The 144179-nt window shown below is 43.2% G+C and overlaps 1 pseudogene; it reads left to right on the plus strand.

The window, feature by feature from the left end:
- The first annotated feature begins 50839 nt into the window (after positions 1 to 50839).
- LOC147732946 (small nuclear ribonucleoprotein F pseudogene) lies at positions 50840 to 105520 on the plus strand (annotated as a pseudogene).
- The last annotated feature ends 38659 nt before the right edge of the window (positions 105521 to 144179 follow it).

Here is a 144179-nt window from a genome sequence, read left to right on the forward strand (position 1 = left end):
GCCCCCCTGGGTAGAGGGGGAGTGCAGCCGAGCAGTTTGCAAGGGCCGGTTTCGGCCGATTTTGTTACAGGGGGCAGATTTTGCCGACCCCAGATAACAAAAAAACAGCCCCCAGGGGCCCAAGGGCAGCCCCTACCCTAGCGGCCTACCTGAGAAACGCCCGGTGCCCGCTATGGCAGGGGCGGCTCTAGGATCATGGTGGCCCTGGGCAGGGAGCGTAGGTAGGAGGCCCCGGAAGAGGGGGTCCGGGCGGGGCGGAGCAAAACATACGTGATGCAATGAGCTTTAAAAGAATCTCCCACCTAGATAAAGTCAGAAAACCGTGTGAAAACGCACACAGTAAGTGAAAATCAGATAGACCATGATTGATGTTACTTGGCTTTAAAAGAAAGTTAGAGGACGACAGTGTACAGTAGACTCCAGGGTTCAGTAAGGTTGAAGTTTTTAAAATTGTGAATTTTTACCAATTTGGAACAATTGCGTTTGGGCACAATTAAAACATCAGTCCACTCAAGCAATTCTATCAAGCAAATTGAACCCGTACTTTACAGAATTTCAAGGCCAATGCAGATTTAAAAAAATATGTAAAGCAATCTCACACAGTAAGCAAGGGCATACTGAATGAATCAAATATTTCAGTGAGTTCATTTTTTTCGCTCTTCTGTCGGTTACTGTAACCCTTTGCATGTCAGTCCGTTTTTAGCCCATGATTAATAAATTAACGCAATGGTTGTCCATTGCACCAACCCTGAATTTCTTCCTAAGGTGGTCTCTCCATATCGTGTGCCAGAACCGGCTGTCCTGGACCTCTAAGCAGCACTTCGGACCCGCCAACATCCACCACGTGCTTTTGTAGTGGCCCCTATAACTTGACTTTCACAAACAGAGCGCTTTAGGCAGAACACTGACGCCTCGTGTACACAACTCATCACTAAAGCCACGTAGTTGACACTGAACAGCACTCACCCTCCCCCCACCACAGCAACAGCCCCACAATTATAGTGTTTTTGTATTAGCAGACCAGGGGATGGGGGGCATATTGCTTTGCTTGCATCACGGCCAGTGACGGCCTGGCTGAGTCTCTTGACTGCACAACCGACACGTAACGGAAGCATGTTCGCCCAGAGGCACAAATACTCAAAGTGTGCTTGTGCACATGGCATAGCGAGGAGCACAAAATGCAAGGTGAAACACGAAGTGATGACAGGAGGATGCTTGCTTTGGCAGTTGTGTTTGCAATGTACTTTTGACCACCAGATTTGTCAGGCCCTGACAGTACAACTCGTTTCATGTTTTTGTAGAATGAAAAGCTTTTCTCGAACGTCACTGAGGCACAGGGAATGGGTACCTTCTGGGCACCAGCAGTGCAAGCTTCCACTGCACACGCGTGCCCCAAACAGGTGTCACACGGGCATTAGAAGAGACATCAGGCAACCTATCATGCGCGTGGCTTGCATCGGGTTGGCACGCGTGCATGGTGGGTGACATGGGAAGGAGGATGTTGAGGGGGAGAGGATCTGGCATAACGACCAGAGTTGCCGACTTTGAAACTGGGGAACCAGGTTCGAGTCTGGGTTTAACATCCTGTAATTCTCGGCAAATCACTGCATCTCCCCGTGCCCATAAAACTGCAAAAAAGAAATGTGAATTTGGCAGATCCTGTTCAAACCTTGTACTCCGATTTTGTAAAGCAATAGTGTGCAGCAATTTCACCATGGGGGCCGCCAACAAATTCCCTTGTTCAGGTAACACATTTGCATAATAACTCACTTATCCTTACCTGGGCTGCCCGGTGAACTGCAGTGCAGACTCGACCCCTGACTAGCTGTCACGGGTCGGGACTCGAGTGAGAGTAGACTCGTCTCTGCAGTCTGTCCGTGTCCGTCTAGCTCCAGGCGCTGGGAGTTGATGGCACAGTGATGGCAGCCAGGCTTCCTTCTTCGAGTACGTTCCGAGGACCACAGAATGCAGGCACACGCCGACGGGGGAAGCAGTATGAGGTTGAGTCTGCGCAGACTCGAATCCTCGGCTTCCGGCGTCTGCCAGACCCCACACCGTTGGTGATTAACACCGCCACTGCCAATCAGGGACGAGAGCCGGAGGCCGCCAAATCCCTGCCAGGGGCCGCCACGCAAATATTGTATTCATCCTCGTGGCGGCCCCTGGGGTTTGGCGGCCCTGTGCAGGTGCACAGCTTGCACATGCCTAAAGCCGGCCCTCGCTATGGCCAGTCCAGCCCTGGTACCGGCATTTTTTTATTTTGCGAGGGAGAGTACCTACACTTCTCAAGAAAAACGAAATACTTTTAATTGGAGAGTACCGGCACTTCTCAGAAACAAGCAGGTGCTCTGATACAGAGTACATGCACTTTTATTTTTCCATTTCAAGCACTGGTGAAATCCTTACTGAACATGGAGCAGCTCTAACGGCAGTCTGTAGCGCAGGAATACACCTGCCTCACAGTAGTAGCAAGCATACCCGGGGCCCTGACGCAAGCAAGGAAATTACCACTTTGACTTCGTTTGGGGTAGCAAAATTCTGCAATTATCCGGGGGTTAATCTGCGCCTCAGGGCTCTGAGCTGCGGTGTCACAGCACCTGCTGCACCAATGACACCTCCGCTGCTGCTTCCTCATTCCACGCTGGTTTGTCCCTGGTAGAACCCCTCCTCAGTCATGCAGGGGCTTCTGCAGCTCATTAGCAGAGCCTAATGTGCTTAATGAGCCATGTTATTTCTTTAATGTCAGGATTATCCGACCCGCATTCTCTGGGCTAAAGTGCAGTTTGGAAGGGTCTTTAAGGCTTGTCAGCAAATGAGAAATATGCAGGGCCGCTCTCTGACCCCAGGTCAGAGCTGCAGCAGTTGATGCCAACACAAACATGGCGAAGGCTGGGAAAGCTCTGAATGTTTTCATCTCTCCGAGTGGCACTGCCGGATGGATAACGTCAAATGCTATCGCATTCAGGGATGAATTAGGCATCCACGTACTGGGGCAATCACAGTGTGTGGGGGTAGAAAAAGGTTCACATGAGAGCGAAGAGTGATTTCCAAATGATGCCCTTGTACCAAAACCCTAATAACCCACAAGTGCCATGCCTGCAAAAATAGATCTGACCCTAGAACTAAATACGGTAATTAGAAAATTACAATTACAATTTCCAATTGCTGTGGAGAGTTAAAGGATGTTGTGAAATGAGACAGAGAAGGTCATTAGAGGGTGCACTAAATTGACAAAGGATAAAACATACATTTGTAAAACCGGGGAACGGGTCAAAGAATAGAAATGATAGCGTAGGCCCTAAAACATTTGTCCTAAACTCTGGTATTGATATTATTTTTAAAGCTCAACGAATGTCCAAGGGCGTCTTGGCGCTGGCATATGAAAGATAAGAGAGAAACGAAGAATATAAAGACTTGCATTTAAGTAAAGGCTAGACTTCTACTTCAATACTCAAGTTACAACCCCCGAGGCCAACGTGATGGACTCCCATATGGACAGCTTCTTATCCAGAGAAACTGCAAATGGAAACATGCATTTGCAATGCAATAGGTTTCGCGTTTGTTAAAGTAAAATGTATTGGCGTTATAAATTATAATGTATTCTTATTCATATTTTTTGGTTTGCAGTGGAGTGCTTCTTTAATGAAAAAGTGCATGCAATAATTTATTATAAGCTTTTATAAGATCTGTACACTAAAGCTTTGGCTATATTAGCGTAAAATGTGAGCCACGGTCAAAAAATTTACTTAGAACACCCTCTACAAAAGCAAAGCCTTTTGCATTAATGAATCATATATTCATATATACAAGTTCAACTTATCTATAGGGCCCCAAATTTTGCTTTAGTGGGAAACAATCCTCTTTCACAGATCCATACTGTGGTACTGTTAACTAGCAGCCAAAGGGTTTGGGCTGCAGGTGGGGTTGGCCAGTGGTGAAAATAAACATGTTGTGTTTTCCTGGGTGTTAGGCGATACAAATTCCACACCCCTGTACTGATATTCATCAGCTATGGTTATTATCACGAACTACCCTTATGGTTGTTACCACCGAAGTAGGCCTTGAAGTAAATCTTTGTCCACTGATGCTGGCCATCGTAATTGAGCAATGTCAGTGCTTATTGGCATTCACTCTATGGGCCTGATTATGATGTCAGGAGGACTTCACTCATCCTGACACTGTCTTGGTCCTGGGACCGACCAACCTCTAGTTGATGGTGCCGACCGGCTCATTACAAGGCGACCGAACACTGTTCGGTTGCATGCTCCCTTTTCTCAATGGGAGCTTGTGGTAAGGCTGTAAACAGGCCGTAACACTAGCTCCCATAGAGAAGGCAGGTGCAGTTCATCCCTGCACTCCGTGGCAGGCACCACAAGGTGCCTACCACAGTGTGCAGGGCTCAACCGGGGGGCTTCATAGATGTCCCCTTGGCCCCCAACCAAAGGCCGCAAGCACAAGGGGGCCCTGCTGGGATATCCCAAACATGCTTTCCGACATGGTTTCATTTTGTAGGTATCAAGGACCCCCTGATATGGATAGGACTCCTGGGTCAGGGACAACAATTTTTATGTGAAGGCAATTACCCAGGCAGACTCTAAATACAAAAGCTGGCTATCTAAGAAAACGTATTTATATACACAAAAAGGATAAAATAATTAATGCAATGGACTGGAATGATATCAAAAGAGATAATTTTTAATATAAATATAAAAGATGACTAGATACATATAATTGACAAATTACACAATAAAAAGATTTTTCTTAGGACTTGTGGCTTTTCTTCAAAATATATAAAGAAGTATCACGATGTATATAAAAAAAGACTTTTTCTTTCAATTATATTCTCTGGTTATGGAGAATAGGGCTGTGTGACATGGTTTCCACATCGGACAGGCCGGCATAGAAACCATGCCAGAAACCATGCACCATAATATCAAGGGCAGCAAGGCCTGTCCTTGAGATTACTGGCCGGCTTCCGACTGACCGACAGATTCCTAGAGCCTGTCAGAAGCCAGCCGGACGGACCAGTCAGTTTACTTTCTGACTGCCTAGATCATAATTAGGAGGTCAGAGAGTAAACCGTGGGGAAGTATTTGATGCTGCCCTGAAGGCTCCGACCGTTGGTCTGAGCCGTAACAGGCTGCATTGTAATCGGCCCCTATATGTATTTCAACTGTAGGTAGAATATTAAACATTTTATGACAGGCAAGGGCAGACAAGCATGCACAATGATCCATTGGACAGAGGAGGACAAACATAAAAGTGGAGGGATCCCACAAAGACTGGAGGACACATTTACATGTGCTTCAATGCTGCTGATCGTGGAGGGCAGATACATGACTGCAGAGATCCCATGAGCAGCATCAAACAAATATAACAGCGCAGTGATCATTTTGACACAGGAAGGCAGATATACAAGGGAAGGTGTCATATGGGTAGAGAAGGATAGAAACAAGAGCAGGCATCTCATTGGCAAGTGCATTGAAACCCATGAACTAAGGGAAACAGATACACAAAAGGAGGGATACTATTGGCTAAGGTGGACAGATATATGATAGCAAAGGATCGATGGGCAGGGGACAACTTATATACATGGTAGTGCTATAGTTTAAAGAGAATAGAGATTTGGTTGGCTTAAGGTGGAGAAACATAAATTAACTGTAAAGCAATAAGCTAAGGAGTGATATTAAAAAGAAAACAAGGATAAATACACATGCACTCACACGATCCCAGGATTGGAAGAGGATTAGCTGCCATGGCTGATAATTGTAGACAGTGACCTCCTCCCCCTCTCCATGGCATCAGGCCGAGAGACCGCGGAGGAGAGAAGCACTAAGCCTCACATTGTGCCTCCATGAACCGGTAGGGGGCATGCCTGACAGTGTAAAGGGAGTGAGGGGGGGAGGGGTGGTACCGTGCCCTGCTAAGGATTTAGGCCGTAGTGTGAGCCTTATGAATTAGCTGATGCCTGCACCCTTTCTGCAGTGCTTCTGCTCCTTTTACCATGCTGCCCCCATGCCCAGAGCTGCACTCTTACCTCTGCCGATGTTCCTGGGCTGTGGTGATCTGGGTGGCACTGCCAGGTGAGCCTTCTGCTTTTGCCCTACTCTCCGGGCAGCTGACTGCGGCTCCCAAGATGGGCTGCGTGCTACTGGCTTCAGGCTGCACTAGCCTGTGAGAAGGAACAGTATGGACAGTGGGCCTGCCTTCAGATGGGGCCCTTGGAGACCTGGGTTTCATTTCATCAAACAAAATAATTATGAAAGCGGGCACGTGCTACAACATGAGGCGCGGCGCACATGCAAAATACATTTATGCACATGGAGACGCAAATAAAACCATGAAAGCAGACGCCATTCTACATGGAGGGCGGCGCCTGTGCATTTAAAATTTATGCGCATGGCGGCCCGAGAAGCGGGCACCATGATGACAATTAAAAACATGAAAGCAAGTGCCGTGTTAGGTGCTGTGGTGATACAATATCACACAGCACCAGATAAAAGAAGTAGTCCCTTAGTAGAACCCCTAAACACCTAGTATGGTAAATAACCTGTAGTTGGCTGATGCTCCTTGCCATAAAATAGAAGTGATGTTTCGGGAGCGCCAACCAATAGGGAGCCAGGAAGTAAGAGCAACATAGAAGTGAACCAATGGCAAGCAGCAGGCAGAATTACACACAGAACATGGATTACAGCAGGTCTTGCAGACAGCTCATGCACGCTACCTAGGCTTGACTTAAAAAAGGATTACCTTCCGAGAAGCAACAGTCCCAGCAGATCAACTCACCCATAGGGGCAATTCACAATGATTAGTCTCCAGGGCATTAAAACAGCAATGTATTGTCCCAGAGACATTCTCCTTACCCCCAAAGCCCAACTGTGAGAACACACACATACCATGTGTATCTACATTTACGGGCATATTAGAGAATCACAAAATGCAATGTATGTAGGATTCGCGAAATATTTTGCAAATCCTACATATTCCTTATTTGTGAATTGCAAATTGAGTTTCGCAAATAAGGAACACCTTCCCATTCATTCCTATGGGCTAGGAGGGCCAAAGGAATGAATGGGAAGACATTCATAATTTGCGAATTACCAATTAGAGAATCACAAATTGAGAATGCAATTTCAAGGTTGCAAGGGTGCGCAAAGGACACCCTGTTGCACCCCTGAAATATGTATATGTGCACATGTGGCGCACATACATGCCCTAAAGGCATGTATGTGCACCACATGGCACTTTGAAAAATGCACAAAAGTGCATTTTTCAAAGAAATCGCACATTACCACCAACTTGAAGTTGGTGGTAATTTGCGATTCCTTAAGGCCAAATCGCAATTTTTCTGTGCTTCCTACATTGCATTTAAGGAATCGCAATTTGCAACTCCTTAAATGCAATCACAAAATAGAGAATCACAAATTTTGCAATTCTCTAATTTGCCATGCCCTTTTGGGATGATACGTCCCAAAAGGCCTTTTCCCATTTGCAAATGGGAAAAGGGCTTGATACATATGCCCCTTAGTTCTTCAAGTAAAAAAAGTTCACAAATTAATCAGAAAAAAATTGAATATACTGTGAAAACAGACACTGTTCTGGGAACTTCCCCTAATCTCCTGTAGGAGAGGGAATAATCTAGTGGACCAACTGGTACACGCAGTGCAGTGACATGGGAAAATAGGACTAGCATTGCATAATCAATCACTACAGCCTGGGGTCTCCCCTCGGAAGTAGGACTCTACAAATGTCAAAATATTGTAGTTTGTCCACTAACATTTAAAACAGAGGATTTCAAAGTAAGAAACCATATTTACCCATTGAAACAATTCAGTAATTGTCACAAGGCAAGTGTAATCTATGCCATACATTGTCCATGTGACCACTCTTTATAGGTCAGACTACCCAGATGATGAAACAGCGCATCATACAACAAAAAAAACACCTTAGATATAGAGTGGAAAATGCTCCATTTCTATCCCACTACATTGCCATGAATCACTCAGAGACAGATATGGTGTAGCCAGTGATAGATCAACCGACCACAGATACAAACGTTGCTGGATCACATGTTGTAATTCTGTAAATCAGATTCTCCACACCTACAATGAATGGAATAAGGGAGACGCTTTGAACCGGCGTTTGGTGCGTGGAGAACAGCGGGGGCAGGCGCACTAAGGACTGCACGCCCCAGGATCCAGTGGGGCGACCGGCGGACTTGCAGCCCCTCCCCCTTGACACCGGGGGCTTTAACAACTTCTCGCGCCTCCCGCTTCGCGGGAGACGCTTCGAACTGGTGTTTGGTGCGTGGAGAACAGAGGTGGGAGGGGCACTAAGGACTGCACACCCCAGGATCCAGTGGGGTTACCGGCGGACTTGCAGCCCCTCCCCCTTGATACCAGGGGCTTTAACAACGTCTCGCGCCTCCAGCTCCGCGGGAGACGCTTCGAACCGGCGTTTGGTGCATGGAGAACAGCGGGGGCAGGCGCACTAAGGACTGCATGCCCCAGGATCCAGTGGGGCGACCGGCGGATTTGCAGCCCCTCCTCCTTGACACCGGGGGCTTTTATCAACTTCTCGAGCCTCCCGCTCCGCAGGAGACGCTTCGAACTGGCGTTTGGTGCGGCAGGCGCACTAAGGACTGCACGCCCCAGGATCCAGTGGGGCGACCGGCGGATTTGCAGCCCCTCTGTGGCATCTTGAGCATCTTGGTTATGCAGCCTGTTGCCAGGTTGCCACATGCATTAGAATGCTCTGTACAGATTCTGTGGTTGTGATGTTTAGAGTATCTAGGCAGTTGAGCTTGGACCTTGCTACTGGTGACTCTTTATCCTGTGGATGGGATCCTATTCTACAGTAAATACTTATTTCACCTTTAATCCACGTTTGAACTTCTTTACATTGGCGACGGAACAGGATTTGTGAAGAAAAGAAGAATGGATCTCAACAAGGATACAAAGATATCTTCTTTTACCTCATTTTGAAGTTTATCAAAGGTACTGTTAATTTTAATTTTTAACTTTCTATTGAAACTTTCAACTTTTCATGGATTGAGGAACTTTTATTTCCTTTAAACCAACTTCCTGGAGAGACCTTTTTATGGAAAGCACTTTTGTGCTGATTGTCTGTTTTGTGAAAAGCGCTTCTTATGACAATCTTTAACAAGACTATATTGTCATTTTGCATTGTGCACAGCGCTATTTATTGATTTTTACCTAGAGACTGCTTCCTTACTCGCACTCTCCATTGTGCACAGCGCTGTTTGATTTTTTTTTTTTCTAGCACACGCAGCGCTCATTTGTTTTATTTTTAGCCTTTCTGGTGCTTTCAATCTGCCGATTGCCGGCACAGCGCTTGTTTGCTTTGTGCCCTTTCTAATGTTCCTGATCTGCTTTCAATCTGCCAATTGCCGGCACAGCCCTCGTTTGCTTTCTAGCGCTCCTGATCTGCCTGTGCGCTTTATTTCGGGCAGTTTCAAGCCACATCGCATCGCTGTGGCAGCCCGTGTGTATATACATCGCATCACTGTGGCAGCCCATGTGTTTATACATCGCATCGCATCGGCAGCCTGTGTATTTACTTTTGAACAGCTTCAGGCCACATCGCATTGCATCGGCAGCATCTTTCAAAGGCTTACCGTGCTTGCTGCTCGAGCACAACGCTCGTTCTCTCGTGCTGCAGCGCAGCTCTACTAACGTCGGACATTTCAGCTGTTGCCATCACGAAGGAGCGTCATGACGCGTTTACCATGACGCGGCAGCCATTTTCTTATTGAAAACTACCGATTCATCACAAGTAACATGGATTTAATTTGTAGAGCAGCAGATTCACCACCATTTTAATATTTTCATTTTGAAACGTTTCAAGTGGTTTTCTTCACAGAAAAATCGCGCAGCAACAGGTATTAAACTGGATGATTCATTTTTTTTTTTTTTAAAAGAAAGGAAATGAGACACTGAGGCTGTGTTTATTTTTTTTAAAAAAGGGGAAGAGAGACACTCAGATTGCTTTTCAATTTTCTAACTGTATTCATAACCGAGATTTTATTTCCAGGTTTTAAAAGTGCTGTAGCAATTTATTGTTATTAGTCCTGAAAAACCTTTCACTTTCTTTTATTTGGTGTGGCATTGGTCAAGTACACATAATGCAGAACGTCACTGCTCCTCCATTTTTCTTACAAACTCCTGGGGAGCCTCCCATTAAATGGAAAAAGTGGTGTAAAGTATTTGAAAGATATGCAAAAGTTTGTGGGGCCAACTTAAGTGCGGAAAGGAAAACAGCTCTGTTATTACACTGTTTAGGGACAGAGGGACAGGAGGTATTTGATCATCTACCAGAAATGCAAGATAGGAATCTTAATGAATATGAAATTTGTATTGCTATGTTAGATAAACATTACCTTCCGAAAGTTTCTACTATCTTAGAAAGGTATCATTTTGGCCGCAGATTACAACATGAAGAAGAAAGCATAGAGAATTATATAACTGCGCTAAGAAAATTGGCATCATCTTGTAAGTTTGCTGCCTCTTCTGATGAAAGAATAAGGGATCAGTTCATGCTAGGTTGTAGCATAGAGTGTGTTAGAGAGGAATTATGGCAAAAAGATGAACCTGATTTAGATGATGTGATTACCATAGCCAAAAGGATTGAACATTCTATTAAGTGTGTAGATGTCATAAAAAAGAATGGCGAAAGTAAAACCAATAGTACTGTTAATCTTGTAAAGACCCCAAATGCTACTAAAGAAAATGCTAACCAGAGAGGTAGTATGAGAGATGTAACTAATAACAAACCTCTCAATGCTAAATCAGATAAGAAATTTGATTTTACACAAGTGAAATGTTTTAGATGTGGCAAAATGGGACATTTTGCAAATGATAGACAATGCCCGGGATGGAAAGCTACCTGTGGCAAATGCAAAAGAAAGGGACATTTTACTAGTGTTTGCAAGGGAAAGGAATACAAAGGCAAGGTTAATGAGATTTATTATGATTTTGATGACACAAGTGATTATGATGAGAATGTTGAGTGTGGTCAAGTTTTGGTTCAAGTAGATTTTTGGTCCTCAGCCAAAGAATTGTCCTATTGATGAAATTTTAGTCAATGGTCATCCTGTTAAAGTATTGTTCGATTCAGGTGCGAAATTCACCATTGTGGCAAAGGAATTTTATCTCAAATATTTACAAGGTAAAATTAAGATGTTTCGTCCGGATATAAAACCACTTGCATATGGTAGGAAACCCATAGAAAATTTAGGATACTTCCGAGGAAACATTAATTACAAAGAGAGGCTCACTGACTCAGAAATCTATATCTCACAAAAAGGGGACAATATTTTGAGTTGGTTTGTTCAAAAAGATTTGGGTGTGATGTTAGATCCAAATTCCTCTCCCCCCCATCATCTTAAAGGATTTACCCTTTGTTAACACTAATTCTGTCAATACAAACCAGGATTGTGATGAGCCCTTCTCAGATAACTTAAAAAAGAGTTTCCCTACTGTCTTTACTGAAAAAATTGGGTTGTTTGAGGAACTATGATCATCACATTAAGTTAAAGAAAGATGCTGTACCGGTTTGTTGTAAAGTACGTAGTGTCCCCATTACTGTTAGAGATCAAGTTAAAGCGGAATTGGAGAAATTGGTCAAGGAGGGTATCATAGAAGAAGTTGAAGCAACCCAATGGGTCGCTCCGATTGTAGCCGCCAAGAAATCGGATGGCTCTCTTCGTCTATGCATAGACCTTAGAGAATTGAATAAGAGCGTGGTGGTAGATCACTACCCTTTACATAAAATTACAGACATGTTAATGTTGTTAAAAGGGGCAAAGGTTTTTAGCACGGTGGATTTAAGATCCGCTTATCATCAAATAAGACTTGATGAGGACTCAAAAGATCTGATCGCTTTTGTAACACCATTTGGCACTTTTCGCTTTGTGAGGCTTCCATTTGGGCTGGTGTCAGCTGCCTCAGTTTTTCAAAGAGCTTTGAAAGGTGTCTTAAAAGGTTTGGAAGGTGTGAGAGTGTACCAAGATGATAATCTGATTTTTGGGAGCTGTGATGAGGAGCATGATCTAAGATTGGTTGGTGTGTTGCAACATTTGTGTGAATCTGGTCTAACAGTAAAATTGGAAAAATGTAAATTTAGGAAAAATGCCATAGATTATCTTGGGCACACAATCTCGGGAGATGGTATTTCACCGAAAGCTGGTCTGATTAACACCATGATGAAGATGTCCTCTCCTAAGAACAAAGAGGAATTGATTAGCTTTCTAGGTATGGCGGAGTACTATAACAAGTTTATTTGTGGTTTTGCTTCTTTGTGTGTTTGCATGAGATCGTTGTTAAAAAAAGGAACTGAGTTTGTATGGGGTGATGAATGTGAAAAAGAATTCATTGTCCTGAAGGGAAAATTGAACAATGCCCCCAAATTGAATAGTTTTGACCCAGAGAAGAAATCTATTCTAATAACAGATGCAAGTTTAAAAGGATTAGGGGCAGTTTTAACACAGAAGAGTGAAGGGAGCGAGGTAGTCATTTTGTTTTTGTCAAGAAGTTTGAGGGGTCCAGAGCTAAGATATTCTGTGGTAGAACGTGAAGCGTTAGCAGTATATTGGGCCGTAAAGAAATTGAAAAACTTCTTGTGGGGAAGTACTTTTGAAGTGAGAACTGATCACAAACCGTTATGTGAAATCTTAAAAACCAAAGGGATTGATGCTGTTTCCAGTAGGATTACAAGATGGGTTGTAGGATTACAAGATTATAATTTTGAGGTTAAGTATCTACCAGGTGTTGAAAATAAGGTAGCTGATGCCTTATCTCGTCTTGTCTCTCAGGAAGATTTAGATCTGGAGGGGGATTTGGAAGGTGAGGATGAAATGGTTTGTTCAGTTGGTGAGGGTGGCATTGATAAGTGTAAATGGTTGGAGGCCTCACAGGAAGATTTGGCTCTAATGGAGATTTTGAAATTGATCAAGGTTGGATGGAAGGTCAAGCCAAAAGATGGAGACATATTGGAGAAATATTGGCATGTTAAAGACCAGTTATCTGAACATGACGGTTTACTTGTCAGAGGTACTAGGTTGGTTCCTACGATATCTATTAGGAGTGAGCTCATTTCACTAGCCCATAGTGGGCATATGGGCATTTCAAAGACAAAGGAGAATTTGAGGATGTCGTACTGGTGGCCCAACATGGATTTGGAAATTGAGAGGAAAGTTAATGACTGCATGGAGTGTGCTTTGAGCGAGAAGGTGGCGAAAACCAAAATTCAGCCCATGATTATCAGAACACTTCCAAATAGCCCTTGGGAAGAAGTTGGCCTGGATATCCTTGGGCCTATATACTCAGCGGGGTCTGAATTGTATGTCGTAGTTTTAATAGACTTCTTTTCAAGATGGCCAGAGATTGCTATCACTCGTGGTATAGAGTCCAAGCATGTAATACTCTTTTTGGAAAAACTTTTTTTGCTAGGGAGGGCATTCCCAGCATCATTTTGACGGACAATGGAAGTCAACTTGTCTGTAGGGAGATGGAATTATTCTTGTCTAAACATGGTGTTAAACATAAAAAATCTTCTCTGTATCACCCAGAGACGAATGGCACCGTGGAGAGATTTAACCGTGTGCTCAAGGAGACAATTAGAATGTCTAAATCTGCAGGTTCAGATTGGAGATCAGATGTTTTTGAAAAGGTTAAACTTTACAGGTTATCACCACATGCCACTACGGGCAAAACACCCTTTGAGCTCTTCAGAGGTAGGTGTCCCAATACTTTGGTTTCCCCGCCTTGGGTAAATGATTTGCATCTGAAGGTTTCTAATGGAAGTGAGGAATGGAAGGTAGGTCAGGAGAAAAAGTTACAAGCTAGAAAAAGGATTCATGATTTGAAACATTCTGTAAAACACACGGTGGTGCATGTGGGTGATTGGGTTCTCATAAGAAATCCATGTAAGAAGAACAAGATGTTATCTGCTTCATTTTTGAAGCCCATTCAGGTCATCAAGGTTTTAGGCAATGCTATCAAAACAACTGATCATCGCATTTGGAACTTGAACAGGGTTGTGGTGATCAAGAAAGACTTTGTTGACAATTCCAAATCTCCTGTGTCAAGTTCTTCACCTACAGGTATCTCATCTCATCACCCTGTGATTGGTTCTTCAACAACTACCTCATCTCATCGGGCTGTGGTTGGTCCTGTCATCGCAAGGAAATCTTCAAGGATTACACGTATACCTACTCGTTTTAATGACTTTGTAAGATAATGTTTTCTGTTTATTGTTATTTGTTATAAGGAGGGAGATGTGTGGCATCTTGAGCATCTTGGTTATGCAGCCTGTTGCCAGGTTGCCACATGCATTAGAATGTTCTGTACAGAATCTGTGGTTGTGATGTTTAGAGTATCTAGGCAGTTGAGCTTGGACATTGCTACTGGTGACTCTTTATCCTGTGGATGAGATCCTATTCTACAATAAATACTTATTTCACCTTTAATCCACGTTTGAACTTCTTTACACCCTCCCCCTTAATACCGGGGGCTTTAACAACTTCTCGCACCTCTCGCTCCGTGGGAGACGCATCGAACTGGCGTTTGGTGCGTGGAGAACAGCGGGGGCAGGCGCACTAAGGACTGCACGTGCGAGGATCCAGTGGGGCGACCTGCGGACTTGCAGCCCCTCCCCCTTGACACAGGGGGCTTTAACAACATTTCGTGCCTCCCGCTCCGCGGGAGACGCTTCGAACCGGCGTTTGGTGCGTGGAGAACAGCGGGAGCAGGCGCACTAAGGACTGCATGCCCCAGGATCCAATGGGGCGACCGGCGGACTTGCAGCCTCTCCCCCTTGACACCTGTGGAGATTTAACCAACAAGCCGATCCCGCCTCGCGGGACGCGTGCGGGCGGACGCCGGGCTAAGCCCGGGCAAAGGGCGGGCCGTCTGTGGCCGTCAGAGGCCAAAGAATGCCAGGCTGGGCCATCCCTCTAAGCACCTCATTAAGGTGAGTGACATTAAGCACTATGGGGAAACGTAGTTACATCAGGTCCAAAAACCTCCACTGCCACTACCATCGAAAGCATGCTCAAAAAAGTTGTTAGCATGGTCTCATCGGAGATCGAACAAACTGAGCGGAGAATTTCCATGTGCCAATCGGCACCTCAATTGCATTTGTCTGGAGATGCAGAGCGGGGTAATTCAATAGACCCTCTCCCATTATCACCCAACGTATTAATTACCATCTCCAGTCATCGAGAAATGTTGCCTGTGGGCTTTGAGATTCATGAGGATGATGTGGAAATTTCTTGACTGTCAACTACGGCCTCAAGTCAATGCTAGTATTGGGAATTTGGACCCCGTCACTAAAGCAGTGGGGGAAAAAAGGAAGAGAGGCACGTCAAAACCCACTAGCAGTAAGAGGAAACAGTCACCCCGCCTAAAAACCCAACCGACACCCTTGAGCTTGTGGAGACGAGGAACTACTGCCGTGAGTGCGAGCCCTATTGAGCAAACAAATGACAATACCGTAGACTTGACCACATCAGAAGCTGCAGTTAACTCCATCCACACTCAAGCTGAGCACACAATTGCCCATGGTACTCGTGACAGGTCGGGCGATACCCTAATTGACATTATAGTGGACTCTGTATATGATCGTTTAATAAATTTGGTAGATAAACAATTTGATGCTCTTTTTAAACGCCTGGACAGACTGGAAAACCTGGTTAAGAAGCCGGATATTCATAAAAAAGCTGTTACTCTTGTTGATAAAATTAGGGGCCGAACAGCATCCAAAATCAATGGAGACAATTGATCAGGGCATATCAAAAGAGAGTGGTGATTGTACGCTTACTACTGTAAATACTGCATGTGATAAGTGTGGCAACACTAAGAGCAGTTTTTTCCCCAAACCTATTCCCAGTTTGATGCCTTTGTCAAATGCAGCATTTGGCAATAGAATCATTAGTAATAGTCTGTCCCGAAATTTAGTATCAGCCACTGCTGCGCCGCATGCCCCTGTTCTTACAAGTATAGCAACTGCCCCGAACGATACTCCTATTTGTTAAAATCAGTTTAAGAGTCCATCTGAAGATGTTCTTCACCTACTACCCGAAGCTTGCCCCTAAGTTTTAATTTTAGCAGGCGTTCCTCCCTTGAAGAAAGACCAATCAGAGTCCTGGGAACAACTCAAGAATAAGAGTACTGACTGGTTATCGAAGCCTAAGGGCCTAGGGATGGTGAACGCCAATGAAATTTTAATGGTGCGACGTGTAGGATGGGTGGGACCCTCAGATAGGAACATTACAGGTGACTGTATAGTTGTGAATTTTAGACGCTCCCCCCTGGTGAAATGGCTATTGCGAGCACAAATGCATCACAATATTGCCCCAACCCTCATACACTCACTACCTCTGTTTTTTTTCTACAAACCTCCTCTGGGATCACGTAATCTTACTATCCCGACGCACACTACACAGAATCGGTTTACCGTTCTGTTCAGTCTGGAGAGCCAGGACTGACTATCAAGTCAATCGATTATTGCACCAGAGTTAGTGGAACCCTTAATAGTCTGTCCGGTTGTTACTGAAACCAAATCCCTAGATCCTAACTTAAATGTGCTAAGTTGGAACATCGCAGGATTAAGATCCAAACTGAATTCTACGGAGTGGGTCGATCTGGTTAGTAATTATGACATTCTGATGTTCCAGGAGACAGACTTGGTGCACAAATGAATTGTTTCTTGAAGGATATATGTGCTATAATAGTATTGTACCCAGCCCCAAAATAGGTCGTCCATGTGAGGGGTTATCAACAAGGATAAAGATCTCAGCTGGGGATAGTATGAAACCCCTGGTGACAAACAATGAGAATTTCCAAGCTACGATTTACTCACAGGGGGCTTCGATATGTTTTATTAACTTTTATAATAATGGTTTTACATCACTACCAAATAGGAATTTTATTAATTTGTTTGAATTTATTGATAAATTTGAAGATGAGCAGAGGTATGGCAAATTGGACGGAATCTGCCTAGGCGGGGATTTCAACGTACGATTGCATAGTGGTACTGACAATACTATAATTGCCCCGGTTAGGGCCAACCCATGTAAAAGAGGGGAGGAACTTCTCAATCATTTATCCTCCCATAATTTAATTAATGTAATGGAAAAAGCTGGCGTTGATTCAAATAAGGGTTCATTGCCTACCTACAGAGGACGTGGCTGTTCATCTACTATAGATTATGTTTTTGTATCATCTTCATTGGTAAACTTTTTAGCAAAGGCCGAGGTTTTATGTACTAGTCAAGGTGATCATAACCCAATTTTAACAACTATTAGACTTTTTTCAAAATGTATCACCCAAAGGGAAATAGGGGCTAAACACTTGGTGGCATCCACTGACAAACTTAGAGTGATTTGGAAGGGCATAGATAAGAAAGCCCTATTTGCATGCATGATAAAATTGTATCCCCTATTGGTAGAGACGTGTTTATCAAGCAGCACCTTGGGTGCAGAGATTATTGAGGTCTTTAGTGGTTTATGTGTTGGTATCAAACATATAATCTCAAGACCTGTTACCAACTCAAGCAAGAATCCCAGATGGTTCAATGGCACATGATCGCAGGCTAACAGAGAACTGTGTGAAGCATTAGCGGCTTCACCCAGGGATATAACTCTAGTTAGATCATTAAGAGCTTGCTATAAGAAAGCAACTAAACTACGCTCAGACGACATACTTAAAGAACGCTGGGATAACCTTGTTAGGGCTGCCTCACTTAAGGATGTAACCGGATTCTGGAAAGAAGTTAAAGCTATGAGGTCTATGGGCTCGAATATTACTCCAATAAGTTGTAATATAACTAGCGAATTATGGGAGGAGCATTTTGCTAGAATCTATACAGCTCCCACAAAGACCTCTAACAGTCACACCTGCCCCCCAGTTTTAAAGGTTGCCATAACTGTAATTGAAGTTGAGGATGCCATATACCAAAGTATGGGGAATAAAGCCCCATGCTCGGATGGGCTACCAATCGACCTCATAAAACATGAACCAGATTTTTGGGCTCCCTTTTTATGTAATGTTTTTAATAACTTGACTAATACAGCTATTCCGAGCACTTGGTCGACTAGTATCATTGTGCCATTTTTAAAAAAGGTGACAGATCCAACCCCAGCTGTTACCGCCCAATTTCCTTGATAGACAATACTTTGAAGATCTTGAGCAGGGTTGTCTTTAATAAGATTAGGAATTGGGCTGAAGACAACCAAATTTTAAATTGCTGTCAGCTGGGCTTTAGAAGTAATGTCAGAACCGTCGAACAGTGTTTGAATTAAAATCTTATTCTGGGCAAATACACAATTGCTCAAAAGGTCCCTCTTTATTTAGGTTTTATGGACTTAACCTCAGCCTTTGATTTTGTTAATAGATCACGGATATGGGAGATTCTTTTAAATTACGGGTTGGACAAGGCTTTGGTTTATTTTTTGGCGTATTTGCACAGGGATCTAAAGGCACGGGTGAGGATAAGTAATGATGGGGAGGTTTCTGGGGACATTGTTATTGATAGAGGGGTTAGACAAGGTTGTGTTCTAGCCCCTCTACTTTTTATCCTTTGTATAAATGAATTACATAACTCCCTGTCTAAATTGACCAGTGATGTACCCAAAATGAATGGTAAATTACTCCCCACGCTTTTATACGCAGACGATGCGGTCCTTATGGGCCGCACCCCCAACGCACTTTAGTTACCGTGTTTGTGTCTTTTATGGCTGACCTGGACCTCTGCACTAATTAAAAAAAATCTTATATAATGACGTGTGGGCTGAAAAAACACTGCATTAATTCCATAACATCGGGCAGTGAATCCCTTACATGCACAAGCACTTTTCCTTATTTGGGCCTAGTTTTTTTCAGAATCAGGCTCTTGGCAAGCATACGTGGCCCACAGCAGAAGCAAACTCTCCAACGCGGTTAATTCTATTATTAGCCTTCGGCAGCCAAAACAAGCAGAGGTGGTGTTACCTTTAATCCAGATATATAAATCGCAATGTGTATCAACATCCACTTACCGTGCTGAAGTCTGGGGGGCAAATTATAGTGGGATCCAAATTTAAGAAAATAGATTTTGCAGAAAAATTCTGGGGGCTCAAATTTCATCTCCAACTTATATATGCCACAAGGAATTGAACCTACATTATGTGGAGGACTTTATCAGGTCTCGTCCAGCTATATTCTGGCAAAAAATACGCCAGAATCCTGCTGCGATTTTAACAATAGAGATAATTATAGATTGCCTAAAGTGCGATAAGGGTGGTAGTATACCCTGGCTTGCCGCAGTTAAAAATAGTCTAGCCAGTTTGAAGTTGGAGCACATTTTTTTATGTCCACTAGCATTGGAAGGCATAAGCACAAAATCACTGAGGGGAGCGCTGTATGACCTATATCATAAAGAAAGACAGAACATCGAGTACCATAAATCATCGATCGTTAGGTATATGCCCTTTCTGGAGGTATCGAGCATTCAACATCATATGCCACAGAAATATCTCAGGAAAAGTATAAGGAGATGGAAAAGGAGATTACTTTTCCACTTTAGGGATGGCAGCATAAAATATTCACTCTGCTTCCCGATAGGATTTAACAGCAACATTGAGAAGTTGTGCTGCCCATGCGGTATTGGTAGCAAACAAACATTTTTTACTCTTTTGTAAATTCTATGCTAGATACACAAAATAGTATTTAACTCCCTATTTCAAGGCATGGGCTATTTAGGATTTTAAATTAGCATATCTTGGAATTTTACAGCTAGGAAGTGATGACTTGATTTTCCGCGTAAGCACGTTTTTACAAGCTGCGGTACTTTCACGCACTTCCATGAATACATTTTAATGTGCCATAAACTCTGTAACACTCCCTAGTGAAACACACTTTTTAGGTCGAAGGCCTAAAAGGCTGCGCTTGCGCAGTCTTAGGCCGGAGATTTAATGAGTCTGAGTAGCGCCGAAGGTCCCGCCTCCGTGCCCCATCTCTCCTTCATTGGCTGGCTTCCTAAACGGAGGCCAGCCATTGGAGGAGAGATGCGTCACTCCAAACAAGCTCCGTCCTTTTCGGATTTGGGGGCATAATTTTTGATGTTCTTTAGACAGTGACGTTGTCCGTCACTCAGAACATCAAAACCACGCCCCCAATTCCGAAAAATTTCAGGAGCGCCGGGCGCCATTAAGCTGTTTGTTGTACATGAGGTAGGTCGCATGCTCCCGCTGTCCTCGTTCCCCGTTGTGGCCGCCGTTTTGTTTTTGCCGTTTTATTTTTCTTTCCATGTTTTGTTTTTGCCGTTTATTTTTCCCGTCCCCCGAGGCTCTCCCGTCCCCTGAGGCTCTCCCGTCCCCCGAGGCTCTCCCGTCGAGGCTCTCCCGTCCCCCGAGGCTCTCCCGTCCCCCGCGCCTCGTCCCCCGAGGCTCTCCCGTCCCCCGAGGCTCTCCCGTCCCCCGAGGCTCTCCCGTCGAGGCTCTCCCGTCCCCCGAGGCTCTCCCGTCCCCCGCGCCTCGTCCCCCGAGGCTCTCCCGTCCCCCGAGGCTCTCCCGTCCCCCAACGCGCGAGTCTCTCCCGTTCCCCCCCCCGCGAGTCTCTCCCGTCCCGCTGTCCCCCCTCCCGCCCCTCCCTGTTGTGGCTCCCGCTGTCCCCCCTCTCGCTGTTCTGGCGATACGAAACCGCTCCCGCTGTCCCCCCTCCCGCCCCCTCCCGCTGTTCGTGGCTCCCTGTCGGCCGTGCTCCAGCCCTAGGAGTCACACTCCATCCCCAGGCTCGCCTGTGTGCTCCAGCCCTAGGAGTCACGCTTCACCCCCGGATCCGATGTGCGCCACCATGATGCCCTCTAACAGACGCAGTCCAGCTCCATGCCCGACTGCCTGCACCAACATGTCACCTATGCATTTTACAAGCCCTTGGTGGAAAGCAGTTATTTGGGGGACTGCCCTACACGAGCGACGGCCTGAAATCAGTGACCCATATCCTCATTAAGTAAGCTTCAAGTCGAATTACTTACAGTGCCAAAATATAGCCCTTGTTACTTTTTAAATAATGTACATTTTAAGGTCATATTTTTACCCTCAGAAATATATTTTGAACTTAGGTATCTGATCAGGACAGAGTGGAGATCGGGGAGCTGGAAGCATTTTAATTACAGTGTAGACGCTGAAATCATGGTTTCGGACGGTGGTAAACCTAGCTGATCAGTTCCGTGCCGTTGTAGAGGGTGTTCCAGCACCCCAGCTGCGAGGGATGAAGCAAAACTTCATCCAGAGTAGAGCTGGTCTGTGTTCCCTGGAGAGCACACGGTGAGCTGCATTCAGACTTGCGTGGAAAGGAACCCCCACGTGAAACCCTAGGGTTCCTTTCCGACAGTAGATGCGGGTCTGTGTGTTCATAGAACCCCCCCCCCCCCTCTTGCTGTGTGTGCCTGGAAGATGCTGGCAGGAGGGGGCGTCATCCAGCCCTCCCGCTGGCAGGATGCACACTAGGGCTCTGACTCGGGTGCTTCACTCTGATTGTTGGGGGGGCTGCTGTGGACGGCGCGGCATGCCCGGACCCTTTAGCACAGTCGCATGAACTGCCACCACGCTGGCAGTTGTAATGATCGGCATTCGTTGCCATCAGCGCCTTGTGCAGGGGCCGTTTTGGGCGAAACGCATCGGTGGGCACACATCTCCTTAGCGCGTCCAGCTGTGGCCTCTGCACTTGTGAAAACAGAAAACGCTTGCACCCGGCATCGGTTGGCCCATATGTTGACAATCATGTGGCACGAAGTCTGCCCCTCCCCCTCCAGCTCACTGTAGTGAGTAAGGGAGCGGGGCGCTTTTAATGGCTGGTGTTCAGTGTCCCACTCTTCAGCCAGAAACTTTCATCAGGGATATTAGGTGAAGATACCAGAGATGCGGCTTTCGAGGGGTTCAGACCGATTGGACGAGTATTCAGTGACTCACCATTTACTCACGCAATTTTCACAAATGTGTACGTGCGGCTTCTGGGCACTACTTGTAATGCGGGGAGCATGAACACACAAACAAGGTTGCCTTATAATCACGCCGTGAACATTTGTTTTTTTCTATTTCACCGGGAAGAGTCGGTACTCAGGCCCCTCCTCCCCGCGCAGTTAGGTTTTGTACTTTTCTCCCGGTGCAGAGTTTGAACTTTGTCATCGGTTTCACAGAAAGCCTGCACATGTCCAATCATGAATTACCTTGGTGAACTTGTGAAATCCGACCCGCCTCTCTTCCCGAGGGAGCAGGCTAACTTTTGCGAAAATTACTGGAAACATTAACTCCTATAGCCTAATTTAAAATGTAGCTGCAGTGGTGAATTTACCAGTTAATCTCATGACAACAAGCTAGGGACATCTGGCTGTTGTGCAGGGTGTCTGCTGTCAGGGTGTCACAAACAGGGATGGGTGGCAGATTACATAGCTGCGGTGTGTGCATTAGGTTACACCGCGTGGGGGTGGGGGTATCACTTTAGCGTCTCTTTCAGATGCATGGGGAAGGGAGATGGATGCTAGTGTGAAACCTGCAATGCTTACCAAAGTCGATGGAGTCAGCACTAGGGAGGCACTCGCCGCGGTGATGGCTGTGGGGTACTGGTTGCACTGAATGGGAGTCGGGAGAGCGTTAGCACGGTGTGCCTGTGATGAGTTACGGTGATGAGTGAGTTTTCTGCAACTGTGGTCGAGGGAAAGGGGAGTTTGCCACAGGCAGAGAGGAGAGAGTTAAACTGCTGCAGGTCGTGCATTGTAAGGATTGGATTGTTATGCCACAGCTGTGAATGCACCGTAGTGCTATAGGATGCATAGGAGGGACATATGCTTGATGCAGCTAGCTGTCCTAGATGTGGCTAATGGCAAGCACAGCGTTATTCCACTGTGTCCTGTTTATTTATAGAGTTTTGTTTCACGTGGCCATGGCATACACAGTGGTCACTGTTTTCTGTGGAGCACACAGACGTTAAAGTTGTAGGGGGGCCCTTAGGGTATGCGGGTATGTTTACCTGTATTCATCTTAACTATAAATATGACACCGCATAGGAATGTTTGAGTGGCACATTAGGGCGAAGATCCAAGATGGATGACTGCTGCAGGTGTTTACCTCTGACAGGGTGTCTTACTGCTGGGAACCAAGCGTTTCAGGGACTCACCTACCCTGAACCCAAGAAGCAGGCAGGGAGCGAGGCTGTGGACAGCAACAGGGTCGGGTTCTGCTCACGACAGAGAAGGCGACCAGGTGCTGTGTTTTCGCATCGCCAGCCTAAGCCCTGTTCGTGTTGGAACGTAGTTCTTTCAACCGGTAGCATTGGGCTTTATATGTTGCCAACATTCTTGTTATCACCTGATTGGTCGGTGTTATTTCACAAGCATCAGTGGGTTGGCAACCTGCAATTTACACCCATGACGTCATATCGGCGTATTATGGATGTGAGTCACAAACATGACATCATTTTTATCAGCTGCAGATTTCCAGCCAAGTAGAATCTTAAACATGTTCTCGTCAGTCGTCAAACGTGATGATTTCTCATTGCCCTTTGATGCTTAGTTGCTCCGTGGTCCTTCACAACACGTTCGGGCACGGATTTCTCATCTATTGTGGATGTATGCCACTGGAGCCCTCGAGACACTGCAAGGCCGTTTACAGTGGTAAAGTGTCGGACTTGCTTTGTGCACAGAGCGGGCACACACCAAATATCTGTATTGCGCATTCGTACCATGTATTGCCCCAGAGGCACGCCTGGAACACTGCCAAATTTTATTAAATGCAGCTCTAAATTAACGGGACCCTGATGCCTTCACGTGTATCTGCTTTATAAATATAAGTAGTAAGCAGCCCATTTAAAGCAAAATATGGAGTAGCAGAGATGACAATTTTTGTATTGGAATGGCATATGGAATATTCTTCGAATTACAGTTAACCGACCCACCTGTCCTTGGTTTGCCTTTACTGCACGAGATCTACGTAAAAACAATACCAGCATATGTGAGCAACAATGCCATTAATTTAACGATTAAGCTATTGGCAATGTAAATGACAATGCCATTTATTTATGATTTAAAAAAAAAAAAAGAAATGTCATGAGCAATGCCAAAAGCTCTACCTTTAATGATGCCGAGACCATTGCATTGTAAATGCTCGTTACCTTTGCTCTTAGTATGGTCATTAAGATTGCCCATAACCAAATGATGATGTTGCTAGTACTGGTAGAATTGGAAATGGGGTTGTAGTTTAATTATACTCGTTCCTTAATGCCTATCACTGTTCGATTTATTGCAGGCTATCGTACTTCTTTATTCATAATATACTGCCGATTTTGCACATTGATCTAAACCTCTTACTTTGCACTATGCTAATAATGCTGCTAGATTTTGCAGGTCCATCCAACCCTTTTATTGTGATTTTATTACTGTAACCATGCATTTTTATTGGATGATATTGTATATTTATATATTTTAAAACGTGTACTGTATTTTCCATTGGTGGTGATGAATTGTGCTTTTATGGATATTTTTATCCGAATAAAGACTATTTGACTTGACTTGACTTGACTTGACTTGTATAGAATAATACTGTCTATGCTTAGGGCGTTAACTCGCCTACATGATCCCCACAACAAGTACCGGCTGGTACTTTTTCTCTTCTCCCTATTGACCCATCCATGATCCCGGGCCCCTTGGCCTAGCAGGACCCTTGTCCCGAAACCCTTGAATTCTTTCCTGTATTTACATATTGACATTTTAACTCCTTTTCAACATATCTTAATAGTAACTGTGTTAATAATTGTTTGTAAGTTTGATATAGCAGGCATATAACATGTAAAAATTGGTAAACTGTTGTTTTGAATTTACCTTTTTACACTGATTCACTATGTCACAGAGGAATTTTGTGTTAGCCATTAGTTGCAAATACAGTTTACCATGCATATAATAGATTGTGTAGGACGCAATTGTGGAATTAGTTTTCCTTCCCATTCAATATTCCAGTTTCTAGATAACACACGTCCCTGCCTAGCTGAAGACTCCCACGAATCCCTTCTTTACTCCTATACATCCCCCAGGGGTACCACAGTGAATCCCTCCCGTTCACATTGTCCCGGTCTATTGTTCCCATTGGCCGCAGTTATATAATTCCCAGGAAGCACTGTCACACTTGAAGTTCAGTTCGTATCCTGCCGCTTCTGGATTAACCAGCCTCGAGCACTTTCCTCATGTAGGAAGGCTCCAACGATGTGACTCAGCTACTAGGTAAGCAGCCTCACTCCCCTCACCGCTCCTCACATATCTCTGCATGTTTTACATGCTATCTGGTTGACCTCTATGTCACATCTGGTTTTGTTACTCATGCCTCCCCTTCCTCCCCAAGCATTATATCTTCAGATTGATCCCTTCCTCTGTTGTCTTACACGCACCCCTAATGCAACTGCATAGGGCTTGCATGTTGGATATTCTTCTTTGAAGCCTATTGCCTTCTATGCTGTCCAGGTCAACCACATGCGCTTAGCCTAATTGGTAAGCGTGACTCAGTCCCTTCCTCTAGTTCCAACCACCACCTGTCCCTTCTTTACTTACATTTCTCTTTAGTTTCAGGAATTATTTCTGCTTCCGCAGTGCGTGCACTGCTTGCCTGATCTCACAGGTGCTGCCACTGCGCACCCAATTGGATTTTCTAGCAACTGACTCCCGGGTTGATCCCCCAGAGTTTTCTAACAGTATCAAATTTTTCTTTCACTGATGTGCCTCACAGATAGTTAGTTATTGGTTAACCCTTGACATCTCTCTTCTCTTTCCTTTTTTCTACCTTGATACTTGTTCTTGAACCTCTTTTAGTTTCTTTTTTACAGCAGTTGTCAAATCATTGTGCAATCCCGTCCTGATAGTGACCTGAAATTGAACAGGTCGAAACGCCATAAAAATACTAAGCATACTCTTGGCATCCCTGGTTCCTAACAAGTTCCTAACAAGTTGTTATCTCATTGTTCTTGTTATGTATTCATTTTAAATTGCGCCATCTCGCCATTTATTTCACTATATCACGTTTCTTACTTGAAGTTTTTGGATTACACTTGCATATCATGTAATATTGCTGCCATAGCTATACGTACTTTATTAAGAGATTCAATACAGACCGCAATATCCAACCTTGGTGTCTTTTCCCGTTTCTTTTTGTTTGCAATTAATTTTGCACCCTATTTAACAGTCTTCTTAAGTTTAAACTGTTGAGACATTATTGTTTGTTACTAGATTAATACCGTGGGCCAATAAGCCAACATTCCAGCTGTTTACTGAAAAATGTAAGATTTAGCTGTTTTTTTTTTTTTTGGATGGGCAGTTTATTCCATAGTTTGCATCTGTCGCCCCCCCCCCACCCTCTCCCCACACACACCAGAGACTTTTATTACATTTGGGGATAGTCACAGTTTTGGATGGCTCGCCTACGCCTATACCAGGAGAAGGACTTACCCATATACTCTGGTCCTGTATTATGCAGAGATTTATGGGTCAAGCAGAGTGCCTTAAAAGCAACTCGCTTTTTAATTGGCAGCCAATGTAACTCATTTAGTTTGTGAGAAATCGATTTAAATGTAGGTATTCTCAAGAGAAGTTGGGCTGCTGCATTCTGTAAAATTTGAGGTCTATTCAAAATGAGTTGTTGAATGCCCCAATTCAGGGCATTACAATAATCCCACTAGGAAAGTACCAACGCCATGATCATGGATTTCTGTAGCTCAAAGGAGATGAAAGGAAAGATCTTCCTGGACCTTTTCAAAAGTCAAAAACAAGAGGAAGAGAGCTTGTTGATCTGATCTGGTGATCCATAAGCTTGAACCGTGTCCCCTATTGTTTGAGCCTCGGCCTTGCGTAACAGTCATATCACCCATGGCACCCCGGCAGGTCCCTGCCTTTTCGTCAAGGGCGCTTGTAGGGTGAGATTCATAGTGTGTTATTCTCGTCATAACTGTGAGTCTGCAGGTCTAGCATGCAGCTCGCTATTAGCTATTGAGTGAACGGGTCTCTATGAAACAAAGTTGTTGACTGAAACAGACACATAAACATGATTATGATTTATTGATGGTTAAATGTAATGACTCGGGGTAGAAAGTGAGTGTTCCCACACATCCACCCATGGACTTTGACGCATTCCCAGATTTACTACTAGTAGTAAACCCAGGAATGCATCAATAAGGTATGCCATCCCATGGGAGCTGCACAGAGGAGAAATAACTTTATTTCTCCTCGATTTTCCTCTTTCTACATGTGCTGCATTGTGCAGCACATAAAGAAAGAGGAACCTCTAAGGATTGTTGTTGTGCAGGAAGGTTGACTTCCTGCACAAAAACAATCCTCTACAAAGCAGGCACCTTTGCACCATGATGCGAGGGTGCCTGCTTTGGTGCTAGACTGTACTGTGTGTGCCAGCGCAGGGAGAGAGTAGGAATTAATGATATCTTAATAGATATGGTGCATTCCTGCCCTCTCCATGTGACGCTGTGCAATGCAGCAAGTTTTTGTGCTGTGATGAGCTTCATCCCATCTTCATAAATCTGGCCCCAAGATAGCACACAGATTAAAATACAAGTCAAAACGTAACACCAATTATTCCTTAGGCAATTCCCAACAGCAAAGAAGCATTACAGCAAAATTATAAAACACATACTACAAATCACAACACCATTTGTGCAAAGAAATATAATTTCCCCAGTCCTGCACCTCTTATGGTTTATATAGTCAATGTCCTCTCCAAAATATATCACGCATATCTTGCAAGACCAAGTTCATTATTATTCTTTACAAATGCTCTTATGTCATCCTAGAAATAGCTACTGATACACCCCGCTTAAGTGATTGGAAAAATACTAAACCAATGCTTAACAACTGGGTACAATTTTTAACCTGTTTGTGCCCTATAAAGTCATCCCTTGATAAATGAAGCACAACACTCTAGGTAATTCTGAAGTACTCTATTACTATGGCATCATGGGAGCTTTTCAAGTGCCAACCTTTCTCATTCCCTCACTAACCGTATCTAGCTCCTCCCTTTCCCATGCCTTAACTACTTCCTTTATCCTGCCATCTCACCATGTTCATCCGCAGGGTCCTAGTGCCCACTTGTTACTTATTGGAAAACATTACTTCCCCCTCCCACTTAAACAAACAAAGAAAAGAGTCGTGTGGAGGTGTGAGTCCATAGATTTCTTCAATGAGACGTTCAGGTCTTTGGCAGGTATGATGGGACTGATGTATCCTGACTTTGTTCTGTTATTTCTGTCTCAGTAGGGGTGGAGTAATGGTCATCACCGTTGGTGGATACTTAAATGTCTCAAGAGCATCATCTACTTCCAAACTAGTCACTGACTCATTTGTGGGTAGAATGCACTTTCTGAAGTGAGTGATGTTTTGGGTTATACTTTACTTTTTCCATCAGCGTCAGCCGTGACCATGGTAGCTTCAAGACTGGTTACTTGTAGTGTATATTTATAATACCGACTGCCTGCCTTTCTCTTTTATTGTTGCCTGACAAGCACCCAGTCTCCTTCCTGTGAGGAAAAGTGTTCTTCTGATCGGCATCATTTGTACCGGGACTCCATTGCTTTTTTATAGCCATCTCGTGTCAAACACTTCCACACGACCCACCTGGTCGTTTTTACTGATGCCTGAGGAAAATTCTAACTGACACGACAGAAACCATCTTGCAGCCTACATTTCTGCCCAGGAACTGTCGCACACCCAACCCCCTGTTCTTTGCAGTTTAACAGAAAGCCATGAGACACACACGCCCTCTGTAAACAAGCTTGTTTTTTATCTCCTGCTCCCAGCCTGGTAATAATCCTTGACACCGTGATCAGGTTATCTGGACAATGGTCTGACTGTTGGGCCCTGATCAGGGTGAATAAACAATGACTTGAAAGACCGGGCTTTGATCACGGCAATTGAACAATGACCTCAAAAAAAGACTAAGCCTTGATCAAAGCCGAGTGAACAATGATTTGTGTACCAAGCCTTGACCAGGTCACCATCTACAAATGTCGTCTGGATCTGGTTATCAACTGAAAACAGTGCCCTGATTAAACAATGAACTAATAGCCAACAGACTGGGATGAAAAATTATAAAAGGCTTGTAAGCTACAGAGTGAAGTAGCAGCCTCCTCTGTCTTGTCTCCGACTAGCTTGGGACTTTGTTCCATAGCCCGGGCTATTGAAATAAATCTGGGTTCCTCCTGCACACGAAGGCTTCTGTGTCTCCTTTTACTGTATTGAAGGTATAGAAGACTAGGGCCGTTCCCCTGCAGCCGAAACCCAGTAAGTGGGTTTAACCGGTTCTTCACCTGTAAAGTTGATGGCTTGGCTTTCCAACGACTGATCGCATATTTCTTCATCTTGGCCTTCCTTGTTTGTTGATCTTTGCCATCTCTTCATGAACTAGAGGTCGATGAACACAGACAGTTGAGTTTTCCCAGGTGGGTATGCTCCTACGCACCATGCGTCCCAGCACCAAAGTGGCCGGGCACTTGTCCATGGTGCTGTGTCGTGTGGTTCTGTAGGCTCGCAATACTTCATTTAAATCTATCTGAACATCCTCCCTTGACCGCTTGGCTTGCTGCATGTTTTTTTTCAGTGTGGCCATAAATCTTTCTACCATCCCATTAGCTTGAGGCCACATGGGAGTGATCTTTCGATGGCCGAAGTTGAGATGATCTAATTCACCACACTCATGTCCGTTAAACGGTGGACCATTATCTGTTTTGACCACTTTTGGGATGCCCCATGCCACAAATGCTTCGTCCATTACAGGTATGGTGGTGGTTGCTTTGGTAGATGATACTTGTAAAGCAATCAGGAATAGGGATTATTCGCCCATTATGACAAGGATGTATTTTCCTGACTGCAAAGGGCAAAAGAAGTCAACCACCACCTGTTGCCATACACCTTCTGGTATATCAGACATTTGCAGTGGTGAGGGTGCTTTTTCTTGACTGATGAGCTGACATTGAGGACAGTCCTTGAGCATGGCCTCAATCATCAAGTCAAGCAGGAGGAACCAAACACATTTCTGTAAAACTCGTTTGGTGGCCACCATGCCACTCTGACCTTCATCTGCAAGGTTGACGGCCCCTCCGCAGGTTGTTTGGTATGATGATCCGTTTGTCTCTAAGTAAGATTCCATGTTTGTTAATAGTCAGTTCTTTCACATGTCGAAAAGAGGGCAGTTCCTTTGTGTCTATATAAGGTTACTTTTGGGTTCTCCCAGAAGTCTCCATGCATTGGTGCTGATGTGACATGTTACATCCCGAAGAGTGGCATCGTCTGCAGTGGTCTCAATAAATCAAGGGGAACTGCAGGTGGTCTTGCTTGATTGATTACAAAGTTAATGTATTCCTCCGCTAGTGAGCATTTCGTGCTGGATGATGCTTTAGGATGTCGTGAAATGTAGTCCACAGGGTTTGTTGCTTTACCCGGTTTGTGAATGACAGGGTATGTGTATTCTTGGAGACAGATTCCCTTGACAGTGTATGTGTATTCTTGGAAACAGATTCCCTATCACTCTAACCTGGATGGCTTCTTAGGTTGGGGATTTCTGAGTATAGTTTAAAAAGCCTGATGATCCATAATGAGTATAAAGTATTTTCTGTAGATGAAGATGTGAAAGTGCTTGAAGGCCCAGACTACTGCCAGGCTTTCCTTTTCTGGCTGTGAGTATGCCTTCTTGGTGTCAGTAAGGCTACTGCTAGCCTTACTTGTACTGTGTAGTTCATCATCTTCATTGTCACATTGTGCTAGTATGGCTTTGAGTCTTATCGGACTGGCAACCACAGTGATGTCAGTCTTTCTGCGTGTTTTGAAGTAAGCTGGATTTTTAGTGGGCTTGACTGTGGCTTTGATCTTGTTAAATACCTGGTCACACCTCTTAGACCAATTGAATTGTTGACTTTGTTTTGTCAGTTCATGAAGGGGATAACTGATTGTGGCATAGTCTTTGATGTAACGGGCACTGTATCTGGCCATCCCTAGAAATGGCCGAGAAGTAGTGTCACTCAAAGTTGATTCCTTTTCAGGGTGCGGCTTCATCCCTTCATCGGAAAAGATGTATCCGTAAAAGATTAGTATGGAACTATGAAACTCACACTTCTCTTTCGTCAGTCAGATTTGCTTCCAGGATTGTAGGGCATACCGAATCTAGTGCCTTGTCCTGGTCTTCGACAGTGGTGCCAAACACTTGAGGGTTGTTGCTGTATTTGAGTGTGTTGAGAATATGACAAATGACTCATCTGATTGCATCCTGGAAGATCTACGCTGCAGATAAAACGCCAAAGCTGAGCCGTTTAAATCAGAAGAAGCCTTGATGTGTTTAAAAAGTGGCGATGAAGCATAAGATCTCATGGAGTTCAAGCTGGTGATAACCCTTGCTAAGGTACAATTTGAAAAGATTTTTACTCAATTTAGCAGCATGATCATGTCGCTGATGTGGGGTCCACCGTGCCTTTCCCCTTCAATGGACGTATTGGGAGCTCTCAAGTCCAAGCACAGATGCACCTTCCATTCTGAACCTCGTTTGGGCATTACAACCACTGGGGACACCCACAGAGTGGGACCAGAATATCTCCAGATGATGTCCACCCTAAGAAGATCTGGTAATTTATCCTCTAACGCATGTTCAAGATTAAATGGTACTTTCTGATGGTGTTGAGTCACTGGCGACACTTGTTCATTTATGTGTAAGAAAATTGAAAATGAGCCATTTTGCCTAAGCCCAAGAACAATTTCAGAAACTTAAAACAGGATGTGGGAGCACACCGCTGGCCTCTCAGGCAAGGTTCGCCCCTGGCATTCTGGTAAATGCAGTCTCTTGTAGCTCGCTCCGATATTTTCGAGTATTTCGCCAAGGTTGGCACAGATAGTGCTGATCTCTAGACACATGTTTCTGGTTTATTAACCGTCATCAGTAGAGAATACAGTCTTTATTTTGGGGTTTGATGAGTAGGCTGCCGAACATCATATCAGGTCCGGTACCTCTCACTGGCGCGCAGGTGCTTCATCCACGAGCTCGTCAGCTCAATGACTCATGGGAGTACTTTAAATAGAAAACAGGATGTGGGAGTACACCGCTGACCTCTCAGGCAAGGTTCGCCTCTGGCATTCTGGTAAATGCTGTCTCTTGTAGCTCGCTCCGATATTTTTGAGTATTTCGCCAAGGTTGGCGCAGATAGTGCTGAACTCTAGACGCGTGTATCTGGTTTATTAATTGTCATCAGTAGAGAATACAGTCTTTATTTTGGGGTTTGCTGAGTAGGGTGCCAAACATCATATCAGGTCCGGTACCTCTCACTGGCGCGCAGGTGCTTCGTCCACGAGCTTATCAGCTCAAAGACTCACAGGAGTACTTTAAATAGAAAACAGGATGTGGGAGCACACCGCTGATCTCTCAGGCAAGGTTCGCCCCTGGCATCCTGGTAAATGCAGTCTCTTGTAGCTCGCTCCGATATTTTTGAGTATTTCGCCATGGTTGGCGCAGATAGTGCTGATCTCTAGATACATGTTTCTGGTTTATTAACCGCCATCAGTAGAGAATACAGTCTTTATTTTGGGGTTTGCCTAGTAGGCTGCCAAACATCATATCAGGTCCGGTACCTCTCACTGGCGCGCAGGTGCTTCTTCCACGAGCTCGTCAGCTCAATGACTCATGGAGTACTTTAAATAGAAAACAGGATGTGGGAGCACACCGCTGACCTCTCAGGCAAGGTTTGCTTCTAGCATTCTGGTAAATGCAGTCTCTTGTAGCTCGTTCCGATATTTTCGAGTATTTCACCAAGGTTGGCGCAGATAGTGCTGATCTCTAAAAGCGTGTTTCTGGTTTATTAACCATCATCAGAAACTTGTTTATAATGTCCAGCTCATCATCCACTCGAAATAAAAGTTGCACCAATTTTAACCCCTCTGCAGTTGGTAGGCTGCCCCGTCAATGACGTGAATGTATGCTGACACAGTTTTATCCTTTAGGTGAGAGAAGTTTGAAAGTGTCCTAGACATGGGAGTGGTTCTTTTGACATCCACGTGGAGACTTGCACGCCCGATTTGTGCAGTTTGGGTTTTGCGCTCATTTTGTTGTACTCTGTGACTCTGTGACACAAATGTAACGTAGTGATGCCCTACTCTCTCGTACAAATCTGGATGGGTGCTCCCCCATTTGGATGTGCAGTCTCGGATATTTCTTTAGTCGATCATGATCAGCAACCATGCCAACATATTACTCACTGATTTCAGTAATCCAACATCTTCACACAAATAAATTTGATGTTAACCTTATAATGGACATATTATTGTAAACACCTCAACCCCATCTAGCATTGACAAGATCTCACAATTAAACATATTATGAGTCATGGTTGTCTAACTTCAAAGAATTAGAATGCAACCTGCAGGAACAATTTAATTGCCCTTAACTTCCAGTTTGCACTACACCCCCTGAGCACTGTTTGTCACACTCATTTGTCTTTTATACCAACCTTCCTCTTCACCAGAATCTCAATCCCCACTTTGATTTACTTTTTTTGCAGAGTACTGCCATACTCTCCAGCATAACATCACCTTAGAATCAAGTCATACATGTCAATTACTCAGCTGACCAACCTTACTAACTACAGGCAAAATATCCTTGAGAATCAGGACACCTTCTACTCCATATCAAAAACGCACTCTAACTCTAACCCACCAAACACCCTTAAACTGCCACCACACCAATTCCCTTTTAACCCTTCTAAGGGCCATTTTTCATTCCTCTTTCTACTCATTGTGGAGTATCACAATATACCAGCTGTTAATCTTGTACGGCTTTTTTCTAGTCCTATCCCACACAATACCAACTGTTACATACCCTATATAAATGCACCTGATCCATTTCTCCACTAAACCATTGCTGGAAAATATATCAGTTGCCTTATTTGCTAAATGTCGTGCATGGTTAGTTTTGACTTAATTTCAAATTATTCATGAGAACATTCCTTCCATTCTTCTCATTCCAGTGAATGGTCCCAATGCACTGAAGTCTCGGGGTGAGGGATATGGGCCCTGTGCCCAAGACCTATCTGTTCTGCCCCCCATGCCCCATGCCTTATCACCACAGCTGTGGAATGTGCCTTGAGGTGACACAGAAACAACAGAAACTGCACCTTCCGATTGACATTAATATGTCCAACTACCTTCCATTGCAAATCAGTTTGTATGTTTAAAATGTTTAAATATTTAAACCTCCCTTTGTATATGTGTGAATATATCTGAAAAAGCATATATAGATATATACATACAAAGAGAAATTTAAAAATTGTAAGCAAACGTGTATATCTATGAAGAGGCGGTGAAAAATGATTTGATGAAATGAAGATTGAGGAAATCCAAAAACAAAAAGATGAATTAAACTTGCGAACAAAATTCGGCCTTATTTACAATCCAAAAAGATCAGAGTATTGTATGCAAACCATCAGATAATGACAGGAAGGTTGTATTAATGACAAAAGAACATTATTGTCAAGAAGCCAGACTTCAACTGTCAGATATAAATTGCTATGCATGAATATGCAAAGAGGAATACAACTTGAGTATCAAAGAATATAACAGTATTTTACAAAGATGGTACAGTCGAGGGATGTTGGATCAAGAAGAACTAACATATTTAAAGTGTCCTCACCCAGTAACACTGCCTTTCTGCCATCTTCCTAAGATGCAAAAGAACAATAATACACCACTGGGACACCCTAAAATCTCGTCCAAAGAGTGTCTGACAGAATGTATTTCAAGATATATTAATCAATTTCTGTTTGAATTTGTGAGGACACTGCCATCCTATATCTGAGACACTAAAGACTTCTTCAGAGTGATTTGCAACATCATCTGGGAACAGGACATGCTCATGATTGGACATAACAAGCTTATATACAAGCATTTCTCATGAACATGGTATAAGAGTGATACAGTATTTTCTGAAGGGAAGGTCATTGAAATTCTTGGAACGCAATGTAATGCTTATCGAATTCCTTACATTTAGTCTGACCAACAACATATTTTTATTTCAGAAGCAGCTATATAGACAGACACATGGTACAGCCATGAGCACCTGCTTTGCCCTGTTACGCAAATTTATTTGTGGGCAGGTGGGAGAAGCAGGTGGGCTTGTCTGACGTGAACAATGTATGGGTAACTATTGGAGTTGGATGGTACGGGTTGTGTCCTGTAAAGGTTGACAACAGGAGCCAGGATGTATTTTTAAGTCTTTATTTAGTCTTAGGTTCAAGTTACATCAGTCTTGAGTCCAGCCAGCACTGGTGTGGTACCAGCCCCACCAGGAGCAGCCTGCCTAGCTGCTCACCCAATCTGTCACCACTCATCCACTCTGGCACCCAGGCATTCTAGGCATCACAGTCACACCAACATTCCATAACCAACTCACACTCTGGCTGAGCAGCTAATGGTAGAAGGGCTGGAGTACATGCAAATACAATTCAGTAGGGTATAACAGTATAGATACATAGATGACCTATTTATTCAGTGGAAAGGGTCACAAACAGCAGCTGAAGACTATGTAAAAGTCTTGAATATGAATAATATCAATCTCCTATTTACGGGGGAAATCAGTGCAACAGAAGTTTTTTTTAATCTAAAGATATTCATTGCAGATGGACAAATATGCACTACACTATATTTTAAACCCACAGTGGGTGATTCTGTCTTAGAAGCCACAAGTAGCCATCCAAACCATTAAAACGGAGTGTCCCTTATGGAGAGCTATTGAGATTAAAAATAAGCTGTACTAGAAAAGAAGACTGTGAGCGAGCAGCACTTGAAACAATAGACAAATTCAGGACAAGAGGATATTCTGAAAAGGTGCTGTAAAATGCAAAAGAGAGAGCAGTGAAAATCTGACGTAACAGTTTACTACAAGAAAAAAGTACTGAGGAGAAACCAGATCAAGAATTTAGACATATCACCACCCTCTCAAAATATGCAGGCTCCATTAGCAAGGAAGTACGGCGCAATTGGCACATTTTAACATTTTTCCGATTATAGGAAATACACTGCAAAATTGTCCTAAAATAACATAGGAAAAGATATTTAATAAAGGACAATATAGTACAGAGTAAATTACCTGTAGACATTAATAACTCAAGGATCACTGAAATCACAGGCTTTTTTCCATGTACCCGATGTAAAGCATGTAAAAATAGCACTATGATCTCATATCCAGTACTTGGTTGCAGTAGATCAAGAACTATATAAAAAAAATGTAACTGTAACCCTCCATATTGCGTCTACTGTCTGAAATGTCCATGCCAACTCATGTATATTGGAAGCACCATTCATCCGAACAAAGATTGTATTTTAGAACATACACAGGCTATAAGGACCAAACCTATCCGGTTGCAAGACCTTTTGCAACCAACCACAAGAGTAATAGGAATCTGAAGGAACCAAAATATTAGACTAATGGACTATACTCACCAATAGCCCATATACCATATACATAAATATTAAGTCAGTCGGCAATGGAGAAGGTTCAATCATTTATTCTGCAGATACAAGCCCTGACAGGGGAGCCTCAGTCTACACGACCCTCAGAGGTGAGCAGAGGAGACTGACTGCATACAAACAGGGCAAAGCATATATACGTTTCACACACAGCACAATGTCACCTTACTAGGAAAGATACAACTTGTCAGTGAGCCAACAGGAAGACCCATATAAGGCACAATTGATTGCTAGCAGCTAGGCCTGAGCTATTCCGGGGGCAGGTCAGTAAGGTGCCTCCCTTTCTATCTGTAGCTCGGGAAATACAGGAATGGGCTCTGCTAGAATGTGCGCATCCCACAAGAAGGGCAGGTGTGACCTTGGGTTCCCCGAGCTACAAACTAGCGAGTGGAACAGACAGCTAAGTCTGCCATTGTGGTTTCGTGCAGAAAGCCTAATCACGTGATTTCAGGGAAACAGTACTTGACATGGAGAAACTAAACAAGATGGCTCCGGTTATTCCAATAGGTTTAAGCAGCGCTACAGTGAATCATTCCTTACTACAATATTACAATGTGAATAATGCTATGCTAACGTGCGGTTATAGGGTTATATTGTATATATTAGGCCAATAACATGTATTCATCGTATTTATATCCCATCAAATCTACTCCAATTTTTCTGTTTAAATCATGTGCCATTGAAGGAGAGAGGTGGGGATAGAGCAGCAAAATTGAGATGATTAGAGCCAAGATATATTGTGGATCTGCAAATTAAAACACCATAAGGCCTCAATACTGAGGAAGACTTAGCAGTTCACTTAGGATAAAATAGTAAAAGAGAGCTCTCCATCCTCAACCATTAGGAGAGAGAGGATTAACCCCCCTAAGGATAAATGCATTTTGCAGGAATGAGGGGAAATCCTGTAAGTCTGAATTAGGAATATAGAAGATGTCTTTTATTGAATTCAGTAGATTAATTTCCATGGAAAGATATGAGATATGAGCTCATATAGAGCAAAATTATCAAGTAGTTAACTCTGAATGTTAAAAAGTAATTTTTTAAACAACCAATCTTTCGATTAAGATGATCGGCCCATACAGGGCAGGAAATAATTTCAATAGGACATTGGAATTTATATTTACTGTCAACAATCGATATGATATCTTGAAATGAAATGAATTTTAATTATTTATGTTATGACAATGAAAATTTAGATTTTTGAAAGAGGATTATAATGATTACAAAAAATAATATACAAATGATGATTGGTCTTCAAAATGAAAATATAGGAGTCTGAACTACATATATCAAGACAATGAAGATTTCAATCTTTGGAAAAAGTAATGTAATGATTACAAACGATTATACTTCAAAGAGGAATTGTCTTTAATATGAAAATATAGGATTTTATCCTTTTGAAACATGTTCCAATATGGCGCTTGAAAACATATCATTGACTATGCATCAAATATTTGCACTCTTCAAATGTTAATGAATTCATGCCGACACATGAAGCCGCATACAAATGTTTGTTTAAAATACACAGAGTGCTACTAGAATGCTGAATGTCGATAAAGGCGCAAGTCGAAACGCGTCTGCTGTACATATAACTCGTTTCATCAAATTGAGTTATTTTCCTCTCTCCTGAGTGCTGTCTGTTCTTGGGAAGAATCAGCGCTTAGTCAGAGTCATGCAGAACAAATGGAAGAAGATCCTTTTGACCTCTCAAATTACAGCTTCTATAAGAGTACTATAATTATTCAGATTAATCATTGTGGATTGCAGTATTCCCCAAAACCAGTACCTTACTACACATTTCTAACATTGACAAGTGTGCAGTGCCCACCCTCTCCATTTGCTTGTTTCTATTTTCCACTTTCAGTAACATGCACCTTTTTTTCCTCATAGCTCAATCATTTACTGCTTGATCAGCCTGTCATGGGAAACCATTATCCCTTCTCAGCTTAACCTGTTTCTCACCCCTTCCACAGCATTACTGTACACTGACAGGCTTTGGTTCGTACCTCTTCTTCATCCATCACATATTCTGGAGAGACAACAAAAATACTGCTTGTCACTTTTCTCTACTTCAAAGTGATCGGGTATTACCCTCGATTTTGGAGTTCTCGTGCCACACCCAGGGAATACATTGTCCAATGGAAGATGCAATTGTCAGGGGCAGAAGTGAAGGTTCTGACAGTGTATATGGAACCACCAGGTGCTGCAGCAGGTGTGCAATACCTACCCCTAGATGAGTCCTGCCTTAATAATCCTTAAAATGTCCCAAGTAAAACCCATAAATACAGAGTGTTGGTGTCAATGAATGTTTACTTTTTATTGCATTCACAGCACTGTCTGTGTTGGCAAAAGACTGAGGGGCATATTTACGAGAGCTTTGCGTCATAGTTGCACCATACAATGTGGTATATGCATGGCGTAAACCTTTGAGTCAGGTTTATGAAGCCACGCAAAGCCACTTTGCGTGGCTTCGAAAAGCTTCAAAAATCTGGAGTAAGGCAATGCAGCGCAAATCACTGCATTGACTTACTCTGTACAAGGGAGCCGTTCCATTGGCACTGTGGTGGGTGTTCACATACAACTCCCATGGTTTTTGATGCATTTCCTGATTTGCAAGGACTTGTAGGCCTAGGAATGTGCCAAAAGATACACCTCCAAGGAGTGACATAACAGAAAGAAATATCTCTATTTCTCCTCGTTTTTTCCTTTCTATGTGTGCTACATTTTGCAGCACACATAGAAAGAGGAAAAGCCTCTTAGGGTTAGCCACAATAAACAAGTTGAAAACAGCTATATGGACACTCTTAGACAGGCCAACTTCAATAGGGAGCCTGTCACAGTGGCCAGTCAGGTCCAGGGGGACATTTGCCTGTTGATTTAAGTGGTCTCTAGTCCAGTCCTTAATCCTGTCGTTGAAGTCAATTAAGTAGTCCTTATGCAAGGGATACGGAAGGCTGAAGATGCTCACGGATGCGGTGGCCTCAAGCTAGGGGGGCTACTTTGGCATCAGAAGTTCCACGAAGCCCAGGTGAAGTTCAGCACATGATCAGTTGCTACTGGTCTACAGTTCTCCGGTTACAGCTAAACAGTTGGACCCCTTTAATTTGCAGTACTGTCTGTGTGGTGTGGGTGACCAAACTGCACTCTGATTACTCTCCATACTCCAGCAGACTCTGGTACAACTTTTGAGTGTCAGGACTCAATCTCCCATGCTGCACCTCAGCTTCCAGCGATGGTCAGGCTTCTTGGCGCTTGGCGCTGGGTTTTCAAGGGTGCAGGCTTCTCAGATTTTTTGGCTCTGTGGCTGTAACAGAGTGTCAGTCAACTGACCCTTGAAGTAATCTTTTCTGTTTGGGGCTCTAGGGTATCTTTTCCAAGAGTGGGCTACCAGAGGCACAGTCCTTTCTTTGCTAGTCCAAGGAGAAGCAAGTGCAGTCCAGTCTTTGGTGCCGCCTCTATTTACTGGGTCCAAGGAATTGCAGGGCAGTCCTTTCTAGGTTTCTCTCCAGTGCAGATGTGAACTGAGGTGTAGGTGCCAGGTGTGCCACTTTTATGCCCACTGCAAGCCAAGGGCAGTGTGGTGACTAACTAGCCAAGGGCTACCAGGTCCTTCCCACCTGTGAAGCGTGGCATATAGCTAGCCCAGATGCACTATTCTTCTCACTCCCAATATGGTAGAACCCTTCTCGGAGTGTGATGCTCCTAACCCAACCCAGAGGTGTGAAAAAACTTGGAGCTACACTTCCCTTGCCAAACCAATTGACAATGATTTTTCCCTTGTTGCCCGAGATGCCAGCCTGTCTGTCTAAACAATAGAGAAGCCCCTTCCTAGTGTGATTATCATTTGCCCTTCAAAGACAGCTTCCCCTGTAAAGATTCTGTTGATACCTTGAATGTCATATTTAGTAATCCTAGATGGAAGTTAGCACTACTGAGTTGTCAGTGTGAAACTCCATACTCACCAATGGGGCTGCTAGCATTGCCAAAATAAGAACAACAATGCAAGGTTTTTACTGCTAAATCACATAAGCTCTTTTTAATACAGTGCACCCTGCCTTTTGGGGCTTGATAGGCATGCCTCATGGATGATTAAAGCAGAATCTGTTGCCAATCCATTTCGGTCAGTGGACAACAAAATGGTTCACACCAACTTCTTCAGCCCACAGTTAATATATAGTATAAAAATTATATTTTAGTAACGAGGTCCCACAAATTCTTCGCTCATGCGTGGTTACATTGTATGGAATTATATGGTTTAATATTCTTCACTCTAGAGGCCCTCACCTATTAACTCATGATGAGTCATCTCTCTTATTCTTGACCTCCTGCATAACTATTATTTGTTTAAAATTTATGTTATCTCCCTTCTTGTCGAATTCGTTTTATTCTTTGTATCAAAGTGGGATATTAGCCACTGCTAACTCTGGTCCCAGAACGATCCAGAATTGTCTTGAATAGCATATGTCCATCTTGAAAATGAGGGCTAACACCTTCTTTGTCACATTTGTGGTGGCACAATAAGTGCCACAGTGTACACGCACCACTTAATTTACAGGCTCTAGGTACCCCTGGGACCATACACTAGGAATTATGAGTAAGTTAACATATGCTAATTGTGGGTAAACCAATTTGACATATACATTTTAAGGGTCGGAGCACTGGCACTAAGGCCTGATTGGCATGACTCAGTGCACTTTCAGAGTCGAACAATCAGCACCATCATTCCAAAACTGTGGGAGTGATCATGCAAGAAGAGGCATGTCCTTACACATTGATGTCGTCATTACACTAACTAGTGGTTTTGAAACTGAAAAATCATACCTCTTTTTGGTCTTAGAATGTTGGCAAATATGAGTTCACCCTCACCACCAAACAAGCAGGGCTTGTCTGCCATGTGGCTGGCACAGATCGGGGGTGGGAGGGCAAAGAGCGGTGAGGTAGAGGGGGTAAAAAAAAAACGTACTGTCTCGCCGCATCTCACCACTCTCTCCCCCGTTGTTCCGAACAGGAGCTGAGCACCCTGGCTCCCCTGAGCCAATTAGTCTGAGCACTGTGGTTCAGTGCTCAGATTGGGGATGGAGGCGTTGTCATGTTCTCCACCCAGGCTGTAATGCAGCCTAGTTGGAGAACATGCACAGTACGCATGCCTGTTTGGCCGGCCCTACACGGCCAGCCAAACATTCATGAGCACTTAGGGAGTACAAACCACTCCTCCCCTCCCCTGCTCTGTCATCAAAGCTGCCACAACAAGGAAAAAAATTAAATGATAATAACTTGGACTTGTTATCATTTTATTGTTCCTTTATACTGCTCAAAAGGAGTGGGGTGACGCTACTTAGCGGAGGAGCCGCCACTGCTTGTCCGTGTGTCCGTGCCCTTTGCTAGGCTCACCCACTTCACTTGCATACACATGCAAACCTATCTGTGCCTTGAGACACACACACATACAACTCCGTCGGCCTTGAGACATACACACAAACAGCCCTATGCAGCTTGACACATAAAGAACCCCATCTCCCTTGAAACATACACGAATAACCTTGCAACATACACACAGCCCTCTGCCATAAGACATACACTCAAACAACCACTTCTTCCTTGAAACATACACAGAAACAACCCATCTGCGTTGAGACAAACACACGCAAACCTCTGTGCCTTTAAACTTCCTCACAACCTATCTAAAACCGCGTCTCAGTGCAAGGACAAAATTCCCTCCAGACCCTTCACAACTCAAAGAACATAACCTAGCACTGAAGAAAGCATGGAGCCCCCTCCCCCCTGAAGAATCATTCAGTTTACACCCCTGAAAAAAAAGACAGCCTGCTTTCAGAATCTCATCACACTCAAAGGGAAGCTGCTTAGTTATACCTGAAATATATGCGTATGGTCTTGTTTGTTGTGGTTAAAGGTAATTCGCCCTTGGGTAGGGATGTTTGCTAGCGCCAACTGGCAGCCCTCTGAAACGTCAGACGACTTGCTTGGAGGAGGGTAGAAATAAAATTCCGCGTCTACCCTCATGAAAACAGTTTCCATTTTACAGCAATAAAAAACTTAGGAAAGGCACAGTGTACACCTCCAATGATCTATAATAAAAATATTTATGCCGACACAGAGCAGTTGGTGGTGAAAGTGAAACGGTCAACGCTGTTTTAGAGAGATGTGTTCGCAGTGACTAAGTGATATGCCATTACAGGCCTTTGCTGACCCACTCTCCTTTAGACGGCACGGTTTGTGCGCACCTCTTGAAAAGTCTGTCACCCGACCCGCGTTTGTATTTTTTCCTCAGCATTGACTTCGTCGCCAGCCTGCTCCATGCCCTCTGTCTGTATTTGGCGACGGTACACTAACTAAGAAAGCGCTGAACAGGCACCAGGCTACTTATAGGAGACACATTTGCACAGCTCACCTCACTCTAATGACAGCCTGGCCCTCGAGAGGTGGGCACACACTCTCGTGTTTACAAACAGGCCTGCTGAGCTGTGCACTCGCACCGCTCTTTTACCATGCTGTGGCTTCTGTTCGCTCCACTACTTAAGAAAACAACCTCTGTTTATGCGCACACATGACGCAGTTGGGCCTGAAAGCAGTGATTTACCCTGGGAGGTTAAGGACCCCGGAATTAGCTGTGACGTCAATGCCTAGCCGGAGGCCTGTGTTATAAGCACACTATGAGATCCTAATGTGAGGTTGTCCAGCCGCACCTTGAGATGCAGGCTATCCTATAAGTCTGGGTCACAAGAAAAGGCAAAACAAATGTGCTTATTCTGCAACTTAACAAGTACTGACTAAGACTGTAGTAGGTCTAACTTGGGTTATAATGAAGAATGTACTCAGTGAGGTGAGTTATTAAGCAGGCTAACTTGGCTGCTGTCCTACGTGCCCCTGGCGAGAACACTATTTGCAGGTTTCTAAATCAATTTTCAGTTCAGGCAGACCATAACAGGACACCTAAACCGTTTGCAAGGGGTGTGCATTTTAGTTTATTTTCTGAAAATTCCTTTGTATTTTCCTATGCCACATTCTACATTCAGTTGAATATTAAAATGGACACGAAGGCTCTCCTCACCAATCCCGTGGAAGATTCAATAAGTGGTGTCTTTTAAAGGCAAACGCCTCACTGAATCAAAAGGGCATCCCACTTCTTGCTGTTTCTGCAAAAATATAAGGGCCGACGACTGGAACGACTCTGGAGAAAATATATATATTTAAATGCAAAGAAACATATATCTCAGGTGTAAACCCTATTAGAAAGCTATCGTACAAGACAATAAGTTGTATTTTTTTGACAAGCATTGGAAAGGCTCCTAACAATTTGTTGAATCTCTTTACCTTTTATAAAGAGCGCGACAATAGTAGGAACTTACCCTGTCAACAAACTGTTTGCCTCAGTAGTTTCTTTTTATGGGCAAAAAAGGAGCCATTTGTTAGGACATTGCTAAAGGTGGAAACAAAGTGGCCCAGTCTTGTAACCTGATGCAACTATACTGAAGAATGGTCAGAGTTCAACCTTTTTGTTGCTGTCAGCATCAGACTTGGGGCATAGAGTTGACTCAGCATCCATTTTGGTTCCAAACCAATGATCTTGGCTCAAAATATATGAAATTAGTGATAGGCCCGTTAGCAAAAGTCAGATAGAAAAACAGTATACACCTTTTTGTTGAGAGGGATTAACCCTACTCCACAAAAGCAGACACTTGTTCTTCATCTATTGAAGAAGTCATTGCTGGAACCAAATGTTCCAGTACATTTTCAACCAAGATCAACCTTTCCTTTTATTGCTGAAATCGTGGGGGCTGAGGTAACTGCCTTAGATTTAGGCAACCCTTGTGTCAAGTCAATTGTCATCTGGTACGTCTCCATCGTGGAACCGAGGCAGTGGTCACAGATGTATGAGATGAATGCTTGGCCCTCAGGGGCAAGTGCAGGCAAAGGCTCCTCATCCTTCTTGAACTGCCAGCAGAATTTGGCCCCAGTACCGATGGTTCTCACAAGATTGGACCAGCGGGTGGGCATTCACAACAGGCCTGTAAATTGGGTCCATTTTCTTCTGTTTGACAAAGGTCAGTATGTGAAGTTGGGTCCGTTTCTTTCACCAAGGGCCTCTATACTATGTGAAGTTTGGCTCAATTCGGCCTGTCTCTTTTGATTTAAATAATTTAATGCTGCCTGTGGCCAAGTGATTTGAGATTATGGTCTTCAGTGCCATCACTATGTAGGTGACACAGATGTTACTTGAACTTCATAGGTACTCCAGTGATAGCAAGATGTTGCTGCTTTCAATGCATGCTAATTGTCTCCCCCTCAATGGGGCTAATTCTAAAGTCCTCACAGCAGGTTGCCCAAACCGACAACTTATTTCCTTCTCTTGCCCCCCTCAATTGGGCATGATGCATAGAATAGTGCAGGAGGATATTTATAAAGAGGTACTATCCTTCAAGCTAAAGATGAGATAAGGGATACAAGTGGATCATCTGTACTTTTATCCAATCTCACAGTATGACCTTTTACTGAGCATTTAGCATAGGGTACTTTTATTTTTGATTAACAATTTTTATTGACATTTTCAATACAGAGAGCAAAAGAAAGGAAGCCATGAAGTACACAGTACAACGAAACTCACCACCTTCGGACATTAGGTGGCACAAGCCAAGAAAACCGTCCATAAACACAATGTGTCCTGTAAAGGGAAAGAAACATTAGTAGGAAGGAGAAGCTGACACAGACTTCAAAACAGTAGATTTAACCACTTGCCCCATATCTTCTCAAACTTTTCAGGGCACCTCCTGGCCTCAAAGAAGGGTTCCTCCTGGGCCGCACACCAATCCACCCCTCTGCGCCGTTTACGAACAGTAGGAGGCCTAGCTTGGGACCAAGCAGCAACAATATACCGCTTAGCAACCGCCACCGGCGTACCCAGGAAGCGTTTGTCGTCCTGAGACCCGTCCAATCCATCAAAGACTCCATGGAGGAGAGGTAGGGGTCGTGGGGGACCTGCCAACCCAGTGTTTGTGTAAATTCAGATTCTACACACGCCCAAAAGGAGGTAAGACTGGGGCATTGCTTGACCATGTGATAGAAATTGGCCGGGGCATGGCCGCGTCGGGTACAGTCTTGTAGGGGACGCAAGCCCGCCCTATGTAGGCGGACCGAAGTCAGATATGCTGTGATGAGATAATAGAGTTGGATAAGGCGCAATTTGGAGGAGCTAGTTAGGGTTTTGGGTGCCATGAGGACGTCTCACCAGTCTGCTTTCTCTAGGGGGCCCACCCATCCCTCCCAACATGTTTGCAGCGCATCTAGGGTGGCCGGACTGTTATTCACCAGTGAACGATAGATCAGTGACACTCCCCCCTTCCCCAAGTAACCCATCATGACCTGCGCCTCAAGTGGGTTTAATTCGGGAAGTGAGGTACTGGGGGAAATATGTGCAAGGAGGGCGTGGTGAAGTTGCAACTATTTGTAAAACTGTGTCGGGTAGAGGGAGTGACGTTGTTGCAGATCTGAGAAGGCTCGGCTGTGGTCCCTAACCCAGACGTCCCCAAGAAGTGTGAATCCACTCCGGTCCTACTGGCGAAACCCATTGAGGGTCGATATCTCCGGCAGCCAGGTCCCGTGCCACAGGGGGGTATGGTGGGTGAGTTTCTTGTCCCAGTGTGTGTAGCGCAGGGCAGAGTGCCATGCCGTTAAGACCACCCTGTTAATGGGAGGAATAGTCTGTGGGATAGGGGAGCCGCATAGGTAGGCCTGCAACTGAGGAAAGTCCATGATCTCGAGTTCGACCCGGTAGGCCGGATCAGACCAGCCCCCAGCGAACCAGTCGTGAATAACAATAAGCTGGGTAGCAAGATAGTAGAGATGGAGGTTTGTCATTCCCATACCGCCATCATAGGGAGGTATCCAACAGTGGGCCAGGGGCATACGTGGTCTGACATTCCCCCACAAAAACTTTGTAATAACCCAGTCGAACTTACAAAAAAACTACCTGGGAGATGAAAAGTAATGTTTTGTAGAATGTATAAAAAACGGGGAAGGATCATCATTTTAAAAAGTGCTCCTTTACCAACACTGTTAAGCGGGAGGGATTGCCAATGTTTGAGATCAGATTTGGCATTGGTGACCAGGGGGGTAAGGTTGAGAGCCCAGTCCAGTCAGGGAACAGGGTTATCCAAATCCCCAAGTATTTAAATGACTGTCTTCGCATAGGGATTGTAGACTGCCATTCAAAGCAGGATCATGAGGGGTGAAGGGGGACCAAAGTGGATTTTTCTGGGTTGAGTCGCAGGCCTGAGACGTCTTCGAAGGACTGGAGCATCTCCAGACAGTGTGGACCAGAATTCTCCGGATCGGCCAAGAAAAGCAGAACGTCATCTGCATACAAGGCAATTTTGTCAGTCTGCTGGGAACCCCAAGACCACCCTTGAATCTGAGAATTGGCGGATGTGAGGCATGCCAACGCTCCATCGCCAGAGAAAATAAAAGTGATGAAAGGGGGCAGCCCTGGCGTGTGCCTCTTCGGATGGGGAACACCTCAGAAAGGATGCCATTAATCAGGACCCTTGTCTGTGGGTTTTAGTACAGGACCTGAAGGATGCTCCGAAACCAGGGGCCGAAGCCCATCAAGGTCTCAACATCCCCTAAATAGGACCAGTCTATGGTGTTGAAGGTATGGAGTGAGTCGCTGGCGATGGGCTAGGGCCAAATGGAGGCGTTGTATGCAGTGTTGGGTGCCGTGTGCAGGCATAAAGCTGCACTGGTCGGGTGGATCAAGTCATATAACAAGGAGCGAAGACGTTGGGCTAGGACTGTGATGAAGAGTTTAATTTCGGTGTTAATAAGGGAGATTGGATGATAATCTGCACAACAGTGGGAGGGTGGTTAGGTCTTTGGAATGACCACAAGATTAGTGAGATGGGGAACCAGTAGGTCTTGATAAGCTGCATAGTATTCTTGATGGAAACCGCCCGGCCCTGCGTCTTCCCAGAGTGTAACAAGCAAATGGCACCTTGAATCTCCTCTGGAGTGAAGGGACGGTCGAGGCTGCTGAGCCAGACTGGGAAAGGTAGGGAAGTCGGACGTCTGCACATCCCAGTGCCAAGGTCAAGGATGTTGCGTGAGATCGGGTCATATAGAGCTGGGCATAATACCCAGAGAAGATCTGGGCTATGGCTGCGGAGGGACAGTGATGGGTATCGGCGGCATCTCGGACCTCGGGGACAATTCTTTTAGCTCTAGGAAAGGAGACCAAGTTATGAAGCAGTTTACCATTTTTGCCTCCCCACCCATTGGCACGGGCCACAGAGGAATGCCACAGTGTTTTGCCCGAGTTGAGGGAGATTTGGCGGGTCTCCTCGCGAAGCAATGCGAGTTGTCTGTCTGAGTGGGCGTCAGCCACAGCACCAGACACGGCCTCCAATCGCACGGCTTGTGCTTTGAGCTGGGTCAGGCGGGTGGTCTGCTACGCCCGTTTCAAATGGACTAGACCTCGGGCCACTCCACGCATGGTGGTCTTGCCGGCCTCCCACAACATGCCAACAGAGGGGACCGTACCTGTGTTGACCAAGAAGTAGTTTTTCAACTCTAGCTCGAGCACGTCCTTAGACTCTGCGTCCTGCAGAAACCAAGCATTAAGCCGCCAGACCGGGCGTGTCCCCCCAAAGGAAGCACCAAGGTGGAGAGAAATAGCAGAGTGGTGTGAAATTCCCTGTGGAAGGATAGAAACTCCAGAGACCAGTTGGCAGTCATTGGCGGGGTGTAGAAGCAAGTCAATACAAGAGTAAGTTTGGTGCGCTGCAGAGTTATGAGTGTACTGTGTCTCTCGGGGTGCCATAGCCTCCAGGCGTCGCAGAGGCCGACGGCAGATGACTAGTCCTAGAGTCATTTTGAACAGGTGAGACGTGAGGAGGAAGGGCTGCAGTACCGCGTTAAAGTCCCCGCCTATTATAGTATGGCGTGAGGTAAGGCGGTGATCACCTCCGTTAGGCGGTGGAGGGTGGAGGAAAGCATGGTGGGGGAATGTAGATTGAGAGAAAATTAAAGACCTTTCCCTCAAGCCGGCCGGAGAGGGATATGTAGCATTCCTGCGTATCGGTCGAGACCTTGAGAGGTGTGAAGGGGAGCCCGCGTCGGAGCAATATTGCCATCCCCCAGGAGCCCCGCGCGAAGCCCGAATGCCAAACCCTATCAAACCCAAATCGGGCAAGGAAGGAGCACTGGGCTCCCAAGAAGTGTGCCTCTTGCAGGAGGAGGACGTCGGGGTACTGACGATGAGTGCTCCAATGGACAGCAATGAGTTTAATGCGGTCTAACAACCAATTGACGTTCCAGGACTGGACCTGGAGGAACCTACCATGCAAGTGCATCTGTGAAGTGGTTGGTCGGAGGCACAGGGGGCCAGAGGGGATCTAGGCACAAAGTAGTAGGATGTAGTGTGACATAAGGAGAGGACAGGCCAATGCCTGATTGTGTAGCTCCTGCCGAAGGAGATGGTGTGAGTGTGGGCTTACATACAAAAATTGAAAACAGTGATAAAATAGGGCTGCATATAATAACTCAAACAAAAACAAACTAAACATTAAAAGGTGGGCATCAACCCCCTCTTAAATACTCCCAACACCCCCCACCCTATACTTCCAAACCCGAAGCATCCGTCGCCCCTAACTAGAAACAAGAAGCTATCCTAAAACGGGTAGCAGGGCAAGTCATGGCGACGGCGGTGGACCCCTCCATTTAGTCAGATGATATACTGTCAGTATTTAAATAACACTGCCACAAGCCCAATGATGTGCAAATCAAGGTTATTGCCATGGGACCTCCCGGTCAGAGCCCAGCCTCATCTCCGAACTCCCGGAGCGGCAGGCTTCAAGACAGATCCGAGTCGGAGAGAGCTGGGCGCAGCGTCGAGGCTGAATCTCGGTCTTGTGCTATGCTCTGCAGGAAGCTGGCCCGGCTATGGTCGCCCAAAGTCGAAGGGACCGCAGTGGAGCGCAACTGTTGTGGGCCGTTGCCAGGCGATCATGAGTGATCCACCGTCGCTCCCCCCTCCTACGGCAGTGGCTATGCCTCCGCTGCTGCTTGGATGGAGAGGGAGGTGGTCGGGAGGGGCCCGACATGGGAGGGGGAGAGCAGGATTGACTCTCAGAGGTCGCTTCTCCGTGAGCCATGTCCAGGCTGCCTGAGGTGTGTCGAAGAAGATTGCCTTGTCCTGAAAAATGACTCTGAGGCAAGCCGGGAAGAAGAGCCCATAACGCAAACCCAGGTTACGGAGTTTCTGCATAACGTCTGTGTAAGTACGGCGTTGGGCCTGAACGTCCAGTGTGTAATCTGGAAAGATCATTATAGTACTGTTCTGGCATTTCAAGGGACCATGGAGTCGGGCTCCTCTCAGGACAGCGTCCCTGTCACGGAAATGGAGGATCCAGATGATGATAGGATGAGGGGGTGCTCCAGTGGGAGGTTTAGCTGTCAAAGAATGGTGTGCATGCGTGATGGCAAACTACGGCGACAGGGCTTCAGTGGGTATCCATGACTTAATCCATGTTTCAATTAAGGTGTCCACATGGCTTTGTTCAACATTTTTGGGAAGTCTATGAGGCTCAGGTTGTTCTGCCTCAAGCGATTTTCTGCATCTTCTGCCCGCCGGTCCAGCTCTGAGGTTTGGGTCTGCAGGCGGGCCACCTGCATTTTCAAGTGGCTCAAGTCATCCTCTGCGGTGGAGATGCGCTACTCCACCTCTGACAACCGTGCTGTTGTGGCGGTCCTGGTGGAAAAGGGCTCTATCAACCCGCACCTCCCAGATTTTGCTTTCCACAGAGGCTTGAGAGGTGCCAATCGCCTGGAGGATGGTTAAGAGATCACGCCCCACCGGGGGGGCCATCAGATGCGCCGGCGTTTTCGGGGCACGGTCCGTACCCATCTTCGCCGTGAGGACCGGTCCCAAATAGCTCGCCAAGTGGATGGAAGGATCACAGTCAGCCAATTCTTGCCTCAGTGGGGGCCGGACAAGTGCCCAGGCCGCCAAGACTCGGGTTTGGGCAAGGAGTTCACCCCAGTCGGGGGTCACAGGTCTCGGGAGACAGCGGCGCTCAGGGACACGGCTCCTCTCCTCGCCCCAGAACCCTCAACCAGCGGCTGATCTCACTGGGGGGCTCCGTAGCTGTCGGAAGCTGTCAACACCTGAACGGAGAGAGGTGGAGAGAAGAGGGGACCACGTCCTGGGCCATTAATTATTCAGCAAATGAGGCCAGGTCAGTCTCGGCTCCACAGGCCACTGGAGGAATGGGGGCGGACCCAGGGAACAACCATGTGGCAGGGAGTAGAAAACGATGGGAGAGCGCCAGAAGAGATCACCTTGCCCAATGCCGTTGGGGAGATCACAGTTCCCCAAGGCCCTCCGCACTGCCCAGTCCACAAGGCTGATGCCAGACAGAAGCTCCCCGTCCGTAAGTGCATGCGGGCCAAGGTGTGGGACGAGGGTCCATGGTTTAGCCAGGTGGGACCTGCAATCCAGCGGGCAGGGGTGGAGAGAACCCACAGCAACTGCGCTCACTCGGGGGGTGTCTCTGTGCCTGTTCGTGCAGCGATGATGGGGATGAGAAGGAGTAGGCAAAGGTGGGGGACCTGTTGTCAGCCTGAGAGGAGCAGGGGGGCTTGGCAATATGGCAGCCGATTTCCAGGCTCCACCCCAACCACCCAGGAACGTGCTCAAAGGTCCTCAGATGTGTCTCTGCCGGGGGTCCGTGCAGCTTACAGCGGGACTCCTTCAGATCTTGGCCCCAGGGAAGTCCCTGCGCTGTCTCCTCTTCAGATAGCCCCACCACTGTATGGGATGTGCCAGGAGAAGTAAGTTTGTCAAGTGTGGGCCCCCAGGCCGGTCCCTCGCATACCAAAGTACAGGGGGGTAGGTCGAGACCACAGAAGCAACTGGAGGAGTCATGCCAGGTGCTGCGGAGTCAGCGGGTTAAGGGATGGAAACTCTGAGCTGGCGGGTACCCCAGGACAGAGGCGCTACTTGTCCTTAATAGGCCACAGCGAAGGCCTCTACCTCGTGGCCCAGGCCCCTCAAGGAGGCCGCCCCCGGCAGGGGGTGACGAAACAGGCCTCCCAAATGCAGGATGCAGCCAGCAGGGTCACGCCAGGACTGCAGTGCAAGTAAGAGGAGTGTGGGCCTGTGAGGGGGGCCAGGATCTCTGCTGTCAGCCCCCGCACCACTACCTGACAAGGTCGCTGAACCTCGAGTCGTCCCCACTCACCGGCACCTGGCCACAAGTTGTAGGTTGGACTCCGTCGGAAGGATCAGCGGGACCGCCCCATCCAGTGCACTCCCACCGCCGACGTAGAGGACATGGGGGAGAGCTCAACCACAGAGGAACGTCAGCGAACCAGGGCCTCGGCCAGCCCTCGAAGAGGGCTGCAGACAGAGGGTGGTGCATCGACAGTAGCCCCACGGGCAATGACCCAGCAGTCACTGCTGGTCTTTGGCAGTGGCCACCGCCATCTTACAGCCTAGGAGCCCTGGGAAGAGAAGGACCAAAACCAGGCTCCGGGGGCCCCGAATCGCCAATCAAGCAGTCCAGAGTGGCCCCCTCAGCATAGGGGACCACCAAAGGCAGGTAGGAAGAACGGATGACTGCCGCTGATGAGAGGATGCAAGGCGGATGACGGAGGGGTCCAGAGCACTCTTAGAGTGTGACCGCCATCTTGACGCCTCAAGCCACACCCCAGCATAGGGTACTTTTAATACAGACAGTGGCTGTCTTCAGATTGCAGCACTGCATGTCTGTGTACTTAAAAACTCCACTTACTAAATTGCAGAGGAAATATAACATAGCAATTAGAATCATCTTCTGAGAAAACCTGAACACAAGTCCATGGCAGGAAGGAACTGATCTGGTTTAGAGTTAGTCAACAAATCCACTGGAGACTGCTAATACTGATGTGGAAAGTGTTCAGCAGTGGCGGCTGCTCTATACTCAAAGCAGTGGGCCAACACAAATGCATACAGGAGTGAGGGGAGAATAATAAATAACAAAACACTTACCTACCACTGCGTTCTCAGTGCTTCTCTTTTTACGCTGGGCACACTGCACAGGCTCCCAGGTGCCAATAACGCCACTGCTCTGCTGCTGGGAACACCAGCAGGAGAGCAGTGCCGTAATTGGCTGTGATTGGCTTGAGTGGGCTGAACTAACGCTCTCTCAGGCTACTGGGAGCCTGTACCTTTTTTCCACCCAGCTGTGCAACACAGCTGGGTGGAGAAATGTAAGTGCGCATGTCAGTTTGGCCATCCCAAGCCTCCTGCCCAAACCGACATGGGTACTTACAGTGCACAACTCTCCTCCACCCTGCAGCTCAGTGATGCTTCATCAGGATGGTCCCGCCCTAAGGCTGGCAATTGGCTACGCAAGAAAAATAAAATGATAATAAACTGGTTTTATTATCATTTTATTTTTCATTGGGGCAACACTCCTACGCCATAACGGAGGAGCCGTCCCTGGAGTTCAAATCACCCAGCCCAGAATATCAAGCCAAAATATTCCCTACTAGAGTCCCCATCAGAAATCTGCTTTCAAAGGGCTCATTACAAGATCTCCCGATTTAGATGTGGTGGTACTGAGGGGTTGGAATCTCTGAATGTGTAGGGGAGCGGTGGGGGAGGTGGGTGCATTTACTGATCCCCCAATTGCGAAGGAAAAGACCAGGCAGGTGTTGGATGTAGCAGCTGCCTACAGTCCCGGGAGCACTGCATGAGACTCTGGGGATAGCGGTGTCTCCACATCTGGCTTTACCAAGTCTGGTGTTTGCAGAACTGGTAATTCCAGCTCCAGAATGACCCAGAGTGGCCCCCCCTTCCCCCCCTAGGTATACCATTCAGAGACATTAGTAACAAGGGCCAAGTCTGAACTCCGAATTGCCATTGATGAGATATTTTAAATCCTGTTTACAGAGCAAATCCTTAAAGGTGCATTGAATCAAGTTTTGGAACCCATGCCCTAAAGCTGTTAGGTATGAATCCATTTGTATATGTTTTAAATCCCCTTGGAAGCTGAACTACAATTTAACTTTCTGATTTATTGCAACTCTATTTTACTATATGCCTTTAATAAAATTATATTTCTTTTTTATTTGTGTGCTTAGCGTATTGCTTGGTTTAAATTTCTTTTTTGACTCGTTTTTTTGTGTGTTCTCGATATCGCCGAGCTATGAAAAGCTGCTTTCTATGGTATTTTCGTGTGTATTATAAATAATTAAAACAACAAGCAGGTGTTTCCTGGCTGTGTGCGGCCAGGCATGTCGTCTTCTGTTCCTATTCAATGGCCTGCTGGGAGCATGTGGCAACACACCGTTCTGAAAGAAGTGCTGGCAAAGAGTATTGAAGGGCTTCGCGGAGATATGATGACTTTATAATTAGCTAAACACGCGTAAGGAATTGCATGTATTTGCATTATGTAAATGACTCTCTAACTACAGTATTGTGTAAATAAAGCATCAACCTTCTGAGGGCAGATACTTTAAAAATTAAAATGCAAAAAAAATAGTCCAGGAACCATGATGCATTACAGTAGCAAGGCTATCGAATCCAGACTCATAGAAGGCAAACACTGGAATGAAAGGGAGACGTGCGGCTTTAGGGCCGCTGCGGCCGACTTTGGAACTGGGGAATCAGGCTCGAGTGTCGGAGTTGGCTCAATATTCTGTGATTTGGGGTAAATCACTTAGGGGCATGTTAACAAGGTCCAGAGATAACTATCGATGGCCCCACATAGCGATAGAAATATTATCGCCGGCTATCTCTGAAAATTATCGCCATGATAACACTATATTTACAATGCATAGCGCTATGGCGATAATATTTCAGCGATAGCGGTGTTTACCATCGAACATCGCTGGTTTTCCAGCGATGTTCCATGGAAAACAGCGATAACATTGCTGATACGACCCTGTGGTCGTATCAGCTCAATCCACCTACCATTATTAGTATGCCTTAGTCTGGAATTTAACAGACGTTAAATTCCACATTAAGGCTGAGGTAGCACGATTTTTTTATCGCTGCACCTTCTTGTTAATTTTGCGAAGCTGCCTTTGCGATATTTTCATGTGTTGTTTTCACAGCCACGCCTTCTTTGCATCTCAATAGCGTTGCAAGGCGAGGCTGTGAAAAACGGGCTCTACATCAAGGAAACACGCGCTAGCGTGTCCTTGACGATAATGTGATATAATTATCACCACTTATCGCCCGAAAACAGACGCTAAAGCGGCGATAATTATATCACCAGGCCTTGCTAACATGCCCCTTAATTTCCATGTGGCTAAGAAATGAACTGACCGTGTGTAATGTAAGTGGTCAGATGCCTAGGAAGGTGGACTTTCTCTCTAACTCACTTCTGTGTATGTGTATATCTTAATTTGTAATGTACACATTGATAATGTTAGGCAACGTGGGGCTTTGAGTTAGAAACAAATCGGAAATAAAATTCAAAGTTGCTCCAAACAAGGGCCCCCAAAATATTTCTTGCCTGGGGCCTCCACAATTCGTAAGACAGTGCTGTGTTAAGTGCTCCAATGTCCTTGGGGCGAGCTCGAGCTATATAAAACGATATAAAACTGCAAAAAAAAACGGTTCTTCAGATTGTTGAATTAAAGTGCAAAAGATATGCCCAGATACGGACACACTTTATTATTATGCACCTCATTTCGAGGCCCAACTAGCCTGAACATGCCTAGGGGTGCTTGTGTTCACATGCAGAGGACACATGTCTAGTAGTTCGTGGTGGACTACCAACATTGATTTGCATATGTATCCATCCCACCCCATCACTTATGGAACGAAATACAGTTTTTTTTTACATTAAGTTTAAAATGTTATTGTTGCAAAATAAGTAAATATGTTTGATCCATACTGTGGGGCTCAATTAGCTTAAAGTTGGTGGAGTTGAATGAACCCCATAGTTCCTCCCACTGGCTGTAAGTCTTATTAGTTTTTTCTCATTGACCATGTAACCTAGAGTAATTTGAGACATATTCACATAATTTCTACATAAGAAAATGAAATGTACACAATAAAAAAGCAAAACAAGCATGGAAATGCAATAGGTCTCGGATTTATTTGAGTTAGAGCTAAAGGCATTGTAAATGGAAATGTCTTTTAGCCATGTGTTATAGAGTGTATGCATGTGGTGTGTAGTGGAATTATGGGGGTTGGATTGGAATTGTTAGTTGTGGAATTGTGTGGTGTGAAATTGTGTGGCGTGGAATGTATTTGTGTAGTGAAATGATGTGGCATGAGAGACAGACACACACATGGAAACATACACACAGAGACGCACAGTCAGTCACGCACACAAAGAGACTGACACACGTATAGAGACGCACACACAGACAGAGACAAACATAGAAACAAAGATGCACACAGCAGAGAAGAGACGTACTTACATTGACAAATGCACATATAGAGACGCACACACAGAGATAGAGTCGCACACACAGAAAAATACACGCAGATAGAGACCCGCACACCAAGACAGAGATGTGCACCGAGAGACAGAAAAACAATGCCTTTTATTCATTTACTTTGGTGTATAAACAAGCACTTTGTACTTATAGTCCATGCTTATGAGAAGCAAGGCTGGCAGTCTCTTTTGCTGCCAGCCTTGCTCATCGTAACCAAGGACTTTACTTTCAAAGTGCGTGTTTATGCACCGATTGCAGGTTTTAAAAAAAAAATGAATAAAAGGCCTTGTCATTTACAATGCCAATAGCTCAAACTTGGTACTCCATGCATCAGTATATAGTACTTCTACAAATAGCAAACAACATACATCCACTCCACTACAAGTAAAAAACATAGGTCCAAAACAATATAATTTACAACGCAAATAGCTCGAACTTTCACAAATACAAGACAGATTGGATTGCAAATGCTTGTTTTTAAGTAGTAGTTGGAGGAAGCAACACAGGAGAGTGGAAGCAACATGGGAGGCCTGGAGTAACACTGGGGCACACATGAGTGAAGAAGAAGAAATGGGCAAGAGACCAATGTAGAGTGGGCGGGAGAGAAGCATACCGGCAAGAAGCCAACTGGGGAGTACAGGGGTGAGGAGGAAATTCAAAGGGCAACAGAGGAGGACAAGGGGAAGCAACACGGAGGGCAGAGTTGGGATGGAGGAGCAACAAGCAAGACAGCAACATGGTGTGGGGGGGAGAATCAAACAGGCAAAAAAGAAACAGAGGGAAGTACAGGAGGGCAACCAGAATGGGGTAGGAAAAAGCACAGGAGCAACAAAGAGCAACACAGAGTGGGGAAAAACACTCTTGTGGCATGGGTAACAGTAAAGAAAAAAGTAATGGTTGAAAACCAAGCAGTGGAAGAATAGAAGCCAGAAATATCAGGCTACAGTCACAAGCATTATTGCTTATGGCCCAGGGTCAAGTTCCCACACAAACCGCTACATAGAGTGGTGCTTACTGATCCCAGTTATTGTTATGATCAAAAGCCCCGTGTATGAATTTGTGAGGCATAGTATTCTATTTCACAGGTATTTGGCCCACCTTTTATAAAGGGGCCTTAACTCTTGGCACCTCCCCCTTAGAGACCACTCACCATTGTCATCCTATTCAAAGCAGTGAATATAACACATATATTTAAAACTTTGACACTTACCAGCTGCGATTTGGTGGGCTGCTAAATTCCTATTTTACGACACTTTGTCCTGCTTCCAAAACAAGAATAATGTATATACGTACCACCAGGCTGGCTGTAATCTAGAGGCCACGAAGGGATACACATCTTACACTGTATTGGACAGAATGAGATTTCGGTTTCAGGAAGCTGCCAAGCGACTTTCTTGACCAAAATTACAGAGAAGATGGGAGAAGCAATTGAAAGTCCAGATGATATGCACTTCTCTCTATTTGTGATGATAAAATGTAATCACCAAAATGCATCTGCCAACGTATACAATGGAAATACTGGCCGCTGCTTGACTAAACTATACTAAAAATACAGAAAATCTCAATGAACAGCACTATAAGCACCAGAAAACCTTCTACAACGGTGTGGTCAATAATTATTTCTCACGAATATATTTTAAGCTTAGTGCTTCGAAGCTGCGAACAATTGCCTTTTTGTTTTATAGAAGTATAACCATGCTACTATCGTGTTTTACAAATAACCGAATCTGCCAGGTCTCCCAGAAATAGATGCATAAACGAGATGTCTGTTTGCAAGTACCTCACCTGAATCTGACTTCTCTGGAACGTCCTGCCACACACCCGGAAGCCGGTAACTTCCAACCTGGCACAAACAATGCAGCATCATAAACATAACTGCAAGGGGGACAAAGGGGTAACGTGAGTGACACACAAGCACATTAATCATTACTGGTTGCTGTAAAGTGATGGCGGGGCCGTCAGTGACCACAGACGAAGATCCTGTAATGTCATCACTGTACAGTATGTACACCGCAATCTCATCAGTGGCCTATTGCACACTCGTAACTACATCATATAATGCGCACATGTAATTACTACAGACACCATGATGCACGCACATAATGTCATCACAGTGCATGCATGTAATTTCTTCACTGCCCATAAGGCACGCTTGCTATTTCATTGTGCACGCCAGTAATGTCAACATGGGGTATGCACCAAAACCCCCAACTGCGTCCACCCAGGTGCACAGCAACCCGTAGGATGCCAAACCTACCCCCACACACTGCCCCACTGCAAACAGGCGTGCCGGACTATAGGAAACATGGCGCCAGAGGAAAACAGCATGACCACCCGTGGCAGAACGACACGGAGCCCAAACACCCTTAGACGTGGTAGGCATACTGCAGGAAACACTAACCCAACGCAGCTGCACCGCAGGCCACAGGGAACCAGAACACCGGAAGAGACCCACGCAGCCTCCGACCCCACAGACACACCCGTTCACAACCTAAGGCAGCAGCCGAGGAGACACAGCATCCCTGCACACCAGGACATGTCCCCAAGCCAGCATCGGGCAAGCACGTCCACAAGAACACCGGAGCAAAAAAAAACAAGTGAGAAGCTGTATCAGTTTTCACCCAGGGAGGGGCGGGGGTGTGTGCCAGGCCATGTCCAAGCCTGCCCGCATTAAATGAGGCCTATCTGCTTTCTGCATGGCTCCTTTCCAAGCTGCAGCGTCTCTTCTTAGATGTTTTCAATCTATAATAATGTGTTTTTAATGAGTTCTGACCTCATCTTGTTTCTTGATAAGAAATCCGTATTGATTGTTCTGCTGTAGCTTGAAGGCTGCACCAGCAGTAAGCTTGTTTGATGGTGACGTCACGGCAGAGTATGGCCAGCAGGGACGGCTGTTTACAACCAGGAAGCACACTCAAAGTTATCGCGAAAGCGATCGCCATTGAAAACAACAACAAAAAACGCCTGCCAGGCTTGCGCGCGCCACTGCAGGCATATGTCTTCAATTATCACGCCTGTGTCGGCATGATAATTGAAGACATATGGACTTTGGTGCACGTAACAGATACCAATAGGCCACAGGCGGAGCTACGCGACCGCCCATGGCCTATTGCGTGTTCTGTTTTAAAAATACACGCACACATAGGCCAATGAAAATGGACCTAGGAAATAATACGCACGAGCTGCGTGGAATTTCCAGGTCCATTTTCAAAGCCCCCGAGAAAAGGACTCTGGCTCAGTGTACGCTAGGCCGAGACCTAAGAATGGAAAACGTAAACTATGAGGCCACCAAAGCCCAGCTCAAAGGGAGCGGGGGAGGCAAACCCGCAACTGGTGTCATTTAAATTACCTATCGTCCATCGTCCTTGTCCCAGTCCTCACATAGTTGAAGAGTCCTACCTCCCACACAGGCCTTTATCCAAGCAAAGTGGAAAAAATACATTAGTTCTCTTTCTATCAATACTGTTAGACATTAATATACTTCCCACTTCCCCCTAACCCCTATTTTTCACGTCCTGTCTCCAACAGGTCATCAAGCTTGTTATGTGAAGGTTTGGATTTTTACAGATTTTCATTGTTATTTACTTACTGTCTTCACACACCATCTTGCTGAGCAGTTGGCACAGTTTGAGCACCTTTACCTGTGCACTCCCCACTCTTGTGTGACTGGAGCAGGGAGAAGGGGTGGGCACATAACAGGCCTAAGGAGAATGGGGCTGAGGTGCTCCCACCTCGGTTGGGTGCTATTCTGTAGAGTACGACCGGGTGTACACTGGCTTGATTTGTTTGAAGCCAGACTTCTTGTGAGACAACAACTGGTCTCCAGGCAATATTTAAAACAGAAAAGATGCGTGTTTACGCTGTACGCAGCTCATCAGTATTGCACGTGTCGCTATGTAGCCTAAGAAAGCCTCTTCAAAGCGCAACAATCCTGAGCATCCTGGCCCTCCTTTGGAAGAGGAGGTTCTTCAAATTTCCAGGGGAGACCTTGATGAAGCAGATAGTGGTTCCTGGATTAAATGGGCCTGCTGCTAAAAGGGCTGGAGCAGAAGTCTGGCTCAAAAAGGTGCTATATGCATCTGTAAGAGATGTTGTCTCACATTAGGGAAATGCTTAGGTTTTGAGCAAACACAACTTCCCCCTGCTGATATTTTATAACTCCTTGAAGTGATAAGAAATATAATCATCAAAGAGTGGAAAAACATGGGATTACAGCGCTTTCTTCAAAAAAGTACTCCATTGAAAACTTTGAGGAACAGTTTGCATAAACTCCCAAAGTTAACACAATATTGTCTTCGATGAATTCTACATCATCACTGGTGACACAGGATGCAACCTAGTCATATGTGGTTGAAAGAGAAGTACAGAAGTCTCTAAAGAGAGTATTTGCTGCTGCCAATTTTTCCATAAGAGCAAACGTATGCAGGTTATGCAACACAAGTCCTCTTGAAAGATTTCCAATATCTGTATGACTGTTTGCCATAGGGTGCAACTGTGTTCCAGTGGTGCCTAATACGGAACTCATGGCTCATTTTTTATCGGACATCTTGTTCGATAATCTGTGGTCAGCTGCTTCCTCAGCAGGAGCAGCAGTTCAGGGAAAGGCTGTGGGTGAAACCACGGAATCTGGATGTAGGACAAAGATCTCCAGTCCAGAAGTTACCATTTATAGGGCCTAAATTGTTCGGCAAGTAATTGAATGGCATGGTGCAGAAATCCACGGATGAGAAAAAAATATTGAAACATTAGTTCTTTTCAGGGAAGAAATCCTTAATTCAGACGCAAATGATACAGACTCAAAGGGAGAGTAAGCGTCCTTCATTGCACAGCTCGAGGTGTGGGGGATGTGGAGGGCGGCACGTTGGCAAACAAATCCCGACAATAGCCCTCTCAATCTCAGGATCAATAACAATGACTACATGGAGGTGGGAGGAAGGCTGAAGGGTTTTCTTCCTCAATGGTCAGAGGTGATTTGGGAGGCATAGGTTCTGTAAATCATAAAGGAATATTACCTAATTAAATTAAGGGAACATACCCCGCAAAATGGTTCAAATGTACAATGTTGCCGAAAGATCTATTGAAAAGTGAATCAATCTTACAAGTCATTCAAGATCCAATCAGCAACGGTGCACTGGTGCAAGTTCCAAAAATAACTGAAAACCCAGGATTTTTATTTCTTACTGTTTTTGGTGCCAAAACAAGATGGAACCTTCAGACGAGTCCTCAATTTCAAGAAGCTAAACACATTTATTTCTCTAGAGACCTTCAAAAAGGTTACTCTCCAAAGCATAATTCCTTTGATTTAAAATGGCAATTTCTTGGCAACCCTGGATCTACAAAATGTCTAGTTCCATGTCCTGATTCACATACAATCGAAAAAATACCTGAGATTTTCAAGTCTAGACAACCATTACCAATTTCAAGCACTCTGTTTGGGCTTTGCACTTCTTCCAGGGTGTTCGCAAAGGTACTAGCACCAGTGGTCGGGGAATTACAATTGTGCATTTTGGTCTTGTCATCAGCCAGAAGAAGACAAATCTGGTTAACATGCAACAAGTTTAATTTAGTAAGGGCAGTCTTCCACACAGAAATGGTTATGGCCTTTCTTCCACAGAAAATACTCTTTGTCGCCTGCTGGGGCACCAGCAGGCTCCAGCTCGGACTTGGTTGAGATTCCAGGGAATCTTGGAAGCAGCCACTACAGTCTTCCCATGCTCTCGTTTTCACATGAAACATTTGGTTAATCACCTGAGTTACTGGGACCAGGGATCTCAAGATTTTGAGGTTTTGGTTCCAGTTCTTCCCCAGATGGTGCCAGATTTTCAGTGGTGGTTAGTGACATCAATCTAGTGAAAGAAACCCCTTTTTATCTACTCCCACCCCATCACACCCCACTTCAAGCAACTCAACTGGCTCCCCAAACAGAAGAGAAATCAACTCAGGTTGCTGACCCACACATACAACGATTAAAGACACAAATGGTCCCTATAGAGGAAGTGTAGCCCTTAACTTCCACAGCAATCGTTTCTTAAGGAACTATTCCTACAAGTAATGTTTATTTGCAAATTCAATGCATTTATTTTCATTACAACAATTTAATATTTCAAAATCAAGTAATCTCAAATATTGAGTTAAGGTGCTCCTATATTGTGATGGTGGAGTGAAAAGTGATAAAGTGAGCTGGTGCTGTATACAATACTATATACATGTGACTGACAGGGATAGTGTGATGTTATGTAAGACACTTGTTTTACGAGTGTCACAATCCACAATCAAATTAAAAACAGTCCACATTTGTAAATTGTCGATGTTTCGACCCGCAATGCCAAATGAATCAGAAAAGGGTCATTGTCAGGACAGTGGATTAAAGGAGACACCTAGAGAAAAGAAAGAATCATGTGTAAGAATTCCAGATGTTGTATATCATGAATGCTGTGCTTTTGACATTGGGGTATATGAGATACCAGAAGATTTATGGCAGCAGCCCTACAATCCTAATGAGAGTTTAACTCAATGACTATATCATTCATTCAGCTTGCACTAACAATAACAAGCTGTCAAGAGAGAGAGAAACTATTTATTACAATCTTGAATAGCGTCAATGCAGCAAGAAAACAAGAATTGACTATTTCGATAAATTCTTTCCATAGAGGTAAGTGTCTGATTGAAAAGAAGGTTGAATAGAGTTTTCCACACGCTAAATAATAGACGTGTCGTCTATAAGGATTCAAGACAAAGGGCATCAAAAGACTTATATAAGGGGTCAACAATATGATAAACATAAATTAACCTTACTAAGCCATAGGGATCTTGTCAGAACACAAGATTTGTAATAATAAATGTTCACATGCGATTACCAAACACTCCCCAGATTTGGGGTAAGAGGAGTTGTAGGCAACCAATTAGATGTGCAAAAGGAGGGTGGGACAATAGCGAAATTCTACCTCTCCTTGTTGAAGCAACATCAAAAAATCAAAAATGTGGAAAGAAAGCAGATCTCTCCTGTACTAAAGTCACTGGTATGAATCGCAAGAAAGGGGTTATGTAAATGATTTCCACCGGTTACAACAGTTACAAAAAAACTATAGACATCGGCAACGTTGTGCAACCCTTTCTGAAGAGTTGCTTGAGGAAATAACTCAATAAAGACAACAGAACAGCCAGGGCCACCAATTACCATGTTCAAACTGTTAGTGCGATTTTGCATCTTCTTTATGTACGCAACACAACATAAATTCTTCACTGTATTCCATCTTATCAACCCACCTAAAATGAGAGGCTACCTATTAGATAAATCTAACAGAGCAAACAATTTGATTATAGAACAGAGGGCTTTCACCATAGAATGTTTTAACAAAACCTGGGCAAATTCACCAGGGATCCAAAATGTGCATTCACACAGATTGGTGTTTCTAAAATGAAATAAAACAAACATTTAGAGCAACACAAAGAAGCGTGGCAGCAACAATCTAGCCTCACCACTGAAGAATCTACTCACTCAAGTAGTGTGCCATACCGGATTGAAATCGGAACTAGTAGCGTAGCGCAAAACTGTGCCATCGGCTAAATAGATCACTCCGGGAGCACGTAACATGCAAGAGGATGAGGCTGCATGACCACCGTCAATGAAGTGTGTCACATTCCAAGGATCGCTTGGAATATAATTAACTTCTTGTTTCAATTGATATTAAGTAAAGAAATACTGCTCTTACAAAGACATTGGGACCAGCATGGTCTCCAGGCATTTCGAAAGCCCTGGATGGGGTTGGCATGATTTGGTCTATAATTCGACCCACTTTGTGCAATATTTTAAAAGGGTGAAAAACAAAAGCCATAATTGATTGCAAGTAAAAAAGAGCGATTAGAGAAGCATTGGCCAAATGTGTGTGTTGAAAGAACGGCTGAAGTCACATGATGACTATCAAAATACATCCTTTAATATCGGAGTATGATTTGGAAACCTTGTTGTGATTGCAAGAAAATATATATCCTGTGTCTTGGTTCATAAAGTTGCGCACACAAAAGCAACTCGTCAATGTTAAAAAACATGTCAATATCAAAACAATATCACAGTATTAAGACAACAGTTGAATCAGCAGCTTGACTTAATATTTGATATTACTTGATTAAGAAAATAATAAATTGATGACATGAAAATAAATGCATTGAATGTGTAAATAAAGTTTACTTGTAGGAATGGTTCCTTAAGACATTATTGCTGCGGAAGTCATGGGCTACACTTCCCCCATAGGGACTATTTGTGTCTTTAATCAGTATTCTACCCAGGTTCTTGGGTTACTGGGTGCCCCCCCTTTTTCTCAAAATATTTGACCCACACATACAAGGTCCAATACAACCAAGGACTCGCCTACGATAACTACTGCCTGAACCTCCACCAACCATTGCAAAGACTATGCTCCGCCTCCCTCTCACTTGCCCATACTTCCTGCATCTCCTCAAGCAGAACTGGAAATCTCAAACGGCCTCCCCACACATCTCTAGATTATCACCTCACTTCCGGAATTCCAAATAGCCCTCAAGACCTGGCTGTTCAAATAAGCCTCAGGGACCTGCAAGCACCAGAATTCCCTATCTGGTGATTAGCCACACTTTATAAACCCTGTTTGATTAATTGATCTTTCCAAGTTGAATAGTTATAAAAAAAACACAGGGATTCTTTTCAGTGAGGGTGCACTGGGAGCGCTGATTCTATTGTACCTTTTCAGAGTGCCAAATTTTTAAGGTACGGGTTCCTTAAAGGTTTAGCTCCAGTCACCTTAGCAGATCAGTTGGAGGCAAATAGAGCCTTCAGAGGTCCTTCTGACAAACCTTAAAATATGTCACCCTTGGTTAACCGTCTTCTTAAAAAGTTTTAGGGCCAGATGGCTATAGGAATGAATGGATATTGCATGCGCAATAGTTACTCACAAATTGCGTAAGGGTGCCAAAAGGACACACTGTTGCACCCCTGAAATATGCATGTGTGCACATGTGGCACACATACATGCCATAAGGGCATATATGTGTCCCACATGGCACTTAGAAAAATTCAAACAAAGTGCATTTTTCTAGGAATTTGCAACTGAAAGTTGGTGGTAATGTGCGATTCCTTAATGCTAATTTGCAATTAGCATTTAGGGAATCACAAATTGCGATTCCCTAACTGCGTTCGCAATTTAGGTAATTGCAAATAATTGTGATTACCCATATTGTGAATTCAAAATGTTTCATACATTGCCAAACACATTTTTGCGTTGATACATCTGGCCCTTAGACTTAGAAGCTTAGCTCATCACAATCTGGTGCTGGCATGGAATTTATCAGTAGTTTTGAAGGGCCTACAATAACCCCCATTTGAAAATTTGGACCAGGCTAAGATTCAGTGATTGTCATCAAAAGTAGCTTTTTTATTGGCAATTACTTCTGCTAGGAGGTTGGATGAGTTATCAGTCTTAGGGCCAGATGTAGGTCGGCAAATACCGGTCGGTAACGGCCGATTTCGGCCGTTACCGACCAGTATTTGCTAATGGAGATGAAGGGGCCTTAAAACATACAGAATCGGTATATTTACCGATTCGGTAAATTTACCGATTCTGTAAAATACCAAATTGGTAAATTTACCGAATCGGTAAATACAGATGTAGGTGGCACTGGAAACAGTGCCACAGGCCATTACCGATTCGTTATTTACCATGTAATCCTATTACATGGTAAATAACGAATTCCAGTGTGCATGCACATCTGTGCATGTATACCTGTGCCATGTGGCACACAGACATGCCCTAAGGGCATGTATGTGTGTCACATGGCACACAAGCCAGTAACAGGGGTGCAACAGGGTGTCAAAGTGACACCCTGTCCCCCTTGTAAAATCGGTAATTTTACTGATTCTGTAATTACCGAATCAGTAATTTGCTATTGAATCCTATGGGCTTCAAGGCCCATAGCAATCAATGGCAAATACCGATTCGGTAATTACCGAATCGGTAATTACCGAATCTTACAGATTCGGTATTTTTACCGAATATTTTACCTACATAGCAATTACCGAATAGTAAATACCGAATCGGTAAAATTCGGTATTTACCATTCGGTAATTTGCTATTACCTACATCTAGGCCTTAGTTGTTTCTCACCTTACCTGAGATTTTTTTCCCTGGCACAATGGCTCTAAAACCAGACCCTAAATTTATCCTGAATATTCACTCCAGATATCATGTTCTCATGAACTAATCCTTATGATATTGCAATCAGTTATAACATTCCTTCTTTCTTAGATGTGAGAAGATGTTTCCTAAAATATTTAGAGAGGGCAAAATGTTTTTAGAGTGTCCAATTGGTTGTTTGTCTCCTTTGGTGCAGCCAAAAAGTCTCAACTCCTACCTTAACTAGGTGCATGAAGGAGGCCATAATGCAGGCTTAGAGGTCAGCAAACACTGAGCCCCCATTGGGCGTGTAAGTCCAATCCACTAGATCGATATCAGCTTCATGGACCAAGTTATGGCATCTTTCCAGAGATTTGCTGGGTGGCCATCTGGTACACTCCACAGACCTTTGTTAACCATTATTTCCTAAAACAATATTGTGACTGGAATTTTGGTTCAGCTATCATCAATACAGCAATTAAATAATTGTTGTATATAAAATGTTAAATGTTCTTTTCCGTTTAAGCATATAATTAGTGTTGGTGCAAATCATTATGCTTATAATATCCACAACTATGTGAGGACTGGGATGAGGAGGGCAAAGAATGGGAAATGAAATAATTACTCACTTTGTATCACTAAGCGTAATTTTGCAGTTTTTTCTGATTATGTCTCCAACTTTTGACATGTCACGTTCAGTTAATCGTTTCATCTTCACCTGAACCCCCAAAGAAAAAAATCACTTGGGAGAAAAGATACTCCCCAAAGACTATGGGGCCGATTCCAATCTCGGTCGGTAGGGCACCGAATCGAGTAGCGGACACGATTCGGAGGCTGAATTTCCATCCGAGTTGTACATGGGTCCGGACGTCGCAGTACGATGCGAACAAGCGCAAAATCTCCATCCGAATAGTTTCCGGGTCCTAACTGCTCCGTACGACTCAGCCACAGGCAAACCGTGGCGCGCAATGGAGACGTTTCACGACCGAGCTAGTACGATGCTCGATTCGGACAGCCGGATCGAGTCGGAGCATCCGCCTCGCAATAACTCCCGAAGTTGGACTTCAGGGGTCCACGTGTCAGGATCCCTCTAGTTAGGGTTCAGAAACACCGACCCCGACGCAAGGGTTTCACATCCTTGAGGTGGAAGAAAAGGCACCTGATATCCACCCTGATGTTCAATGCTTTAAGAATATACAGAACTCAGCAGGAAACCCATCATGGTGGAGCAGAACGGACGCAGCCATTACAGGTCAGCGGTCTAGTGTCTGCTCAGCGCGTGAGCATAAATGCGAACAAGGTGCGCGTTCGTAATTCGAACTGCGCACTTCAACTGTGTTCCGGCGGACAGAGCACGTCAGCCCGGAGCTCCGTGCCGGAATCGGAATCGAAAGTTCAGAAACCTTGCCACAGTCTTTCCGAAAATAGCCACAGTGTTTCCGAAGCAGCCAAGTATCGCATGTGCAACGAGGGACGCCTCTCCAGCTGACTCGAGAAGAAGAAGAATCCAGTCAGGCTTGTTTGTTTATTTTTTCCATTAAGTGGAAATAACTGAGAAACTCTTAGTTAAAGCTTCCAGCTAATTTTTTCTTGAATAAGTACTTTGAAACGAAAACTGTGACATTCAGAATTTGATATTGTCCTCAGTCTTTGGTTCTATATTGTTACCTAGTCAAGGAACCCGCAGAAGCGCAGTTGAACTTATAAGCTCCCTCACGCTACAAATCAGGTAATGAGTGGAAGGAAAATCTAAAAGAGTTTAGAAGTTACACGTACTAGTTTCTAAGGGGTAAATTCATGTAAATCTGTTTTTTCCTTGCAGCAACGAAGTAGCCAGAGGGAGTTGATAACAGCAATTAAAAATACAAGAGAGAAGCAAAGGCCTAAAACTTTAGGGGTAATTGTTAATTTAAAGTGTAAAGTTTTCAGACTAAGTTATTTCCAGAAATGTGTGTCCTATAATATATTGTTTTGTTCAGGTACAGCTAAGAAGACGCCCCGACCAACGACAGAGGGATCGTCATCCGATTCCACTGAGGCCATCTCTCTTTTTGTCTCTCCACTTCCCCTTTCCCCCCGTTTTAGACGTTACCTAGAATTATAAACACTCGGGTGGCGTCTGAGGCGGAGGGGCATTGGGTACATCGTCGGCTCCTGTGGATGTATCAGGCACCTTGACACCACGTCGGAGCCCCTGTTACCCGCAGCCTTACGACTTGGACACAGGGGGACACCCATGGGTCTCTCCAACACAGGCATGTACAGTGCGGTAGGCCCTGACACATACCCACTGTAGGGGGCGCACTTGTACGAGACGTACCTATTCAGTTAATGGGAGCTCATGTACGCGTTGTACCACTGGCTCCCATTGACTTCTATGGGAGTTCGACCGAACCGAGTCCGGCAGCATACGCCGCATTGTAGTCCCTCGGTCGTACTGCAGGAGTCCGGCTTGGTCGGAAACCATTTCGGATCCGGATCGGTCGGAGATGTTTCCGACTAGGATCGGAATCGGCCCCTTAGTGTTGGTCATGTCTGTGTGTCAGATTCTTATTTTTCAGGAACCAGAACAAGATGACAAATCACTAAGAATTGAGATTATCACATCATTAGGGACTACCTGTATGTAAGAGTACAAGTGTGCATGAGAGGTGAGTGCACAAAAAGGGGTCACAATCCTAACGAAAGCCTTGGACCCCTATTAAGCCCTTGATAGACTGAACTATGTTGACCATAGGGACAGTCATTAATTATCCACAAAGTCTTACCATCCCTGTTATTAATATTCCTGGGAGGAATATAATATAAATCATGGCCACTGTAATTTCTGACAGAGTTGTTTAATCTTTTTGATCCCATCTTTCTGTTGTTTGCTGTGTAGCATTTACCGCCACCAAGTACTCCCTGTCACAACAGGCAGCCCATCCATGCCTCTAAAAACTGTCAGGTAGATGTGACAACCCAATGAAGAAGCATGCCTCTTAGGGTGGTGAGTGAGGGTTTGTCATTTGTTTTTTATAAGACTCCACCAAACTCTCATGTTTTCATTTCTGGTAATTTACACCAAGAAATTCTCCTTGGTTAAAATCAACCAACCATGTAACGTTTTCTGTTGAGTTATTTCATATAGGCGGGGGATATCCCAGACAACCCTTCCTTCTTTTTCCCTCTGGAAGTATTTTACATATTATATAAGACAAAACAAGGCATATAGCAGATACCTCAATTTAGCTGTCAATTCCCACTATGCTTGTCTGTAGCTGGAACATTAATAAGATGAAGGGCGTAAAGGACACTTGGGGCCCCATTAGCATGGTGGGCAAACTTTGTCCACCCGCCATACCCTCGGGAACCGGGACCGCCCACTGAGGGTGCGGGGTCCCGCACTCCCGATTTGCATGCACACGCCACACTGGCGGGTGCATAGAGCATCTACAACATTGCAGCAGGTGGTGCAAGGAGAATCGCCCGCCTCAATGCCACAGAGGCAGGTTGTGCGTTTCAATGCACAAAGTGACAGGCACCGTGCGGTGCCTGCCACGTAGTTCATTGAAAGGGTACGCCCCATGTGCACACCCCACCCCCCCGGAGACAGTCCCTGGGGGCCCGCAACGGGCCCCCCAAGCAGACTCAGCATGCCTTTCCGTGGCGGCAATGCCACCACGGAAAGGCATTTCCAAGGTCACATTCTGATATGGCTGGCGGTGTCTTTCAGACACCACCACCATATTGAACCCTTTTCAGCCTGGTCGACATGTCGACCGGGCGGAAAAGCGGCGGACGGTCTTCCAGTCTGCCGCAGACCCCCAGCCATTGTGATATGGCGGGGGTCATTTCTGCAAGGATGGCGGGCAGATCGCACCCGCCGGGCCGGCGGGGACCACCGCCGGCCCTTTGGGGGCGATCCACCCGCCATCCTAATAGGGCCCTAAGTAATGTGGAGAAATTTGGAAAGGCCTTGTAAAGGGGTGCTGGTGAGAGGAGGGCACTAGTGCGAGGAAACCAACAAAGGAGGGAAGAGTCGTTAATCTGCTCCCTTATAAATGAGAGGGCTATCTCTCATCCACCCACCATTCCACATAGCTATTCCTGCAGCTCTTCTCTGAAATTGCTTGTTCACAAGGCAGTTGTGTGCCATCCTTTGGTATTTTGGTTAAAATTATGCATTCATTATGCGTGTAACCTAGCCTTCTTTCTCTTTCAAGGCTGTGAGGGTTCGCGCCGCTGTGTCTACCCATTTTGCTAAATCTTTTCTACACTGTTGCAACATTAGGGGATCACAACTTTTCCATTGCATGGCTATCAGCCTCTTAGCTAACAAATGTGCTAGATTGTGAACCTAGTTGCCTCACTGGTCTTTTAAGACCTCAATAATACTCCCAATAAACAAGCTATTAAAGCTTTCTGCCCATATGTTGTATAATAGCAGACCAATGAAGTGTCACACTCAGACATGACCAGCTCATGTGTAAGAGATCAGCACTTCCCACCTTACAGCAAGGGCAGGCATCCGAAGATGTCTGCAATTTTCTATTAATCCTAAGGGGACATAGATAAGAGCAACGCAGTACATGATGTATTAGTTGGAGTCGGGCATTTCTAGATGGAACCATGGGAAAACCTACACTCCACTGCCAGCTGAGAGAGTGTCTTGTTTAGCTTGTGTGCTCGGATAATCACTCCATGTCTCTCGAATCACATGTAATAATGCATTATTGTTCAGGACTTGTCCCAGGGGGGTGAGAATTAGTGCTTTAAGCTTTGAAGCTTGGGCATTTTCCCATCTTCATATAGATCACTTATATGTACAACTTTGGCTCTTCTCCACATCTTCCCTGCTAATGTACTAAACCCTGGTAAAGACCACAATGGTAATTGAGGAGCATAGGGACCCTTTACTGCAGTTCGGGCCAGCATTCTTTTTCAACAATATTTAGCCACTTTAACTAATCTTGTCAATGTTTTAGCTCTTTGAAGTGGTTCATGTAAATGCTTCAATATAATTCCCCAAGCACATGCCGCTCCCAAACACTTAAGCTCAACATTATTTTTTTCTACCACCCTCTTTGTCAACCATTGGGCCTGGCTACCACATAAAATAACTCAAAGTCAGAATCCCCATGTTCACCCTCCAATGCTGGCATCTGTAACTTCTTGAATGAATATCTATGTTTTCCTCTGCTCCAAACTGAATAGAAAAAAATCCCATTCAGCGCAAAGAAAATGGACTTGGCAAAAAGACAGGCAAAGAGAGTGCTATCCTTTCCTTTGGTGACAGTGGGAGTTTTTTCTAGAATTTAACTGATTGCTAGATGCCCTTCATCATTTTTATTACATTAACCTCCATTAAGTCACCTTGAGAGTAATGTCCCTGGATTCCCAGATACCTAAAAGTCGCGAACTCCCACATTATCGCCAATGGGGTGAGTTGATCCTTTTTTTCTTGTGTGAGGGTCCATATTAGGTATGTACAAGTCATTGTTAGCCTGTAAGCCTGATATTTCCACAAACCAATTCAACCTGTTCAAAGCCAAGGGTACCGACAAAGGAGTTATCTTGAAAATTCAAAGGTACATTGTCCGCATACAATGAAATCATATGTGTTCCTATTCCCACTTTGATTCCCCACTAATTACTCAGCTTCCAGAATTACACTGCGAATGGCAAAGCGCAACGGGGACAGTGGGCAGCCCTGTCTTGCCATTATAATTTGGGTAAAGCCTGGATTCTAGTCCCCGAGTCACTATATAAAAACCTAATCCATTTCGGTGCACAAACAGAATATCGAGTTTAAAATGTTGATATTCACAAATATCGAGTTTTAAATATCGTGATTCAGAAATATCGACAGGAAGAATATCGCGGTCAAGAATATCGACTTGCAGGTAAGAAATATTGTTTTTAGAACTATCAAAGTTCTTAATATCGTTTGCAAAAATATAGTTGTTTAAAATATCGATGTTTTAATTAGTTATGTATTTTATTATGTATTTTAAAAGTATTTTTTGTATAAGAATTTGTTTTGTCTTTTTAATATATGTGTTAAATTTTTGATAGTTATTAAATGTATTTTAATTAAATTTTGCGTTTTTAAGTTCTGTTGCGGGTTGTGGGTTTATAGGGGAATAGGGTGGGAAATAATTTAATTATAATAAATTAATGATTATTTTTATGTATAAGTATTTATTTAATTAAGATTTTATAGTGTTAATTGTGGGAACTCATTTATTATTAATTAATTAATTGGCAATTATGTTAATTGTGTCATTTTCTTCGGAGCGGGTTGTGGGTTTAGGGGTGAATAGGGTGGGAAGTAATGTAATAATAATAAATGTATTAAAAAAATCTTTATTCATATTTATTTAATTTAGATCTTATAGTGTTAATTGTGGGAGTTATTTTATTATTTAATATTTGTTAATTGTTTGGTAATTATTAATTAATTAATTTGTAATTAATTATGTTACTTGTGTCATTTTTGTAGGAGGGGTGGTGGGGTTTATAGGAGAATAGAGTGGGAAGTAATTTATTTATAATTAATTAATATTTGTTTGTTAATTAATGCTAAATAATTAATTAAAAATAAAATATGCAATTATGTAATTTTTGATGTAAGTTGTGGGGTTTATAGTGGTAAAAGGTGGGAAGTAAATTCTTTTAACTTAATTACATACATTGTTAATTGATTTTAATTTATTAATGTGAAATTAGTTATGGAAATTGTGTAATGAGTTTTAGGTGTGGGTTGTGGTGTTTATTGGGGTAGAGGGTGGAATGTAATTTATGTTTAAATGATTAATAATTAGTTGATTATTAATATTAATTTATCAATTGATAAATATTTATGGCAAGTGTTTATTGTTATTTTGTGTGTGTTTTGTTTTATAGGGGTAATGTTTGGGGCGTAAATTAATTTTAATTTGTTAAAAAAAATATTTTTAATAATATTTGTTTAATTGATAAATAATTATGTTGATAATGGAGGTACATTTAAAAAATAATTTAAATGTGGATTGTGAACTCCTTGAAGTGTTAAGAAATATAATTATCAAAAAGTGGAAAAACATGGAATACAGCGCTTTCTTCAAAAAAGTTCTCCATTGAAAACTTTGAGGAACAGTTTGCATAGACTCCCAAAGTTAACAAAATACTGTCTTCGATGAATTCTACATCATCACTGGTGACACAGGATGCAACCTAGTCATATGTGGTTGAAAGAGAAGTACAGAAGTCTCTAAAGAGAGTATTTGCTGCTGCCAATTTTTCCATAAGAGCAAACGTATGCAGGATATGCAAGCCAAGTCCTCTTGAAAGACTTCCAATGTCTGTATGACTGTTTGCTATAGGGTGCAACTGTGTTCCAGTGGTGCCTAATACGGATCTCATGGCTCATTTTTTATGGGACATCTTGTTCGATAATCTGCGGTCAGCGGCTTCCTCAGCAGGAGCAGCAGTTCAGGAAAAGGCTGTGGGTGAAACCACGGAATCTGGATGTAGGACAAAGATCTCCAGTCCAGAAGTTACTATTTATAGGGTCTAAATTGTTCGTCAAGTAATTGAATGGCATGGTGCAGAAATCCACGGATGAGAAAAAAATATTGAAACATTAGTTCTTTTCAGGGAAGAAATCCTTAATTCAGAACAAGCAAATGATACAGACTCAAAGGGAGAGTAAGCGTCCTTCATTGCACAGCTCGAGGTGTGGGGGATGTGGAGGGCGGCACGTTGGCAAACAAATCCCGACAATAGCCCTCTCAATCTCAGGATCAACAACAATGACTACATGGAGGTGGGAGGAAGGCTGAAGGGTTTTCTTCCTCAATGGTCAGAGGTGATTTGGGATGCCTAGGTTCTGTAAATCATAAAGGAATATTACCTCATTAAATTAAAGGAACATCCCCCCGCAAAGTGGTTCAAATGTACAATGTTGCCGAAAGATCTATTGAAAAGTGAATCAATCTTACAAGTCATTCAAGATCCAATGAGCAACGGTGCACTGGTGCAAGTTCCAAAAATAACTGAAAACCCATGCATTTTATTTCTTACTGTTTTTGGTACCAAAACAAGATGGAACCTTCCGACGAGTCCTCAATTTCAAGAAGCTAAACACATTTATTTCTCTAGAGACCTTCAAAAACGTTACTCTCCAAAGCATAATTCCTTTGATTTAAAGTGGCAATTTCTTGGCAACCCTGGATCTCAAAATGTCTAGTTCCATGTCCTGATTCACATGCAATCCAAAAAATACCTGAGATTTTCAATTCTAGACAACCATTACCAATTTCAAGCACTCTGTTTGGGCTTTGCACTTCTTCCAGGGTGTTCACAAAGGTACTAGCACCAGTGGTCGGGGAATTACAATTGAGCATTTTGGTCTTATCATCAGCCAGAAGAAGACACATCTGGTAAACAAGCAACAAGTCTAATTTATAAGGGCAGTCTTCCACACAGAAATGGATGTGGCCTTTGTTCCACATAAAATACTCTATGTCGCCTGCTGGGGCACCAGCAGGCTCCAGCTCGGACTTGGTTGAGATTCCAGGGAATCATGGAAGCAGCCACTACAGTCTTCCCATGCTCTCGTTTTCACATGAAACATTTGGTTAATCACCTGAGTTACTGGGATCAGGGATCTCAAGATTTTGAGGTTATTGTTCCAGTTCTTCCCCAGATGGTGCCAGATTTTCAGTGGTGGTTAGTGACATCCATCTAGTGAAAGAAACCCCTTTTATCTTCTCCCTCCCCATCACACCCCACTTCAAGCAACTCAAATGGCTCCCCAAACAGAAGAGAAATCAACTCAGGTTGCTGACCCACACATACAACGATTAAAGACACAAATGGTCCCTATGGAGGAAGTGTAGCCCTTGACTTCCACAGCAATAGTTTCTTAAGGAACTATTCCTACAAGTAAGGTTCATTTGCAAATTCAATGCATTTATTTTCATTACAACAATTTATTATTTTCAAAATCAAGTAATCTCAAATATTGAGTCAAGGTGCTCCTATATTGTGATGGTGGAGTGAAAAGTGATAAAGTGAGCTGGTGCTATATACAATACTATATACATGTGACTGACAGGGATAGTGTGATGTTATTTAACACACTTGTTTTTCGAGTGTCACAATCCACAATCAAATTAAAAACAGTCCACATTTGTAAATTGTCGACGTTTCGACCCGCAATGCCAAATGAATCAGAAAAGGGTCATCGTCAGGACAGTAGATTAAAGGAGACACCTAGAGTAAAGAAAGAATCATGTGTAAGAATTCCAGATGTTGTATATCATGAATGCTGTATTTTGGCATTGGGGTATATGAGATACCAGAAGATTTATGGCAGCAGCCCTACAATCCTAATGAGAGTTTAACTCAATGAGTATATCATTCATTCAGCTTGCACTAACAATAACAAGCTGTCAAGAGAGAAACTATTTATTACAATCTTGAATAGCGCCAAAGCAGCAAGAAATCAAGAATTGACTATTTCGATAGATTCTTTCCATGGAGGTAAGTGTCTGATTGAAAAGAAGGTTGAATAGAGTTTTCCACACGCCAAATAATAGACGTGTAGTCTATAAGGATTCAAGACAAAGGGCATCAAAAGACTTATATAAGGGGTCAACAATGTATATGATAAACATAAATCATCCTTACTAAGCCTTAGGGATCTTGTCAGAACACAAGATTTGTAATAATAAATGTTCACATGCGATTACAAAACACTCCCCAGATTTGGGGTAAGAGGAGTTGTAGGCAACCAATTAGATGTGCAAAAGGAGGGTGGGACAATAGCGAAATTCTACCTCTCCTTGTTGAAGCAACATCAAAAAATCAAAAATGTGGAAAGAAAACAGATCTCTCCTGTACTAAAGTCACTGGTATGAATCGCAAGAAAGGGGTTATGTAAATGATTTCCACCGGTTACAACAGTTACAAAAAAACTATAGACATCGGCAACGTTGTGCAACCCTTTCTGAAGAGTTGCTTGAGGAAATAACTCAATAAAGACAACAGAACAGCCAGGGCCACCAATTACCATGTTCAAACTGTTAGTGCGATTTTGCATCTTCTTTATGTACGCAATACAACATAAATTCTTCACTGTGTTCCATCTTATCAACCCACCTAAAATGAGAGGCTACCTATTAGATAAATCTAACAGAGCAAACAATTTGATTATAGAACAGAGGGCTTTCACCATAGAATGTTTTAACAAAACCTGGGCAAATTCACCAGGGATCCAAAATGTGCATTCACACAGATTGGTGTTTCTAAAATGAAATAAAACAAACATTTAGAGCAACACAAAGAAGCGTGGCAGCAACAATCTAGCCTCACCACTGAAGAATCTACTCACTCAAGTAGTGTGCCAAACCGGATTGAAATCGGAACTAGTAGCGTAGCGCAAAACTGTGCCATCTGCTAAATAGATCACTCCGGGAGCACGTAACATGCAAGAGGATGAGGCTGCATGACCACCGTCAATGAAGTGTGTCACATTCCAAGGATCGCTTGGAATATAATTAACTTCTTGTTTCAATTGATATTAAGTAAAGAAATACTGCTCTTACAAAGACATTGGGACCAGCATGGTCTCCAGGCATTTCGAAAGCCCTGGATGGGTTTGGCATGATTTGGTCTATAATTCGACCCACTTTGTGCAATATTTTAAAAGGGTGAAAAACAAAAGCCATAATTGATTGCAAGTAAAAAAGAGCCATTAGAGAAGCATTGGCCAAATGTGTGTGTTGAAAGAACGGCTGAAGTAGACATGATGACTATCAAAATACATCCTTTAATATCGGAGTATGATTTGGAAACCTTGTTGTGATTGCAAGAAAATATATATCCTGTGTCTTGGTTCATAAAGTTGCGCACACAAAAGCAACTCGTAAATGTTAAAAAACATGTCCATATCAAAACAATATCACAGTATTAAGACAACAGTTGAATCAGCAGCTTGACTTAATATATGATATTACTTGATTAAGAAAATAATAAATTGATGACATGAAAATAAATGCATTGAATGTGTAAATAAATTTTACTTGTAGGAATGGTTCCTTAAGACATTATTGCTGCGGAAGTCATGGGCTACACTTCCCCCATAGGGACTATTTGTGTCTTTAATCAGTATTCTACCCAGGTTCTTGGGTTACTGGGTGCCCCCCCTTTTTCTCAAAATATTTGACCCACACATACAAGGTCCAATACAACCAAGGACTCGCCTACGATAACTACTGCCTGAACCTCCACCAACCATTGCGAAGACTATGCTCTGCCTCCCTCTCAGCCCATACTTCCTGCATCTCCTCAAGCAGAACTGGAGATCTCAAACGGCCTCCCCACACATCTCTAGATTATCACCTCACTTCCGGAATTCCAAATAGCCCTCAAGACCTGGCTGTTCAAATAAGCCTCAGGGACCTGCAAGCACCAGAATTCCCTATCTGGTGATTAGCCACACTTTATAAACCCTGTTTGATTAATTGATCTTTCCAAGATGAATAGTTATAAAAAAAACACAGGGATTCTTTTCAGTGAGGGTGCACTGGGAGCGCTGATTCTATTGTACCTTTTCAGAGTGCCACATTTTTAAGGTACGGGTTCCTTAAAGGTTTTGCTCCAGTCACCTTAGCAGATCAGTTGGGTGCAAATAGAGCCTTCAGAGGTCCTTCTGACAATCCTTAAAATATGTCACCCTTGGTTAACCGTCTTCTTAAAAGTTTTAGGGCCAGATGGCTATAGGAATGAATGGATATTGCATGCGCAATAGTTACTCACAAATTGCGTAAGGGTGCAAGGGTGCCAAGAGGACACACTGTTGCACCCCTGAAATATGCATGTGTGCACATGTGGCACACATACATGCCATAAGGGCGGTAAACAGTCATAATATCTATTCCAAAATATAGAATGGACATAATATCGAAGTAAAAATATAGAATGGACAAAATATCAAATGGACACAATATAGTGGTTAAAAATATCGAATTTAAGGTAAGTAACATCGATATTCAAAATATAGAAGTCAAAATATCGAAATATACAATATAGGCATTAAATATATCGATTTTTTAATAATATCAATTTTTTTAAAGTGTTTTGTATGTTAGTATATGTGTGAAAAGTGTATATTAATTTTTGTAATGTATGTTTAATGTATTTTAAGTAATGAATTTTATGTTATTTAATTTTTGCGTAATTTAATTCTGTAGCGGGTTGTGGGTTTATAGGGGAATAGGGTGGGAAGTAATTTAATTGTAATTCATTAAATATTTGTATTTATTTATTGGTATTCGTTTTGAATTTATTGTTATTTTGTAATTGGTAATTATTTTTATTAATTGCCATATAATGTGTATTAATTGATTAATTGTTAATTATGCTAATTTTCTAAATTTATTTTCTGTAGCGGGTTGTGAGTTTATAGGGGAATAGGGTGGGAAGTAATTTAATTGTAATAAAGTAAATATTTTTTTTCATTTATTCGTATTGATTTTAAATTTATTGTTAATTAATTTTTAATTGGTATTTAATTTCTATTATTTGGCAATACATTTTTATTAATTGGTAAATATTTTGTATTAATTAAATATTTGATAATTATGATAATTGTATTAATGTATTTTCTGTAGTGGGATGTGGGTTCATAGGGGAATAGGGTGGGAAGTAATGTAATTGTAATTAATTACATATTAAAAATACTTTTTGTGTATTGATAATTAATTTACTGTTATTTTTAATTGGTATTAATTTTTATTATTAATTAGTTTTTGTTATTTAAAAATTATTCGTTGTTGAATAATTATGAATAGGTTATTAATTTTTAATAACTAATATGTAGTTGTATTTCTAATTAATTATTACATAATAATAAATTGGTTATTAATTTCAATTAATGTTTTATTGGTATTGATATTTAATTTATTTGTAATAATATCTTAAATCATTACTGTCCCTACTGTTAAACTCACTGGAGTGGGAATAGTAATTTTCACCCTCCCGCTATCCAACGCTTTCCCTACTGTGCACTCTCTGGAGTGGGAATAGTATTTTTTACCCCTACGCTATCCAACGCTTTCCCTACTGTTGCACTCTCTGGAGTGGGAATATTAATTTTTACCCCTACGCTATCCAAAGCTTTCCCTACTGTTGCAATATCTGGAGTGGGAATAGTAATTTTCACACTCCCGCTATCCAACGCTTTTCCTACTGTTGCACTCTCTGGAGTGGGAATAGTAATTTTTACCCCTACGCTATCCAATGCTTTCCCTACTGTTGTACTCTCTGGAGTGGAAATAGTAATTTATACCCTTCCAATATCCAACGCTTTCCCTACTGTTGCACTCTCTGGAGTGGGAATAGTAATTCTTACCCCTACGCTATCCAACGCTTTCCCTACTGTTGCACGCTCTGGATTTGGAATAGTAATTTTTACCCTCCCGCTATCCAATGCTTTCCCTAATGTTGCACTCTCTGGAGTGGGAATAGTAATTTTTACCCTTATGCTATCCAACGCTTTCCCTACTGTTGCACTCTCTGGAGTGGGAATAGTAATTTTTACCCCTATGCTATCCAACGCCTTCCCTACTGTTGCACTCTCTGGAGTGGGAATCGTATTTTTTACCCCTTCGCTATCCAACGCTTTCCCTACTGTTGCACTCACTGGAGTGGGAATAGTATTTTTTACCCTACCGCTATCCAACGCTTTCCCTACTGTTGCACTCTCTGGAGTGGGAATAGTAATTTTTACCCTTACGCTATCCAACGCTTTCCCTACTGTTGCACTCACTGGAGTGGGAATAGTATTTTTTACCCCTTCGCTATCCAACGCTTTCCCTACTGTTGCACTCACTGGAGTGGTAATATTAAATGTTACCCTCCTGTTATCCTACGGTAAAATATTGTACATTTTTTATTAATAACTTAAATTAATTATATCTTAATTTTAAGGTTATTTGAGTATTTTTAAGTATGTTTTAGTTAATTATATTTATTATTTCATTAATTTTAAATTACTTTTAAGACATTTAAAAAAAATCGATATTTTGACTGACTATATTTTTTACAGACTATATTTTGGATTCGATATTTTTGTACTTACCTGTTTGTAGATAGGAATTCGATATTTTGGCATTCTATATTTTGGTGACTATATTTTGGTAAGTCTATATTTTGTCATTCTATGTTATGTCAGTGATCCCATAAGGGCATATATGTGTCCCACATGGCACTTAGAAAAATTCAAACAAAGTGCATTTTTCTAGGAATTTGCAAATAACCACCAACTGAAAGTTGGTGGTAATGTGCGATTCCTTAATGCTAATTTGCAATTAGCATTTAGGGAATCACAAATTGCGATTCCCTAACTGCGTTCGAAATTTAGGTAATTGCAAATAATTGTGATTACCCATATTGTGAATTCAAAATGTTTCATACATTGCCAAACACATTTTTGCGCTGATACATCTGGCCCTTAGACTTAGAAGTTTAGCTCATCACAATCTGGTGCTGGCATGGAATTTATCAGTAGTTTTGAAGGGCCTACAATAACCCCCCTTTGAAAATTTTGACCAGGCTAAGTTTCAGTGATTGTCATCAAAAGTAGCTTTTTTATTGGCAATTACTTCTGCTAGGAGGTTGGATGAGTTATCAGTCTTAGGGCCAGATGTAGGTCGGCAAATACCGGTCGGTAACGGCCGATTTCCGCCGTTACCGACCAGTATTTGCTAATGGAGATGTAGGGGCCTTAAAACATACAGAATCGGTATATTTACCAATTCGGTAAATTTACCGATTCTGTAAAATACCAAATTGGTAAATTTACCGAATCGGTAAATACAGATGTAGGTGGCACTGGAAACAGTGCCACAGGCCATTACCGATTCGTTATTTACCATGTAATACTATTACATGGTAAATAACGAATTCCAGTGTGCATGCACATCTGTGCATGTACACCTGTGCCATGTGGCACACAGACATGCCCTAAGGGCATGTATGTGTTTCACATGGCACACAAGCCAGTAACAGGGGTGCAACAGGGTGTCAAAGTGACACTCTGTCCCCCTTGTAAAATCGGTAATTTTACTGATTCTGTAATTACCGAATCAGTATTTGCTATTGAATCCTATGGGCTTCAAGGCCCATAGCAATCAATGGCAAATACCGATTCGGTAATTACCGAATCGGTAATTACCGAATCTTACAGATTCGGTATTTTTACCGAATATTTTACCTACATAGCAATTACCGAATAGTAAATACCGAATCGGTAAAATTCAGTATTTACCATTCGGTAATTTGCTATTACCTACATCTAGGTCTTAGTTGTTTCTCACCTTACCTGAGATTTTTTTCCCTGGCACAATGGCTCTAAAACCAGACCCTAAATTTATCCTGAATATTCACTCCAGATATCATGTTCTCATGAACTAATCCTTATGATATTGCAATCAGTTATAACATTCCTTCTTTCTTAGATGTGAGAAGATGTTTCTTAAAATATTTAGAGAGGGCAAAATGTTTTTAGAGTGTCCAATTTGTTGTTTGTCTCCTTTGGCGCAGCCAAAAAAGTCTCAACTCCTACCTTAACTAGGTGCATGAAGGAGGCCATAATGCAGGCTTAGAGGTCAGCAAACACTGAGCCCCCATTGGGCGTGTAAGTCCAATCCACTAGATCGATATCAGCTTCATGGACCAAGTTATGGCATCTTTGTCAGAGATTTGCTGGGTGGCCATCTGGTACACTCCACAGACCTTTGTTAACCATTATTTCCTAAAACAATATTTTGACTGGAATTTTGGTTCAGCTATCATCAATACAGCAATTAAATAATTGTTGTATATACAATTTTAAATTTTCTTTTCCGTTTAAGCATATAATTCGTGTTGGTGCAAATCATTTTGCTTATAATATCCACAACTATGTGAGGACTGGGATGAGGAGGGCAAAGAATGGGAAATGAAATAATTACTCACTTTGTATCACTAAGCGTAATTTTGCAGTTTTTTCTGATTATGTCTCCAACTTTTGACATGTCACGTTCAGTTAATCGTTTCATCTTCACCTGAACCCCCAAAGAAAAAAATCACTTGGGAGAAAAGATACTCCCCAAAGACTATGGGGCCGATTCCAATCTCGGTCAGGAGGGCACCGAATCGGGTTCGGCATTAGCGGACACGATTCGGAGGCTGAATTTCCATCCGAGTTGTACATGGGTCCGGACATCGAAGTGCGATGCGAACAAGCGCAAAATCTCCATCCGAATAGTTTCCGGGTCAGAACTGCTCCGTACGACTCGGCCACAGGCAAACCGTGGCGCGCAATGAAGATGTTTCACGACCGAGCTAGTACGATGCTCGATTCGGACAGCCGGATCGAGTCGGAGCATCCGCCTCGCAATAACTCCCGAAGTTGGACTTCAGGGGTCCACGTGTCAGGATCCCTCTAGTTAGGGTTCAGAAAAGCCAACACCGAACCGGACGCAAGGGTTTCACATCCTTGAGGTGGAAGAAAAGGCACCTGATATCCACCCTGATGTTCAATGCTTTAAGAATATACAGAACTCAGCAGGAAACCCATCATGGTGGAGCAGAGCGGACGCAGCCATTACAGGTCAGCGGTCTAGTGTCTGCTCAGCATGTGAGCATCAATGCGAACAAGGTGCGCGTTCGTAATTCGAACTGCGCACTTCAACTGTGTTCCGGCGGACAGAGCACGTCAGCCCTGAGCTCCGTGCCGGAATCGGAATCGAAAGTTCAGAAACCTTGCCACAGTCTTTCCGAAAATAGCCACAGTGTTTCCGAAGCAGCCAAGTATCGCATGTGCAACGAGGGACGCCTCTCCAGCTGACTCGAGAAGAAGAAGAATCCAGTCAGGCTTGTTTGTTTATTTTTTCCATTAAGTGGAAATAACTGAGAAACTCTTAGTTAAAGCTTCCAGCTAATTTTTCTTGAATAAGTACTTCGAAACTCAAACTGTGACATTCAGAATTTGATATTGTCCTCAGTCTTTGGTTCTATATTGTTACCTAGTCAAGGAACCCGCAGAAGCGCAGTTGAACTTATAAGCTCCCTCATGCTACAAATCAGGTTATGAGTGGAAGGAAAATCTAAAAGAGTTTAGAAGTTACACGCACTAGTTTCTAAGGGGTAAATTCATGTAAATCTGTTTTTTCCTTGCAGCAACGAAGTAGCCAGAGGGAGTTGATAACAGCAATTAAAAATACAAGAGAGAAGCAAAGGCCTAAAACTTTAGGGGTAATTGTTAATTTAAAGTGTAAAGTTTTCAGACTAAGTTATTTCCAGAAATGTGTGTCCTATAATATATTGTTTTGTTCAGGTACAGCTAAGAAGACGCCCCGACCAACGACAGAGGGATCGTCATCCGATTCCACTGAGGCGTCTCTCTTTTTGTCTCTCCACTTCCCTTTTCCCCCCGTTTTAGACGTTACCTAGAATTATAAACATTCGGGTGGCGTCTGAGGCGGAGGGGCATTGGGTACATCGTCGGCTCCTGTGGATGTATCAGGCACCTTGACACCACGTCGGACCCCCTGTTACCCGCAGCCTTACGACTTGGACACAGGGGGACACCCATGGGTCTCCCAAACACAGGCATGTACAGTGCGGAAGGCCCTGACGCATACCCACTGTAGGGGGCGCACTTGTACGAGACGTACCTATTCAGTTAATGGGAGCTCATGTACGCGTTGTACGACTGGCTCCCATTGACTTCTATGGGAGTTCGACCGAACCGAGTCCGGCAGCATACGCCGCATTGTAGTCCCTCGGTCGTACTGCAGGAGTCCGGCTTGGTCGGAAACCATTTCGGATCCAGATCGGTCGGAGATGTTTCCGACTCGGATCGGAATCGGCCCCTTAGTGTTGGTCATGTCTGTGTGTCAGATTCTTATTTTTCAGGAACCAGAACAAGATGACAAATCACTAAGAATTGAGATTATCACATCATTAGGGACTACCTGTATGTAAGAGCAGTAGCGGTCGGCAGTAGGTGTTTCTATAGGGCGGTGACGTGGGCAGGAGGAGGGGCAGGGTGGGGGGAAATAATGTATGGATTACGGAGTTTTACAGGTAAGTAAACATTTAAATACATAAAACGAATTTCGTTGCGCACACTGCATCACCAAATGTGATGCAGTGTGCGCAACAAAATTCGTTTTATGTATTTAAATGTTTACTTACCTGTAAAACTCCGTAATCCATACATTATTTCCCCCCACCCTGCCCCTCCTCCTGCCCACGTCACCGCCCTATAGAAACACCTACTGCCGACCGCTACTGTGTAAGAGTACAAGTGTGCATGAGAGGTGAGTGCACAAAAAGGGGTCACAATCCTAAAGAAAGCCTTGGACCCCTATTAAGCCCTTGATAGACTGAACTATGTTGACCATAGGGACAGTCATTAATTATCCACCAAGTCTTACCATCCCTGTTATTAATATTCCTGGGAGGAATATAATATAAATCATGGCCACTGTAATTTCTGCAAGAGTTGTTTAATCTTTTTGATCCCATCTTTCTGTTGTTTGCTGTGTAGCATTTACCGCCACCAAGTGCTCCCTGTCACAACAGGCAGCCCATCCATGCCTCTAAAAACTGTCAGGTAGATGTGACAACCCAATGAAGAAGCATGCCTCTTAGGGTGGTGAGTGAGGGTTTGTCATTTGTTTTTTATAAGACTCCACCAAACTCTCATGTTTTCATTTCTGGTAATTTACACCAAGAAATTCTCCTTGGTTAAAATCAACCAACCATGTAACGTTTTCTGTTGAGTTATTTCATATAGGCGGGGGATATCCCAGACAACCCTTCCTTCTTTTTCCCTCTGGAAATAATTTACATATTATATAAGACAAAACAAGGCATATAGCAGATACTTCAATTTAGCTGTCAATTCCCACTATGCTTGTCTGTAGATGGAACATTAATAAGATGAAGGGCGTAAGGGACACTTGGGGCCCCATTAGGATGGTGGGCAGACTTTGTCTGCCCGCCATACCCTCGGGAACCGGACCGCCCACTGATGGTGCGGGGTCCCGCACTCCCGATTTGCATGCACACGCCACACTGACGAATGCATAGAGCATCTACAACATTGCAGCAGGTGGTGCAAGGAGAATCGTCCGCCTCAATGCCACAGAGGGAGGTTGTGCGTTTCAATGCACAAAGTGACAGGCACCATGCGGTGCCTGCCACATAGTTCATTGAAAGGGTACCCCCCATGTGCACACCCCACCCCCCCGAAGACAGTCCCTGGCATTTCCAAGGCCACATTCTGATATGGCTGGCGGTGTCTTTCAGACACCGCCACCATATTGAACCCTTTTCCGCCTGGTCGACATGTCGACCGGGCGGAAAAGTGGCGGACGGTCTTCCAGTCTGCCGCAGACCCCCAGCCATTGTGATATGGTGGGGGTCATTTCTGCAAGGATGGCGGGCAGATTTCTGCCGGGCCGGCGGTGACCATCGCCGGCCCGTTGGGGGCGATCCGCCAACCATCCTAATAGGGCCCTAAGTAATGTGGAGAAATTTGGAAAGGCCTTGTAAAGGGGTGCTGGTGAGAGGAGGGCACTAATGCGAGGAAACCAACAAAGGAGGGAAGAGTCGTTAATCTGCTCCCTTATAAATGAGAGGGATATCTCTCATCCACCCACCATTCCACATAGCTATTCCTGCAGCTCTTCTCTGAAATTGCTTGTTCACAAGGCAGTTGTGTGCCATCCTTTGGTATTTTGGTTAAAATTATGCATTCATTATGCGTGTGACCTAGCCTTCTTTCTCTTTCAAGGCTGTGAGGGTTCGCGCCGCTGTGTCTACCCATTTTGCTAAATCTTTTCTACACTGTTGCAACATTAGGGGATCACAACTTTTCCATTGCATGGCTATCAGCCTCTTAGCTAACAAATGTGCTAGATTGTGAACCTAGTTGCCTCACTGGTCTTTTAAGACCTCAATAATACTCCCAATAAACAAGCTATTAAAGCTTTCTGCCCATATGTTGTATAATAGCAGACCAATGAAGTGTCACACTCAGACATGACCAGCTCATGTGTAAGAGATCAGCACTTCCCACCTTACAGCAAGGGCAGGCATCCGAAGATGTCTGCAATTTTCTATTAATCCTAAGGGGACATAGATAAGAGCAACGCAGTACATGATGTATTAGTTGGAGTCGGGCATTTCTAGATGGAACCATGGGAAAACCTACACTCCACTGCCAGCTGAGAGAGTGTCTTGTTTAGCTTGTGTGCTCGGATAATCACTCCATGTCTCGAATCACATGTAATAATGCATTATTGTTCAGGACTTGTCCCAGGGGGGTGAGAATTAGTGCTTTAAGCTTTGAAGCTTGGGCATTTTCCCATCTTCATATAGATCACTTATATGTACAACTTTGGCTCTTCTCCACATCTTCCCTGCTAATGTACTAAACCCTGGTAAGGAACACAATGGTAAATGAGGAGCATAGGGACCCTTTACTGCAGTTCGGGCCAGCATTCTTTTTCAACAATATTTAGCCACTTTAACTAATCTTGTCAATGTTTTAGCTCTTTGAAGTGGTTCATGTAAATGCTTCAATATAATTCCCCAAGCACATGCCGCTCCCAAACACTTAAGCTCAACATTATTTTTTTCTACCACCCTCTTTGTCAACCATTGGGCCTGGCTACCACATAAAATAACTCAAAGTCAGAATCCCCATGTTCACCCTCCAATGCTGGCATCTGTAACTTCTTGAATGAATATCTATGTTTTCCTCTGCTCCAAACTGAATAGAACAAAATCCCATTCAGCGCAAAGAAAATGGACTTGGCAAAAAGACAGGCAAAGACAGTGCTATCCTTTCCTTTGGTGACAGTGGGAGTTTTTTTTCTAGAATGTAACTGATTGCTAGATGCCCTTCATCATTTTTATCACATTAACCTCCATTTAGTCACCTTGAGAGTAATGTCCCTGGATTCCCAGATACCTAAAAGTCGCAAACTCTCACATTATCGCCAATGGGGTGAGTTGATCCTTTTTTTCTTGTGTGAGGGTCCATATTAGGTACGTACAAGTCATTGTTAGCCTGTAAGCCTGATATTTCCACAAACAAATTCAACCTGTTCAAAGCCAAGGGTACCGACAAAGGAGTTATCTTGAAAATTCAAAAGTACATTGTCCGCATACAATGAAATCATATGTGTTCCTATTCCCACTTTGATTCCCCACTAATTACTCAGCTTCCAGAATTACACTGCGAATGGCAAAGCGCAACGGGGACAGTGGGCAGCCCTGTCTTGCCATTATAATTTGTGTAAAGCCTGGATTCTAGTCCCCGAGTCACTATATAAAAACCTAATCCATTTCGGTGCTCAAACAGAATATCGAGTTTAAAATGTTGATATTCACAAATATCGAGTTTTAAATATCGTGATTCAGAAATATCGACAGGAAGAATATCGTGGTCAAGAATATCGACTTGCAGGTAAGAAATATTGTTATTAGAACTATCAAAGTTCTTAATATCGTTTGCAAAAATATAGTTGTTTAAAATATCGATGTTTTAATTAGTTATGTATTTTAATATTTATTTTAAAAGTATTTTTTGTATAAGAATTTGTTTTGTCTTTTTAATATATGTGTTACATTTTTAATAGTTATTAAATGTATTTTAATTAAATTTTGCGTTTTTAAGTTCTGTTGTGGGTTGTGGGTTTATAGGGGAATAGGGTGGGAAATAATTTAATTATAATAAATTAATGATTAGTTTTATGTATTAGTATTTATTTAATTAAGATTTTATAGTGTTAATTTTGGGAACTAATTTATTATTAATTAATTAATTGGCAATTATGTTAATTGTGTCATTTTCTTAGGAGCGTGTTGTGGGTTTAGGGGTGAATAGGGTGGGAAGTAATGTAATAATAATAAATGTATTAGAAAAAAATCTTTATTTATATTTATTTAATTTAGATCTTATAGTGTTAATTGTGGGAGTTATTTTATTATTTAATATTTATTAATTGTTTGGTAATTATTATTAATTAATTAATTTGAAATTAATTATGTTACTTGTGTCATTTTTGTAGGAGGGGTGGTGGGGTTTATAGGAGAATAGAGTGGGAAGTAATTTATTTATAATTAATTAATATTTATTCGTTAATTAATGCCAATTAATTAATTAAAATTAAAATATGGCAATTATGTAATTAATTTTTGATGTAAGTTGTGGGGTTTATAGTGGTAAAAGGTTGGAAGTAAATTCTTTTAACTTAATTACATACGTTGTTAATTGATTTTAATTTATTAATGACAAATTAGTTATGGAAATTGTGTAATTATTTTTAGGTGTGGGTTGTGGTGTTTATTGGGGTAGAGGGTGGAATGTAATTGATGTTTAATTAATTAATAATTAGTTGATTATTAATATTAATTTATCAATTGATAAATATTTATGGCAAGTGTTTATTGTTATTTTGTGTGTGTTTTGTTTTATAGGGGTAATGTTTTGGGGCGTAAATTAATTTTAATTTGTTAAAAAATATATTTTTAATAATATTTGTTTAATTGATAATTAATTATGTTAATAATGGAGGTACATTTAAAAAATAATTTAAATGTGGATTGTGAATTGTGTGGTGTTATAGAGTAGCAAACAAATATTACATATATGTAATAAATAATGTTTTTGTTTATAAAAACTTTCTATTCAAAATAGTTTTTTTGTTTTTAAATTATTTTGGAATTTTTTTAAATAATCTTTCTAGGTATTTGTTAGATTTTTTAACATTCTAATCTGTTTATATCTTTTTTAATATCTAAAAGCACTAATTCCACCCCCCTGGGAGTGGGAATAGTAATTTTTACCCCTCCCCTATCCAACACTTTCCCTACTGTGGAACTCACTGGAGTGGTGATAGGAATTTTTACCCCTCCGCTATCCAACACTTTTCCTACTGCTGCACTCACTGAAGTGGTAATAGTAATTTTTACCTGTCCGCTATCCAACACTTTCCCTACTGTTGCACTGACTGGAGTGGGAATATTAAGTTTTACCCCTCCGCTATCCAACGCTTTCCCTAGTAATTTATACCCCTCCACTATCCAACATTTTCTTTACTACTATACTTACTGGAGTATGAATATTAAGTTTTACCCCTCTGCTATCCAATACTTTACCTACTACTGCTCCCATTGGAGAGGGAATATTATGTTTTTTACCCCTCTGCTATCCAACACTTTCCCTACTGTTGCACTCAGTGGAGTGGGAATAATAATTTTTACCCCTCCTCTATCTAACACTTTCCCTACTTTTACACTTTTACACTCAATGGAGTGCAAAATTAAATTTTAAAGTCTATTAAATATGTTAATGTTTTCATTTATAATATAATTTTTGTATTAGATTTTATTTTATAAGTGTATGTAAATACATATATATTTATATTTACATTTTTATATAATACATTAAAATGGATCGTTTATCAATTGTTTAAAATAATATATATATATATTACATTTTATATATGTAGGTTAAAATATTTGTTACATTACATACATATTATTATATTTGTTAAAATGTATATTAAATCTAAATACTTTTTGTAAAGTTAATTTTATTATTTAATATATTTAACATTCATTTTTATTTAAATAAAAATAAATTATATTTTGTACATCGATATTTTTATATTCACAATTTTAAATAAAGGATGTTGATTTTTTTTACATCAATATTTTTGCATCGATATTTGTGTATGGGGATATTTTAGGAATCGATATTCTATCAGTGAACCAAGTGCAGGTCGTCTGTGTCAATTGGCTTGAGACCTTTGTCTTGATTTAGAATTTTGTAGATCTTCACGTGATTTGCTTTGTACCTCTTTAAGTTTTTCTAATGATTCTGATACAGCAGGTACAGGATCTTCAGTTTCTAAGGGACTAGGAAAGGTTCAAGGTTGGAACCCAGTTAGAGCAAAAAGAGGAGAATAGCTAGTAGAGGTATGGACAGAATTATTGTAAGCACATTCAGTTGCAGGCAAGGGAGTTGTCCAGTTATATTGAAACATAACATCTTATAAACTCTTCAAGAGTTTTAGTCAATCTCTCAGTTTGGCCATTAGATTGAGGGTGAACACCAGAAGGTACCAAGCTTGAAACATAAAAATTTTCAAAATGTGTAAATATATTGAGAGCCACAGTCAGAAAATATTTTCAATGGAAATTTGTGAAAGCAAAATATATCAGAATAAAACTCAAGGATATTTCTGATGCAGTCTAGGAAGAGCAGAAATTGAGGCATTTTCGAAAAGGAATCTATAGTAGCCATAATTGTAGTATAGTATTCAGCCCGGGGTAGCTCCACTAGAGTGGGGATAGGAATTTTTACCCCTCCGCTATCCAACAGTTTTCCTACTGCTGCACTCACTGAGGTGGTAATAGTAATTTTTACCTGTCCGCTATCCAACACTTTCCCTACTGTTGCACTGACTGGAGTGGGAATGTTAAGTTTTACCCCTCCGCTATCCAACACTTTTCCTACTGTTGCACCCATTGAAGTGGGAATATTAAGTTTTACCCCTCCGCTATCCAACACTTTCCCTAGTAATTTATACCCCTCCACTATCCAACATTTTCTTTACTACTATACTTACTGGAGTATGAATATTAAGTTTTACCCCTCTGCTATCCAATACTTTACCTACTACTGCACCCATTGGAGAGGGAATAGTATTTTTTACCCCTCTGCTATCTGGCTGCTTTAATTTCACATGGCTTGAAGGATATTTCTGAGGTAAGAAGTAACCCTGCTTTTTTGTTTCAGATTTGTTTGGGGCACTAGCCTTGCAGGAAGCAATGAAGATGATAATATTGTCATGAAGAGAAAGCCACCAAAATGTTCTTCTGATGAGCTCTTCAGTAACCTATTGACCTCTGTGTCCAAAGATTACTGCATAGCTTAGATGTATTGTTTTGATTTACAATTGATGTGTTGTAAAAAGGATTTTTTTTAACTAAATTAGTATATATTTATGTTTTAATTGAGGATATCTTTGTTTTAATTGAATTAGATTGCATTGTCTGTACACAAGAAATGTATTGGTTACAGCTGAGATAAAAGCCAGTGGAAGAATGATCTTCTCCGCCATATGGGATTTTTCATATTTTAGGTCGCGTCTAGATAAGGAATCTGCAATTATATATTCATAGCCAAGAATATAAGTAAGGAAGAAACCATACTGATGAAAAAGAAAGCCCAGTGGGCCTGTCTGCTATTTCCACACTCAACCTGTTGGAGAGCTTTAAGGTTTCTATGATCAGTATGAACAGTTACTCGATGTTGGCCACCCAGTAAGAAATGGCTCCCCTCAATGAAATGATACAAAAGGGGATGATGGACGGAGCGTTGAAGCAAAAAAAACACTCACACCCAGTCAAGTGATCTGTGTTTAATCCATTACCATTCTTTATCTCACTCTGCCACCCCAGTTCAGACATGGCCATATGCAAATCAGTCTGACCCTGTGCCTCATGGGAACAGTCCAGCCCGAACTGCCAAGCCATGTCTTCCCTGGACCAGAAACAAGTATCCTGGGACCGGTTTCGGATTCATAATCCTCATCAGCCAGGCTATCTTTAATCCAGTGGCAAAGTGAGCAAGGGACTCACGTCTGAGCATACCCTGCCAAATTAGGGCAAACAAAGCAATACAAAAGGGGATGATGGACGGAGCGCTGAAGCAAATCAAACACTCACCCCCAGTCAAGTGATCTGGGTTTAATCCATCACCATTCTTTAGCTCACTCTGCCACCCCAGTTCAGACATGGCCATATGCAAATCAGTCTGACCCTGTGCCTCATGGGAAGAATCCAGCCCGAACTGCCAAGCCATGTCTTCCCTGGACCGGAAACAAGCATCCTGGGACCGGTTTCGGATTCATAATCCTCATCAGCCAGGCTATCTTGAATCCAGTGGCAAAGTGAGCAAGGGACTCATGTCTGAGCATACCCTGCCAACTTAGGGCGAACAAAGCGATACAAAAGGGGATGATGGACGGAGCGTTGGAGCAAATCAAACACTCACCCCCAGTCAAGTGATCTAGGTTTAATCCATCACCATTCTTTTGTATCGCTTTGTTCGCCCGAAGTTGGCAGGGTATGCTCAGATGTGAGTCCCTTGCTCACTTGGCCACTAGATTCAAGATAGCCCGTACAGCATTACATTTGAACAGGCATACAATTTTACTAATAAAACTTTACAGTGCTGGAATGATGATGTGTGGCGATGGCACCATGTAGTGTATAGATTCGTTTTGACCATATTGAAGAATTTGTTTCCACCACAGAATAGAATTAACAAAAAATGTGCTTCCTTTGTGCATTCATAATTCTGATATATTCCGAAATACTTGCACAGTTCATTAAAATGTTGTTGTATGCCAGAAAAAAACTCTTTACTACCCTCAGAATCCTATTATATATCAATGGGGATACCCTATCGGCTACAAGACCTGTGTTATGTATGCAGTACAATACAAAGAGCGGTCGAGTAGCACCACTAGCCTAAAACATAAACAATTTGACTTACATTCACCATACACATTCTAGAAGTCACTGTTGCAATTTTTGCAGTTTATTTTCATTAGATTAGATTTATCAGTAGTGGCAACGCAGTTGCTCCATCACTTTGAATATATTAGAAACATTTGCAAAAAAGAGCGGTGCTCAAGATGAAAGGATGAAGGGTGGGATAGTGGTGGTGATTAAGGAGTGGAGGTGGTAGACAAGGACAGGGTAGTCACCTACCCAACCGGACATCTGACATTATTTTCCTCATCCCCCGCTGTTTTTCCTCCCCCTCCCTCTGTTTTCTTTGATCTAATTGCGGTAACTATGTAATCTGTAACTCACTGATCCTGTAACTATGTAATCTGTAACGCCCTGATCCTTATGTAAAGCGCTCTGATGCCTCCGGGTCTGCCAGCGCTATATCAAACTTAATAAAAATTTAAAAAAGATTATACATCTGATTATTCACTCCTATGACGTAGTAAGAGTAGGGAAGCAAATGTTTCCCACTATTGCAAGGTCGTAAAGGAATTCCAGGCTGCTCTGACAGGGCTCCCAGAAAACCTGTTGGCACAGCACTGGCTTTCTGTTCAGAGGGAGAGCAGAAATCACTACTTCGAGAGGGAAGTGAAAGGCAATGCACCAAGGGTGGTGAGGGTGATTGACAAGTGTCAGGTATTTATTTTCACATTTGGGAAAGGGAGTAGTGGCCATGTTATGTATGTCTCCTCATTCCTCCCATGCCCATTCATAGCAATTGATGGAAGGGCCACACACTTTTTACGGCCATACCTACCATAAGATTATAGATGGGTAGACTACTATGCAGCATAGGTCCAGAAAGTCCCAAAACATAAATGCCTGAGACGTTATTCTAGAGGCTCTCAAAACTCAAGAGTTATGAGATACTACCATGAGAGATTCAGGGCTACAGTGCTATGACTTTGAGGAGGGAGTGGCATGGCATACCAGGAGGTGGTTTTATGCGCTGTTGAAGCCTGCACGCTGGACGAAGAGTAAACATGTGCTACAACTTCTTGGAGGAGAAGGAGGTCCCCAGGATGCATCCAGATGTTCACCTGTTAATATACCAACTATGATTGGTCCATTGTGTCTGGGGGATGGCCACTAAGAAACGGGGTGATAAAAGTGAGCTGTGGAGTAAACAGTTTAGTGAGGAAGGTATTGAGAGATATATTATGTAGGGGTAATTGCTATGGTAATTGAATATGCCTAATGTCATTCTGTGTAAAACGCAACAAAAAGAGTTTAAAAGAAAGATTATAGATGGGTAAAGCGTGAAAAACTGGGATGTTTTTTTTTATCTTGGGGTTTATATTGACATAATAGCTAGCGGGAGCTTCACTCTTGTTGTCTACTTGATGTCATTCAGAACCAATAGACGGAAAACATCCCTGGCATTCACTGTTACCCATCAATAATTCTACATGCCTCCGAGATGCCCTGCGCCAGCAAGGCTCCAGGGGCTGCCTTAGGCATGTGCAAGCCGTGCACCTGCACAGGGCCACCAAACCCCAGGGGCCACCACGCCAATATATATCCTTAATATAATAATCCTCTGAGGATGGATACATATTTGCGTGGTGGCCCCTGGCAGGGATTTGGCGGCCTCCAGCTCTGTTCCACTTCCAAACACCCTGACCCCCTCCCCTTCACTGGCCTCCGTGCTCCACCCCACCCGGACCCCCTCTTCCGGGGCCCCTTACCTACGTTCCCTGCCCAGGGCCGCCATGAGCCTAGAGCCGCCCCTGAAGGCTCCCAGAGTTCATACTCAAAGATGTCTTCATACTGGGATTTATAATTAAAACATGACAGTAAGGGACGTGCTGACTAGAGCTCAAGGTTCAGAGACCAAGCTCTGAGCACCACACATTCCACCCTCTCCTTGACTGCCTGGCAATGAACAAAGGCGCAAGGGCTGAAGTCATAACAGCGGCTTGGAAGGTCAGCAAAAATCAAAGAGAATATGAAAGCATTTTATCTGGGGTGTGGGAGATGTATGCGTTTCCCTAGTAACTTTAATATGAGCTCAATTTAAAGCCTGGTCATGTAACCAAGGAGGAGGAATGCTTTTCACCCACTCCTGTGTACATATACAAGTGTTTTCTGCTGCACGTTATTTTCGTTCAAACATATTTATTTAAAGATTTTTCAGAACATTTAGAGTAGTTGAATTTGCAAAAAATATAAACATCACTAAACAAATAGTGATGCAACTCATCTCAAGGAAAGCAAGGACTTCAGTGAGCCTTTAAGGTAGAGGTCTTCAAACTGGGGACGGCCCCCCCTAGGGGCGCCTCAAGTGATCCCAGGGGGGGCACCAGGCTGTGCCCAAAAGAAGCATTATGCTCCCAGGAGTGTTTTGTTTTAAGCATGGAAGAAAAGGAGTAGCTGTGGCCTCTCTGCAATGTGCCATCACTAACAGCTTTTGTCATATATATCAGGCTGGGAGAAGGTGTCAGAGGGGAAGGGACTCCAAATATTCTTCTACACCCACACCACCTTTTCTATTAATCACACTGTGAGTATTTTTACATGTTAGTAAGGCCTGCCTGACCACAATAGTATGTTTGGCAATCATGTATTTGGTTGCATTTTTAAAGATGATTTAACTGGAATGTTTAAATATGTCTCCTGTTTAAATAAATTGAGACATATTTAAACATTGCCAATTTAATGGAATTGTTGTGAAAAATTCCGAGGGAGGGGGGCCCGATTAATTTGATTTTTCACTGGGGAAGGGGCGCAGCATTAAAAAGTTTGAAGACCACTGCTTTAAGGTTTGTATTGGGAATGCAAATACTACAGTTGCTGATACTTTTGATTGGTCAAACAAAATATACTATGCGACGACTGTACAGTGTGTATGTCATCCTTATCCCTTCTGTAGGATGCAGTAACACAGTTACGCAGCAGCGCATCTAGATCCATCCTGCAAGTGATATGCTCTCACATCTCCTCTTGTTTTCAGACCCTCATTACTGCCACTGCTGACGGCCATTTTGGAACAAAATCCTGCCACTGCGCGGATCACGGCGTGGTTTATTTTTGATTTCTCAACGACCAAGCATCTGCAAAGTTTCAAAGGGGACGGTATTTAAGGATGCACATGTATTCCTTACATAGGAAGAGACATTGATATTTGTTGCTTGCTGTACACATTCTGACTTCTCTGAGACACATTGTTCATAGCCACATTGCAGAGAGGCGCAGGCACACAGACACAATGGTGGCCGGCTGTTGGTCTTCAGCTGGCCCCAGGACAGGGGCCAGCTGAAGACTATAGGAGGCGCGACCTTCAAGGTGCAAAGAAAAAAGTGTGAAATGTCTGGATGCTTCAGTCCTTCATCTGCTACTAACTGCAATAAGTATCAAAACCGAATGGGTTCTCAGACAAACGAGCAGGTGATTTTCAGAAACTCGGGAGTATTCCATTTTTATAATCTCTTCTTCATCTATTTCCACACCACAGTGATAACCCTTTGCCTCACAGCCCTGACTTACCATAAAATTACTCACAATATCTGGTCAGGCAACCAGGATGCCAAAAAAAGACCAGCCATTTTCATTGGCTAGGGTAGATGATTGAAACGGTCTTGAACCCCTACCAAGCGGCAGTGCTAGGATAGTAGCAAAGTGTTGGGCCAGGAGATTCCAACATGTCTACCAGACATGCACATTGCTGGATTTACACAGCGGCCATGTCTGTTGAAAGTCATAGACATCATCTAGGGGTCACCAGGGATAATAGCTGTGACCCCTGAGTTGCTGCCTGGGACCTCTAACACTACTTTTAAGACCCCTGACCTCAGAGGTGGCAAAAACAGAACACTGTTTACCTTCTGTAGAACGCACTGGGAGACTACACTTTAAGCTCAAAACATCATCAGAATTAGATTGTCACTCTATAGTACAAATTAACGTTAAACACTTTTTAAAAATATACATTTAAAAAATTGTTGCCATGATGATTCATTGCTGTGAATACTTGAAAAACACGTTTTTCAACAGAAAAGCCACTTCTCTGTTCCACATTTGTGATAGTTTCTTACAAGTGATGAGAAAATAAAACATATTGTCAATGAAACCGACTAAAACAAGCCATCAAGATAGTACATTTACAATGTATAGTCTGTACAAATTAGTAGTAGTTGGCCTGGCCTCTACTATTTTTGTAAAACTCTTTTTTGTGTGTCTCTGTGTGATTTAGAAACACTTTTGGGGTATACAGTAGGCTTCAGTGTTATCAATTATTATGATGTCATCAGGATCAATGTATTGTTTCCTAAGATTCAGGGTAAAATGTCATATGATATCACGACCTTTAATGTCATTGAGGTGTGTGGTTAATTCTGCTACCCCTGGTGTTTTGGTAAATTAAGGTTTACAGTGGCAGTGTGTGCACAGGCCTAAGAAGTCAACAGAAACAGGTCTCTGTGCTCATATTCACTGAGAAGTGGCAGCACCGACACTGGAACAAAGTTGTTGGCATGGTGAGTCCAACATGGCTGCCAAACATGCATGCTGTCTGAGTCACACAATGCAGATAAATCGCTGCTGTTACATAATGTTTCTAAATAAGAGCGAGCCTGGTGTGGAGGCCAGAGACTCTGTTATGGGGACAGCAGTGGCAGAAGAGAAAGGAGACGGTGGCAGAAGAGTCAGGGGAGACTCCATTGTGACGTTACAGACCACCAAAGCTGTCTGTAGTCATACCTGAATACAGTCCTTGGACACAGAAGGTGCATCAACCGCTCTAACCCAACCACACATGTATTCGATCAGGCACCCGCAAGAGTTGGATTAAAGACAGAAGTCCTTTACGGATCTTCCTTTTTTGTTAAATTTCCGGAGAGTATGTTTTGTTCAACAGCATTAAAGTCCAGAAAGCTTCAGTAGATGTGTCCCGCTTTCCCCACTCTGGACTTTCTGTCATGCTCCCTATAGCCTGGTTCACACTTTTCAAAAAACCTACACAATCTGCAAAAGTTATTGCCACTAATTATCTCTTCATACTGTCGACCACATGCTCTCCTGTACATCGCTATGCCTGCTCCACGCTTTACAAAATCTATTTAAAATTATATAAATATAATATTACGCATTACTGAGCTCTAATCACTGTGTTGTCTAGGATTATTTTTAGCACCCTTCTAGTATTGTTTGCTTGAACCAGTCTAGTCATATTTGCATGCCCGAGCTTTAACAAATCATGCATTGTGTGCCTCTGTGAGCCTCCTCCACAGCCCCTACTTTCGCACAGTCTGGCATGCAAATTCACTTCTGTAGTTATGATTGCTATTTTCCATAACTTGCAAACCAGGGAGCAGTGCTGTTTGATTGAAATAACACAGCCATTTTATTTGTTTGCTCAGCAGGAAATATTTGGCTCTGTTTTTGTTTTATCAGGAGTCTTGATAAACTATGCCAGAAGGACTCTGCTGTGTGAAATAAATATAGCACTATGTTATGTAATAGAAAAGTGGTTTTAAGTCGAACTAGAAGTGTATTTATCTATACTTGTACACAGAGAAGAGGTGTCAGAGCTTCAAATGCACTGGAGATTACAACGAATTTTGTTTACTGGATCACTAAGCTATCACACTTGTGAAATACAAGCTTTTTAGGAAATTGCATTAGTTTCACAAAATTTACTTGAGGTGAATTCAGTATAGTAAGCATTCGAGTTTATAAAGTTAAGGAATGTTTTCGAGTGGCCGTCGAATCAATGGGAATACAAACCCTTGAAATTATTTGCATTTAATTAGCCACGAGGCCATAGTGAGGCGCTGGGAAGTAAGTTGGAGAAAAAAATAGTTAAATATTCGCATGAATTGTGGTGTGCTATGAAGAGCTGCTGTGTACAAGACATAAGACCACGTGAGGTACACTCACCACTTACACATACCCCTATTAGAATTATGCAGGATAGGAGGACCAGATTATGTGGAAGGGTTTACTAAATTATGCAGCAATAAAAGGCAAATTTATGGGTATTTATTACCTTATTATGTTGTAATTTTTACACGCTAACAGTATAAGGTTTCCCCTCATTAGTACCAGTCGGACACCCAAGCAAGCAACAGAAAGATGACAAGTCAACCTTGGCGAATGGCATCCCACTGCGCAGCAATACATCCATTGCGTTTTAAGTAACTGTTTGAGCTAGAAAAAGTCTGCAGATTATGCAGCAGAAGATGGACTGTGGGGCAACTGCGACAAATCAATAACTATGCGGAAAGCCCTACAGTAGCAAAATCACATAATTTCCTGCTCATACCTCAACCCCGCTGGGAACTTTGTTTGCCCGGCCCAGGTGCACTGGAGCACACTGTTAAGCCTGTTGCTTTTATCACCTTCTCTTTTCTCCTACCAATATTAAGAAAGAAGATAAAGTACGGGTCAAGCAATTATATTTACAATCTTGTGAAGACACCAGAATCGCAGGCAAGATCAAGAAACATACGGGGTTCTATTATTATAGGTCACTCACCTCTCATGAGCCATCTCTTCATCACTCGCTTGAATTAGCGCGCTGGGAGAGATCTTTACTATTCCAATTTAGATCCAGCACTGTATGGCAGCTTTTGTCGGATCGCAAACAACTTCGGGGAACTCTTTTTCTCTTTGTCCATGTGATGGAACTTCAGAACAGTCCTTGCTGCAGTATATGCTCTTTTTATTTAGATAGTATTCTATAGTGCTAATATGATCCTTGCAGGTATCAGAGCGCTTTACAAGTATACAAAGAGCAGTATAACAATAATAACAATATTACAATATAATGTTCGAGAAAAATACAAGATGAAGTAATACCTGGAACTGAAGGATATGGTTTACAATTTTCTGAGAATAAAGGAGAAGACACAAAGTACTCAATATGCCGTAGTCACAAGGAAAATTGAGGAATCGGGATGTGTAACATAGGATCTAGGGAAGAAATTTGTTCATAAGAATTTTTGGTTTCTCTCTTGATGGATACAGTTGAGGGATTCATTCTGATTTCAGGGGGGCATGGTGTTCCAAATTTTCAGAACAATCCCAGAGCAAGAAATGTTGTAAGTTTTCTTCTATTGAAATCTCTGAGGTTTCAGAAGTAAGGTGTTGGAGCTTCTGGATGATCAGGAACCACTAGAGAGTTCTAGTTTCTTTTGTAAATATTTTCATCATGCATGAAAGCACTTTCTTAAGCCACTGTTGAAAATCCTTGGCGATCGAAGATGTAATGAGGCTTTAAATCAGCCACAATTGTTGAATACCTCGAAGATTTGTTTTAGTATTTGTTCTTTTTTAAAAGCTGCTATCAGAGCTAGGAGAACCATGGAAGGCTAATCATGAAGGTGCTCTCCTGCATTAGTGATTATCCAATTATGTGGTTTTTACATTATACTATTGTATAATCCTGAATTTTAGAGTTGATATTTTATTGAGTTGTATTTTCGCTTTTCTATGATTTCTATCCCTGTCGATGTACCAAATGTGGATTTAAAAGTTGAATCATTTTATGACATGTACTGTTTTATCGGTCTTTTATGGTTGGACAGTCCAAATAACGATTTATTTAATTGAATTGAAATTAATAATCCCCTATTAATCACTATTCGCGCTGTCCCTCCCATACTTGCAGTACCTCCTGCCATCAACCTTTGTCCCAGCCAAGCTCTAAAACCCTGTTACACACAAGCCAGTGCAAGGAAACACACAACGGGGCTGCTGCATGGTTGAGGGAGAGGAGCAGGACCCTAATCTCGTTCAGTGCCAGAAGGTCCGGCTAGCACAGGGGTTGCGAAGGAAAGGATTGCTATTCCTACTAAAATTAAGATAAATCTACATGAAGAAGCTGCGGATCCATGGCAGATGTTTAGCGTATCCCCATTTAGATAAATGTAGTTATCTTCAAAATCTGGAATGGATCCGGTCCTCCAGGACTGACTTCGGAGAACCTTGCCATAAAGTAACATGGAACAAGACTGACTAGCTGCATACAAACTCTGATAGCGCGTCTTTCAGTCACAAAAGTGTTACCTTCACTATTTTAAAAATCTGTTCATTAACAATTAAATAATCCAGAACATGTATACACTATCGCAATTGTCCATGCTGCCAAGTTCTGTTTTTTGCTGGGGTGGGGCAGTGTTGTAAAAAGACAAATGTATAAGGTGAGCGTCAATTTCTGCTGCCACCTCCCCTCCTCCCCGTGTATGGGATTCCAGGATAACATTTTCCATTTCCAGCACAGCCCACTTCCAGTTTGAAAGTGTATCAGTTGTGAAAGAGTGTATTCTTTTGCAGCAGTGCGAGCCTTCTAGTGGAAGGTGCGCCCCGCAGGATCTGCCCAGCTGTTTGCTCCTATAATTAGGGCAGATTACCTTTCGCTCTCAAATCAGTTTCCTTCTGTGTCATCTGCCATTGCCCGAGGACGCAGGATATGGAAATAACTCTATGCAAAAAGCCACCTTCCCATCACTCAGTGTCTGAACTCGTTTATGAACACTGTTTGAACATGTCAAAGATAGGCTGGCAGTTTAAAATAACAACAAAAGATCAACAGGAAAAACTCCGAATTCATCTTTAACCGGGATTCCATGATGTAACATCAGTGGAAAAAGCAACATTACACCATTGTTATGTACAAAGCATTTTCTCAACCGTTTTAATGCCCTTGGAACATTTCCATCGAACTGGAAACAAACACACACAGCGATTATATGGCCTGAAAATAAACCATTCCAGCAGGGAGTGCATTTTGGAATGAAAGTAGGGAATGCTTCTGCATTGCAGAGGTGCTGAGGCAGGGCACACCCTGCTCTGTGCAGGTACCTCGTTGGAGGTGCATGTTTTACGGGGGGTGGCTGCTGATCTTTTAAATTGGTGGGGATTAGTCGTTGCGCTGAATTCCAGCCAATTAAGGGAACCTGGCTTCTTCTAGGGTGGTTGGGGTTTGGCCTCTCACCAGCCTCCAGGGACATTTAAAAATAATTGGGGTCAAATAGTGAATTTTAAAGCCCAATTGTTCACATACATTAGCATAAAAGACGCTGGTGTGCCACTCCAATAAAGCCAGATGATCTCCTTGAGTAGATAGCATTTTTCCAAAATTAGTTTTAAGTGCCACCTATATGTCAATAAATACCTCCATTCTGATAGGGCGAGAATTTTGCCTTGGATGACCTCCCGGAATTCATTGGTGCCCCCTTATGCCAACAACATAAGTGAACATATTTCAATAATTATATCCAGTATGGTAGGGCCAGTATTTTGTCATGGTTGCCGGCATCTCTCCATATGTCACTCAGCTCCTACCTTATGCCAAAAAATACCTCCAATGTGTCAGTGTGAGCATTTTGCCAGAGGCGCCCAATACGCCAATCATTTTGTGACAGGTGCCCGTTATGCCAAGACTTACCTACAGTGGGCCAGCACCAGTATTTTTCCATTGGTGCACTGAGGCATTGTCTGTATTATGACAAGGCCTGACTTTTTCCTCAGGTGGTACCTCGTATGTAGAGAATTACTCCCAGTTTGACAGCACCAGTATTGTATTAACAAGGAAGCCTCATTAAGCCAAGATTTACCTCCAGTATTACAAGTCCAACAGCAAACTGACAAACAAAACACACCCAGACACACAAGAACACAAATTCTCACCCACTCATCCTCACTCACAGTCACTCTCATTCATTCTCGCTCTCATTCACAAGAATTTGCACTCACTCTTTTTCACTATCACCCACACTCACTTGGTCTCACTATTACTCACTCTTACTCATTGTCGCTCATTCATTCATCCACTCGTGCTCTCAGTCATGCTCACTCACATTTGCTCATTTTTTGTCACCCATGCGTACTTACTGACTCACTCCTTCTCATTCACAGCAGAACTATCATTGACATTCACTTTCGCTCACCCTCCTTCACACTCAGCCTCACAGACTCATTGTCACTCACTCGTTGCACTCATACCTCCTCCCGCTCACTCATTGTCACTCCTTATCATGTATTCTCACTCTCTCACTTGTTCACTGCCTGGTGGTCCACGCACAAACGTAGATTTAGAGACACTCTAGGACCCCAGTTAGCGCTAAACTTACATAGACTGGCCAAGAATATCAACCAGCACTCGCTCCACCTACCGCATGTACATGCCCTCCTTCTCAAGAGTGCTGGAGGATGGAGAAACAATAGACCTCCAGTACCATTAGTGCTGTTAGTGCTAGAAGACCAGAGGTTCCAGCTGAGGGTCAAAAATAGTAGCCACCAAGCCTGAAAAGCACCCTCTCACCCACTTGCATGTCTGTATGCAAAGACAAACTTTCAGTGAAAAGGATAATGCAGGCAGCAACTAGAGGAAACTGTGTGCGGGGACGACCCACAGATGAGATCTGGCATATGACAGAGAAGGTCATCATATGTCTGCCATGCAGTAGTGTAGCGGACAACAGCAGAGCAAGGGATGATGCACTGCACTGGACATCTCTCCTCTTTCCTCATTGATTGGAAGACAAGTGCAAGGTAGAGAGACAACATCTACTGCAAGTGATGGTCAGCACCCAGGGGTTGATTCAGTAGATTCATCACCAGTTTTAGTTTGAGTAGTGAGATTGCTGGCTAAGCAGTAATAAGGAGCAGAGAGATAGAAGGTAAGGAGGGACAACAGGCCAAGAAGTGAGAGACAAGAGGGAGAGGATGAGCATATGAAGGAAAAGAAAGGAAGAGAAGGGGAGATAGAAAGGTTGGCTTCCATCAAAAGGAGATGCCTAACTGGGGGGGGGTAGATACCGATTGAGACAGAATTCAATGAAGAGGATAGAAAACATACAGGAGGTGGAAGCACTTGGGGAGAGATGGCAAACAGTGACATGAGCGGTGCTTAATTTTAGCCGGCGTTTGCTTGTGGGGCCCACAGGCACTCATTTTTGGGGACAGGCACGTCTTTTACCCTTATAAGACAATTACCAAATTTACCGAAAGCAAAAGAAGGAAAAAGACAGAAGAGGCTAAGGTGGAAGAGAAGTATGGATAAAAGACCATAAATGGTGAAAGTAGGGGCCTGCAAGAGTGAGATAATGTGACAAGGAGTGCCTAATAGCAAGTTAAAGAGGCATGAGGTGAATTCAAGACCACCCACCCTTGGTATTTGGCGTGTCGACATTTAATAGCGTGTTGACGCAATTCTTCTACAAATTAAACACTGCACAAGAGAATGTCGTAAGATGGAAAGAGGGATATATATATATATACAGTGCCTATATCCAGGGACTACATTATTGATAATAAGTTTTTTCGTATAGCACCTGAAACACACTGCCATTTTTAAGGCAAATAGCAGATGTTCTTAATTCCTGTTTACTGTACTCTATTTACCAACATCAGAAAGATGGGAGGCTGACTCTGCCTTGCAAGGATTCACACTCGTTTTGTTTTAGATCATGGCAAGTGGCGACAGTGAGTTACCCCACTGAGGCCCCTTGCAGATTGAATACTATGGGCCTCATTTATGAAAAGTGACGCATCGCTGCGTGAAAACAGCGATAAGTCACTTTTCACTGCGCCCTCCTTGCGGCACCAATGATGCGTCGTATTTACAGTATGACCCATCATGGCGCAATGAGTTACTGGTTCGTCAGTATTTCTGACGTACCTGTATGGCGCAAAAATGACGCATTGCTGGAGTGTGTCACAAAAGTGACGCAACTCCTGCAATGTGTCCTTTCACATGGGGCAAGCCCTATGTGAAAGGGCCTGCGTCAGTCTTAAGCCTGCTGTGAGGCAGGTGTAAGAAATTGACGCATTTGTGTCCTAGAAGTGGCACAGTGAAATCTTATAGATTTCACTGCGTCACTTCTATGACCCTTTCTTGTGTCAGAACGCCCTCCCCTGCATACATTATACCTGGCGTAGCTATAATGTAGTGCAGGGGTTTACAAAGTGACGCATCTACCTAAATGCGTCACTTTGTAAATATGGTGCAACAAGGCACATTTTTTTCGCTGCTGGTGCGTCACAAAAAGTGACGCACCGGCGGCGTAAAAGTGACGCACAGCCTCATAAATGATACCCTATGCATTTAGGAGTCTTATTACGCACGTCTTCTGTGTGACGTACTCCTGAATTTCCTGGTGTAAAACACACTCAATTAAACCTGTCAAGCTTGTAGGTCCGTATGCTCTGAACGATTTGTCTAACTTTCTATTTCAAATGGCTTGGACTGGGCTAATAGTTTGTAGACTCCCCGCAGTAAACTGGTCCCGTTTTGCAAAAAATTCAGAAGTGGATCTTTCAAGTAAGGATCGTGGGAGAGCTATGGATCATAAATCTATTAACAGAGAGGGAAAATAATCCCAGCACGCGTTTACCACCGAACCCTAAGCCTTTCCTCAGTGGACAGGCTGGCAAGCCAGTAATTGTCAAGCTGTAATGGGGAATGGAGTGCAAAGGGCCCGGGGACGTAGGTTCCCTTGGTGCAGTAGATGCAGTGGCAACATGGCCTAGACTCTAGGGGGCCTGTTGAGCCTGAGTATAGCCGTATTTTATAATTCAAACAGCAGCAGTGGGATGATGGGTCTTTTCCTTCCTTGCACTAGGGCACACAACATGGAGACTAGGCTACTGAAATGGTCTCACGTACCTGTGGATAGATATATGAACATGCGTCTGGTAAACATTGAAGAGTACATTGACGGTGCATGGTCTGGACATCTGAAGGAAGTTTGATATGATGCACCAAGGTCCTCTACATCAGAGGAGTGGAAGAAGAGGAGGAAGATGGAGAAATTAGAGAATAAAGTCTGTTTCATCATTCATTGTCAGCGGCCTGTTTTTGGGTCAAGTTGGCAACTGGATCTTTCAAATAAGGTTCATTTGAGAGCCACGAACCATGAATCTATTAGTAAAATTCTCAATTTCTCTAAGCACTTAAAAAAAAGAACTTACAAGTGTCCCTGGATAATACTTACATCCTCTTTTCTGTCTTTATGCAGTGTAACTGCTCCTTGTTCGAGGAGGACTCGGAAGCAAGGCATTGTCTAGGGACCTAGTCTAGTGCAGAGCCCAGGGCACAGTCTAGGACCTATTTCAGATATAACTTAGGGATAGTTTGAAAAACTATTTGGAAAGGAAATATGTATTGGAGGAGGAGTTAAGAGGCCTGGGAGCATATTTACAACCCCTTAATGCCACCTGAGCGTCACTTTTTTTCTGACGCTCCGGTGGCGTTGCGCCATTCCCTATATTCGCCACCTTGCAACTATGCCCCCTTCTTATGCAGCACAAGGGCAGGCAATGGGTGTTGCTGTGGGCGTTCCACCGCAACACCCATTTCTTTTTTACGATGCTCCTGATTAACAAGGCTGGGACAGTGACAAAAACTAAGGCCAAGTAATACCTGGTCTTAGAATAGCGATACAAGAAGAAATTACTAATTTCTCCTCGTTTTTTGCTCTAGGTGTGCTGCATTCTGCACCACACATAAAAAGAGAAATCGCCGTTATTGATTTTTTTATGTGCAGGAAAGTGTACCTTCCTCCTCACAAACAATCGCAACATGATGCAAGGGTGCCTGCGCTGGCTGCCTAGCGCCAGCAATAGGGAAAACACAGGGGTACACTGTATTCTTGTAAATATGGCGTATCCATCCGTTTTGAAAATGTCTGCGCATGACGTTGCCAAATTTGGCATAACACCATGCTCTGGCATTTTCTTGTGGACATCCCCCTGGACACTTGGAGCCAGAAGCTACAGAAACAAACCTGCATTGGGGGGCGTGGTTTGGATGGCAAGGAGGCAGCAGTCCTGAGTCCGGAGCTCCCGATCCCCCAAGTCAAATAACGGCGATGCGAAAGGACAGAACGCAATAGGCAACGGAGTGAACACATGGAGAGGTGCATGAACTGAAGGAGCACCAACCGCGACCCTTTACAACCCCTGAAAACGACGCTGGGAAGCCGCCAGAGACAAAAAAGATCCACCGAGGGAAACGGAAGCACAGAAGCACAAGATGGCGGCGGGCTGCTGAGAACTCCGGAGCCTCAAGTAAGAACTACCGAGCGCACCGCCCCTTAGCAGCGTACCACCTCCCAGACCCCCGGGGAAGCCCCCGATCCCCAGGAAGGAGCACCTAAAGCTAACGATCATCGGAGCCAGGGCGGAGGGAAGCAGAACCGGGACGGAGGCGTAGGGGCGGCCATCTTGGTGCAGTACAAGCACGAGAGGGGAACGCGGCCAAGTGAAGGGGGCGCCAGGCGAGTATCTCATCCATCCGACAGTGAGCACACCGAAACCGGGCAGGCCGATGAGCAGAGCGAGGCCGAGGAGCAGAGCGAGTGCCAGGAGCAAGGCGTAGAAAAAGAAGACCCCACCTTTTGGAAACCGAGGCGGCCATATCGGTAAAGTCCGCAGTCACACCCCCAGGTCCAAGCAGGCGCCAGACAAAGAGGCAGTGCCACACTCTAACACAGGCGGTGAAGACAGGAGTGCAGCTCCCCGAAAAAGGACCATACAAAAGGAGGGAGGGTGTAACCGACGGTGACCGAAGGAAACTAAACGGTGGCGGCCATCTTAGGAGGGGCAGCAGCAGCGAAACGAAGCAGAGCGGAGTGCGCCAACAAGCCCACAATTAGAAACGAGGTCAAATAAGGCCAAACAGCACAGAGGCTAAACGTGCGGAAACGCTCGAGATCACGGAAGCCACGGAACCCATGGGCCACTCCTGAGGCGAAATAAGTGGCGGCCATCTTAGGAGGGGCAGCAGCAGCGGGTGGAGCGCCGCTCCGGTGCACAACAAGCCCACAATCAGAAGCGAGGTCAAATAAGGCCAAATCGCGCGGAGGTCAAAACAGCCGCACAGAAACGTACAGTGCGGAAGTGTGACACCTGCGCGATAGAACAGCAGGACCTCTGGTGGCAGGAACGGCGCGAGAAAGGCGAGGCTGGGGAACAACGAGAATTAGGGCAGTGCACAGGAAGCACACCTACCCGCTGAATACCAAGGCGAAGGAAGGTGGGAAAGAAGCGCGGACAGGCACAGGCACAGGCAGCCACTCACCACAGGTCGTGTAGAAAGAGCACGTAGACAAACAGTCACCAGTCACAAACAGGCACCAGCAAGGGAACACTAATTCGCAGGCACCAACACAACCAGGGCTAACACCACCCCGCAGAATTGCAGAAGGCTGGCGGAGGCCAGGACCAAGACTAGAGTGGTCAAGTGGCCACCCCGCTTCAGAGACTGCAACCTAATAACGGGGCCGGCCCAAAGGAAAAAGGACGACGAAAAACAACAAAAGACACCCACAAAGCAGCAGCCAACAGAAGTCAAACCCAGAACGCACCAGGTCAGGAGAGGCTTCGACACAATGGCAGAGAAAGAAGGCAACTTAGTGACAAACGCCCAGAAGAAGAACAAAAACGATCCGACCGCGTCACCCGCGAAAGATCACGGAGACAGGGGCGAAGAAACAACTACTCTGGATACACTACTGAAGAAAATAACGGAAGGGAACGATCTTGCAAAGGAGACAAAAAAGATAGTGGACAACATACAAATGGAGCTAATAGCCATAAGAGCGGAGCAGAGCAGAGCCAACGGCAGAATAGACGAAGCGGAAAAAAGAATCAGCAACCTGGAAGACCGGGCCAACACAACACACAATGATCTAGGCCTAGTCATAAAAAGAACATCAGCCCTACAAAGATCAATGGCCGAGCAGGACGACAGGAGCCGCAAGGGGAACATAAGACTACTAGGAATACCCGAGGAGGAGAAGGACGCCCCGGGAGCATGCGCCCGTATGCTGGAGGACATTATCCCCAAAATAACAGGTCTCACCTTTGAAAGACCACTTGAGCTGGTCAAGCTTACCGCATCCCGGCAAAGAAGCAACAAAACAGCAACGCACCGAGACCAATCATATGCAAACCGCTGCGAGAGGACCACACAGAGGCGATATTCGCAGTTGCCAGGAAAGGCAAACCAATGACAATTAACGGGAAAAAAGTGACGATCACACAGGACCTATCGAAGCTAACGGTGGAAGTGAGGAAGGGCTTCCTAGCTCAACGAGATACCCTGCGGAAAAACAACATCACCTTCTCTTTCGCAAGCCCTTCCAAACTGAGAATCACAGACAGACACGGTAGCAAAATCTTCGAAGACCCCAACGACCTACACAGGTACCTACGAGGGCCACCTCCAGAAGAAATGGAACACCAAAGCCCAGGGGCCAAGAGAAGAGCCTCAACGGACGAGAACGAAGGAGAGGGCGTATGACAAGCTCAAGCACACAACAAGATGACCAACCTTGAACCCTAGACAACAAACCTACCTCGATAACGCACAGACTGATCAACATAGCTACCTCAATATCGCCAATGATCAACGCTGCTACCTCGAATCACCAATGTCGATCATAGAGACTATGAAGACCGATGAAGCACATATCCTTTGCCTTCTGTCCACAGAGACACTGCCAGACTTGGGGGGGAGGGGAGTGTGAGGAACCTTGCTGTCACACACCCGATTTTCTACAGGCGGAGGGAGGGGGGAGGGGGGGGAGGGGGGCGGCCAGAGGAGGCGGGGGGGGGCAGGCGGGCATGAAGGCCAGCGTGACAACGGACAGTGGTGCAATGTATAACTACTCTTTCTCTTCTTTCTATACTGATCTCTACACCCATCCCCTTTCCCACCTCCCACCCTACTCGCTTAATCCCTGGGGGGGAAGACCCAAGTACTTAGGAGGTACAAATGCAGGCACCTCAAGACCCAGCAATGAAGACGACATAGCAGCCAGCGACAATTACAAAGTCCCATGACAGACCGACCACCGGCGAACCTCTCAGTGAACCTAAAGGTAATCTCCATGAACGTCAAAGGCCTGAACCACCCAATTAAACGCAGGAAAATACTGGAACACCTGGGGAAACTCAAGGGAGACATCTACACGCTACAGGAGACCAAACTCTCAGAGGAAGAGGCTAAACTACTGAAGGCAAGATGGATAGGTGAAATCCTATGCTCACCTGCTAAGGGGAAGAAGCGGGGCGTGGTAACCATCCTAAGCAAGAAAGCCAACCTCACCATACACAAGACAAACACGGATGAAGACGGACGTCTGCTGATAGCAAGTGTCCAAAGAGGAACCGGCAAGCTACATGTAGCAAACATCTACGGACCAAACACCGAAGACAGAGACTTCTGGCAAATGGTAGACGGCGAACTCAGCAAGCTACCACAGGACGACCTCCTGATCGTAGCCGGCGACCTGAACAAGACAATGGACCAGGCCACGGACAGACACCCAAGCAGGCCAAGCCACACCGCTCCAGGAAGCAACACCCTTAAAGATCTCTGTGCCAAACACCACCTAGCAGACCCATGGAGGCTTCAACACCCCACAGCGCGTGAATACACCTTTTATTCACACCCGCATAACTCATATAGCAGAATCGACTATATATTGATGTCCAGCGACCGCACGCACCTGATCGAGAACACAGAGATAGCCCCAATAACCATCTCTGACCATGCACATATATCCCTCGCCCTCAACGGCAAACACAATGAAAGCATAGCGAGGAGGTGGAGACTCAACGATGACATCCTACAGAAAAGAGACAATGTAAAAGAAATAGAGGAAGCACTAAATAACTACCTGGAAGACAATGACAATGGCGAGGTGGAGAAGGACACCATCTGGGAAGCGCTCAAAGCGACTTTAAGAGGCAAACTGATAAACATCAAATCAAGAATGAACAGAAGCAGGAATCAGAAGATCTCAGAGCTAGAGAGGGAAATAGAAGAGCTGGAAAGAGGTCACTGCGCAAACATAACAGACAAGAATACACTCACCACGCTCACAAAGAAAAAATACGAGCTAAACAGAATCCTAAGCGAACGAGCAGGCTCGTGGCTAACAAAGTTCAAGTCGGTGAATCTATGCAGAGCGAACAAAGCAGGGAAACAACTGGCATCTTACCTCAAAGGGAAGCAAAGGAAGCACACAATAGCAGCAATAACAGACAAAAACAACATATCGCAAACAACAAACAAAGGCATACTGGAGGTTTTCAGACAGTTCTATCAGGAGCTATACTCCGAAGACAAGAACTTGAGCAAAGATGGGGGCCACTCCCTCCTCATGGACATCAACCTACCGAAACTCAGGGAGGAGGAGAAGGCACCCCTAGAGGCGGATATAACGGAAGAGGAAATCGAAGCCGCAATCAATCAGCTAAAACGGAACAGAGCCCCAGGACCAGACGGGTACTCCGCCGTGTTCTACAAGACCTTCTGCCCCAACATCAAGAAAATACTATCGGAAACGTACGCCGCCTGCATAAGGAAAGGGGAGATGACAAACACCATGCGAGAGGCAAACATCACAATAATACCCAAAGAAGGTAAAGACCACCAATACCCGCAAAACTACAGACCTATATCACTCATAAATGTAGACTGCAAAATTTATGCAAAGGTGCTTGCTAACAGACTTAATAGAATTCTACCTGACATCATACACAACTCACAAGTGGGCTACATCAAACACAGGCTGTCGCAAGACAACACAAGGCTGCTGTGCCATCTGATCAACCACACAACACAGAGCAATGAACAGGCGGTCATGATAGCACTGGATGCGGAGAAGGCCTTTGACAGAGTCTCGTGGCCATTCCTCAGGAACTGTATGACAAAGTTTGGACTAGGGGAGAAGTACATAGCAATGACAATGGCCCTATACAACAAACCGAGAGCAAAAATAGTGGTCAACGGGAGCACATCCGACCCGCTCCTACTGGAAAGAGGAACCAGGCAAGGATGCCCACTGTCACCTGGTCTCTTCCTACTGGCACTTGAACCACTGCTTGCAAAAATAAGAGACAATGAGGGAATAACGGGTGTCAAGATCGGAGGGAAGACAGTTAAACTTGCAGCGTACGCGGACGACATCCTCATCACCACCACCAAGCCATCAACGTCGATCGCAGCACTAATGGAGGCAATAGGGGAATATGCAGAAGCGTCCGGATACAAACTCAACAAGGACAAATCGGAATGCAAACCAATGAACATACACACCACCAAACTGGTACTAGGAGACTCCGGCCTAGCCTGGCAAACGAAACCACTCAAATACCTTGGCCTACAGTTCGGAAGGGACCTAACATCAACGATACAGCACAACGAAGACTCACTGCTAAAAAAAGTCAAAGACAGACTAGAACTGTGGTCGCCCAAATACATCAGCTGGTGGGGAAGGATAGAGACGATAAAAATGATGATCACACCCGCAATAAACTACACGCTAAACATGCTACCGATCCAAATGACGGAAGGCTTCCACAAAAAACTAGACGGCTTGATCAACACCTTCCTATGGAGAAACAAAAAACCACGAATTAGCCTACCCAAACTGAGGCTAGCGAAGGAACTGGGTGGTCTCAACCTGGCAAACTTCAAAACCTACCAGACAGCCTGCCTAGCCAAACAAGGATTCGCATGGATCGACGAAACACAACAATACAAACCAGTCTGGCTGGAACTGGAAAGCGAGCTCCTAGGAGGCCTACACCCGATAGCGATTTTAACTGCAAACAAACACCCCCTATGGTCCAACACCATATTGAAGCACACCAGAGAAGCACTGATGAAGGTGGACAAGCGAATGGCACAGAAACTGAGAGGTACAACATGGGAATCCATCTGGTACAACACAAAAATATCATACCAAGGGGCAGTAATAGACTATGACGCATGGATCAAAAAAGGGATAAGCCTTCCCAAACAAATAGAAACAAAGGGGAAGCAGCTAACTTTCTCAAACCTACAACAACTACACAACCTCCCCAACAAAGAGCTATACACATTTCTGAAAATAAGGTCTGCCATAACAAGAGCAAACCTAACCCGAGAAGAACCGGATATCGTCAAGTACGTGCTAATGCTAAACTCGGCGGGACACCAGACCGCCAAGATCTACAAACTGCTTGCCCCGACGACCCTGTCTCTAAACAAGAAGACAACAAACTCATGGGCTACACTCCTGGGCAGACAGCTAAACGAAAAGGAACAGGCGCAAATGTGGGCCTCAGCCACAAAAAGCAAGATCACCCCGCAACTGGCACAAACAAAATACTGGCTTCTCCACAGAGCCTACTGGACCCCATCAAGACTCCACAAAAGCGGAATAGCAGATTCAGGCGACTGCTGGAACTGTCAGAAAGAGGAGGGCACACTTGAACACCTTATCTTTGGGTGCGTCAAAGTCAAGAGGTTCTGGGCCCAAATAAACGCATTCATAAATGACATGTTCCAAACAGACTTAATACTAAACTATGTGACACTGGCGACAGGGCATGTAACAGCAAACCTGAACGGCAGGGAAGAAAGAGACCTCCTAGACCTGCTCCTGACAGCAGCCCTGAAGATAATCTTAACGAACTGGAAGAACACGGCGAAAGCAAACTTCAAAACATGGATCAACTGGGTCACCTTCCTAAGAGGAGCAGACAACATCACGGGCAACCTCTCGAAAGAACACACGCCCCAAGAGCACATGTGGAAACAACTCGACGAACATTTAAAGAAGCCACACTAACTCCCCCCACCCCCCCCCCCTCTCTTTTTTTTCTTCCTTCTTCCTTCCTCTCTCTCTTCAGCACTGTTGTAAAACTGCCAATGTATATGCCACTTTATTTTTTCAATAAAAATCTTTTAAATCAAAAAAAAGAAACAAACCTGCATTGCATGTTTACTCAGAAGAAGGCCTGTCTGGTGCACCCTGTGCTTTAGTGAATATTAGGGGAAGGTCTGGTCACTGCCACTGGCTACCAGCACTTCACAAAACCTCACTACCTTCCAACTTCACTTCGGACTGTTGCGACTCTACAGAGGCTGCCACCACTCCAGCACACTCTTGGTGTATTTAAGTCTCCTCCATATTGGATCGAATTTTCAAAGTAATTCTAGAGGTACATATACCCCTTCCACCCCAACCCTCTTCTCCTGCACTTATCAATGGGAGCCATCCAACCCCTGCGTCCCACCCTCTACACCAGCCGGTAACACATTTCATGGTTTTAGCCTTCAAAGTGGTTTTAGCCTTCAAAGTGATAAGGACTTATCAAAGTGATAAGTACATATCTGTTCCCATCTCCAGGAACACATCATTTTCTCTTTCGCAGGGTTTCGTGCTACTTCAAAAGCACCAAACGCAAACATTGAGGGTGATGTGAGCCTGTCTCTTGCCGCACAGCTCTGTAGCAGTCTGTAAACAGGCCACCAGACGCCATCTGCCTGAGTCGTTGAGTCACCAAGAACTGACAACAAATACTTCTCTCCAGCATGAACAATGTGGAATATGGCGAGTCCATTTTTGCTGCACATTTTCGCAGAAATTGGCTCTTTCTCTAAAAAGACCTCAAGCCAGCATCTGAAGCCAAAATACAGCAAGAGAGGGAGAGGGAGGGAGGAAAAGAAAGGAAAACAGAGGGCAAGGAGAGGTTACGCAGTCAAGCTGTGGCGTGTGTACACACACACACATGTTGCTGCTTTCTCAGTTCTGGGCAGGATATGCTCAGAATCGTTTCCCCAGATCGCATTCCAGTCTGGCAGCCTACCCAGAACTATGTAAAGCTCGTCAGAGCGCGAGTCAGCAGAGAGGCGTAAGGCAGGGGCCAGAGGCAAGCACTGAGGAACTCCAAGGTGTGTCCGGCCTTCCCCAAGGGACGGTGGGTGGCCAAGGGGGCGTTTCTGCTCTACTGGCAAGGCCCCATTCCTAGGCCCCCATTATTCCTGAAGGGGCCCGGACAAGAGTTACTGCCCTCACCCGGAAATAGGAGGGCCACAGGGACGCTGCGCATTTCACCCGGAGATTGTGATTGCTGAAAGCACCCGATATTCCCGGGCTAAATAGCAGGCAGGAATGGGGAATAACCAAGAGAATTGGGACTGAAATTATCGTTTCCCCGGTAATTCCTCATTATTAAGAGGACCCTCAACGTCCTGTAATACCTATTAACTTAATTTCCTCGGAATTGACACCATTGGTAACTCAGGGGGTTTGGAAGTGAATTGGGCACTAACAAGGCATTCACAATGAGGCCCTTAGTGGGAAAACAAAACAATCTGCGTGATCTGATAAACTGGAACTTTAGGGGGTTCTTCTTGGGCCATCTGTGAGCAAGGTCAGTGGAAGGAGGAAAACAGGAAACAACACTGTAGGTAAAAATAGAACCTCCTTTAAAATAGCTCTCTCCAGGCCCATAACTATGCATTGAGAATGTAGCACTGGGGGAAGCAGGTTCTATTTTAAAATGCTGACAGCCAAGTTTTGTGCAGCTATATTTTCTCTCGCTTTTCTGACTTAACCTGTTCTGCTGTGGTAGTAACATTTGCAGAAACAGTATGAGGCGTCAGCATGCATTAAGATTTGTAGATCCGGCTTCACAAGGCAGCTGTGGCCACAATGATCAACAGAAAAGATCTAGGCAGTACTGAGGGAGGGGCCTCGACTCCACCCACATGTTCATTATCTTCATAAGCGTGTGTGCTTTCACTGACAAAGGCAACCAAGACAATGATGGAGGCTGCAGTCCAGACTGGTCAATTGGATAACATCGGAACAGTGCATTCTGAAACGTTTTGACAAAAACAGTAGGCCTGACATATTTATTGTGAAAAGCATATGCTAAGGCCAACCGCCTTCAGGGGTGGATAATTATTACACAGTTATAAGCCTATCGAAAGGTATTTTGTTACATGGAATTTCACAGATTACCAAAGAAGGCAAGGGTTTGGGTGTTGGTAAACTCCTCTGACACAAATCCAGGGACAGAAGATTTGCACTGTGAGAATGAATCATTTTTAGACTTAATATTGTTTCCTTGACTGGAATGTTGTACATATTTGTCATTTAATGACTCTATGCCTGGTGTGTGCCTTGCAGCCATGTTTTGCTTAATACAAAAGGCCTCAGTGAATTATGGTAACAAGCCAGTGATGAAGGCTGTAGGCCTAATTGAACAGTTTTGTCCTCTGCTTAACACCTACAGCGCGGCGCGAATTCTCGCGCTGTGCTGAAGGTTCTAATGAGCCAACGGGCTCATGACGGAACGGTTCCGTCATGAGCACAGGCCAACCGACGCTCATGACGGAACCGTTCGTCATGAGCATCGAAGGTTTTATCTTATATTATGAAAATTGTGACACAGGTCGCAGGCTTGCCTTATTTTTTAGAAAAGCGTACGTTAAATGCAAAAGGCCTTTCGGGGTGTATTGTAATTACATTGTCTCAAAGCCAGTAAATATGTTGGGGCAGATGAATGAATTATTCATGGAACACAGCACAGGAAGCAAACTTGCTGAGTTGCGTTGCACAAGATTGAAAACAGCGCAGAGCCGTATCTACAAAGATTGGTCTGCTGCATAGCAAAGAATTTGTACCCTTGAAGCAAATATTCCACCGCCCTGGATGCGGGCTGTGCATTTCAGCGCACATGCAAATTGTGTTTATTTTGAGAAACGAAAACATTTCTCCTTGTTAGCTCCTGCTTCAAGGAGACATTAATATTGACAAAAAACCCACTTTGGCTATTTTAGCAGATTAAGCTTTGCATCAGAAATTATGTGTGGTTGCACTAATCGGCCCACGTTACACCTAAGTAATGGCTCTTGACACAAAGTGGTCGAAAGCAGCGCAAAGTGATATTTGCACTCAGAAAACAGCATCTTTCCAGTGTTTGTGGTACAATGTAAACATCCATGCAAGAGTTTTTGTCACTTTTATTACTCTACTTGACGTATCCCCAGGCCCATAATAAATCTTGCTCGTATTCTGACATCGAATCTCACAGATTAGAGTAGTAGGCCAGGATTTTGGTGAATCTATGACAAAATATCAACTACAAAAATATCGACATACAAAAATATGGCAACAGAAATATCGATGACAACAATATCGACATCCTATCTCTAACAAGGTAAGTACAAAAATATCGAAAAAAAATATTGAATGTCAAAAATATCGTTCTTTTAAATATCGTTTTTTTAAATTAAAAAAATGTAATATTAACAAAATAATACTTATAAATGTAATGAACATACTTAAAAATATGTAAGAATATTTAAAATCAAAAAATTATGTAATAAAAACAAATAATAATAAAGTTATAATACATTGTATATACTTCATTAATAATAACTCAAAAAAATTATTTTAATAACTTATAAATAAATGAAAATATAATAAATTACAAATACATTTGTATATATAAAATAATAATATAAATAACAATTAATAAAAATGTAAAACACATTAAAAAAAAGTTGGATAGCGTACGGGTAAAAACTACTATTCCAACTCCAGAGAGTGCAACAGTAGGGAACGTGTTGGATAGCGTAGGGTAACAATTACTATTCCACCTCCAGAGAGTGCAACAGTAGGGAAAGTGTTGGATAGCGTAGGGGTAACAATTACTCTTCCAACTCCAAAGAGTGCAACAGTAGGGAAAGTGTTGGACAGCGTAGGGGTAACAATTACTATTCCAACTCCAGAGAGTGCAACAGTAGGAAAAGGGTTTTATAGCGTAGGGGTAACAATCACTATTCCCACTCCAAAGAGTGCAACAGTAGGGAAAGTGTTGGATAGCGTAGGGGTAACAATTACTATTCCAACTCCAGAGAGTGCAACAGTAGGGAGAGTGTTGGATAGCGTAGGGGTAACAAGTACTATTCCAACTCCAGAGAGTGCAATAGTAGGGAAAGTATTGGATAGCGTAGAGGTAAAAATAACATAGTTATAATTGTAAAACAAATTGGAAGTAATACATTTTTTTACTATTAAATAAATATAAACCATTTACAAATACCAATACATAATTATTATAAACATTATTAGCAGTAAATAATTAACTAAAAATATTAATTAAAAAATACCATTTAATAATATTTAATTACCAATTAATAATTAATTAACTATTATATAATTAACACAACAATTAATTAAAAAACAGTATTACTTAATTACATTTAAATTACTTCCCACCCCACTCTCCTATAAACCCACAACCCGCTACAGAACATAATTATCAATTAATCAATTAATATAAATTAATTATCAATTATTTTAAATTAATTACCAAATAATTAAAATGAATTTAGAATTCCTACTAATTAATAATTAATTTAGTATAATTAAATTACTTCCCACCCTATTCCCCTATAAACCCACAACCCGCTACAGAATATAATTATCAATTAATCAATTAATTAAAAGTATTTACCAAGTAATTAAAATTAATTACCAATTAATTAAAAGGAATTTATAATTCCTACTAATTAATAATTAATATAATTTAATAAAATTACTTCCCACCCTATTACCCTATAAACCCACAACCCGCTACAGTACTCAAATACAAAATGTAATTAAATTACATAAAAATACATTAAATACATAATAAATACATAATAATATACATTAAAATACTATAAAAATCGATATTAGTAACATCGAAATTATTAACATCGATATCCCTAACATCGATATTTAATACATCGATATTACTAATATCGATATTAAAATCTATCGACATTACTTACCTTCGATATTATGTCCCTTCGATATTTAAACATCGATATTATTGTATATCGATATTTAAATTTCGATATTTTGTCTGACTACCGATTTGAGTATGTTGCTTGATACCCTCTGGCAATCCATGAGGTAGAATGTTTGCTCTGTGATAATCCTTGTTTAGGCCATCCAGGGATGGGGTTTATATTGTTTTTCCAACTGCAATTTTGTTCTTAATAGTTTTGTTAAGCATAGTATTTAGCTGTGCATAAAACTACTTCCTAGGTCTGGCCTGACAGCTTTACCTGTCTTCCTGGTACTTGTAGAAAACAATCATAAACATATACCTACATGCATAAAGGGTTCTGGCTCAGCCCTCTGCAGCCATGTGCCTGTTCTACTGGCATTTACCTTCTTGCCTGACGAATCTACTATGTTCTTGGAATGATGGTGTACACTAGATGACAATTGAGGACATGGGCCTTAAAGTGAGTGGTATGAAGGAGAATGAAACCCTAGTCTTGGATAGATGGCCACCAGCTAGATGTTCTACTATCGATCTGATATTGGTTGCATGAAGATGTTTCTTCTAGTGGGACTGGTCATTGCTAAATGCCTGGCTCTTCATGAAGTTAATCCCCACTGTCGACTGTAATGTGAGTAAGGGCTTATCTCTTGTCATCACTAAGGACAGCCAAAATACAGAAGAACAACACTTCTGCTTTCTGCAAATCAAAGCAGCTTAAGGGAGTTGTTTATATTACGCTTCCCTGCATCCTTGGTGTGAGCAGTAGTAGGGAGTACTTGTTCTGGCGAGGACTCTCCTCTAGCTCTAATTTGATGCCTCATTACAATTCTAGCATGTAACCAAACATTGATGGCAAAGCAGGTGTACTTACCTTAAGTCAAGGGCACGCTAGAGAAGCCGCATTTCAGTCAAGGGCCATGGCTTTTTTCATATCGCGAGCCCCACACCTGCAGCAGGCCCTTACACAATCTTTTTGTTGCCCTTTCCTTTTAAGGAGGAAGAAAAAGCAGGATAAAACAACTGGTTTTAAAATGAATGTGTGATGGGCATCCCAGCAAGGGTAAACGAAAAACAAGACGAGGCCTGGTCTGAGTGTTGTTGACCACTTGGCTGGATGAACGTTCCAGTCCAACCCCAGTCAAGTGAAATACATGAACATGTTCTCTGAGGTGCAGACCCCAAAGAAAGATTTTGTTGAAGTCACTGTATCCTCACAAAGAAAACCATTTTAACATCACATACTCTGCGGGAACAGAAGTTGGTCTGTAAGAAATTAGAGCGAGTCTGGAGACAAGCTTACCTGCCAGCCGAAAAGAAGTCTTTACGTGCAGCTCAAAAGGACTATTACGCTGCGATTAAGACAGCTAAAAGCAGGTATTATTCGGACAGAATCGAGAAGGCGGATAACAACAGTAAAGAGATCTTCTCAATCGACCAAAATTTTCTATCTCCATGTGCTGCCCAACTCCGGCTCCCCTCTTCCGCTCAATGGTGTGAAGAATTGTCTTGTTACTTTACGGACAAAATTGCAAAAATTCAATTGGACTTAGAAGTGGCTCAAAAGTCCTCTATGATTCCATCTGCCCTTTTATTATCGGATAGACGATGTTTAGAGGATCAGTTTGTTGCTTTCCTGCTGGCCTCGGAATCTGACATACGGCAAATCCTGGCAGCATTAAAGTCCGGATCTCCTTCAGACCCCTGCCCAGCCAGGGTTTTGGGAGGGATAGCGGATATTAATAATCAAGAGGTGACTCAAATCATTAACCTCTCCCTTTCCACGGCCTTGATTCCGAGAAGTTGGAAGGAGGCAAAACTGCTCCCTCTGTTAAAAAAGGCTGGTCTAGGCCCAGCAATGCCATCGAGCTATCGGCCCATCTCACTGTTGCCAGCTCTGGCGAAGGTGTGCGAGAAGGTGGCTTTCAAACAGCTGGATAGCTTCATTGAGTCCTCCCACGCCCTACACCCTGCCCAGTCAGGGTTCAGAGCGGCTTACAGTACCGAGACAGCACTAGTCGAGGTCTCGGAGGCAGTTCGAGAGTGCTGGGACGGGGGTGGCAGAGCGGTCCTGATTCTATTGGACCTCTCTGCCGCCTTCGATACGGTGCCCCATGCCTTGCTTATTGCAAGACTGCGAGGCGTCGGCATTTCAGGGTTGGCCCTTGACTGGTTGTCATCATTTTTGAGCGATAGAACTCAGCAGGTCTGGATGCCCCCTACTCTTATGCCCCGAAGAGACTGACAACTGGAGTTCCGCAGGGTTCTACGTTAAGCCCTTTATTGTTTAACGTCTATATGACCCCTCTACTTTATCTGGCGGAACAGCTGGGAGCCAAGATAATAGCCTACGCAGATGACACACAGCTGTTATTCACCTGGCCTAAGGGTGTGTCTGATCCATCAGCAGTCCAGCATTGTTTGTCGGAAGTATTTCGGTGGCTTGCACAAGTCCAACTTAAGTGCAACAAAGACAAGTCCGAGGTCCTGTTCTTTGGCTCTTTTCCTGACAACTTCAAGGATCAGATTTGGCCCCCGGACCTGCCCTGCCCTAGTGCGATGGGAGGCCCAGCTAAGAACTTGGGGGTCTGGTTCGGTCAGGATCTGAAGTTCTCGGATCATATAAAAAAATTGACCGGCATCTGCTTTGGTACCTTGCGAGCCTTGAGAAGATTTTTCCCTCTTCTTCCCAGGGCAGCCAAGGAGACTGTTCTTCGAGCCCTGATTTTATCTCGGCTCGATTACGCTAATGCCTTTTTTAGTGGCCTACCTGCGTACATGGTTCATCGCCTTCAGGTGATACAAAACGCTGCAGTACGTCTGCTTTTCTCTCTCCCCAGGAGGTCGAGCGTGCGGAGCCACTTACGAAGTCTGCATTGGCTCCCAGTGCCACACCGAATCTTGTTTAAAATTCTTGTGCTGGCATTCAGAGCAGCTCATGGCCAGGGACCGACGTATTTGCAGAAACGGTTTTCATTCTATACTCCCAACCGTGCCCTACGATCGGCCAATCAATGCCAATTGGCCATTCCAAATACAAATATGCCCGACTGGGCGGCCAATCAATTTCAGTTAAGGCAGCTTCTGCTTGGAATGCCCTCCCCTTGTTCCTTAGAGCCTCGCCGACCATTACTGTTTTTAAGAAGGAACTTAAGACTCATCTGTTCAATACCCCACTCTAACAGATCGTTCTGGTTTTGATCCATCACTCCTGTTGTCAAATCACTCACCGCGCCAGGATACCCCGTGGTAATAGAGCGCGCTATAAAAGTTTTAATAATAATAATAATAATAATAATATACCATACATATAACATGCATCCAATATAATTTATTTATTTATATGCTTGTATAGTGCTTGAATCGACTCCCGAAGGAGTATCTCTGCGCTTAGGCGGGCTTTGAGGAGGGATGAGGACACTAGCATACTCAGTAGACATGATGGACCCTAAGGTACGTGAGAATAAATTGATTTCCTCATAGTTGGATGGTAGACTAATCTCCCCGGGATACTTAATAAAAGTCTGCATCAGAGGCAATGCTCACGCGGGCCCAATTAGGCCATGTTCTCTTGGAGCTCCAGGTGTTAGTTCCATTCTTGTATCTGCCCTCACTTAGGCAGTGAGAATTGTATGCCTGAGAGTCCCACATCAGGTATATATGTAGGAGCAGCGATCTGCCTGCATTGCGGATGTCATTGGGCTTTTGGAAATGTCTGGGAAATGTTTCATCTTGCCTTCATGTGAGCCAGGAAATGGGCACCTGGTGCCCTAGGCCTTGTGGAGTAGGCAGTGGCAGTCTGGATATCTCCTAATTCTCTGTTCCTCGACTGGCGTACCGAGTAGCAGGGATGCAGGTACACTTAGCTAGGAGTGTGTTGGAGAGTGATACCTGATAAATGGGCCGTGACTAAACCAGAGCCACAGGAAGTTATGCCAAGTTCAGCAGATCCAGGCTGAAGGGGTACATCTGCAGAGATGGTGGCTGTAGGGCCATGAGCAACAGCTCATACCTGTTATGTGTCGACTGTGCTATCCCCAAACATTTACCACTGGGCACACACTAATGGTGGTCTATTGAGGTCAAGTTACAGAATCTGCTGATAGTAAGTGATCCCAATATAGAATTTCTGGAGAAGGCTCCCTTGTCCTCACAATTTGCTAGATGTTAGTGCAAGTGCTCGGGATCTTATTCCTGATTGCAGAAAATAACAATTTTCAAAACCACAAACTGGCTCCTGATGAAAAGGTCATAATTAGAGAGATAAAAATTCCCCAGAAAACTATGATTTGACTAAAGTGGAGCAAACTTTGCTCCGCTTAATTATTGCCTTTCCTTTGGCCTTGAAAGGAAATCAAATGCAGTGGAGAAGTAACTTGGTGTGTTGAAGAGTCAAAATCTGAAGGTGGAGCAGACAGCGGAGAGATTGACAGCTAAATTACAGACACTGGAGGGTTAAAATGGAGATATTGGGTCTCCTTTGAACAAACCAACAGAACTTCAAGAACTGTTCCACAGGCGAGAGTTCGAAGCTGGATTCACAATTTGAATTGTGAAAAGATATCCAGCACAGAGTGTTGAGTGTTCTCTCCAGTGATTACTGACACACTGGAGATGACTGTGAGGGATGTGATAGGGTCTTGGGAAGGAGAAAGCAACAATGTGGTGAACAAAGTGTACGGTGTACAGAACTGTCTGCCCACTGACAAGGGGGGGGGGGGTAGCTCTCCCCAATTTCGAGCAATACTATTTGGCCTCATAACTTCAAGGGGTAGCCCAATGGATGGATGGTTTATGCCTTGCAGACACCGCCACCGCAACCTAGTACCAGTCCACACTGCTCCATTTATTTAACCCCTGTACACGGGCTGTGCACCTTACCCAACACCTCTAAACATTGCCTTCCAGTGCTATCGGCCTTGCATTTCCAAGCACATCCATCCAATGCACCATCTCTTCTGTTGCTAGGAACAGCATGCAATGGATCGATCACATCGCAAGCTGAACTTACCACTTGGCAAGCTGCAGGAATCCGTACACTTGGAGACTTATACTGAGAAGGTGCCCTTATACCACTAGATTCTCTGATTGAAGATGAGGGACTGACTGTCTCCTGCGCCGTTCCTTCTCACCAACTCACTGGTAGGGGGGCTGGGTAACAGCTGGGGGACATACAACAGGAACAATCCATGCATCTCACCATACAATACTTATATGTCATGGGAGAGGGCAAGCACCTGGTCTGCTGATTTGCTGATTCCTTACTCACACTGATGGCTACATTGTTTCTCTCCTTTTACTGCCACTGGGAAACAGACTTAGTCCCCCCATGCACGAACAGGGGGGGGGGCATGGGGTGGAAAGGCCCCAGTCAAATTCAATGCAAAGCTCGCTTCCGCCTCATACAGCACTATCTGCTCCACGGATTTTATCTCATTCCACCCAAGGTCAATAGGTATTTTCAACGCACTGACACTGCCTGTCCCAGATGCAGTCTCGTAGAAGCTGACATCATCCATATAGTGCGGGCATGCCCATGCTTACACTCCTATTGGCATGAGGTCACAACCTGCTTGGCACAGTGTACGTAGCACCGGGTACTGCACACCTGGGAAGTGTGTATATTGGGATTGCGCGTATCTGACAAAAAACACAGACCAATCGACGGTTTCTTGATCTAGATCACATATTAGCCAAGTGTCTAATCACATGAAAGTGGAAATCCCCCACACACCCCACACCTGTGGTGTGCCAGTTCTCAATGATAACCTGGGCCCAGGTGGAAAGCGAATCATTGCACAGGAAAGAAACACTTCACTTGGGTTAAGTAAAATCCCCTTAGCTAACAGCTGGGATGCTATATTGGCAGACATCCAGGAAGTTGTTAACACTTAAATTAAAGAACCTGTTTTATGACTGCCATGAAATTACTAAATCTTGACGTGTGTAAAAAAGAAAAGCATTATGTGACCTTGTATGTGGTAAGGGTGCCGATGTAAAGCGCTGCAATACTGAACAAAAATTCATGCCCTAATGCTCCCACACCAGAATTACAAATTTGGAAGGGAACAGTAAATGCAGGGTGCATAACCTTTTATTCAATTACAAGTTGCAGTGGCAGGAGTGGGGAACAATAATGCTCATCCATATTTACTCTGTATGCCACTTTTTTCATTACACTCCAGTGTATTATACCAAACTTATTCCAGCTGGTTTGCATTGAGGAAATAAGGGATAATCCCATACAATTTGTAATATTAATGAACCACGCATAGCAGGTCTTTAATTTTAATCAAACAACAGTATTTTTTAACGCCCCCAATTATGAACCCAAGGTCTGTTTCAGAAATTGTCTAATATACATGTAAATTGCACCACCACTGAGTGAGATACTTCAGTGTGTTAAGCACATGCCGCTCAGAACGAGACGTGAAGGAGAAAAGCAAATAGCCCAGTCGCCACCCTACTGCTCTCCCTGCATCTTCTACTGTCAGCTTCATACTTTAAAATAATTCAAAGGAGTATGATTCACTAAAGCCTGTGGCTTTTCACACTCCTTAACAGGGATGAATTTTTAATTTAAAGATCTTTGTTTAAAACGTGCAGGAAATATCATATTTTCACCATGTTTAAAAAAAAAGTGACCTTGTGTTAAGTAAATGGTCCCATCTGAAGCGCTATAATGCCCTTGTGCTGAAATGATGCTATTTAAAGTGAAAAAGCCACCACTGTGTGAGATAACTAGGGGCCTGATTACGATGACGGTGGGACCGCCACTGACAGACTCACCGCCATCGTACTGATGATTCCCGCCCGCCACATTAGGATGGCGGGCGGATGGGTGGCGGTCAGAGAGACCGACAGCCATGTGTCCGTCGGGCTCAAGTAGCCAATCGGATGGTTCTTGAATCCCTGCAATGGTGGCGGTGCCTGCCAGGCACCGCAATAGGGATTATGATGTCCCTCCCCACCGCCCGTTTCATAATGGTTTATCCACCATGAAAAGACTGGCATAAATGGGCATTGGGGGCCTGTAGCGGGCCCCCCTGGCCATCAGTTCGGGGTTTTAGGGGGCACCTATGGTGACCCCCTTCATGTCCCTGCACTATGTGCAGGCTCCGCATGGGACCTGCCATATAGTGCAGGGATATGTACAGGGTGCATTTTTTTTACTGCGGCATGTGCTGGAGCCCGCAGCACCGGCTGCGATACATAGAATACCCATATATACGCATCGCAATCCCTATGGCGGGACCGGCAACGGCTAGTCGGTTGGTCCTGTTGCTGAAGGGATGGTGGTCGGACGAAAGTCTGACAGCTATCCTAATCAGCTCCTTAGTGGGTTGAGCGCTTGCTACAGAGAACCAGATATGAATGAAAAAAATACCTTAGACACTACCTTATTGCTTTCCCTACATGTTCTACAAGGTAGCTAGCTATCTGTAGCTTTAAATGATAAAGAAGGGTGTGAGCTATTAAAGCTTAGGGCATAGCACACAATTCTGAACCGAAAGAACCTGATTCCAAACAACCAAGAAATAACACAATACTGCTGTGTCTTAAAAAATAAAAATTGTGAGCATGTGTAAAGTAACTGGTGCCTATGTAAAGCGCTGCAATGCCTTTGTGGCAAGTTTGCAGAATATAAAACTATATACGAAAAACCAAAGGCCCTTACTTGTGCATTAGAGATAGTGAAGGGAGCAGAAACTCCAGGGGCAGACATTTTCTTTCTATTACATGTTGCACGACCAGAAATTAGGAATAATAGTGAAAAGGTGTGTTTCCGCTCCTTAACCCATTTTTTTGCATTACACCCCAATCTATTTTCCAACACATATTTTTTGCTCGTTTTCACAGAGTTACTACGTGTGCAGCATTTCCTTACATTTTGTAATACTAATAAGCCAACTGTTAAGGGGGCATGTACTTTTTAAGAAAATACGGGCATTTTTTAACGGATAATGCTTTTGAAGCAGAGATCTGCTTCCAAAAGAAGTGCAACTTCATATAAGCTATGCCAGCACCGAGTAAGATAGCTCAGAGGGTAGTGCACCAACCGCAAAGAGCTGACCATGAATGAAAGCCAAAAGTAAATATTCCAAGCATTACCGGAAGGCTCACCATACATGTTTTACATGTAGTTAGCTACCTCTAGTTTCCAAAAAGTAACAAGACCAGGCTTACGTCACGCCCTGGTGTAACCATAAATGGATTCTAACCATTACCACGTGCACCAAAGGTACAGGTGGTCTGTAGGAATGTGGGCCCTAGTAAATTAAAAGCTGATTAGTGATGCTGGGGAAACCCTTCTGGGTGGCTGTGTTTCAAATAATATTAATAATGCACCACGTTCATGTGTGACATGTTCCTGTGTGCACCAGTGACAGATGTGAGCTATCTCAGTGTGGGACATGTAAGTAGTGTGCACACTGCCAGATGTACGGAGTTCCAGTTTGTGATAAAGGCCAATTTAGGCTGTTCTATCATGTACCAATTCTGACCTAGAGCTGTTCTATTGTGCACCACTTACAGATGTAACATACTACATTTTGCAACTCTGACATACCTGAACTGTTCTAACTTGCAGCACGGAAAGATGTGAGTTGCTGTAGCGCACACTGAGTCACGTGTGACGATTTGTATGTGGACCACAGGCAGACATAAGGTGTTTCAGGGTGTACCAGACTTGAGGGGATCTAGTGGGCACCACGGTTGAGTCACACATGAGGTGTCAAATACATGCATTGTGCGGGTGCGAACAACAGGCAGATGTGTCTACGAGGCAAGGATGGGAGCTGTCTAACGGATTCCCGACAGCCCCATAAAACAATCCTGCAATTAATTTATCTATGTAGAAATAAAATTGTGCTGGTGTTGCACTGGGGTTTTTTCCGTGGTTCGTGGAACCTGCATCTTAACCAGCAGCGTCTGCTTGGCCCCTCAGAGCTTGCTGAAAGGCTGCTAAAATATAACCACAGTATCCCCACATGAAAAAGTACACATTCACCAGTGCCTGAAGTATAAATATGCCAAAGAGCAGAAATATTGCAAGCGTTAATTTCAATTTTGCAGCACCAAACAGAAGTAACACAATCGAGAGTGGGAGGAGGGCAGGCGTGCAGACACCGCTTCCTAGTGTGCTGTAAACACTCACTTTTCATAGGCTCCCAAGTGGGCAGTACCATCGCATCACAGGGGAGTACAAGCTACGCTGCTGAATCGGCGAGAGAGCAGTTTATGGCTAATTTTAATTTTCAGAATCGTTCTGCTCATGGAGGCTGTGTGGGCGCACCCGCTCGCTGTGTTGGAGAGTGTGCAACAGCAACAGAGAACATTATGCATGTGTGTCATTGTTCTGCTGTGGAGGCTTTGTGAGCATGACATGAAAGTGACGAGCCGGAATGCACAAACATCATAGAGACGTTTAAAGAAAGACATAGTGCGCATTGTGAAAAGGCCCATATATGCGTGAAGCCTAACAGCAGTGAAGGAGAGGAGCACAATTATTACATTCCAGCAGCTGTAAACCACAGTTCCTTTTCAGAGTTTGACCCCTTTGAGAGCTCTCAGCTGTGCGCGCAACCGCTGTGCAGGCAAAACATGGGTGGATGCAGATAGCTGAGAGCTCTCAAAGCGGCCATCCTCTCATAAGGAACTGTGGTCTACAGCGGATGAAAACAGTACTTGAGCCCCAGTAGACTGATAAGAGAAAAACAGGAGGAACAACAGGAAATAGTATGCAACAGCCAATAGAAATTGAGAAAATGTGAGTGGCAAGCACAGGAACCAATGAAAAGCAATAATGATAAGCCCCTTTTAAGATTGATATTAACAATGAATTTCACAGATGAAACCTAAGAAGGGCTGTGTGGTTTGCTTTATTGTCAGCTACCAGGATAATAGCAATATATTGTATGAGCAAGTAACCCCATCCCCACATTGGAGGAATGGATTAAAGATGTGGGATGGTGAATGCCTGCATCCCTTTGGTCTGCAAGGGTGATACGATCCTGGAGGGAGTCCTAAAGGGACTGAAGATCTGTCAAATTGGACCGCATACAAACAGAATTTGCTGTTCACTCCTGACTCATCGCTTCCATAAACATGAAACTTACTACAGATGAGTGAGTATACACAGTTGAACTTATACTCAATGACAGTCACTCCTGGTCCCACAAGTGACTGAACAGAAGGCTGGTCAAAATTCCAGTAGCAGAGAAATCTATAATTTGTGCAGGTGGGGTTACATGCCCAAAAGAAGTATTTGGATAAGACCTCAGAGACTGAAGACAACAGGTTAAAGAAACACTGAAATGTATGCAGAACTGTTTCTGCCAGGTATGAACACTGATCCTACTTATTCTTCTGATTATGCCATTCTCTACTTGAATAACAACAACAAAACGAATAATGCTAATTAAAAACTAGAAGGATTTGGATGTCCGTAAACTAGTTCCCCAGTTAAATTAAAGGTGACATTCCAGGGGCAGAAGTATGTTGTTTGCCAAGTGAAAGTAGACAGTGCTTTTTTGATTGCCTGAATTTAGGTGAAATAATTAAGGGGTGTGATTGATGCTTCTATATGTAGGTCATCCTTACATGAGTAGAGAAGGGCAACTTACCTGAACACAAGGAAATGAGGATGACTTTGCTGGAGAAGTGAAGTTCAGGGACAAGGAAACTAGTTTTATTTGGTTGTTAGAATTTCCGTGCTAAGTCAGGTCTCTCTCTTGTCTACCTTCTTTCTCTCTTAAGCTTTTATTAGAACACAGAGAATTGAACTTGTAGCATCATTGTTTGCTGTATTTCTGGTTCTACAATCAAGCAGTGTTTGTAAAATGAAATTTATTGACATATTGCTGTTTGTGAGTGTTTTATCAAAACATTGGTTTATGCTGTGGTGAAAAAACTGTGTTGCTGTCTAGTACCTCACTACACCAATGATAAGTCTCTCACTAAGGTGAGGTGTGCCTCCAACCAGCAGAGCTGAGTACTGTGCTTGTAACAAACCAAAATATACAAAAAAAAGTGATGGATGGAATGCTTGAATTAATCTTAGTCATTGATAATTACTCAGACCGCTTCCCAATCCATCAATTTTACGTACACCATGTCACCTCTGTTTTGACCCAGTTATATGACTGGTACTTTAGCTAATCTTACATGGTGGGGAAATCCAGTCAAGCATCTTTATTGATGCAACCATTGTAAGGCCTTGTTTGGCTTTAGGCAATCTGAGGCACTTTTATTTGTCTTCATTCTTTCTGAGAAAGCAAGTAACTAGAAATTGAAATTATTATTCCTTTTTAATTGAAAACATCATTTATTTGCAAGTTAGGGTAACCTTGGGAGATGGATTATTGATTTTCTAGTTGCACTTTACCACTAATGTTAGTTAGTGCATCACGGATCATCTTTTTGGTGTAATGAATGAGTCTTAAAAAAAATTCAACTTGAAGACCATATTAGAATTGCACTTTTAGAATGCTTTTAAACTGCTGCAGAAATGGTTTCACATAGAAAGGTGACACACATTGAAAACCTGTTAATAAATCCTTTTTTAATGCATTTTAGCTTTAATAAAATAATGTTTCATATCGAAAAATAACGCATTAGGAATTATAACAGTGAAGAAAGAAGATAAAAAATGAATTAATGATCTGTTCTTTAAAAAAGCTAGTGCCGAGAGCAAAGGCAAGGAACTGAACAAGCCTGTTGTTAGAGCACATGCTTTAGTTAAATCAGTCTTGGGGATAGAGTTTTATCTTACCATTTTAACCAGTGCCCAGGACTGTTTTTTAATTACTCGTTTTAGATTCAATATGTTTCATTACTTAGTGGCCTCTCCTCCTGTCTTTGTTGCACGAGCCGAGGATAGATGGCCCTGTTGCTGCAACAATAGGTCTCCATAGGATATTTGACATTTTGTGTTTTTATGCAAATATTTTATGCATCCCAGGCGACTTTATCTTAAACCCTATTTAAAAGAAATGGGATTTAGGCAGGCTCGTATTGCACTTTAGCACATGCAACTTCTGCAGAATTACGCACTTCATTTGTTGTTATGCACTTTTAAAGAAGTCAAGTCAAGTCAAGTCAGAGAATTTATATAGCGCACTACATACCCAGAGGGTCCCAAGGCGCTTAAAGAGGAGGGGAGGATTATTTGTCAAATATCCACGTTTTAAGTTGCTTTCTGAATGCTAGGTGGTTCTGGGTGAGGCGAAGGTAAGCGGGGAGTGAGTTCCAAGTCTTAGCGGCTAGGTATGAGAAGGATCTGCCTCCCATGGTGGTCTTGTTGATGCGAGGTACAGTGGCGTTGCGAGGGATGTCTAATATGATCCTGGCTGAGGCGTTTTGGATACGTTGGAGTTTCTTCTGGAGTTTAGCGGTAGTACCTGCGTAGAGGGTGTTTCCGTAGTCCAGTCGGCTGGTGACCAGAGCATGGGTGACCGTTTTCCTTGTTTCGGTGGGGATCCAGTGAAATGTTTTTCTAAGCATGCGAAGAATGTTGAAGCAGGAAGATGATACGGCGCTGACTTGTTTTTTCATTGAGAGTGAGGAGTCCAGGATGATGCCCAGGTTTCGTGCGTGGTCTGTCGGGGTGGGTGCCTTTCCGAGGGCTTCCGGCCACCATGAGTCGTCCCATGCAGAGGGACAATGATAAGATGAAAGAAATCTGGATATGTTTGGGACAGAGAGGGATATTTGTGATCCGTTCTGTGTTGATTTAAGGATCTATTGAAATGGTTATCTTTCATAGCCGTGTTCATGCCAGAGGACTTTTAAGATGATCGTATATTGCACAATATCACTAAACATTTGATTAAGAAAGATAGAGACACTTGTGAAATATGTTTTTTAATGAATTTGTTATTGTTTTCTAATGTATTGTATTTTTATGGCTGTGTTTACTGCCGAATAAAGATTGCATAATAATAATAATATAGAAAAAGAACACAATGGGAAAATGTGCTTCTTTAAATATATATACAAATAAAGTGAAGGATGTTTTTTGTACTAGCCTATCATTCTTAAATATCCTCCTTTATTTAGGCCCAAAAGCCTTTCCTTTTAATTCCTGCTCACAGCCCAGCCAAGTAGATGGTTATTTAGGACATTTTGCCGAACACCAGCCCATTGCAAAAGAATATGCTGACTTCAAGCTTATGTTTCCTTGTCTGCATCACACCACAATAGATCATTCGCATAGCAATGAGCCTTGCTGTAATTCATAATGAATATACTGTTAGAATGAACAATAATTTGGATATACTATATGTATGCTCCAACTAGAACATCATTGATATATTTGTTTCAGTGTAGTTGACTAATTTTTCTATTCACACTAAACATTGAACGCATCTTTTAGCTTAGGTAACAAGGTTCTCATGAGAACTTTCCTCGATATTGCTAACATTCGAAAAAGTGTTTTGCTATGCACTGGCATGAATGTATACAGTGAAAATCGGGAGAAGAAGCAATGTATGTTGACAAAACAATCGGATGAGATGTTTCCATTGGAGATTCCTAGCTTGTTAGGAATGAGTCTTGTCATTTTCATTCTGAGACTTGCTTGGAGGAGACCCCTTATCCTTGCTCTTATTTTCCGACAGCTATTGCTAAAGGTGACTTATTCATTTCATTTTCTGTGATCAATGATCAATCCTCTATCTCTGATATCCTGACGGTTTCTACTGCAGCTGTGGGGAACTCGGCTGAGTTTCCAGAATGACTCCTTATGGGTATTCTCTCTATGCTCCGAAATCTTGCTGTTTTCTGAAAAGAAACTTTTCATGGGTTTCTCTGCGTAGGGTAGATTAGGCTGCCAGCTAATTTAATGACAATTTCTTTTATGGTACTAATCTACGTTTTATTCAACATTTCTGTAAACCAAACTCATCTGAATAAAGATGACAAAACCATACAATCCTTTAAGATAAATAAAGGTTTCGAAAACCTATCCAATCACTTCTCATTGACTGAACATTAAAGATCTGGCAGTTGATGATATATGCATGATTTGTGTTTTTGTTCCAACTCCATTCGAACCACGTGGTAAAGGTCCATTGACCTGTCAAGCGCCATCCGGATTTCCAAAAGATGAAATCTGTAACTCGGGGTGTTTAGTTTTAAATACCATTTGAGCAAATCCTTTAGGTGCTATCACAGGCAACAGTACCACAGTTTCAGAAAGCACCAACAAAGACAACCCTTAGTATCTTTAAATAATATAATGCTCTTTGTACTAAACAAAAATATTCCTTAAAATAAGAAGAATCTAACAATCATGTGAAAAGAATGAGGTGAAAAATATAAAGGGCAATGAGTTGAATAATGAGAAAATAAACACTGAGAAATCAGATAGTTGTTAGAATAGATTACTACTGAGAATTTCTCATATGGTGGTGCAAATGTTGATTTTACTTTTGCTGAGATGCAACCACCAATCAAGCAATTTAGAGGTCATTTTCTTTCATCACCTAACCATTGGTTTAGAAAAATATTCACAAAGACATATTAAATGCTGCGTGACTTTGTGTAATGAGGACTGTGTTTCATTGACACAAAGCAAGGCCAAACTAGTACCCCATTTAATTAGTCCTCCATTGCAAACGCAAAATAAGCGGTAATTTTATAAAACTATATATGGTGAAGGCTTAAATTATGTGTGGCTTACTAAATGTATTAGGTTTTGCTTGTGTGATGCATTCTCGTAAAAAGATGTAGACAATATTTAACATTTGTAAACGTAGACTTAGCATGGGATTTTCACCCTGAACTGTATCCCCTCCAGGCCTGCACACCTACCAGTTCTTGAACCCCTTCAGAAGCGTCCTGGAGTTTATTGCAAAATTGGGAAGTAATTTGAAGCTGGCATTCAGACCTATATAATGCTTCAAAAACTACTGAAGAGAGAGACAAGCTATCAACTATATTTCACAAATAAACATCTTTCTGATCTAAAAATAAAACAAAATTACTGATTAGTTTCAGTAGCCAGGGCAGCAAATTGCCTCATGCAAGTAGAAAATCACCATAGTATCAATTTGAATACTTGATGATTATGATTTCTTAAGGGACAAGAAATAGTTATTATGCCATAAAGCAGCAAATCATGTAAAATTAGGAGAACATATAAATCGCTGGCTATCTACCTAAATATGTGCAATAAAATAATGGTATATGAGATAACATTTGAAAAGCTTTAGAATACTGAACTTTTGTCAAATTTTCTTCAGAATTTAAAGGACAAATGAACGCCTGGGGAAGAAAATAATGCAACACCTACTCGATGTCAGTAAAAAATCTCATGAAGTCAGTCAGTAAAACAATACTTCCTAAAACGTTGGATGGGCAAGGCTGGCTTCCCTTATGTTTCGGGGCAGTTAAAAAAAAAATGAAATGCACTGTGCATTATTTTGCCACATAAAGAAGGGAGATGGGCATGTGCTGAAAAAAAAAGTTCAGGTAATGCCATTAGGTTTCTAGTTAAGCCTGTCAGTGAAATTAGCAGTTATTGATTTTGATCAATCTCATTTTAATGTATGCTTCTTCGTGCAGGTATTTGTCCTAAAAGACATCTGCTTAGTGTTTTGAAATTATGACCCTTTGTATCTAACCTATTCCGTAGCCTAATTCTGATAGCCAACAGTTACATACCTAGCCAAGTCGCATCTTAGAACATGTAACTTGCTTTCAAAGAAAGTTGTCAACATTTTGAATGTGTCTCAATCAAGGGCCATGCATTATTTTAAGTCTTGAGAAGCAACTCTGCAGTAGGCCCCTACTCAGTCTTCTTCTTTAGCCCCGGGAATACTAGCTGGAATTGCTTAAATCATCAGCATAAAGTTTTACTCTCTGAGATGAGGGGTTAAGTTAAAATCCATTTCAAAATGTATTCAAACGCTTGTGGCACGTGGTCATCTAAATAATGTACAGAAAAAAGAGGAGCAGAGAAAGGGGGAAGCTTTGTCTGCTGCCGCTTTTAATTTAAAAATGTTTACTGGTGCTTACATTCAAAGCAGTTTTAGAGTTCTAATATAGAGCTATTATGATCATAATACATTATTGAGGGAATTAGAAATGTGACCAAAACATCCATAAATAGTGCTAACAATATAAAATGCATTTTCAGTATACACTAAAGTGGCTACTGAAGGATGGGAAAATGTACATGCTATGTCAACAAAGACCTGAATATTGGTGACAATCCTGCCCAGATAAAATTCAATAAAATAGGATCTTGTTAGTTCTCATGAATTATTTTGCTTACAATTATTTGTTGATTGTATGCTAGAATTTCAGAATGTATTTCACAGTGAATATTTTCATGTGACAGCGGCGTACATGATATGTAGAGGGTAGGATTTTTGTCAAAGTTATAAAATATAATAGTAATGGATTCTTGCCTTAATCTTTTCACAAAGACTTCTCAGTATTTCTGTGAAGGAACCTTTTGAGAAGGGTGCTTTGAGGCTCTGAAACCCTTTGAAGATGGATAATATGCTATTCTGTGCGATACTTCCAACAAATGCAACATTTGTCATGCAAATTGAGTTAAAATTGTCATGCTGTCTATCACACAATTTTTAGACGGTTTGCAAGTAGTGTGAAATGCAATTTGCCATGTGATCTTTTATATAAGGATGTCACAAATAATTATACCATATGTGCTTATGAGGTTATGAAATCTGTCATGTACGAAATCATACATGTGGTCATGTAGTGATCACATGTGCTATCATGTGAGCAGTCAGTCAGGCATGCAGCTATCTTCTGAAAATAGTGGAACCGATTAAGTACTTTATGCAGTCATCCCAGAACTGAGCGATCATGTAAAATGAAGTGAACACTTAAAGGCTATAGCGTTGTAGGAATTCACAAATTGCAGATCTTATCCTTATGCAGGTCTTACCCTCCTTGGAAATGCATGTAAAGCTACCCCAGTAGGTAGGAGTAAGTGTCTTCCTCTGGGTAAGAAAGAGAAAGAAGCACACCAGTAAAACATGGCATAATGTAAGGGGATTCTCGACAAGCGACACTTAGGCCACATTAATAATGCATATTTTCTTGTAGTTTCTACACAACTTTTACAAGTCTGGCCTCCTGGGTCTTTTAGCACTTTCATAACTGGCATTGCTATTCCCAACAGACCATAGCTCCTTAAGAATGAATGAACAATTAAATATATTGTTGATATCACATCGTTCATTATAATGTTTTCTCTTGCACATCCCACCCCCATTCTATTCCCCTCAATGTCCTTTTCTTCCGGTCCATCTTACTGAGGTACTTAGAAAATGCTATAAAAATCGGGAAAGTAGCACAGTCTTTGCAAGGGCCTGATCTAGAGTAGCATATGAACAGTATTTCCACAAAGCAGGTTATTAATAAGGAAAGCACTAAGAAAAAATGTTGTATTGCTGTTGAGTACAACAATACTAGCACAGTGGTGGTGCGTACATTGGGGGCGTTGGGGCTATGGTTGGAGCAGCACAGTGGTGGTGCGTACATTGGGGGCATTGGGGCTAATCAGCATGGCCACATTCTTCCTCCTCATTAACTTAACAAGGAAGCTACATTAGCTTCAAACCTAGTCAGTACAAAAATAAGCCTGTTCTCTAGTTTCAGAGGGGGTGCACACAACATATCTGTTTTACTGACAACAGGAACTGTTGTATTATTCTGTAACAGCAAGCTGGTTATTTCCAAACACAGTTGTGTAGTGTATGAAGATAACCAACTGGTTGTCTTCTTTTGAGATAGCCATGGTGCAAAGGTCCTTTCTAACTATTAACTCAATACCAGGGTTTTATGGGATCTAGTTAGAAACCTGTGAGAAAAGCCTTTAATTCAAAGAATAGATACAAAGTGATATAGTTGAAAGGGCCTTAGATCAAACAGTAAACATTAGCAGACATAACTATATTGCTTGTCATGATGGAAAACAATGATGAAATTGTATACACGATGTTTGCAAATAACAAGATGTTATAATAAACTCAACATGTAGGAAAAATATTGTGAATGTCATTGCAAGCCTTTTTGAATGTTTACTAATTAACACTATTAACATGCATTTCGTACAGGAATTAGAGTAAAGTGTTTACGACAGTGGCACATTGAGCAAGAGACCCAAGTCAGAACTTACCCATGGTCTATTGGGGCATTCCAACAAACACACTAAGGGCCAGATGTGCGACCATTTTCATGCGCAAAATCGGTTGTAAAATGAATTGCGCTTGCAAAAATGGCCATACTCAATGTAAGAAAGTCACTCGCAAATGATAAATTTGCACTGCGAAAGAATGCTGGCTCACAAAAAAGCAACCGCTTTTTGTGTTCCCAAAATAGCAAATCGCAAATTGCGACTCGCAAAATTCAATGTACAGAGCTATCGCAAATTGCGACTATGCACAAATAGGCCTATTTGTGCAAGCAATTTACCACTAACGAGAAACAGGTGGTAAACATCAGCCCCAGAATGCATCAGAAACCTTTCTACAATGGCGTGATAGCGCCGAGGAGGCAGATACTGGCTGCCCAGCAGAGGAGGTGGAGACAGGAGAGGATATTCAGAATCAGGCTAACATTGTTGGATAAGACAGAGGAGATTGATGACCAGTACAGGCTGAGTAGCACTGTCATTCTAGACCTCTTAGACACATTGAAGCCACAACTTGGGAGCAGAACCCTGCACAGCAATGCAATTCCCACACATGTGCAGGTCGTGTGCTCCCTCCACCTCTTGGCCACTGGTAGCTACCAGGCTGTTATTGCTGTGGCTGGTGGTGTGTCTCAGAGTGCGCTTTCACATTTTTTCCATAATTTCCTAGAGGCTATGCTATACCACATCCATCAACACCTATACATGCCCTCGGATGATAAGGAACTTGATCAAACAAAACTTGATTTTTACAGATTAGCAAGGTTCCCACAGATCATAAGGTGCATAGATGGGACCCATGTGCTCATATGTCCCCCATCCAGCATAAAATACATCTTCCATAATAGGAAAATCACTCATTCCCTCAACATCCAAGGTTTCTGTGATGCCAAAAACGGCATCACAGACCTGGTAGCAAAATTTACTCGAAGCCCCCATGATCCGTACACTTTCAGACACCGTGGCATATACCAACATTTAAAAAGGGGTGACTTTGATGATGGATACCTCCTTGGTGATGACATTTCCAGTCCTCTGATAAAATGATTTTGCTGTTGTATGTCTGTAAGCATGTAATCTCACCATCATATTTCTCACAACAGGTGACTGTGCGTATGCCCTGTTGCCATGGATCCTCACGCCGTACCTGTCTCCCAACAGAATCCATGAAAGGCGGTACAAAAGGGCACACATGCACACCAGGACTGAGATTGAGCGCACTTTTGGGATCATGAAATAGCACTTCAGGTGTCTACAAAAGAGAGGCGGAGCTCTGCAGAATGCACCAGAGACAGTCTGTAAAATTGTGGAAACATGTGCCATGCTGCACAACATGGCCCGGAGGGGTGGATTGCCAATGGATGTGTCTGACACAGATTCGGAGTATGAGGACCCAGGACCACCTGCCCTACATCAAAGGGATGGTAGCACTGTATCAGAGGGGAGAAGGCACAGGGACCAGATTGCCAACAACTATTTTTGAAGGTACGCACACATTATTTACCCACTCTCCCATACATAAGACAGAACAAATTTAGACTATCGATTGGTGCTTTATTGTGCAGGCATCCACAAACAAAGTAAGGACAACCTGTCCATCAAAAAATATAGGCCTGAACTACAAACTCCATTGTAGTAACATCACCACAACATAGAAAGGATATGTGGCCAAAACATTGTGCAGTGACCCTACACAGATAATGTTTTGCCTCTCCGCCCAGCCTGGCCAGAGCTGCCACTTCCCATTCCAAAGTGCCGGCTGCTGCTACGGCGCATACAGGTGTCTCCGTAGCGGAGACGCGTCTGCAGCTTGACACCTCACTATCTGTGCCACCCATGGCACTTCCACCAACAGAAAGAGTTTTCCATGTTTTTTTTTCAAACTCGCAATTACCTAATGCTATTTTTGCCAGAATCTGCAGCACTCGAAATTGACATATGCAAAAAAATGACTTTTAGCAGGGGTCGCTATTAGCCTCCCTTTTGCAACTCGCAAATAGTTGGGAGCAAAAATAGCATTGCAAGTCATTAGCAACACAGCAATCATGTGCTGTCTTCCGTTCATAGGTACCATTTTGCTACTCGCAATTTGCGAGTCACAATTTGTCGCAAATTGTGAGCCACAATTTTCAGTGGTTGTACATCTGGCCCAAAAGGTGATGGAAGGATTTTTTGTATTAAGTCTAACCATTGGCAATCGTTTGGAGAAGCATCTCAATGCATATCTCTTTTGCCCACCAAGCCACCTGAGAATGGACCGAGCCATTTACAAATCAGTTTTGGTAGTGCTCCAATGAGAATCAGTCCAGCCCAAACTACCAAGCCAGGACCTCTCTAAACCTGGAACAATAACATCCTAAGACTGATTTCTGCCCGATTGTGCCTCTTCAGTGAGGTCTGGGGTTGCTTGTGGTCCCTTCCAGTGGGGGCCTCATCTGGCCGTTCAAATGGACTGTTCACATGAGAAGCAGGGTCAGAACTCACTTGCATAAAGCAGGCATTTGTCTAAAGTAACACAGTGGGCAAAAAAGGGTGGGTTGGAATGCTACCCCAAGCAGTTTTCAGTGGTTAGACTTTTTGCAAGCATTTCTCCCATCACCTTTTGTGGATACTTTTTAGGCTACATTTTATTTATACTTCTTAATCACTATTTATAGAGGGCCATGAGGACCATTTGGTAATCTGCAGATGGAGTAGTAGGCATTCCTCAAATCTTTTCTCTCCTAAAAATCCCTACAAAATTCAACACTGTCAAATTCAACAGGTGACTCTTTACTAATATTCAAGAACTGTAGCCATATTGTCAAAATCAACGCTAAACGTTTTTTAGAGGGCATGTGAAGTCACTTCTTGTGGTGGCATCAGGATCAATGGCCACAGCATTTCACTTCTCGTGATATCACAAGGGTCAAGTTTCACATGGTGTAACTTCCTGTCAAGTTCATACAGTGAATGGTGTGTCACTTCTGCTAGCACTGGCATTTCCATGAATTGATGGTATGACTGGAGGACAATTGAAAATCTGACCCTATATTTCTTAATTTGTTACCAAAAATTCATCTGTATAGGGAATCACCACGAAGGATATTTGCATTTGGGACGTTTTCATACACTTTAGCAATAAGGTACTGTTCATTCTGGGCAATTACATTTGAGAAGCTTTAACATGATTTCCTACTACTCAACACATTGTTTATCAGCTTTAAATTATAACTGAATCATGGTGCTCAGAAGGAACAAAAGAGAAGGAGCAACACTGCTCAGGGTTGAAGGATTACTTGGAATGAATGCTGAATTCGAGAGTGGAGTATTTTTTCTCAAATAAGATTAAAGAGAGAATATCAGAAAAGAGACATCAATAAGTGACAAAGCTACACAATATAATGGTCCCACCATATGCTGTGTGTGGCTGGTGAGGCAGGGTATTGGAGCCTTTGGAGGCAGTTGTAGAGACAGCCTAGACTGTCAGTGTACACTAACAAGAGAGTGGTCTTAGAGGCAGCTGGTAGGGGCTGCTTATCTGTATGAGTGCATTGGTACCTGGACTCTGCATAATGATAAAATGTTCTGGTGGATAAGTAAGCTCTTAGTTATGAGTCTTCAGTAAGACTGGAGCATTATAAAGCTCTCCACAGCACATCCCACATGGGAATCCTTGCATGTGGGATGAGGATCTGTCTGCCTTGGGTGGTTGTCCCCGTAGAGGTTAGACCTGACATGGGGAGTAGAACACAAGTTGAACAGGGGGAGAGTAGGTTCATCCTCGGCTACCATGAGATGTTAGGTTGGAGTGGTCTGCTGACTCACAGCTGAAACTGGACTGTATCTCCTAGATCAAGGAGCTGACACAGAACCGCATATATTAAAGGGAGTGATAAGTGAGATAAAGTGAGAATCACAAGGTAGTGCTGCCAGCTCTATGTTTGGCAGGGACAAATGGAAAATGTGTCACTTTGTCCAGGGTGGCTGCTCGGCAGATGGCCTAAAATGTCCCAGACATGGACTACTGGTGGTCAGTTCTTCAGCATGTCACGCTCGTTAGCTGGGAGGACCAGCTATTGTCATTGTGGCCCAGAGTCCCTATTGTACTTCCTTGTGATATTGATTGTAGAAACTCCCACATTTTCTGAGTGGTCATCACAGATTTTTCACCTTTCACTAGATCCTATATTTTTCAGACTTTCGAACCCTGTGCTCTTTATCTTTGCTAAACAGTAGTAAAGTACCTGTGCTCCCCTTTTAACATGGTTGAATTGGCATACTTTTTTATTTATTTATTTTTTAAACTTATATGGCACACAGCTACCCAGAGGTTTCCTGGTGCCTATTGGCATATTTAACTTGCATATAAGCCCCTGGTATATGGTACAAAGTGTACTCAGGGTCTGGAAGTTAAATGCCACTAGTGAACTGCAGCTTCTATTGTGTCATCCACCACAGTGGCTATGCAAACATGGTTTCAGGCCTACTGCTGTAGCCTGTCAGCAGCAGTGTAAAAATTGCAATTCAGCCTCTCAGAATAATCCCTTTTAATAGGTGAAATCATTCCTTTTAAATATTAATAGTCACCCCTTTGTTGGTGTTGAAGCTTCCAATCCAGGGGGCATGGTATTTGAAAGTAGGACATGTAAAAATGTAATGTTAACATGCCCCTACAGTGACTAGCACTCAAAATGCTATTTTCACTGTGGCAGCCCTATCAGTCCTATGTAGAAAACTATAGTACAGATTAAAAAACTAACACTGTATCTCAAGATTGGGAACAGGTAGGAAAATAATCAAATAACTATTTGTAATTGTTATTAAAAATCTGGTTAACTGGTGAATTCGGATTCTTAATATATTAGGGAAAAGTGACTTTTACAAAGTTACATTTCCCCTGCCTGAAGTTCCTAGAGGCTAATTTGAATTGGCTCTTATGCTTCTCCCAGTCAGTAATTAGCCTTGAATAGATATGAATATGTGTGAAATGCCCCCAAGGAGCAATCAATAGGCTAACTTGAATGGTCAGAAATTACCCCTCTGAACTCCACAGTATATGCCGGGTGGGGGTTGTAGGCGTCCTTTTCGACACTACAGTGAAATTCATGCTTGAAGTTCAAACCCTGCTTTACAGGTCAGCAGGGTTCACATATAACACTTAGGGCACACTTGCAAATGTAGAGAATCACAGTCCAAGGCATTACTTGTGAATTCACGGTCTGGCTACTGAAGGACTCTGCTTTTGTCCTACCAGACTTCTGTCTCAAGTTTATTGTGGATACAGTGGCACCCTCAAACCAGATTTCAGAGGTAGCAATAGGAGGATACTCAATTCTCTAGTGCACTCCTCACACACACCTCCAGCCCTCAGAGCCCATGTTTAGTGCTGATAAAGGCTTTTGCCATCGTGAAAATGCCCTACGTGTGTAGGGTTGGCCCCAGAAACATTGATTGTTGCTCCATTTGCACTAGGCAAACCAAGGAGTCCAGGAAATGCATAGCATATGACTTCTAATGAATTACAGATGGGGGTTTGATAGTCGATGCCCAGCTCTCACAGTGCAGAGATGCCTTGTGAGAGGCCACTGGTGTTTTGGCATGACAAATGTTTTAAGTGAGCGATATATGTAGGTGATGGTAAATATTTCATAGGTATGATAGGAGGAAAATACCACTTTAGGGGTGTTCTCCTACTGCTAAAGGTGAATATTTGCAGCTATGACTGTTTTACCCAGCAAAGTAGGCTGGCAATCAATGACATTAAGTAAGTGCTTATTTGAGAGAGAGTAAGAAACAGTTCGTCGTCTATAGATACCCAGATGCATGCAATTACTGAGTTATTAACGATCTCTCTTTAAACTAGCTTGCAATAACGTATCCTTATAACACATGTCACAGTGTTGTTTTGGACCAAACTCATTGTCAGGCTGCCCTCACTCGGATAGATTTTAGTTCTGCCTGAGGTGGACACAACAATCTATACACTTTAATAACGTGAAGAACATTAGGCCTCACAAGGATGACAGAGTGTCAGATTTGCAAGCCATCAAGGATAATTAACAGATTAGCAAAGTTAAAAATTCAAATTCGTTGATTTTGAATAGCCCGTATATGAATACCTTAGTCAATGTCTTTATTCAAAGCAGTTCAAAATCACAAAGACAAACAGTTATAATGTTGTCTCAATAACAGAAGGCAGACTCACTCTCTCATGAAGGGAAACCCTACACTATAAATTTAGGAGAAAATCTGGGAAATTGGGAAAAAGTCAGGATGACGGTGTCAGCATGTTAAGCCTCTGAAAGGTAGTAAGTAAGTATACATCAAGTAAAGCTTCTTCTGGCAAGTGGGAAAAGGCTCTCTAAACTAAGTCAGCATTGCATTAGTTTAAATCATTCTTTTTTTACATTTCACTATACTTACACATGGTTCCCATGAAAGGGGCCGATCAGGTTAAAGTACATATAGATAACCAGATGTATTAGTTTCACAAGCTGGAGCACAAGGAAATCTCTCTAAGTGTCCTTCAGCTTCAGTTATCTGCAATATAAGAACATACATTTGTTCCAAGATGTTCTCTCGCAGGCACTCATTTCTGCCTGCCATGTAGATTGTGTAAAGTAAAACATGCACATGCAAAATAAAAATAAAAGATACTTAGGGCCATATTATCAAGAAAGGGCGATACATTATCGCCGCTTTTATCGGCAGGATACTGCCGCTAAAGCTGCGATAATGGGCTTGATAATATGCCCTTGTGAATTCCCATAGCAGCCCAGGTTCTGGTGTTAACCTGGGCTTCTATCGGAATTCACAAGGGCATATTATCAAGCCCATTATCGCCACTTTAGCGGCAGTTTCCTGCCGATAAAAGCGGCGAAAATGTATCGCTCTTTCTTGATACTATGGCTCCTAGTTCGAAGTTAATGGTACAGCCTTTCTCATGAAATGAAAAAAGGCAAGAAGGAATATGGCAGTCTAACACTGGCCACATACACGTGGTCTATGTCAACTACAGTCAGCTGAAACATGAAAAGTGCACAGTAAATACATGTGTATGTTGCATGTTAACATCGTTCTGTGTGCAAAACATTTAATTATGATTATGAACAATTTCTTTCACACATTGCCACTAAGATGTTGACCCTGATTTGCAGTTTGACATGAAAAGGTGAAGTAATATGATCACTTTAATACATCTAATTCTGCATTTGCGCTGGTTTTTACCAAAATTGCATCCATCTCAGTGCTCCAGATTTGGATGAGGAAAGGCTTCTGATTTATTAAGACAAATATGTTTTTATTCTAGCTTTCTCTTGCAAGATGTCTTCCACAGCTATGCATTTCATTGAGAAATTACATTATTCCAATGTTGTTATCTAAATCTCTGTCAGATCTGTCTCCAAATATTGCAGTATTTGAAGCTGACTCTAACCACGAGTGCAAAACACACAATAGCATAATTTGCTATCAGCTTTACATTGGCGCTAGTACTAGATGGGCACATATGCCATTTGAGGTTTGCTTTAGCTCTCTCACAAGAGTGTAAATTTGGCCCTGAGAGTGCATGGAGTTTTGTAATGCTCTTTCTAAGAGACAGAAGCCCAGTTGCATAAAAACTTAAGGGACCATATTAATCAAAGGGTTGCATGGCTATTGCACCACGCAACGTGGTGAAAAAGTGACGCAACCCTATG

The sequence above is a fragment of the Lissotriton vulgaris genome, chromosome 2_1 (genome assembly GCF_964263255.1).
Source record: "Lissotriton vulgaris chromosome 2_1, aLisVul1.2, whole genome shotgun sequence".
NCBI lineage: Eukaryota > Metazoa > Chordata > Amphibia > Caudata > Salamandridae > Lissotriton > Lissotriton vulgaris.